The sequence below is a fragment of the Pteropus medius genome, unplaced genomic scaffold, assembly GCF_902729225.1.
Source record: "Pteropus medius unplaced genomic scaffold, Ma_sr-lr_union100, whole genome shotgun sequence".
NCBI lineage: Eukaryota > Metazoa > Chordata > Mammalia > Chiroptera > Pteropodidae > Pteropus > Pteropus medius.
This window is the reverse complement of record NW_024354500.1, coordinates 5704753-5848931: the sequence shown is the minus strand read 5'-3', so window position 1 is coordinate 5848931 and position 144179 is coordinate 5704753. Positions and strand designations below refer to the sequence as shown.

Sequence of the window (144179 nt, the reverse complement as noted above, 5' to 3'; positions counted from 1 at the left end):
TGATGCTATTCTGATTCCCAAATCTTTGCTGGCCTATTTTTTCTCCTCTGGAAAGTTTCATCATCTTCTCTGTATTCCTGGAATTTTGAATATTTTTAAATTGAGTATCTTAATGGATGTTTTAAAATTCTATTATGCCAGTTATAATATGGTGTTTTCTTTCTATGTATAAACTAATGCTCTACTGAAATGGATAATAACCATACATTATTTCTTTGATAATTTCTCCCTTTTTGTTTTCTCTATTCTCTATTTCTGGATTCCTATTAAAATGTACATCCTGGATAGTTTCTTGAATGTCTGTCTGTCTGTCTGTCTGTCTGTCTCTATTTATCTACACACATACACATATATATGTAATTTTTTTCTTTACTTTTAGATTACAGTTGGCATACAATATTATATTAGTTTCAGGTGTATAACAGAGTGATTAGACATTTATATAACTTACAAAATGATCAACCTGATAAATCTAATACCCATCTAACACCATACATAATTATTACAATATGATTGACTATATTCCTTATGCTATTCTTTATATTACCGTGACTATTTTGTAATCACTCATTTGTATTTCTTAATCCCCTCTCCTTTTTGCCCATCTCCCCACTGACCCTACCATCTGGCAAACATCAAAACCTTCTCTATATCTCTGAGTTTGTTTCTGTTTTGTTTGTTTATTTTGTTCTTTAGACCCCACATTTAGTGAAATCATATGGCATTTGTTTTTTTCTGCATGATTTACTCCACTCAGCATGATATCCTCTAGGTCCATCCATGTTGTTTCAGATGGCAAGATTTTATTCTTCTTATGACTGAGTAATATTCCATTGTATATATACATCACCTCTTTTTTACCCATTCATCCATTGATGGACACTCAGGTTACCTCTATATCTTGGCAATTGTAAATAATGCTGTAATGAACATATGAATGGACTTGTCCCTTCAAAGTAGTACTTTGAGTTTCTTCAGATAAATACCCAGAAGTGGGATTACTGAGTTCTTCTTTGTCTCTTATTATAGCCTCTGTTTTAAAGTCTATTTTGTCTGGTATAAGTATTGTTACCGCAGATTTTTTTTTCATTTTTGTTTTCATGAAATATATTTTTCTATCCTTTTGCTTTCAGTCTGTATGTATCTTCTGATTCAAAGTGAGTCTCTCTTAGGCAGCATAGGTAAGGGTCTTGTTTTCTTATCTATTCAGCCACCCTATCTTTTGATTGGAGCACTTAATCCTTTTACATTCAAAGTAATCATTGATAGACAAGCAGTTATTTCCATTTTATTTTATTTTATTTTATTTTATTTTATTTTAATTTTATTTTATTTATTTTATTTTATTTATTTTTTTCTTCTTTATCTTAAAGAAGTTACTCTAACATTTCCTGTAATACTGGCTTAAGTTAATAAACTCCTTTAGCTTTTTCTTGTCTGGGAAGCTCTATGTGTGTTCTTCAATTTTAAGTCATAGCTTTACTTGGTAGAGTAATCTTGATTGTAGGTCCTTGCTTTTCAGCATTTTGAATATTTCTAGCCAATCTCTTCTGTCCTGCAAAGTTTCTTTTGAGAAATTGGCCAACAGTCTTATGGCAGCTCTTTTGTAGGTAACTAATTGCTTTTCTCTTGCTGCTTTTAAGATTCTCTCTTTGTCTTTAACCTGTGGCATTTTAATTATGATGTGTCTTGCTGTGGGACCCTTTGGGTTCATCTTGTTTGGAACTCTCTGAGCTTCCTGTCTGTTTCCTTCTCCAGGTTAGGGAAGTTTTCTGTCATTACTTTTTCAAATAGGTTTTCAATTCCTTGCTCTGTCTTTTCTCCTTCTGATACCCCTATAATGCGAATGTTGTTATATTTGATGTTGTCCCAGGGGCCCCTTAAACTATCTTCACTTTGTGGATTCTTTTTTCTTGTTGCTGTTCTGATTGAGTGTTTTCTGCTACCTTAGCTTCTATATCACTGATTCAGTTCTCTGCTTCATCTAACCTACTGTTGATTCCCTCTAAGGTATTCTTCATTTTGGTTATTGTATTCTTCATGTTGGACCGGTTCTTTTTATATTTTCTATCTCTTTGTTAAAATTCTCATTGAGTTCATCCACTCTTCCCCTAAATTCATCGAGCATTTTTATAACCAGTGTCTTGAACTCTGCGTCTAGTAAATTGCTTGTCTCCATTTTGTTGAGTTCTTTTTCTGGAGCTTTGTTCTATTCTTTCATTTGAGACATGTTTCTTTGTCTTCCCATCTTGGCTGCCTCCTGTTTTTTTGTTTGATTGGTTGGTTTTTTAGGTAGGGCTGCTATGTCCCCTAGTCTTAGTAGAGTGGCCTTATCTAGTAGGTGTCCTGTGGAGCCCAGTGGTACAGTCTCTCTGGTCACTAGAGCTGGGTGCTCTGGGTGTGTCTCTTGTATGGGTTGTGTATGCTTTTCTGTTGTGGTTGAGTCTTGGTTGCTGTTTGCATGTAAATGAGAGGAACTCTTGGGCTGACTGTGAGAACTGATCATTCACTACAGTGGAGGAGCTATGGTAGAGGGGTTGACCCTATGAAGTAGAATTCACTTTAGCAGGGTCTGGTGCCTACCCAATCTGCTCTGTGAGTGTGTCATCTTCAGATTTGGCCCCTGGTGGTACTCTGGTAAGAGCAGAAGCTGGCCACTGGTTATGCCGGCCCTGGGGCTTCTCGGAGGGGCCCCCTGGAGATCAAGTGAAGCCACAGCCTGAACCCTGCCTGGGGCCACCCGGCCTGAGCCACCAGTCACCCATGCTGGGTTGGAGTTGACCAGTGTTACCCACATAGATAGAGACCCAGTTTTGGTGGCCCCCTGCGTGTGGATGCTGGTAGGGGTGTGGCTCAACAGAGGAATAGTGGTCTCTGCCAGCACTTCTGTCTGGGAAAAAGCTGCCCCTCCAGTCCTCACCCCGAAGCCTGACAATTCAGTTTCTGCCCATATGTCCCTTTTGAACTGTTGTCTTAGCACTGGAGCTCAGATAGTGTTCATCAGCAAGAAATCCATGCACTGGCCTTTATGAGAAATGCCTGAAACTCCTGCAGCACTCCGTCTAACTCAGCCGTAATCTCTGCTTATTTTCACACTTGAATATTGTGGAGCCTTCTCTTCTAAGCCCTAAAACACTAGGCTGGGCAGTCTGGTTTGGGGCTGAGACCCCTCACTCTTCTGGGCGGATCTCCACAACCAAGATATACCTTCTTATTTTTAACTGCCACTTGGTCATGTGGGATCAGTCTTTTCACATCTCCACCTCTCCTACCAGTCCTGGGATGGCTTCTTCTGTATGTCCTTTGTTGCAGCATTTCTGTTCAGCTAAACTTCAGGTTATTCTCAATGATGGTTGTTCTGTAGGTCAGTTGTGAATTTGACGTGGCCATGGCCATGATAGTAGTTAAGCACTGCATTTTCTTACTCCATCATCTTGTCCAAAATCTTAGTTCTACTTGTTTTTTGAGTTATTCATAGTCATTTCTTTGTTACTTTGTCGTGAAAATAAAGTGAATATTTTTAATGTTTTGAAAGAAAGAATTTTCAGGACAATCTAAGATTTCATCATTATAATTCTTAAGCAAAATCAAAGCATAGTGGAGACAAGACACTGTGATTTTTATTTTCTATCGGTTTCTATGATACATGATTTTTATAAAAAAAAATTCTTATCTCTGAATCTATGGTTATTATAAAGCATCTATTTTACATAATATTAATGGGTCTTAATTAAATGATAGGTTAAGTCTTAAACTAACACACAGTACTATTGGAATCATATATTCTCTTATAAAAAATACTAAATGTGATTTCTAGATTGGGAGGTTGTATTTGGAATTCTCTGCATTTTCTATTCTCCCACTGTCAAATGGATCATTACATTTTCAACACTTAATTATCTTTTCACCTAAATTGTATCTTATTTAACTTGATCATTTAAACTGCTAATGTGACTTTTTATGTTCATCTTGTCTTTATATAAATGAACTTCTATTCTCTAACTTGACTTTTGCTTAACATATGAAATCTGAAATTTATAGAGGAAAATGTGTAAACTTTTTTTACACATGAGAGTGGTTCTCGTAACTTAACTGCTAGACCTTGGCATATCCCTTGGACTAGGCATTAGGTCACTCCCATTTTTCATAACTTGTCACACAATTAACTAAATCATTAAAATGAAACTAGTCCATTGTGACAAACTGAAATGACTAAAAGCCTGCCTAAGGCACTGCACTGCGTGGCTGTTTAAGAAAATTCCATCTCTTCTAAGTTAGTGATGGATAATGTGACAAAAATATTCCGATTAAATTCTAACTTTGGAATACTTAATAAATTAGTAACAGCATTAGAAGTGCCACTTACATTCACCTGTCAAGGAGGAGGGCTGTGGTGCTGATCTTTTTGCCCTCTTTATCTGCCTTCATGAGAGCTGTTTGCAGCTGAGGGGGTCATATCATATAAAAGTATGAGATGACAGCAAGGTAAGAGATGAGATTCTTTTTTTAATGCCTCTGTAGTTATTCATTTCTTCCCTTCAGTCTCAGAGTAATTGAGGAACACAGTGCTTTCCTTTGACAGATTGAGCCTAACATCTTTCTTCATTATTATTTTCTATTTTTTCCTTGTAGCATAGAAAAATTATTTACTTTTAATGTTTTAGGGCATTTCTCAGGGAGATGTTTTTATGCTTAAAACCAATATGTTATTAGAAGCAATATTTAAGATGGAACTAAGTAAAATTATAATTTCTGGAAAGATCATTGAATGAAAGCTTAAATTTTTACATGTGTATTTCCTATTAAATTTTTGTTGCACATGCAAGTATAAAATGATATGTTTGTGTTTTACACAGGTTAATTAAAAAATTATAATCATTGTTATAATTACTTTTTATCACAGTTATTTATATATTACCGTAGGTATTATATCTGTGTTCATAAACATTTACACTCATATATAGAATGATAGATATATTGGAAAAACACGGCCTACTAAAAGTTAGAACATTGAGGTTTTAACGCTGGTTTCAATACTAACTACATGTATGTCCTTCACATGTCACTATGTTCTCTGTAATTTAAGTCATATTTTTAGTAACATAAGGGAATGGGGTTGATCTTTAAGATCCCTTCAAGATTTAACCATTCTCAAATATCGGCACTAATGATGGGTATTCAAAATACTAAATTACTAACAAATACAAATATCTAGATCTGTACTATATAATTTTTATTGTTCACATGTCTAGAAATTGGAAATTTGTATAGTTATACCAAACTACTTAATGAAGTATTGTGACTAACAAAACTTTCAGAAATGGTTTTGGGACAAGATGTATTGAAAGTGAATAGGGAGGTGAATGACTTTTACACACTGTGTGGCACAATTTGTGCTCTTCTTTCAAAACTTTGATTCTGATCTGATTTTGCTGTCCCTCACACTGCTAGTCTTGAATATTCTAATTTTGGCTTGTACAATCTGTATTTGTTCTCACATGGACCCATCATTGGCCTAATATGCAAACCCACTTACATTGGTTCCTGTTTTCCTCTTTTCGTTTGCTTACTTGACATCTCTTTCCTATCCCAAAATGACTTCTACATTTATGACTGTAATAATAATTTGACAATGATTTTTTTGACTTTAATGAATCTCCTTATAGTGATTTAGGAGAAAGGAACTAAATTTTATCATTGGATAATTCCAATTCTGGATAATAACAATGATATTACTACTACTGTTACTACTACTGCTGCTACTACTACTATTACTAACAATAATGGTCATAGAAAAAGTTCACAATAGTATCTATTTAGTATCTATTTTCTGACCCACCACACCACTTGCTGCAACCTGGCAATGACCTTTCCTTTCACTGACTCACCAGCTAACAGAGGTTTCTAAGAACACTGTATACTTAGCCTAAGTGACTAGGTTAGGAATAGGAAGCTCAGTTAGTTGTGATATTGTGAAGAGTACTGTGATATTACTCTAGAAAGGAAATGTCTCCTGAAAAACTGCACAAGTTTCTAATAGAAGAATATTCTTTCCCATGAAGTATTTCTTGACACTCTCTCTTCAGAAAATTTATAACTCTTATTGTCCATTCCATTGGGATAGAATTAACATCCTAGTTCCTTTATTTTTGTTTTTTACTGTTTTGTTTCTCTGTACAATACCATAGTATAAATTTCATTGTATTCATCTTTGTATTCTAGTCCTAACATGGGATTGGTCACATAATTATTATTATGATTGTTGAATAAATAAATTCATGATGCATTTGAAAAGACAGTCCTAATACAATTCGTAGGCACCTCTATGGAATATCTAAAGACAGTGCGAGATGTGTATGTACATTTGTCTTATCTTAAAGACAGTTCGATCATCAATTTAAAACAGAGCCTTAAACAATTGCTGAAAATTATGTGTGGAATTCTTGTAATTTGTGTTGAAACATGAATCCCCTAGCATAGTGCAATTTACAAAGTAGGTACATAATAGATACACTTTCAATCAATGTATAAATTAATGAATGGATTTATGAACCACCCACAAAAATCTATGACTACTAAAAATATTCCAGTCTCCTCAAAGATTAAAAAAAAAGAAAGAGGAGAAGGAAGAGAGGAAGGAAGGAAAATGAAGGGGAAAATTGGGAGGGAGCAATGGAGACAGACGGAAAGATCAAGGATGTTAAGGTATAGGCTTGGCAGCATTAAAACTATTGAAATTGAATTTTATTCATGATTATTTACATGTGTTCAAAACAAAATGCAAAGTCATTACAGCTTTTGAAATAAGAGATGCATATAGTTATAATACTCTATAATAGTAAAGCAAGGAAGAATGTCAAAGATGACTTGGGGTTTCTGGTTTGCTAAACCAAATAAATGGTGTGCCATTTATGGAAATAGGAGCTCCTAGACAAGAGTCACTTTATGTATAAAAATCTTGAGTTTGATATTAGATAAAATCTGAAGTACTTTTGAGATAGGCAAGTGGAAGTGTTAAATAGCCATTGGAGAAGTGGAGAATGTAGCATGTAAGTTTGAGAGCTGTTTGCAATTAGATGGTTTTTAAAGCCATAGGTGAGGATAAACTGGAGTAAAAAAAAGGGGATGCACACGTTGAGAAGTCTTTATTTGTTCATTTCACTGTTTACTATTTTGTACTATGTATACAAAACTATAAATTAATTATGCCACTTAAAATGTTTTTGAATAATTGATGAGATTTTATAGACACCTATTCTCTTTTGATTTTCATTTCATATCATTTATTCTTGATATTGTACAAATAACTGCACTCCTTTATATCTCTCATTACACTCTAAAAAGTAGAAATTTTGTTTTTTAAATGTTAAATTCATTTATTTCTGTATTCATGAAATTTGTTTTTTATGTAAAGTCATGTTTTATATACATTACCATAAGCTATGGGAGGGGAATTATGGCATCACAACCAACTTGTTCTTAAAAATTCTACATATTAAGGATATTGAAATTGATTGCTCCTAAATTAGTCAATATGCTGCAAAACAAACTGAACCGAAGAAACAACTAAGGCATCTGGAAAAAATATTACTTATGATAACAAAATAACATCATTTTCAAAGACTGAATTTCATATTCAAAATTCAAATAGAAAATAAAACAAAAACAAAAATTGCTTTTTAGGTTTATCCAGAGCAAGAGCTCATTCACCTTATTACACTCAGAGCTAGCCTTTCCACACATGTTATATTTTGTCTTTACATTTACACTTTTAAATAGTCCCCTTGGAGAGATAATTCTTCTGATACAGAAAAACAATAAAGAGGGGAAGATATTTTGGAAACAATTTCAAGAGTAGATGTTGTCTACAACCGTCACTGAAAATGAACAATAGGATCTTTCCTTCCCTAAGAGGATTTATTTCTGAAACCCTCTTTCAAATTTTTAGATTTGAAGACAGTTTTTCTATAAATCGTAATGCGTGAGAGCTAGGCCACCCACACTTATCTTTAGAGAAATAAAGAATGGAGAAACACCTAAGAAGTACACTGATATATGCCAATATTTCACAATTTTCATGGTAAATTAGTATGTTGTCTCCAATTCTCAAATTTCCACATGCATCATCAGTAGATATTTTCTTTCTATAAAAAAAAAATTGTTGCTTGTATCCATTTGTTCACAGATCACTGAAAAGAGGCAAATTCAAAGAATAAAATGAACTATTCTAATTACCTTCTACATCTTCTTCACTACATTGTGAAATTTCTGATGACTTCATTTTGTTTTATTTAGTACAACGTTTTTATATTTATTTTTTGGTTCTTTTCAGCAGGATGTTGGCCTAACTTCTCTAGTCTTCGACTCCTAGAAATCAAGTTTATAATCCTTTTTTAGTCCTTAACATTGCTGGTTATCTCTGCTGCAGTGGATACTGGTGTTTTTCTTCTGACAATTTAAATATTTGTTTGACTTCCATGGCAATATTCTCTTCAGATTTTTCTTGCGTCTCTATAATGTTTTCCTCTTGTTCTCTCCCCACTCCCATTGTGGACACTGATCCTCTCCCATTCGCTTGCTCTTAAATATGGTAACTACTGCTTTGGGTTCCTACTTTGGCTTTTAGCATTACTGCTGTGTATTCCTTTTGGATGATCTCATCTACCCTCTTAGCTTTAATTATCAGCTGCATGTAGATAACTTTCAAACACTCCTTGAACTCTGATTTTTTTGAACTTTAGACTATAAGGACATTTGGAAATTCCATATCCACTTTCACTTCAGTATGCCTGGAACCACTCTCCCATCTGCATTCCTCATTACCATACACCTAATCCACCAAGTCAGAATCTTAAAGCCACTTCAGAGCCCTTCACCTCACACCCCCACGTCACACCATATAGTAAGTCCTGCCAACGTTACCAAATAAGCACAAGTGATTGTTTCAGCTAAACTCCACACATACACTTACTGCTTATTATTTAATTATTCCAATAGCCCCTTATAGGAATTCTTGCTGGAAGTACCCTGTTTTAATATCACAATATTCCATAAAGTACCATATTGACTTATCCATAAAAATTTTACCTCATTATTAATAATGCAAACACAGAATGGTTTATTTTACAAATCATTGAAATAATTCTAGACATCATTTCTAAAGTTATTGTACTCAAGAAAGAATAAATTTTCTTAAACAGTAATGCCCAATAAATGTGAAATATTTTAAAAGCTGGGAAACTTAATTCTAGCATAGAATATTATTTTTCTGTATTCCAAAGTAACTTAGGTATAGCTTGTGTGACAGTTTGGTAGATAATATCAAATTATCCCTTTTAGGAAACCTACTTTAAAATTTCAAGATTAGCTATGCAGGCCTCCTCTATGGCCTCCTATCATACTCTGCCTATATCTCTTTTAACACTAAACATATTGTATGGAAAATTTCTATTTATGATTTATGTATTATTTTTTCCCATTGTGCTATATGAAACCTATCCATTTCTCCCCTCTACTTAGTACATTGCCTAATGTGTATTAGGCACTTAGTAAATATTTATGAACTCACTTGTTAGAATTAAATGTCTATTATTAAGTAAAGACACTAGTTCCAAATTCTTAGAGTATAAAACATATTTAATAACATTTTGTTGAGTTACTCTTTATAAATAGATGCCATTATGTGATATGATGTAATGTGATGTGTATGTATGTATATGCGTGTGTGTGTGATGTGTAAACCCACTATTTTACATTTTTTATATGGGTGGGGATAATATTATTATATTAAGTCATGTTAGAACAAAAGTTAAAACAAAAATTCAATGTTCTGACACATATTTGTTTATATCACACAAGGGCCAGCACTAATAAGCTTTGAAATGATTATTGCTGTGGCAAAACACTATATATATATATGTATATATATATATATATATATATATATATATATATATATATATATATAAATTCCAAAGTGACATGGGAGAGTTAAAATCTAAATGAAAGTATAACATACATATTGTTTTTACATTGTAACTGCCAGTCAAGCTAAAATTTTATAAAGAACTGAGAAGCAATTTTCGCTCATGTACATTATATCATGTAGGTCATATTCTTCTATGTAAATCTTTCATGTAAATTTCAATGTAAATGTAGTTCTAAAAAGTATGGCTTTTATTTCTTTCTCTCTTTAATTCATTCTGAGTTTTAGAGAGCAAATGTGTTATTGACCATGACACCTACAAAGGGCATTGTTAAAGTAGGTGTTAAAACATGAGCTGCATCTGTTTTGGATAACAGTGGTGTTGCAGGAGCACTCTTTTTCCCCCATCGTACTTCATCTCACAAACAGGGAAGAGGGTAATGAGAGCTCAGAAGGCGTGTATTAATTCACAGGTGAAATTTTTAAAAAATAAATAAATGCTGTGCTTTGTCTCTTGGAGAGTCTAGACATCCGTTAGCTTTAAGCATGTTTTCTTTTTCATTTCCGTAGAGCTAATTGACAATTCCACATTTTTACATCTATTTTCTCAAAACATACAATGTTTTGTGTTATGAATATCTCTGTCAGTTAATTATAACTTTGGACATAGTTTCGTGTACATTAGCCTTTTCTCTCTTTAGAGTAATGTGATTAATAGCACTCCTAGAATTTACTGGAATATGCCATTGCTGACTTTCAGCTTGGGGAAAGACAAAGCAAGACAAAACAAAAACTGTAAATTCACACCTAGTTTGTGCATAACTGTACCTGTAGTAGTAGATCATGACATGTGAATTAATGTGAAACTCTGGATCATCTGTTAAATGTGTTCTTATTTACTTTTTATGAAAGTTTCATTAAAGTAGCACATATCATTTTCATTATTTGGAATTTGGTTAAGATAAATACATTTAGCATACTACTAATTAAATCTAGTGAATTGTTCTTTTAGTTCTGAAAGTCCATTTATGCCAAAATATACACTTGAAAAGATTCTGACATTAAGGACCCAGATGGGTGGGAGAGTTCGCATTACGTTAATTAATTATTCATTTAATAATTGTATCATTCATAGTTGTAACAGGAAACAGAAATTTCAAACAAGTTGATTAAAGAGACTTTAATGAAGGGCCTGTTTACAACGGTAATGGCAGAGTTAAATGGTAACAGAAAAACGGTGAAGCATCCTAGTTCTAGCAACCTCTTTGTACATTCAAACTTCATTTTATCAAACATAGCACGTTTAAAACAAACTAGTCTCTTTCCCCAAATGGCCTTCATTTACAGCTTCTTCATCACAGCTGAAAGCAAGTTTATACTTCAGGCTCCTAGAGACAAAAATCATCTACATCCTCTCTTTTTACCACACTCTATATCTAATCAGGAAATCTTGTTGACTCCACCTTCAAAATTGTCACAGAATTGAAACCCTTACCACTTTCATTGTTCTAATACCAAAGTCCAAGCCTAGATTACCATAACCGCCTCTTAGCTGAGCTCTTTAATTATACCTTTGCTTCCTAATGGACTGTTTTTAAAACTGTCACTGCAATTATTTTTAAAGTGTAATCGGATCATGTCATTTCCCTGTTCAAAACTCTGCAATGGCTCGCACATCACTTAAGTAACGTGAACATTCTTACTTAGCCCTCAGGACCCCACATAACCCGGCCTTGTTTCTTTGATTTTACATGCCTCTTCTGTCCTCTTTTCTCAGTCTTCTCTGACCACCCTGGATTTTTTCTTGAGTGAACAAGCCATATCCTTGTCTTAGGGACTCTGTAGCCCCATTGCTTGGGCCCCAAATTTTCTCCTATCCCTTCTCTCTGAAGTTCATACGAATAACACACACCTGCTTTAAATCTTTGCTTAAATGTTACTTAAAATATTTTCTATTGTCACTGGCTTTTTTCAGTTCTGCTAAAAAATTTGCTATCGATCTTGTCTTCTCTTGTAGCTAAGCTAATTCATATATTTTCTCACTCGTTGCATTTGCAATCTTCTCTCTCTCTTTCTCTCCCTCCCTCTCCCTCTTTCAATGTTCTTCACTGTTATTATATTGTGTCTGCGTGTTTCTATCTGAATCAGAACTCAGTCATCCTGAATTGATGTCTTTTATCAATTCTGGAACACAATTCTATGAATATTGCCTCTTCCCCATTTTCTATTTACTTCTGTTGGAGTTTCTGTTAGAATTTTATTGTAACTTACCATTCTATCTTCCACATCTTACAGTTGGTCTTTCATTGTTTCCTGTTTTTATCTCTCTATATTATGTTCTGGTTGATTTCTTTAGTGTTTATTAAGTTTCTCTTCAACTGTGTTTAATTTGCTATTCAATTCACCAGTTGAGAGATTAATTTGAAAAACTATATTTTTAAATTTTAAAAGATTCATTGGACTTTTTTCAAAGTTGACTGATCTTACTTTATAGTCTCTATCTGAAAGTTCTATTAAACTAAGTTTCCAATTGTGATGGTTGTTTCTATTCACTTGCTCAAGGCAAGTTGCTCATGTATGTTCTAATTTCATAAACCTAAACATGAAAAATATATTAATAGCATTTGAGAGTTGATGAAAAAATGAATTTGGACATGGGGCAGAAACAAATGCAGAGCTTCAAAGGGAAACTCTTTTGATCTAACCATACAGGTATTTCACCAATAAAGTTTTGAATGAGTGCAGGTCTGAGGGTAGTTATGAATGATGGCAGAAATAACCCAAGAGAGACAGATTTCCTTCTGCTCTAAGTAATCGTTTTTGTTCGTTTGTTTGTTTTTTTAAATCTTCCCTACTCTACCAATTTCCAAAGAAGTTACTTTCAGTTGCTCTTAGCTTCTTGGTGTATCTTAGATCTAATATACTCTGCTTTCACAAGACCTCATGCCTTTGTCTGCCTCTATGATAGAATTATATTTGTTATGTATTTCCATATTTTGTAGGCCATATGGTCTTCTGTATTAAGGTATCACAGTGTGCTAGACAGTATATCATGTTCTCAGATTATAAAAATTAATAATAATTGAGAGCCTAATTTATCTCCACATGTTTAAATTTTTCTATCCACTAGGATTATTCACTTTGTTCTAAGAGTAAATAGTGTTTATTCATTGAAATCTGGTTTAAAATAGCAGACTTATTTTCCTATCCTGTATTGTCATATTTGAGTTTAAATATATCTGAACATGTTTTTGTTCAATAAAATAGGTAAAATTCTATGAGCTTTTAATTTTATAATTCGTTTAGTTGATATGCATGATTAATGTTTATAAAATGTTCTGTTTCACAATATAAAATATAAATATGCCACATAAACGATTAAATTTTCTTATTGACTTCTCATATAAAAGCAGTTTTTCTGCATGCATCAGTGTTAACAAATAGCATTGGTGAAAATTGGAAGTTGCTTTAGACTAGACATAAAGAAGCAATCCAGTGTTTCTGTCCTTACATGTGACAATGTACAAGTCAGGGCATGATGTAAATATAACATCCAGTTTTAAATCAAACTAAATGTCCATAAAGGATGTTTGTAGCAAACCCTGTTATTCTTTATGGCTCTGATAAATAGCATATGGCAACTCTTGTATAGGGCTTCCTGGCCACCTGTAAAGTACCACTTGAGAACACCACGTTTTGACCTTATCTGCAAATATTGGATCCCATCCAAGTCCAAGACCAGGCGTGACTACATACCTGCTACAGAGGTTCTCAATATCCTCTACATGAGAAGCATGCATGTTGTAATAGATTATCAAAGTAGCTGTTCAAATTGTAGGCTGCCATAGGCTACATCAAAGTATTATAAACAAAGACAAACAAACCTCTAAACAACTTGACTAGTGGGAAAACAATGTGGCCATCCCACAGGATGACATCCCTAGAATGACCCTCTTGTCACAGCAAGTTCTTTGAATGGTTTCCCAGACTGTGATGGTGTATCAGCTCAACTCCACTGTTCCTAAGGGGCAGGAGTGAGAAGGACAGCCTTGGGCCTTGCAGGGGAGAGCTTTTCTGTACAAAGCCAAATGACCTGATTATTCCACTCCTTTGTGCCTTTAGATTATTGAGCATTTTGTTCTAACCAGTTAAACTGACATTGTAATGGTGCCTCAGGTAACGCTACATAGCTGAGCATTGCCAAGGAATAAATAGTGCTAGAGTGTACATAGAAAGTGGCAGCCAGCGGATAAATGTGGGCTGAATTAGGCGGGAGACAAGGCAAAGCTGAGCCAGAAACACAAAGAGCGCTTATTCACAAACCAAGGCTATTCTTCTCTAAAGACATTGTGGACAAGACTGCTGTTCTCATGCTGATTTTTTTGGTTATCCTTTTACATTCTGACAACAACGCTGTCAGCAGAAGTGCAGTCCAACATGGGCACTTCTGTGTATCTACCCCTTGCCTTGCTTTTGTAACCCCGAATTCTAACTGCTTCCCATTTTGTTCTCCAGTTTCTTTCTCCTAAACAAATACATGTGGAAGGAAATCACCAGGCAAATGTCTGGGTGTGTAAAAGAGCTGATATTCCATAATGGAGCTTCAATATTTTTTTAAGCCTTTAGTGTCTTTTGTACATTTTTGTATTTTATTTGGTACCTATGATAAAGATTCAAAAGTTCTATAAAGCCACAGTCCCTGGTATTTTACATTTACTGACTTACAATGACATGAATGTTCTCATCCATAAACTTCAAAATATTGACATGTATATATATTGTTCTCATTTTTGTTATATAATTAAATGAGCCCCTTATTTTATAGCAACAGTATTCAGGTAATTTCAGTGAACAGAATAAGTGATTTAACATGTCTTGGTTCTGCCTTTCAAAAAAATTACAGTAGTCTCCCTTTTATCCATGGGGGATACATTTTAAAACACCTGTGGATGCCTGAAGTAGTGAATAGAACTGAACTCTATATATACTATGTTTTTCTTACATATACATATCTTTTCACTTAATAGAAACATTTTATAGGGCTTATATTTTGGCATATATGAATTGCCAGCACCACTAACTACCCTTGTGCTTCGGGCCATTACTAAGTAAAATAAGGGTTACTTTAACACAAGCACTGCAATACTGTGATAGTTGATCTGATAACTGAGAAGGCAACTAAGTGATCAATGGGTAGGTAACACATACATCATGGATACACTGGACAAAGAGATAATTCACACCCCAGAAGCAATGGAGTGGGACAGTTTGAGATTTCATCACATTACTCAGAACAGTGTGCAATTTAAAACTTGTGAATTGTTTATTTCTGCAATTTTTCATTTATTATTTTTGGATTATGGTTAACTATGGGTAACTGAAACTATGGGGAAAAAAGAGAAATTACAGATGGGGCTGGGACTACTGCAGGGCAGAGGTCATAATTCTTTTTTTGTCTTCTCTACATTGTACTGGTTATTTATATGCTGGTATCTCTGCTAACACACATAATCTGCATGCCACTGAAAATGTATCCTTCTCAAATACAACTTTTATCATTAATTCATTGGCTTTAAAACATTCAATAGATCCTTGAGGCCTACAGGGTGAAGTATTCAATTCATGATCATATTTATAAAATTTCAGTCTCGTTATCCACTGCTCCCCATCCAAACACCAACAAGATTGTGTATATATTTGGCAGTCTCCAATCCTGGGAGTGGGTGGCAGGAGAGGGCTGGAGTCAGGGAGAGGAGAAGTAAAGCTCAAAATAGTGCCCAGAGATTGTCCATCCTGTCCTGCTATGGTGTCGGAGTGGAGGCTGGGTCAGAAGCTATGGGTCTGGAAGTTTGCACTTATAAGTAAGAGTATTCTTGAAACTGTGAATACTCTGAAGTTAAGTTTCTTCTTTTCCTCAAAGCTAGGAATGTTATATAAAAAGAAAGTAGGAACACAACAAGGAAAAATGTTTGGATTTTCCAAAATAATGTAAGAAAAACAATTATGAACTCTATTTTATAAATTTCAGAGTAGCTCTGAACCTCTGCTCATGACTGCTTATTTAGGGGATTCTACTCTGTGCTTTAAGTGAACTTGTGTGTATGTGTGTGTTCAACAATAGCAAAATTAATTAATTACTTAATATCTAGATTTTAGATGTTAGAGTCAAGTAACGTATTCTGCTCAAATTTGAGGATAACATGGATATAAAAATGTTAAGCAAAGTAATACTTTTGTAAAGAATTAGATATTTTAAATCCAAAATCAAAATCATTCAGGAAATTATCTTATTATAGTATTTAAATAAATCCGTACTTTATTTTTTGAATTTTAAAATAGAGTCAACATCACTTAGTGGAAAGATACTAAATTATAAGGCAACATAGACATATAAACTTTAGAAGCTAACAAATATTTTCTTCATTTAGAATCTATAAATTAAATGTTGCATTTGCCTATTAAAAAGAAACAAAAGTTTATTCTAATATAGTTTGTTAACGAATGAACAAATTGCATATGCCATTTTTGTTATTTGACTCCTGCTTTCAACACTTTGGATGTTGTTGGATATATCATACTAGCATTTCTTATATTCAGTTAATTGCTTCACACCAACCCTGGCTTCTGCTCTTTAATTGCCAATGCCTCCATGATCAGTGTTCCCTCGCTGTTAGTCTGTCATTCGGGAACTCAAGATTCATGTATCATGAAGGGATGATAATAAAAAGATAGTTTCAAATACAACAGGGTTCTACAGAAATTAAATGCTAAGTTTATGTCCCATTTTCTTCATTCTCATGAGGCAGAGTACAATAAACATTTCTGCATTTGGTGTTTTGTTCAATACAGACAAAACAGACTGCATAAGCTATTTTCTCTCAAGTGTATGATTAATGAATTATCTCCTTATCCCCTAATTGCCATATCAGGAATGGAGTTGCTTGTGGCAGATTAATAAAAAACTTCTTGTGTGAACAGTTAGTATTGGCTATCTCATATTTTATGTGAGTTAGTTTTCAAACATGCAGTTACCAACCATGAAACAGTACTATATTGAACTAAGAAAAAGATATATTCAAGGGCATTTTCCTTATCTGGTTGCAAGTGATTGTTTTTGTGTGAGAAATAACAATCTGATGTTATTTGAAGGTATTTCTTCCTCTTTCATGCAACTCAAATCATAACATAATTATGCAAAAAAATGTATAACAAACCAACAGGTAAATAAGTATCTTCTCCATGTCCTAAAAAAAAAAAATCACAACTGCTGGTAACAAGAAGAGAAAATAATGGAGAGAAGGTTGGACCAGGAGTTAGAATATATAAGCTCCATAACTAATCTTTTACTAAGCACATTAAGCATAGAATCTTCTAAGTTAGAATGTCACTTAGAAGTCATTTAGCCCAACTTTTATGCAATGTAGGAATTTTTATAAAGATCTCTGAAGAGGAGCCCTTAACCTAGTATAAAACTTGTAAACACTACCCTGTAAGGCAACCCATTTCATTGAGACAAGTAAAATTTATTTCCCTTTTACTTTCACGCACGATTTTGGTTCTATCCTTTTAGATTCATGTAAAACAAATCAAAACACTTTAGTAATTGATGACTCTATACATACTTACAAATAGCTATCACAGTAATTCTCTCTTAAAAGTAACACCAGTGAATTTAAGTTCCCAGACAAGTCTCCAGATATGATCTTTCTTATGCCTGTTATTTTTCTTTTCTTTTGATACTACATTTAATTATTTTAGAACTCACTAATTAGTTTTTTATTACTGACTACTTTGGTAAATTTTTTTTTCACATGAACTCCATTTAATCTAGGTCTTCTGCATTGTGTTAAAAAGGTGTAAATCAAAATTGATGTTTGCTAAGAAAGGCAACTCAAATTATGTTACCCTAGCCAGTGAGGCTTTTAGGAGAATTTGCCACAGTTTGAGATTTTTGATATTCAACTTGAACTATTGAGAAAAACAATATTTTCAATGCCACAGAGTTGGTTGCACCCATGTATTTATTAAATGTCAAAAATTTATGTGAAGTAAAAAATCAATTTCTTCATGTACAGTGAATAATAATACAATTTTTTTTTGGAAGAAACAGTAGGCTAGACTGTGTGTCCACCTTCTAATGAAGTCACCCACTTTAGTAGGATTTTAATATCAAGAACACTGGATCAGATATCACAAAGTAAATTCATGAGTTAGATTCAGAGGACAGGTTGGAAGACAGTCTTGACAGCTATTTCATCCAAGTCAATGAGAAATCTAATGAGCAATCTCTGCTCAGTAACAGAGTATCTTTCAGGTAAATAAGATTATTTATATGCTCTTTTATGAAGTAGTGAGTATATACCACAAAGTTTTACCTCTCTGAATCTCATTTATGATATTATTGCTATTTTCATACTTTAGGATTATTAAATGAATTAGCTCATTTTTTGTTTTGGAAGCATTTTAGCTTTTACTGTAATATTGATTTTATAAGTCAAACTCTTAGAGTTCTCGGAATGATATGCTCTTCCTACTGCCCCTGTTTATATCTGTGCTAGTTGTTCATTTTAATTAAAACTCAAAATTTAACATTTTTCATATTTATTTCCACCTTCTTATTTTATCCTCAAGTCCTTTATTGAGATCTTTAATTATCCACGATAGTAGTGAACAGATTCGTATACTATTAATAATTTATAAGCATATTCTCTAAACCCTAGGTCATTGTCATCCATGAATGACACTAGTTGTACCTTTTCTGTACCTTTTCTATTTTTATCTTATATTGTGATCACGGGCCAATTGCTTAACATCTGAAGGACTCAATTTTTAAATCTATTCAGGGAACATAGCATATTTTTCTATCTTGGATGCTTTTCCTGTTTGGATAAACGTGCAGTTGCACTTGGAACAATGAGAGAACACGGAGGGTCCTGCTCACGAGGAAGATTTGCTTTGACTCAAGAAGCAATACTAGAGGAATGGCAGAACCACAACCTGAGCAGACTTTCCAAACAAGTCATCAAACAAAAAGTCATACAAAGAAAAGAGAAAACTCAGGTAAAAAGGCAAAATTTCAAAGACTAGAGAAATCAGAGCAGAGACAAAGACTGTTCTGTTTTTACACTGAGTGGAGAGAGGGTATAAATCTGGTGTTATTTTCTGGGGCCTCTTTAATGATTCTTTAGCTACAGATCAAGTTGTATCCAGAGGGCTTTAAGTGACAATCTTGGACTTGACACTAAATTCTCTTTTGGGGTCTCTCACCTCTGAAAGTTATTTTTTTCCCTCTGATTCTCTTACAACTAGTATGTTTCTACATATTCCTTAGTTGAAAGTTAGATTCTCAAATTTGATATAATTTGTAGGTGCCAATCAGTAAAGTAGGCACCAAAGATGGAAGTGAGACTGCTTAACTCAGCTACGTGACTTACTATTTTTATTTTCCAATCTTGAATTAGATTTACATGTTTTCAGTTCAGATATGGTTGAGAACAGTGTATAATAGAGGAAAATTAAAGTCATAATAAGGTCATAGGGCTAGTATCTTCTACAGCTGAAAAAAGTTGAGGTCCTCTGCCCTTCACTAGGCATGAACTATTTATAAAAATGTGAAGCAGAACCAGAAAAGTTTTCCCTTTTTTTTTTCCTTTCACCTGGGGTGTTAATCAATACACTCCATGGACTAGTCCTCAGCAATCTTGAAGGTGTCTTAAAGTTCTCTCTGGGTAGCTAGTGCTTTCTTCAGGTACTGTCTCTCTGCTGAGTTTCATTTTGAGAGAGAAGTAGCATAGATAAAAACCATAATTGTAGTGAAAGTGAAGAAATGTAGTGAGTTGTAAATTCTTCTTTGAGATGAAGTAGATCTGTTTTGTCTTCCTCATAGGAATATCACTAAAGTATTTTTAAATAACTGGTTGATATATATTCCTTGATCACCCATTTATCTCTGGGTGAAGATTATAGACAAAGGTAAGCAAACTGTCAGAGATTTGACAAAAAAAAAAAAAACCCACCAAGTTGTTCTGAGAAGCAAAAGGGAGACTACGATGGGACATCATATAATTTGATATTTGAGGGAGTCAAAAGTTCAAAAGCATGCATTGTTGTGGTGAGTGACTGTTAAAATGGATATGGGAAGAGAGCTGGTACTAGAATACAGTGTTCAGGGCCATGTAAAGGAAATATGCTAGAGATATAAATCTAAGTAGAATTAAAAGTCAAGTATCCATAAATTTTGAGTACTACATTTCCTATATGTGAGTAATGTATTTTGAGCCTTACTAAAAGCTATCATATTAATGTTACAGCAACAAAAGCCTTACCTATTCTGTTTCATTTACAGTCTTATTGGTGATAGTTACACCTAGGGAAAACTGTTGGCACAGATAAAACTTCTTGGTCTAGTCTTAGAGCTCCCAATTTCAAAAGCAGAACAGTAACAAATATTGTACCCCTTGGACCTCTCCATCTTAGAGATGTCTCTGACCACTCTTTGTGCTGGATTATTTCTCTTAGTCACACTTGTGTCTTGGCTTTGAAAATTTTGTAGGTTTTAGCTCCTTATGTTGACAAAGGAATTGCCTAGGATAATGCTAAGAGTTGGTGGTAAGGTGAACGTAGCCTTCTGGATACTAATGTTGCTAGTGATGACACAGATATTCAGAAGTTAGATTATCACCACTCAGCAGAGAAAAGGGGGAAATACAGTTGTATATGAAGAGAGAGGAGAAGTTAGAATCACTCTTGTTAATGTGGCAGAATATTACTTTTAAAATATCATCTGATTTTCTCCCTCTTGTTATTCACATTTCTCCAACTCTAGTAGTCAGTTCTGTATTCATTTATCAGAGGAAGAATATGAAAGATAACAGAAGGAAGCTCAGAGTTTTGTTTGGTTTTGGCGTTATACCATAATGAGGAGAGGAGGAAGAGTAAAAAGGAGTGAGCATTTTTAATAGACCTTAGAGACAGGGCTAAAGGTGATGGGTCATATACACATTTTGGTAAATAATCTTTTTGAAGGGCCTTGTTTCAGTTGTCAGAGCCATTTGAAAACTGAAACATCATTTGCTACTGTTCTCTCTGTGCCCAGACCTATACTAGCTGCTCTTATCATAGATACCTGATGAAATCTTCCTGTAGTCAGGAGCTAGCACTCAGATTAATGTCCACCCAGTGGGAGTAAAGCTCATCTATATCTCTTCATTAAATGAAGTTGTTTCTTGTTCCTGTCTAGTTTATCTCTTGTGAAATTTTCTCACAATCTTAACAAGAATAAGCCTCAAAAAAGGGCTATATATCTCTGGTAACCTGGAAGGATTGTTGGAAGGAGGTAACACTCCTGTATTTAGAGAGGGCTGAAAGCAGCCTGTACTCAGACAATTGCTAAATACAACTCCACTTTCTCTGTAGTTTGGGTGAGCGTAAGTGATAATGTCATTTACTGAGAGAGAGAAAAAAAAAGTTTGAGGAAATAAAGATGATGTCTATTTTAAGCATTGAATTTAAGATATATCTGGAACTGCTAAGTAGTGGTCTATAATAAGCTATTGGATAAGTGTATTGAAATCTGTAGTATAAACTGTGGTTTTGACATGCGTATTTGGGATCTAACAACTCTTCAGTCATTTCTGAAGAAATTTTTATATGGCTGTCTGTCCAGAAAATATAGCAAACAGAAGAAAGACTAGGGGAAAGAGAACACAGACATCTAAAGAATATAGAATATTTCTTAAGAAAGACTAAAAAGAAACTATCGAAGTGGTGGAAGAAGAAAGTAATGTCGTACAAGCAAAGGAAGATGTAATGTCAGAGTGTCAAGTATGAGGGCACTGGGGCAAGAGAAATACCACTAATGTTCAGTGAATTTTGAAGCCTATCATTGACCTTAGTATGCAATGGTTTTGGAGCAATGTGGTCTGGATGTTAGATTGCTCCAAGCTGAGGAATAAGCAAGGAAGTGAAGATCATCTGTCTTAAAAAGAAAGAATAAACATAATTATATAGTTAGAACACACAAAGAGGAGATACAATGTCAACGGAAGATTATATTTTTATCATTAAAATGTTCAAGATGAGCAAGACTAATATGTGTTCATATGTTGAGATGGAAAAACCGATGGAAAAACCGGTAAAGAGGGAGAGTTTGAAATACATGTGAGATGGTACAAGACGTATTACCTAAGCCAGGTTATCTTGTGAGATAAATTTGTGTGTGTATCTCTGGGCTTGACTATTTTTTCCTTTTTTTCTGAAAAGAAAAAGGAATTTTTATAGAGATCAAATTTGTGGCCTCAGCATCTCTAGCAGGTGAACTAATTGCTCAGATGAATTGTGCTTTCAAAGGTGCATTAACCATTGATGCCACTAGAGTGCCACTGGTCCTGCAATGAATTGTATGGAGCAACTGTTATTCCTAAATGGTTCATGTGAGTCCTCAAATGCCAAATCTTAGGAGAATCATATTCACCTGTCAGGTTATGGACCATTATTCAGTAACCTTTCAAAACAGAGTTGAAAATCGGCTTTGAAATAGCTACTCCATTTTAAAATCATGTCCCCCAAAGACCTTAAGTGTGGCGATAGATTTGTGTAACCACAGATATCCTAAACTATTTTCTATTTTATTGTGTCAGTTTGCAGTTACCAGTAATGTTATATATAAGTAAAAACATGATGCTCTATTTTCTTTGCTGACAAGTCTAAACTACAATTTAGCCTGACAAATGAGCAAAGTTTTCTAAGCACCTCATGGCTAGTATCTGTGTATTGAAGTATGATGAACCTATATTGTTTTTAAATCCATGGAGGTGCTAATAGAAGATGCCTCTCTGAATTTTACAGTGAAAATCTAGGAAGTGTAGGCATTAGTCAGTTCATTTATGAACAAATGTGGGGTAGCAAACTGCAGATTTTAGAGAAAGTATTAATGAATCATCCCAGATGATCTTCCAACGACCCATAGGACTTCAAAATGAATCATATGACCTACTTTTAATTAAAAAAATGCATTTTAAATGAATTATTTATGAACAAGTACAGATGTAACCTTGATAATATTAAACCGTTCTGGGCTGTTGAAATGTATCTCAAAGCAGTGACTATTCATAGTCAAACATGCAGGATGTATTAATGTAGTCAGTGAAAAATATAAGCTGGTCTCTGAAGAGGTGGAGATAAATGAGCCCATCAATTCATATTGCCTTCTTGCCATAGCTGGTCACCAAAGATTTGTGCAGAAATATTTTATTTTGGGGACTATTTGTAGTCTGCATATATCTATGATTCTGTCTCTCAAGTTTTATAATGTGATTATTTAACATACTGTACATAATCAATGAAAGAAATATTGGTTATACATCATATTTTCCTTAGAGATAGAATTAATGAACATGGCATTTTATCTAAGATCATTTTGGCTATCTCTCACATCTGAGATAAATTGGAAAACACTTTGACATTGAGAAAACAGAGAGAATATTTTCCAAGTCCTACCCAAAGAAGTTAATTGTTTTTCGGACACAAGTGCTCAAACGTACAGACTGATGTTTCAGTCAGGAACTCAAGACTATTTGACTACCTAGATAACTTTTCCTAAATTTATTTTTTATTATATAAATTTAACATTTTATTTTTAAAGGTAGAAATTGAATGCACTAAATTCTTATCTAATTTTTAAAAGATTTAAATTAAAGGATATGTTATATAAAGAGGTAGCAAGGAAGAATGTTTTAGAATAGAAAAAAATTGGGATGAGAAAAATGAAAAGAATGGAAATAGGTAAATTTAAATTGGTGAAGCTCAGAGATTTTTCTCATTTTCTCCTCCAATAAGAATATGGAAATCTTGACAGCTAAAAAGGAGCTAAGATAAAGCATAATGTAGACAACTTAATTAGAATCTGATATATATTAACTTCTAATACAAAAATGTTTGCAAAAATAATAGAAAATAATAAGCTACTTGTATTAATTGAGCATATACTGTAAGTTAACATGTGATAGGTAAATTATATGTACTGTTTCCTTTACCCTTTATAACAAACACAGTAGGATAGGATTATTATCCCATCTTATACACTAGTAAGCTAAGCCTCTGAGAACTTACTTAACAATAAGATCTAGACTAGTGCTAAGAAATAGCACAGCTAAGATGAAAAATGAGGTCTGTGTGACCCCAGAGGCAATCCTCTTCTCACTCCATCACACTGCTTCTCATTAAAATTTCGAAGAAAAGATATCATAAGGAGAAACTTGTATCTTTCTCTAGAAAAATATTTACATTTCTATGAGCAAATTCATCCTTTATTACAATGGCATTTGTGCATACATATATACTTAGATTTTGTGGTGTTACATTTATGGGCTATAAAGATAGAAACATTTCCAGCATCTGCTTTTTAATTTTTAATTTTCTAGTGGTATCTGTCTTAACATCTTTTGTGAAATCTTAATTTGTATAGGACATAATCACATACGTTTGATAAAGATTTAAGGAAGTTGTTTTTTTCAGGATCTCCAAATCATACAGCAAGATTTTTTTTAGGCAATACATTTAGATTTGCCAAACCTTTTAAAAATTATACAGGTAGTTAATTCGAGTTAGCTAGTGATATTAATTTGAACCACATATTATTGTAATTTGTACAGGCAAAAATGGTTATCAACAATTTTATAGTTCATTCATGTAATATTTTATGTAATTTTTAGCTGTTTAAAGATAAACTATATCAGCTATAATGATTATAATGATAATTATAAATTATAATTTTCCATACATTTGACATCAAAACCCCATGTATTTGGAAGCATAAAAATTAATAAAAATATTAACATTATTACCAGGTATCTTACATCATATAGGTACAGTTAGATCACTAAGTACAACATTTTTTTCAAATCCAAATATTTAATCTGTGTGCTTGAGGTTTCTGAAATAGTAGTAGATAGTTTAAAAAGCTAATTTTTTTCTATTCTTTCTCTATTTCTTCTTCCTAACTAAAAATGGCTAAGATTTAAGGAACTTTTTCAAATGACAATGAACATAACAAACCAATTCCTTCAGGAAAGTCTCTATTTAAGATATGGTCAGTAGTTATTGATCTTTCAATAAGACACGTTGATTTTTAATTTATCCTTTAGCAACAATTACATTTATGGAAAGAGGAAAAATATAAATTGATTTACCACTAATGAACTATATAAATGCCTCAGTAATTACTATGGATAGATTTATTGCTCAATTACAATTGTTTTTCATGTTTTGAAATACATTGTATATATAGGCTAATGTCCTATTGGTATGGATTAATTTAGTGTTTTAAATACATAAAACTCCATTTGAAAGACAGATATCTCTTTAAGACTGTGCAAAGATCATACTTAATCATATATGAATGCATAAAGTCTGATTGAATGAAAATAGAATATTAAAAAAAAAACCTCCCAGGTTTGCTGTCCTGTTGAATACTCTTTAACCCTTTTAATCCATTCTAATCTATTTCTTGAGCTTCCTTGCTGCTGCTGTGTTGTCATCTTTTTTACTTCTTTTTATCAAATAACTTACATTATTATTGCAATGTCAGATTGCAAAATATGACCACAAAAATCTTCTCTTTTTATCAAGAGGTGGACTCTGTTTTTTTTTTTTACCCCTTGAAATAGGGTAGGCCATGTGCATTTCTTTGGCTAATAGGACATTACCAAATGTAATCTGAATTGATCGGTTTTTAGACCGCTGCAGTGTTAACATTTTGGACTGGATAATTCTTTGTTGAGGGAGGTTGCCCTGATCACTGTAAGATATTTAGCAATATCTATGATGGCTACCTACTAGGCGCCAGTAACATTCTGACTATGCCAAAAATGCATCACCAAACATTGTCAAATATCTCCTGGGCCTAGGGAACATTGTTCTCATGTTGACAATCATAAATGTCAAGTCTTGAAAACAACTTTCATAATGGGGTTTGCCCTCATGTACAATCCTGGACTCATTATGAAATCCTGAAACCACCATGAGTAAACCTGAGCTAACCTGGTGGAAGATGAGACCAAAGCATTCTAGTCAAAAGCCTGTCAGCTGCCAGACATGTGAATGAAGCCGGCTATTCTAGACCATCCAACTGAGTGTATCCCACAGAGATCAGCTGAGCTGATTTAGACATAAAGAATCACTTGGCTGATTGAGCTAAACAAACAGTTGTTTTTTTAAGTCTCTAAGTTTTGGCTGGTTTATTACACAGCAAGTCTGAATTACATACATTTGGAGTTACTTTTATTTAGCTTTCAACGGTATCTGGTTTTCTTCTGATGGATATTATTTAATCATTTATTAACAAATAATCAGCCAAGATGGAATGGTGATTAAAAACATGGAGTCTCAAAAAATAAATAAATAAATAAATAAAATAAAAATATGGCATCTCAGAACCAAATTTACTGAGTTAAAATTCTGACTATATCACTTTCTATCAGGATTACCCGAAATAAGTTACTTAAACTTACTCTGCTCAGTTATCACATTTGTAAATTTGAGTTAATAAAAATGCCTGGAACATAGTAACATTTTGTTAAACAAATTTGGTCTAAATCTTCTTAATTGGGGTATACATGTTTATTTTTACCACTGATCTCAAGTTTCGATGCTTAGGTATACATTTATCTTCTTTCCTATTACAGACCATTACTGTACAGTGTTCTATTTGAGAATATATGTAACTATTGACTTTACTCAGAGTATGTTGTTACAACGAAAATGTCTTTCATAGATGAAAAGAATATTTATAAAGCCTAAACTATTAACAACCCTTAGAATGTCCAGTTCACATTTAATAAGAAAATTACATAAGAGTCTGGATTGGATCCCTATTACTACTCTAATGCAAACATCACTCCCAGGGTGATATTATTTATTCCAGATGTCATTACCCAATACATTCTACCATTTCTAGGCTCAAAAGCAGGGGAAATCATAAGATGTCCTTATTCAATATCAACATCTTGGAACCAGCTTAATCTTGTTGCTAGTTTTCATGGTTTCTTGTATCCCTATGGTACTTGAGTTCTGCCCTGGCAACTTCATTTGCTGAGACTGGGTGCTGTCTGTCAGCTGTATAAAACTTCTGATCTCAATTAATTTCTTCTCTGGATAATTTCTTCCTGCTAATGGACTACCTAGACCTAGTGCAAATCCCTTGACTTTATTTTCCTCCTATGACATGCTGTCAATCACTCTTGATGACCTGTTTACCTCTTGGATGTCTTCTCCTGGTCTTCTTTTGGGTGCCCTTTTGTTCTTTGGAATATTAGTCTGAAATTCTTATATTTCTGCTGCCAGAACTTATCAACCTAACCAGGTACATTTCTGTTCCTTTCTATGAATATTGGATCATCTATTATATTACCTCTAATCATTACAACAACCCTTCACAGCAACTTTTAAAAACTTATAATTAATTAGTTGTAGAAACCAACATTGGAAAATGTTAGGCAGCTAACATAAAGTCATACAAAAGTGACTTGGAACTATGATTTAAATCCAGAAGGTGCTAGTGACTCAAAATCAGCATTCTGTTTGTTCTGCTTCTTTTAAACCTTATTTACCTCTATTCTGATTTATTTGTCAACACAGTTTGAACCAAGCTGAATAATTAGTATTTATTTTGTAATTATTTGTATTATTTGATAGTTAATGGAGTATCACTATGGGTTGTTGAGCAGAGAAATATTAAAACCAAAATTGTGTTCTAGAAAGATTAATTCAGAGTAGATTGAAGAGGAGGAGAGGCTGAGTGTAGCAGGATATCATAAAAGTCCAGATCAGGGGTAATAAGTTCACAACACAAAGCAGTAAACCATTAGAGAGTCAGAAGAATAAAACAAGTAACATTGAATGTTGGTGCCCTTTGGCCTGAGTAAGAAGATAAGGAATGCCAATAGTAATTATGAGTTATCCTCAAATGAGTCTCCCAAAATTATTATATTATTGAAATCTATTAAAAACGCTGAGTTTTAAGCTTTTTTATATAATGTGTTATATAATGAAACATCCATTCAAATTATATTAGGTAGAGGAAATAAATCTTTGGTAAAGACATTAGGAATTCAAAGTATTGATGAATAATTTAAGATTCCAGGTAAATATTTATCTAGTTTTTTGTGGCTTTGCAAAATGTATTCTCTGATTGTCTAATCAGTCCAATACAAGACTCTAAGATGGTAAATTATCACCATGTATAGTCTTTATATTGTTGCACTAATGTTTCCTGAAATTTAAATGCCCTTGGTGCCCCCTTGTTTTTCCTCGGCTACCTTATTTTACTGCAAGAGCCAGCTCAAATGCCAGCTTATGTATGAAATCCTCTCTGATGACCCCAACAAGTAGATTCTTCTTTGGTGATTTCATTGTATATAGGACAATGGTTTACATTTTGTAGGAGAGGAAAAATAACTTTCCCTCTACCCACCTGAGTTCTCAACTGACACCCCTGTGATAAAAGATAAATAAGAGCAAAATAAACAGAAACCTATTAACATATATACCTCGTATATACATGGGAGATACCCAGGGAAATGTGAGTAACTTAAAGATATGGCTTTAGAATTCAGGATTAAATACCATCTTAGTAGGGAAAGGGGAAAGGGAATGTAGACCTCAGGGGAGAGTAAATGATTTTTAGAAACAACGAATGGGCTCTTAGAAGAATAGATGGGAGTTAGGATAAAGTGTAATAAAGTTTATCTGGATATGATGTCTACTAGTCTCTTCTCCTGTGATAAGAGTCAATTTTCCCAGGTCGATGAAACTCCCAGAGAGGAGATTTACAGAATTTGAATTCCTTTTGGAGGATCTACCTTTAGGCAGATAAGCATTCAGAGAAAGCCTCTTCCAACATCTGCTGTTTTCCAAGGGCCTACAGCTCAAAACAATCAACATACCAGAGTGATATATTTTGAGATAGCTTGTCTTGAGCTCCTACAGTCATATTTTGGAGTGGCATATTCTGCTACTCTTTAATTTCTGTTATTGTTCTTGACTGGTTGTATTTTACTTGCCGTTTCTCCACAAGAGTTTCTGTGATCTTTAAGAACATAGAAAATGCTTTAGGCATCTTTAGTTTTCACTTTGATTACCACTCATAAGCCTGGAGTCACCAATATGTCAGAGTAGGAAATAGAAGGAAGGTGGAATTGAAAAAGATAACTAACATTTTTGAACCTCCTGCATACTAATATTTTTATAAGTAACAAGTAAATTGTGACCAGATTTTGTTTCATAATGTTTTGTGTGACCAAGACAAGTTGTATTTGAATATCTTTGTCTGTTGCAGGTCTCAAAAGTCCTGCAAATTCCAATTCTCTTAGACCTCAGACCTGGATTTACCAATTTATGTGACTAACCTGGCTTATGGGGACATTTGAGTTAGTGACTATTGCTTTACATATAAGCTATAATTTTACATATACATTGGTCCTTATAAATTTCTTTACTATTCCAGTTTTATAGATGATGAAACAGACTCCTAGAGACTAAGTAATTTTCCTAATACCACTCTTCATCTATCCAATAAAATTGAATTTTAAAATAAAACCTCTAACTTCAAGAAATTTAAACTAAATCTTGAAGATTAAGTGGAGAAATGGAAGCTATTACCATAATAAATTTTATTCCATCTGCTTAACATACACAGTTACATTTGAGCTATCCAATTCTTAATGGCTAGCTATATGACTAGTATCAAGATATGGAAATAGGGCTCAGTTATGTCCTTACGCTTTATGGAAAAAATGAACAAGAATCGTTCCATATAGTCTACACATCATAGGTAGTTTATCAGTACTCACTGCCTCATAACATGCTATCTAAGATGTGAATAGTATCAGTTTCAGTAGCAACAGTCAGGTGTTCACAGAATATGCAAGATATTTTAGGAAACAACAGAATTAAAACATGGGGAGGGGTAAAGGCGAATCAGGTATCTTAAAGGCAGATCATCTGTGCTGATTGTCATCATCTCAAAAAGACAGATTTGTTTTCAGAATCTGCAGCTTCTCCCACAGCATTTATCTGACTTTAAAATACCTGACAGGCACCAAGGCCTCTCAAAGGTAAGAGTCCAGTTTTGCTGTATTCCCCGGGAGGATATTGATATTGATGCTGAAGTTGTACTGTCACCGCAATGCAATATAAGCTCAGTGACAATGCTGGGAATAAAGATTGTCAGTCCTTCAGGCTGAAAGTCAAAGGAAAGATTAAAAAAAAGGAATACAAACTACTCTGTTTTTTAGGCTTACCTTCAATTATAGATAATTTAAATACAAAATCTGTAATGAAGGGTAAACATCTATAACCACATTAATATGGTAATGTGGTAAAGTGTGATAAAATTTTTTTTAATCTCTTCATAGTTAATATTTATTTCCTTTTAAGAAAGAAGATATTATTATTTAAGAAAATAAGCCATTGTTTATTAATGATAATGACAATAAGCCATTTGGGATAGCAGTTGAGACTCCTGTTGGAATGAGTAGGCTGGAGCTAAACAAAAAGTTCCACAGACTATTTTTTGTATTAAAAGTAAACAATAGTTTGGAGACAGGACATAGTCATGAGGAAAATGAAAAGAGTGCGAGCATTAATTTCAGAGACGTACAGGACTATGAATGTACTAGTTTTAAAACATGGTATCTGAACCCATGGAGCTATTAGCATGTTTGTGTTGTAAATCTCCTCATCTCTCTAAAACCTTCAATTAATGTATCTCTTTCACACGAATGTCATGTAAGCGTAAAGTATTTATGGAAGAGGCTTGACTACCACATTTGTATTGATACCCTTAAAAATGGACGCATCATGCATTAGACAGCAATTAGGTCCATAAACTAAAATGACTAAGCAGGAACAGCAGATCAAAGACAGAATCATAAGCCACAACTTTTTCTTGACCTGGGTATTTGCAGAAACATTCAGAAGGTCATTGGAATTCTATAATGTGGGGTAGTATTTTAATTAATACTATCTAGAACTTTGGTGGTATAAAGTGAATCTGGCTAATAAAGGAAAAAGGGGTGAAATCACTCTTATAGAAAATTTTTGAGAGACATTAGCAATGGATTGTGATTGGAAAGGAAGCAGATCTAGATTTCTTATTTACTTACCTTAGAAAGGATATTAAAATAGATTAATTTATTTCAGTAAATTTTCTGAAATTTTCTCTTGGGGTTCTTAATGAAATTGAAATGCAAAATGAATGATAAGTCAATTGAAATAAGACAAACTTTCAAATTGGAAAAAGTTAACTGTAATTAGCTAAAGGATATATCAAAAAATTAATTGACACTCTTAATCAGAAGCGAATAGAAACTTTGAAATAAGGGCAGAGGGCAAGTATAGATGAACAGATTAAAATACTGACCTCAAAACACATCAATAGATAAAAATAGAAAGTGTTTTATCTCCTCTGCTTCTTTTAATACAAGAATCAGATCAAGCAAAAAGGCTTCCTTTGCTTTTCAGCTCCTTAAATCAGGCACTTCAAAGAATTAAGTTTCTGTTCATCTCATTAAGTGATACAGGAGAAATCTAAGTGAGCTTCAGCTTCAGAGGCAGAGTGTCCCTTCGTCCTTGATCAGCTGGTGAGTCCTAGAACTATTTGTCTCTGTCAGGTTCGCACATCTCAGCATCTGCACTTCAGAGTCCCTGCTTGGTCCATGTTTCTAGACTGAAGGGATGCTCTTCAGAGTATTGACTATACTGTGAGCTTGACAAGTTTGCCCTTTTGACAAGGTGAAAGAGGTCATTATACCCACCAGTGGGATCTACAAAGCAATTCTTAAGGAGGTTTGAGCCAATATTTTTACAGTTGCACATCAGGGATACTGTGAACACAGAGAAACATTGTAAATAGTGTAGAATTTTTTAGAAATGTTTTCAAAATATAGCTATCAACGATGTTTGTCTTTTTAATTGCCCACAGCACTATGTTGGTAACATTAAATATGTATTTTACTGACTTTTATGAAAGTGACAAAAATAATTACTGCATTTTAAGTGCAATTCTCGAGATATTCAGCTGAGAAATAGCATATATCAACAAAATGACTATTCACTAACTCTTAAAACAGTTAAGACATGTAAGCAACAAGGTAGAAAATAATTTTTTTTTCAGAACCATTCTCAGAATAAAATTAATATTTCTCAATAATTATTGGAATGTGTTTAATCTTTGAAGTAAAAAAATTGAATCACTCACTGGCCTGGCTTGGACCCTGCGTAGATGATTCATAGTGTAATGAGAGAAAGCAAAAGAGATAGAGCAAAATTAAAATTATTTCATAACTCATTTTTACATTATTAAAGATATTTTGTTCTCTTTATTGTCCTAACAGTCAAAGATTGCCTTAATTATCTTTTGTGAAAAACAAAGATCTGTGCCACTGAAATAAATTTAAATCATTTGGTTTATTAAGATGTTTTACCATGATTCTAAGTGACTTGTAGAATGCTAACATTGCTGTTCTAGTATATACCTTTTAATAATATTCAAACGACAGTACTTTTTAATGAACCACTTGGGTCTTTATAAGTTCCAGTGTTTCTTAAAACAATTTTACCTGGTATTGCTGCATGGAGACTTTGCATTTTTCCAGGTGCAGCTGTAGTTCCATTAGTATTCCACAAAACTTGTGAAAAGTAACCAAAACACCCTCACCATTTCTTTCCCCAGTAGGTTTCTAAATCTCTAGGGCATTTGCATTTGCCGTGAAATAGTGTAACAAGCACTCCTAAAGTAATTAAATTGGATATCCAAGAGAAATGTTCTTTCTTGCAGTATTTTGGGAAGACCTGAATGATTGTAATTTATTGACTTATTTATTTGGAGAGAAAAGAAAAAACTTTCAATATGTTTGCCGAATCTTTCTCAAACAGTAGAAAAGCCTTCAGGATAACTTTCAGATAAGTAAGTATAACCCTTTCTGAGGTATTCTTAAGAAAATGATCCTATTTCTTCTCTTGCTCTCCCTTCTGCTCCTCCTCCTCCAAACCTCTCTTTCTGTTAGTGTCCATTCTCTTCCTCTTGCTCTTCTTCCCTACTTTTTCTGTGCACCATTATCCTTGAAATTATCAGTGTATTGACAGCAAATTTTATGTGTTCACATGGAAATTCATATTGGTTTCACACTCTAAAAAGACAGATCGTAATGAATCTAGAAAATATAAAAGAAAATTTTAAATCGAAGTTCATGATCTCTTTTTGCAATGATCATAACCGTGACCTCTTCACAAAATTCATGTAACATAATATATTTTATTAAAGAGAATGTATAATTCCAGAGTAAATATTTATTTTAAAATGATGTTTATTCTTTACAAAAATATTAAGGTCTTAAAAAATAGACACGGGAATTATTCCATATTTAAAATGACTAAAATGTATGATACTAACTGCAACACATAATCTTGGATTGGGCCCTGGGTCACTAAATTTATAAATACATACATAAATTCTCTAAAGAACATTATTGGGAAATTGATGAATTTTAATATATATATTGTAGATTGATGATAAATTTTTATAAATGTTAATTACTTAATTTTAATATTCATATTGTTGTTATATAAGAGATGTAAGAAAATGCTCTTATTCTAAAAAATAAACACTAATACATTTTGGAGGTAAAAGGGAATCATTTTGAACCTACTCTCAAATGGTTCAGGAAAGAGGGGATAATAATAGATAGATGGATGGATGGATGGACAGATGGACAGACGGACAGACAGACAGATAGATGATAGATAGAATGATTTATTCTTCCAAAATAGTCTTCTATTTCTAAAGGGACATGCCATTAGACAGTTTAGAAAGACACTTTCTTCTTTATCGAAGCAACACACACTTCTGGAAGTAGATGGATTGTTTCAACGTTGGGGTCCTTAATCAGTGGACAGTATTTGTAGAAATTGATCGTAGAGTCCAGATTAACTTTGACTCATACAAAAAGGAAACCTCAAAATACATGCTTTTACTTGAGGTATAGAATAACTAGATTGTAGGGCCTCACAGATTTTATTCTAGAACAAGGGGTTGAAAAAGATGAACCAATTCGGACCTGCAACACAGAAAGGAGAACTTTTATGCTGCCAGGAGAGCACTAAAAAATACAATTAATTCTCTATTATGTTCATTTGTAAATCAATTCAAGAAGTTCTAAGATATCTGACCCAGAATTTGGTGAAAATAAAGGCAGGAAGAAAACAAGTGTCATTTAAAAAATATATGTACCCTTAGCATTAAGAATTTACTATCTGACCCAAAATGTTAGACAGATCTAGGAGCAGGGGAAAAGAGACAAGTCAAAAATGTAAATTTCTTGTTCTAAGCTTTGCTCTAATCTACTCTTCATTACCCTGCACTTGAGAAAAGGAGAAAAACTGTCCATATTTGACCAAGTTAGGTGACAGGGCAATCCACTGTATATTCCAGATTGAGTGAAATAGGCAAGGTATACTGTATGAACTGAGAAAGAGAATAAATATAAATATGGACTTCACTTGTGTATTCACCAGAAAACCTTGGAATTGAGCTGGGATTTGGTAAATTTGTATTAGATAATTTCCTTAAAAAAAAAAAAAACTTTGAAAATATATTTAAGATGCAGAATCCAGGGTCACAGAAACCATAGATTATACCAGATTTTGTTACTACAAAAGGGATAGCATCTCTTTAAGAATACATACCTATACATCTTTTATTTTAAAAAAACGTGATCATATGGTATATCTAAATTTAAATATCGAAATATTTTAAATATAAGAAAAATATAAAAAATGTTTCTTCTAGCCAATAGTTTTATATTCTACTTACATACTGAATATTTTATTGTTGGCTATTTCATTCTATTAAATATTTTTATAAAACATAACTTTGAGTAACTGCTTTAACATATGATTCATCCCTTAGTCATGGATATTTAAGTTGTTAGCAATTTTTCTTTATTATAGTGAATTTTGCAGTCAACATCCTTGTACATAAATCTCTAAAGTTTTTCTTTTTAAGATTACAAGCAAATTTTTTTAAAGTTTTAATACTTTATAGACCATCACTATGTCTCACAAAAACATGCTTTTTAGTGAGCATGACTAAAATTTGTAAGGCTCATAGATCTCAGGCATACAAATTTTGAACTTAACAGAGCAAAGGTTTAACTTAATTTTTCTATAACTGAAATCAATGGAACTCACAAGTCCCTTTTTACAATGAAAGGAAAAAAAAGCACGTAATTCAAGGCAAATCATTCTACTATAGTAATAAAGTGGGTTCCCCCCCCCCACTATAAATATTCTCTCTTCTTTCTTGGAGGTAATTCAACTTCTTTGGGAGACATACAAATCTCCTTGAAATAAGCAGATGAGTATTTGAACCATTAACTCGTCTTCCATTCCCCTGGGTCTCCGCTGAAGTGTCGACTGTATTGTGGCAGTACCTACTGCCGTGTCTGGGCTCCGTACTCTGCCTCTAGTCACATGTCAGTGAATCTAAACCACTTGGATCTGCACCCTCTCCAGTCTCTTAAGCACTAATTCCTCTCTGAACATTAATTTAAACTCACCCCTTCCCCCGCTGGCTCTTTGGTGATTTAGAAATTCCAGAACCATTTTCAGATAGGCAGGCTTCTCTGGACTGCCCTCAGCCCATCTGCAGAGACACTTCCCGCTTGGACAAGACCCATAGCCATACAGACTACAAGTCTACTCTTAGAGGCAGGAAGCCCATTGCGAGCCACCTTCTGGGTAACAAAGTACAGACTATACTCAAGTATCCCTAAAATTATTTGAGACTTTCTGTCAGGAAATCTTCATATTGCCTGTATCACCCTCGAAAGCCAAGACTCCCAAGGTTAAGACTTGGAACATTCACTCAGAGGCTCAGGCAGTATCTAAAATTTGGGCAGAGCACCACAGGCTTTTTTCCTTCCTCTCACCACATGGTTGAACATCTGGCATATTTCCCAGTGAAAGGAAAAACTCTGCTTATGACTTACCTTATTTTTTTTCTGGTTTATTTATTTTGTTCCTTTTGCTTTTGGCTCATGATCATCCAAAAAGTATCCTGAAGGGAAACAATACTTACCTTAAGCCTGTTGGGGTGGATGAGGGTAAATTTCAAAAGTTTTCTCAGCAATTCAGTTGACGTCTCAATTTCAGAATGAGGCACCATGCATGAAAAAGCTAAGGCTGATACCTAGATGGTGGAAGAAAGATAATAAATTCAAGGAATGAAGCGGGAAACAATTTCAAATAAATTATATTTGAATTTTCTTAGGATAAAAGCTGCTTAAGATGGTTGACTAGTTTTAGAAATTATTTACTTTATTTCATTTATATATCATTTAGGATTTTTTCACTTATATTCAATATAAAAGAAGACATGATATATGTGTATCTATTTGCCAGATTTAAATATTAAAATGTTTTTCTGTTTAATAATGCAGACAGGGTTTGTCACTTGGAAAGGTGGATGTATTCTCACAGATCCCCCATATCACCATTTTCTTGGATACTTCAAATCTTCTTTCAAATATTAAATAAAAAGATAAATCAATGGTCAGAGCTCAAAGTCACAATGTCTAGTAAACATTTACCAAGTGTGTATCTTTAGGATTTAGTCTCGCCTCTATTGCTTAATTCCCTGATGATAAGATATCAAATATTTTTCTGGAAATTTTGATAAATTTCTTTGGAAGCATAGCTAAAGTCATGATGAAAATTTGCAGCTTTTAGAGGGTCAAGCTCTGATATTACAGTTCAAGACAGAAGGCTGCAGTTGTCTGGTTTTTACCACTGGGTTGTTTCTTTCCTAGGAGTGGTAGTAGCCCAGGTGGAAACAGAAAGAGGCAGCAGAGAGTACGCACTGGGGGAAGTAGAATTCCCTGAACCTTCACATGTCAGTCCAAGAGCGAGAATATCCATGAATTTATTGTTTAATTCATGAATTATATAAGTAACAGAGAATATTAAAAATAATTAAAATTATATAATTTTTCAATATTTACTTATTGAATATTCTATAAAATAGTCCTAAGTCAAAACTATTTTCAAAACTAAAATTATTTTTGAAAATATATATTCACGTATAACAAAGTAACTTTTTAAAGTGTGTTAACTATTAAATATCAATAATTAAAATAAGCAAAATGATTTTAGTAAATATTCCATATACTCTAACTGTCTTTTTAATAATATCTATCATAGCATGTCATTGATATAGTTCAGAAAAGAATGAACATTTTTCTTTAAAAATCTTTTCTATATAAAATGTTCACTCTTTTTTTAAAGTTGCCACTTACTAATAACAATTTAAAGTTCGTGACATCTCCAATTGACTTTTCTCTGTGGATCATAATTTTTTTTTTTAAATTAGAAATACTCTATAGACGTTAACATGCTTCATATGCTCAGGGAAAATACTGCTAAATAGAGGATGTCTCAATTCTTTTTTTTTTTTTATTTGCACAGAAATGTGTGAATATGTATGCCCAAATATTTTCACATTTTGCTCTTTTTTACTTCATTTAAAATACTTTTCTTTGGCATATTTTTATATGACAAAACTCATCAAATGAATTGTCTCTATTTTGTGATTTATTTGAAAGTTTTACGAAATCCAGTTGCTGCAAAATTGTAGACTCTGTCAATTTTATTCTATTTCAATGTTAATTATAAATTTATTTAATTAAACACAACCACCATCACAAAATTTTCTTAAAAGTTAAGATTTCCAAAGTGTGATTATAAAATTTGAAAACCTTTAGTTTTTAATTTACTAGTTGCGTGTCTGTCTTTATTTTTTTCAAGCTTGACTGAAGTAAAATTGACATAACATTGTGTACATTTAAGTGTGCAATATGTTGATTTGATACGCTCATATATCACAAAATGATTACCACCTATAGCATTAACTAATATCTCTATCATGTCACATAATTACAACTTTTTTGTGCTGAGAACATTTAAAATCAACTGTTTTAGCAACTTTCAAGTATATAGTACAGTATTATTAACTATAATCACTATGCTGTATGCTAGATCTCCAGAACTTACTCATAACTGGAAGTTTGTCTCCTTTGACCAATATCTCCTCATTCTCCCTTAGCAGCCTCCAGCCACCATTCTAGTGTCTGTTTTTCATGAGTTTAGCTCTCTCAGATCCTACCTATAAGTGATATTATACAATTTCAAGTGGCCTAACATACATCTAACTGGAATCTCTTGACGACAGAGAGCTGACAGAAAACATATTTGAAGAATTAATTACCAAACATTTTCCAAATTTGATAAAACAGGTATTTTGTTCATCATTATGTTTCTTTGAAAATAAAGATTCAAAATTCAAGATGACTTATTTAGAAATGATAAAATTATAATCAATAATAAATAAATAAATGAATATAGATTTTTTAAATAGGCAATATATGACAAGAAATTGCTCCTTATTAGAGTTAAAACAGCCTCTATTTTTTCCCATACACATCACAGATATTTTAACCTATCCTTTTTCACGTTTCCTTCTGATCTGACTAATTGGCAATCTGGCAGCACCTTTGTTCTCTCATTGACAGTGAGCGGACAAGGCAAAACTGGCTGGTTCATAACATGGCTAGCAGGGTCAGCAACATCACTTTCACCAGAGACCAAAAGGAATAAAATATCCCTAGCCACTCTTGGATGGATACATTTTATTTTATCAGCAAGCACCTGGCATCACCGTGCTGCATATGTGCCTTAAATTACTAAATATAATTTCATATTAAGAGATCTATTTGTGTGCAACAAAAAACAAGAGCAACAGCAGCAGCAACAACAACAGTAAAACTTAAGAGAATAATGAAAAATCTAGAACGAATGTTAAAAATCTTAACCAGGATTGCCACTGACATTCCGGGTTGTATGCTCACCCTATAATAAAGAAGTTTGCAGTTAAAAATCATAATTAAGATGCTCATTTGTTTTTATATATTAAAAAATTGAATTGAAACTGCTTTTTTCTTGTTTTTATGTTAGTTATGGAGGCCTAGGCAGACATAACTCTGCTTCACATTCCAAGATATCCAATATGAAATTACCAGAGTTATTTATTTATTTATTTTATCTTAAAGATAGCTAGATTTTTAATAAAGTCCTTAGTATCTTGTGGCTTTACAGCTGGATTTGTTAATGCAAATTGACCCCTCTGTGACATAATACTATGTGCATTTTTGTGATGGAGGAAAAATACAGAAAGGCATAAGTTCCAGTATATAAACATGTAATCATATTTTTATGATCAAAGATTCAATTGTTAATAATAAAATGTTGTATATTAGTGGAAAAATAATTTTATAAAACTAAATATAAATATGATCCCATTTTTGGAAATATATCTTTATTTACAGCCATGTTTTTATAGCTACAGATAAAGATGATAGATTCAGGGTATTTCAGAAGAATAATCAATCAGTTGGGAAATTTTGAGTGATGTTTTTTTCCTTAGGCTCTGTTCATTTAGTAAATGGAAAAAAACAAAAAAACAATGTTATGATAATTTATAGAACTGAGTATATATGAGAATCACAAGGAGAATTATTTTTTCCCATTTTCATTTAGCATATGCTCAGAAAATTAATGTAGATGATGCACTTAAAAGGAGCTGTAAAAAGATACAAAAATATAACAGAATTCTCATTCCTAATCATCTGACAGTCTAAATAAGATAAAACACGCATATACAAACTCAAAAACACACATGAATAAAGACTATATTTATAGAGCAACATATTAAACAATGACGATTCAAATATTAAACATGAGTAAATACAGGTTGAGGTTGCCAAGTAAGATGATAGATGAAGTTAATCATAAAAGGTTTCCTTGACAAGGTGAGATTAAATTTTATTTAAATATAGTGCTTCTGAAATGTAGAAAGTATATTGATGGACTTTTTTTGTGTGTCTGTTTATATAACAGTTTCTGATGTCCTTACTCAGTCTTTGGACATCACACTGAAGAGAAGTATATTGATGGTTCCTACTCCTGATGTTTAGCAATAATAATATGGGGGACATATTTTCATCTAAGTGACTGACAGTAAATGGGCCATGGGCCATGGCTCATACTTATTTAGCTAACACTAGCTGACAGCTACGCTTTGGAGGTCAGCCAAAGGAATTAAGAGAAGAGACTATTACATGGACTTTCTTTTCCTTAAAATAATCAGATAGAATGGAGACACTGAAGAGAGGCTGTTTTTACAACTTTTAGTTCAGTACCTCTCACATCAAGTTGGGAAGTGTTTTTAGGATTACAAAGTGATGGGAAAAAAAGAACCCTTTTGTGGTTGCAGAAGATGCATTCACTTATAGGGACTGGTTGACTTACCTTCTTATAATGAAGAGACCTGGAATAGGTTTTGTGCTTTTTATCTTTGGATGTTAAAGTCTGTAGGCTGGGTATGAGACAAAAGTAATACAAGCATTGAGTAAAAATAGAATACTCTGTTTGTTTTTAATAACTACATTATTCATCCAACTGAGTTAGGATATAATATTCAACACGTCACCTTTAGGAAATATTGCAAGCTAACAGCTTTCACAGAAGAACTGTGTGGCTCGAGATCGTGAAAAGATTCAAAGCTTAATATTTATTAAGAATCTCTTTTACAAAGTTGAAAGTGTATTTTAGAAAGCATGGTGAAAGAGATTATTTTTGACAAGAATTAATATGAAATAAATATCTTTCTCTGTCTTTTGATATCTTTGTAATTTGCAAGCATCTAGAACACTATAGCGGAGACAGTGTCTGTGCCCATATTCCAGCCATTATTCGTTCCTGTTATCTGTTTTTCCTTCAACATAGTATATACTTTTTCCAAAAAAACTACTCTAACTTTGTGATTCAATCAGGCCAATCCTTCAATGTCATTTCTATATCTTTGCACAGGTTGTACTTATTTAGATAAACTTGATAATTTCTCTAGCACATTCATTCATTTATTACATGAATATTTATTGAGTCCATCTCTATGCCAGACACCGATCACTGCTAGGGATACCAAGAACCATAGCATGCATGCCCTGTTTATAAGCTTGCAGGCCAGAGTCAAAAACATGAACAGATACTTCCAATACCTTGTGATCAGTGCTGTGAGAGGTAGTGACTCAGGGTGCAGCAGAGCAGCACTTCTGGTTATGAAGGGAAGAGTCAGAAAAGCCCTCAGGGAAGAAGCAACAAAGTGACCATGTTGAGCTCTGAAGCACAGATAAATTCAACCAATGAAGGACGCTACTTGAGGAGCAGGAATTACTGGATAAAAATCAGCCTTTGGAATGGACCTAGTGAGTGGAGCTATGCCAAGTCAGCATAAATTATTTGTGGAACAACAAGTCATTCTGGGTGACAGAAGAGCAGGAAATGTGTTGATGAGTGGCAAAAATTCCAATTAAGGAAGTAGAGACAATGAGATTTTTTTTTTAGTTCAAATTCAAATTAAAAACAACAGCCAGCATTTCAATTAGGTATTCATTTTAAAGGATATGTTATTCATTTAGTTTATGCAAAATTGTGATTATGTCAAATTTGTTTTAGAAGATTAATATGATTACAAAATAGAGAATGGTTGGAAGAAAGCAAGGCCCGTGACAGAACAAAGAGTTTCCTAAAGTGTTTGCTGACCAAAAAGATGGGACTTGAACTAAGATTATAAAAGACATCAGAAATAATTGGACTTAAGACTAAGTATGTAAAAGAGTATATTTTTGATAATTTGGATATAGATTCTGAGGTAGTGACTCAAGAATGCTTCTTGAGTTTCCTGTATGATCAGAGTTCACAAAGTAAGAGTGATCAAGAAAGTCAAATGCCACGATAATACAAGAAACACAAGAAGTAAAAACCATGCAGTAACTTTAGAATCAATGAGATTCCCCTTGACAACAGTTATTTTTGTGAAGATATGGGAGTGGAAAAGAGGCTTTGTGTTGAGTTGCACATGAGAGAGTTGGAAGTAAAGAAACTGCTTCCAGAAGACTCAGCATTCTTAAATGGAAGGAAGGATAATAAAAAATGTATCAGTCTTCTCATGTCTCTCAACTTTGGTTATTCTACTTGTCTATTGTATTGTTGGATGGATGTGGCCAGAAGACAGTGCTTATGACATGAATGGTTTCACAGATTATTTGTCTCTGACTATTGGGAAAACCACAGTTCTCCAATTCTTAGTTAATAATAGTACCTACCTCAACAGTGATAAGTAATACATCTAAATACTAAATATTAGTTTTTAATCTTATTATAGTCATTATGTAATGCCTAGAAAAACTGGCATGATTATAGAGATATTAGGTACAGAGTTGGTTGACTTTATTTTTGCTTCCCTGCAGGAACATAAATATTACTAATGTATTCAATAAACGTTATACAATTTCTACCATGCTCTAAGTTTGGGTGTGGGTGTCTATTGTACCATGTTATTGATGAGGCTCAGAAAGCTTAATTTTTTTCTAGAATCACATATATAATAGATGACAGACCTAGATTAAATGCAGATTTTTCTGACAGCAAAGCTTATGGGGTGAACACTATGTGTCACTTCTAAAAGAAGAAACAATTATTACTCTATTCCTAATATTGTGTGAATAACAGTTTGTAACATGATAGAATGTTACTAATATGCTGTCTTGCTTGGGCAGAGTCCCTGGCATCAGTGAAGTCCTGTATGTTCTTGAGTCCAAACCACTTTTGTCTTCAATTTTCTTATATTTAAAGGGGAGAGGGGGTGTAATAATAGTAACGATTATGTGTGTATAGTACAAAGATTAAAAGAGATAATCTATGTAAAATTCTTCTCAAGATAAAAACTCTAAACATGTTAGCTAGTGATAGTGGTAATAGCAACAGTAGTACAAATCGTAGTTTTAATTTGTGCCATTCTTAATTTACTAAAGAAATAACTATCAATACAAGGAAATTATATCTGTTCTTTTGCCAAATTTGGATAATAAAGTCAGTCAGCCAGTAAATTCAGCAAAGATAGAATTTGACATGTAACTTTCTCTGTTAATTGAGTTGTATTACTTGAGAAAGTTGATTTTTCTTTTTTCACACATATTCAGGACATCATTCACCTAAATTTATTTATTTTTCTTTATCTGCAATACTTTTTTCCTCAAAAACATGTTATGAACTCAATGTTTGTATCTGAACTTGAATTGGAAAGAATATATAAAATACCACTGTATTTTTTTTTTTGTGCCATTTTTAGTGTATTGTATCTGTATTCCCTGTGCTCTCCAGTGGCAAAGCTATTTTTTCCTAAGTGTTTAATATTCATTTCATTTCTCATATGTTTAATCCTCTTCACTCAGTTCTATTAAAAAGGGATTAAACTTTACTAAACACAACACATATTTTAAAAACTGTTTTCATTTTCATTAAAAGTATAAGCTTTCTAAAACAACAGAGTTTCAGAAACAAAAATGTGAATGGAATAATGGAAAATTATTTAAATTATGACATCGAAATCATATTTATAATGATTGCCAACCACATTCACATATACAAGAGACATATGAAGAAAAGAAAGTTCAGATGGCTTATTAAAGGAAGGAAGTGGGGAATATATTTACACATTTTTTATATTACTGCCTTAGCTGGGGTTATTTTATTATTATTTGCTGTAAAGGAAGAAGTGGGACATACGACACAAAAATGAACACATTATCACCTTCTTCCATTCAGGGCCTAACCTAGCACCAACACCACTGTTTCTTATTTGTGTACTAAGCAAACAAAAACTCCTGACTCTGTAAATGAAATATATTTATTTAAATTCACTGTGTTTGTTTCCTTATCTTTAAAATTTGTATACTATCTATCTCAAGTAGCTGTGTTGATTAAATACATTAAGCTATTTGACAGTGTGTGCCTGCTCCAATTTAATCTTTTGAAATTATTTGTCTAAAAGATTCTGAAAATTATAATAATATTGAATCTTCTGAGATGTTGATGTTTATTTGGAGATACTATTAATCAATTCTGATTAATAGTATCTCCAGATACTATTAATCAATATCTTTAAATGCCACCAATTAAACTTGAACCTGAATTAAAGTAACCAGTTATAATTAGGGTTTGGATCTGGATCCCTCCCTGTGATGTTTGAGACTACTCATGTGATAGAGTTAAACTCTACATTGAAAGACTGCAGCTTTATATTCGATTTGTCATAGCTAGATCTCCTTTTTGGTGTCCATTTTACTATTTGTCATGCTTTCTAGCCACAGAGTTGAGGAGTGGATTTTCTACCAATAAGTTCATGAAGACTAACATGGAGACCAACAATCTCACTCAACATGCTTGGTTTCTAAGCAATAGGAGAACAAAACATTTTCAGTTGTACGTTTTTATGTTTTCAGTTTTACTTAAAACTGAAAAGGAGTGGTAAATAAACTGTGGCCCTTTCCCCAGTGAGTCCACATTTCAGCTATTCCCTGGCTGAAGGTTTTGATTATCACTCCTCAGGGCCTATTGCCTTTTCTGGGTCTATTTCCACAGCTTTACAGATTTCATGGTGTTTCACGGAAAATTCCCCTGATGCTTATTTTTGAAGCCTGACTAGAATGGAATTTTTTTTTTTCTTTCAAAGACTTATTCTCATTGGCTTTTATGCTTATTTATATAGAAATAACATCATAAATATTTACTATTGGATAAAAAGACACCTCCACTCATTGCTCATTTAAACAATTCACAATTGGTTAATTGTAGAGAAACATCTGGAGGTCCTACTGCTTCTAATTATCACTGTCCCATGGTACCTGATAGTCACATAAAAAAATAAGAAGCAACCATCACTTTGAATGAGACTACCATGGAGACCTAAAGTAAAGGTATTCATTAGCCATCTATTCAAGATGAGTTATGGCCAACTTCTTTCTGATGTGAATAAAATTCATATTGGTATCTTTAGTTATTATTCTTCAAAATTTGTTGTTACAAAAATATGGAAATATGAGCTAGGTGGATTTCATTTCAGAAATGTCTAATTGTATCAAAAATCATTTTTATCATTTTTATCAATTTGAAAATTCGAGAGCCATGAAAATTCAAATAGCTGAAGAAATAAAGGAAATTAACATTTTAAGGATGAAGAATTTTTTCTTTTTTTTCTTTTTTTCCCCATTGAAAAGATAGCTGTGACATTAAGGACTTAAAAACGTACTTGTCAAAATCCAACCTAGAAAATAAAATTGTTAGTCACAAAAGTTATGGCCACAGTGCATAATAAGATTTAGTTAAGATGAAAAAGGTATTAAATTTGTGGGTGGAAAACATAAACAGAAAACACATTCCAGTTGACAGCAACATGTTGTGCCAGAAAACATGGAATCTACACAAAGAATTTAGTAAGGGATCCCCTGAAACAAATGATACCAAGCTATTTACTGCAAGTAAGAGATGGTTACACAGATTCAGGAATATGTTTAGCATTTTATCATCTCACATCATCACAAGAAAAAGGGTGAGAATGGTACAATAAGATATTGTGAGAAAGACTACATTCACAGTATACTGTTACTATTATTCTATTTTAAATTATTGTTAATCACTTACTGTGCATAGTTTATAAATTAAACTTTATTATAGATATGTATGTTTAAGAAAAAACAGAATATATAGGGTTTGAACTACTCTCAGTTTTCAGACATCCAAGGTCTTAGCATGTATCATTTGTGGATAAAGAGGTCTATATGTATACTCATATATAATTATGTATGCATGTGTGTGTGTGTATATATATATATGTCTATATATATACACGCATACAAATATATATAAATATATGTATGTGTGTTTATATACATGTAATAGACACCATGCTTTTGGGTAGACTTGAACCTTTCGCTACTACAAACTTAAATGTTTCTTGAAAGTGAGGAATTGTATTTTTTTTCTTTTTGTTTGCTATTCATGTGAAATAAATCCTCTCTTTAGTTCCAAATTTTAATTCTCTGATAGTTACTATCATTCATTTGCTTAAAAGAAAGTCACATCTAACATTTGAGCCTCTGCAAACACTTCACACATTGTGCCCTCATAAATTATAGCACATAATCATGAGAGACGAGGATCCTGAGCACAGAATATGTGTAGCATGAAAACAGATATGTCGGTTTAAAAACACTTTGAAATTGTCAAAATTTCATCATCAAGTGAAGTCTGCATAGTGGAGGGACAAAATGGGGTGTCTTAAACTGGAAACTCTGATGTCAAGATGTGAGATGTGGTAAATAAAACAGAATTATGAAATAAAGATTCTAATGGAAAAGAAAAACTAGGAAACAAAATGGATACAAATGAAAAGAGTAAGGAGGACAAGACCTCAACAAAAGTTCAGAGAAAAAGAGAAAATACTCACCTATAATCTGGAAAACACTGAAAGAAAAGAGACACTACCAAAAAATAAGAGAAGTTTTTGTTTTCCCAGCTCTTTCATGTTCTGGGGACAGCTAACATTATTCCTCAAGGACAGTTATTAAAAAAAAAAGAAAGAAAGAAAGAAATTATAAAGGGGAGCTGCATCCTGAAGAGAGCAGAAGAGTTTTACTAACAGCCCTCGGTGTGTATGCACTACATAAACACACACACAAACATAGCATCAACAGTTCTCATGGCTTTAGACAATGCAAAACTTGAAGATCACACACGGGAAGCAAGTAAAAATACACAAGAGAGTAACAAAGCATCAAGATCTATAATGACATCTAAAAAAATGTATGCATATTAGAAGGTATTGAATTTAGTAGTGCTATCTTTGAAGGAAGTCTTGGCTAGACGTCAAAAAGGAGATAGATATTAGTAGCCTTGTGATCAACAGTAAAAGGAACTCTAGCAAATATATATATATATATATATATATATATATATATATATATATATATACGCACACACACATAGCACTTAGTTCTGTTCTGTGCTTTAAAGGAAATGGTGTTAAGTATCTTTCCTGAAGCCCTGATTCAAGTTGACTCATGGAAGCATGTATAGATTAGCCTCAGCACAGTCCAGGCTCAGTAGACAGAACTGGGAGCGAGTGGACATGTAATATTGACTACAATAACTATTTGATGACATCACTAGGTTTGTTTTTTTAGTGCAAAATATATAAAATATAAAGTATATAAATAAAAAATGATATAAAGCAATACTATTTCTCTTTATTCTCACATTTTCTCTTTCCCTCATTTTTTTCTTCTCACTTTTTTAAGATAAAAATAATTTTAAGTTATAGTTTACATACAATATTATATTAATTTCAGGTGTGCAACATAGTGATTAGACATTTATATAACTTAGAAAGTGATCATCTTGAAAAATCTAGTATCCATCTGATACCATACATAGTTATTAAAATGTTATTGACTATATTCCTTACATCCCCATGACTATTTCATAACTATTAATTTGTACTTTTTAATTCTTTCCCCTTTCTCACCCACCCCCACACCCTCTCCTATCTGGCAACCATCAAAATGTTCTCTGTGTCTATGAGTTTGTTTCTGTTTGTTTATTTTATTCTTTAGATTCCATATGCAAGTGAAATCATATGACATTTGTCTATGTCTGTCTAATTTACTCTACTCAGCACAATACCCTTTAGGTCCATCCACGTTGTTGCAGATGGTAAGATTTCATTCTTTTTTTATGGCTGAGAAATATTCCATTGTATATATGTGCCACCTCTTCTTTATGCATTCATCCATTAATTGGCACCCAGGCTGCCGCTAATATCTTGACTATTGTAAATAATGCTGCAATGAGTATATGGATGCACATGTCCCTTTGAAGTAGTGTTTTGGGTTTGTTTGGATAAATATCCAGAAGTTAAATTACTAGGTTCTTCTTTGTCTCTTGTTATAGCTTTTAATTTAAAGTCTATTTTGTCTGGTATAAATATTGCTATCCCAGCTTTTTCTTCTTTTTTTTTCTTTAATTTTTTTGTTTTTTTTTTTTTTTAGATGGGGCAACCCTTGGTTGACCTCACAGATTGCAAGAACCTTGTCAGCTTACAATCTCTTATTTTTTATTTTTTACACCTACAGCGTCTGGTCTTCCAAGGTAGTCTCCCATCTAAGTACTAACCAGGTCCGACCCTGCTTAGCTTCTGCAATCACACGGCATCGGGCTTGTCCAGGATGGCATGGCCAGCTTTTATTTTTCATTTCCATTTTCATAAAATATTTTTCCCATCTCTTTTACTCTTTCTGTGTCTTCTGATGTGAACTGAGTCTCTTATAGGCAGCATATGTAAGAGTTTGTTTCCTTATCCATTCAGCCACCCTATCTTTTGATTGAAATGTTTAATATAGCTATGTATGAAGTAATTGGTGATAGATATGTAGTAAACTCCTATTTTTTATTCATATTTTTGATCTTTTTTTTTCTTCTATTTGAAGAAGTTGTTCTAACATTTCTTATAATACTGGTTTGGTGGTGATAAACTCCTTTAGCTTTTTCTTGTCTGGGAAGCTCTTCATTTGCCCTTCCTTTTTAAATGATAGCTTTGCTAGATAGAGTAATCTTGGTGCAGATCCTTGCTTTTCATTGCTTTGAATATTTCTGCCCAATCCCTTCTGGCCTGCAAAGTTTCTCTTGCAAAATCAACTGACAGTCTTATGGAAGCACTCTTATAGGCAGCTAATTTCTTTTCTCTTGCTGCTTTTCAGATTCTCTCTTTGTCTTTAAACTTTGGCATTTTAATTATGATGTGTCTTGCTGTGGGACCCTTTGAGTTCATCTTGTTTGGAACTCTCTGAGCTTCCTGGGCTTCTCTGTCTGTTTCCTTCTCCAGGTTAGGGAAGTTTTCTGTCATTACTTTCTCAAATAGGTTTTCAATTCCTTGTTCTGTCTTTTCTCCTTCTGATATCCCTATAATACAAATGTTGGTATACTTGATATTGTCCCAGAGGCACCTTAAACTATCCTCATTTTTTGGATTCCTTTTTCTTGTTGTTGTTCTGATTGGGTGTTTTCAGCTACCTAAGTTTCTATATCACTGATTCGATCCTCTGCTTCATCTAACCTACTGTTGATTCCCTCTAAGGTATTCTTCATTTCAGTTTTTGTATTCTTCATTTCTGACTGGTCCTTTTTTAAATTTTTTATTAAAATTCTCACTTTGTTAAAATTCTCACCGAGTTCATTCACTCTTCCCTTAAGTTCATTGAGCATCTTTATAATCAGTGTCTTAAACTCTGCATCTAGTAGATTGCTTATCTCCATTTTGTTGAGTTCTTTTCTTGGAACTTGGTTCTGTTCTTTCATTTGAGACATGTTTCTTTGTCTCCCCATCTTGGCTGCCTCCCTGTGTTTAGTTTTTTTCTTTTTTCTTTTTGGATTAGGTAGGGCTGCTAGGTCTCCTGGTCTTAGTAGAGTGGCCTTGTATAGTAGATGTCCTGTGGGGCCCAGTGGTGCAGTCTCTCTGTTCTCCTGAGCTGTGTGCTCTGGATGAGTCTATTGTATGAGTTGCATGTGCCTTTCTCTTGTAGTTGAGCCTTGGTTGCTGTTTACATGTCAATGAGAGGAATCCTTGGGCTGACTGGTTGTGAGGACTGGTCATTGACTACAGGGGAGAAGCTGTTGTACAGGCAATGACCCTTTGGAGCAAGATTCACTTTAGCAGGGCTCCGGTGCCTGCCCAGTCTGCCCTCTGGGTGTGTAAACTTTGGTTATGGCCCCTGGTGGTACTCTGGCTAGGTCAGAAGGTAGCCACCAGGTATGTTGGCCTCAGAGCCTCCTGGGAGGGGCCCTGCTGCAGACCAAGTTCTGTGCCTTGCCCAGGGCTACGCGGCATGAGACATTAAACAATCTGTAGGTGGCCACCACCCATGCTGAGTTTGGAGGTGCCTCAAGAGGCCAAGCCATGAATCAAGGTCTGTTGCCGCTAATGCCAGGGCTGGTAATACTCAGCAAGAAGTGTGGGGCATGCCAAGGCCAGGTGCTGCTTATTTCAGTTGTGCAAACCTCTGAGAGATTTTAAGAAAATTCGCAGAAGGAGCCAAGACAGGTCATTTGTGTGGAAAAGCCACTGGAAGCCTCTTAGGTTGGCCTGCAATTTAGATCGATCAGGGTCTCAGGAAATCACCAGGGCAGGACGACCAGTAGAAACTCAGATATGGCAGCTGCCTGCGTCTGCACGCCGGCAGGGGGAGAGCTCAACAAAGGGACAATTCCTTCTGCCAGCAGTTCTGTCTGGGAGAAAGCTGTTATTCCAGCCCTCTCCCTGAAGCCAGATCATGCAGTTTCTTGCTGTATGTTCCTGGAACTCAAGCAGCTGCCTCAGCCCTGGAGCTCAGAAAGAGTAAGTCCATGTGTAGACCTGTTAAGAGGGATGTCTGTGACTCCCACTGCCCTCCATCTCACTCAGCCACAATCTCAGCTGGTTTTCACAGCTATAAGTTGTGGAGACTTCCCTCCTCAGCACTGGAACCCTGGCCCAGGGAGCCCAATGTGGGGCTGGGACACTTGGCTTCTCTGGGAGGACCTCTGCAGCCAAGAAATCCCTCCCAATCCTCAATGGCTACAGGTGGTTGTGAGATCAGCCTATTTTGTGTCTTTGCCTCCTGCCTGTCTTGAGGTGGCCTCTTCTGTGTGTCCCCTATTGTAGGATTTCTGTTCAGCTAGACCTCAGGTGACTCCCAATGATGGCTGTTCTACAGTTTAGTTGTAATTTTGATGTGGTCATGAGAGGAGGTAAGCACAGCATTTACCTACTCTACCATCTTGACTAGAAGCTCTTCTCACATCTTTGTCTCTAAGCAGCATGTTCTTCAGAAAATTATTACTAATAACCCATAATTAAAATTTTCTTTCTGATTCTGTGATGGCTTTTAGAGTGTTTCTTTTCCTGAAGTGAATTTATAAAATGACCCCTACTATTGGGACTTTGGTTACTTTAGTGATTTTTTTAAGATTTCTAGTAAATTTCTTGATAGAAATAGATTGCAATACAGGTACTGTGTGCACATGTGTAGTGTTATTACTTACAAACATTTAAAGTACAAAAGAATTTCTATGAGAAATAATTGGATTAAAACTTTAGGTATCACATGAATTTCATATTAACAACACTGTTGGAGGCATTATAAGTGGTTCTACCATTTAAATATATAAATTATGATTTTCACTTATAAATTTAATGTTCATCAATTTCAAAGTGAAAGTTTTACTAGAGATGATAGAATAATCAAACATGCTTTTATGCATCTATGTATGGTTGGGTATAGTATCGATTCCTAGAAAATCTTATATGTGTATGGAGTTTTGAGAAACAAACTTAGTGAGAGACTTCTAATATTTGTTTTTACTTTTGTCAAATTATATGTTAGCCTTTTCTTGTTTTTTTAAGAAACTTCTCTTTATTAGAAAGACACAGGAAGTTGATTAAACAAATGCTTCAGGCAAGAAGCCAGAAAATGAAAGGTAGATTATTATTCCAAACTAAAACTCAGATATGAAATCTCCATTCAACAAATTTTTTTCCCCAAAATCCTTTAACCTAGTCCTCAAAATTTGATTAATTTAGGAGCATTTTGGCTGTGCCAGAAAAAAGAAGCACCTCTACAGGAAGCACCAGAGAAATTGTTTTAATATAAATGCAGAATGAGTTTAACAAAGTTCCATGTTCCCACAAATACTTATGTATCCTCTCCTTATAGAAAGTAGCTAGCACAGTTAAAATTCACCATGTTTTTTGCAATTCTGTGAAAACCACAATTAGTATTTACTAGGATCAGAAAAGTCTCTAAAACGTCATATGAAAGTATTACATAAGCACATACAACCTGTTTTAATTTAATTACAATTATTGATATGCTATTTAAATAAACTCACAAGAAAAGGGTTTGAAAGAAACAAAAACTGTGAATAAAAGACAAAGGTAGAAAATGTGATTTAAAGATTACACATATCTTGGATGCTAAGCAGGATTGGGCCTGGTTAGTACTTGGATGAGAGACCACCTAGGAAGACCAGGTGTTATACGCATAAAAAATATAAAAAAATAAGGGATTGTAAACTGACGAGGTCCTTACAATCTGTGAGGTCAACCAAGGGTTGCCGCCTCATCTAAAAAAAAAAAGATTACACATATCTGGATCTGGATATATCACTGCTATAATTCTAGAAAGTTTGGAAAAACGAAGTGAAATTTTCAGGATGACAAAAAATTTAGAGTTTTTTTTGGTTATGTTTTAGATAGGTTAATATAGACTTTCTAAAGCTCTCATTTCCCCCTAGAACCTCTAAGAAAAAGGTCAACATAATTACCTCAATTTCTATCTTCAGATTCTGAGCTGAAGTTGTTGAAATTCTTTATTTTTTCTGTGGTTAGTCCATATAGTGCTCTTCTGTGCTATCTAAGAAATTAATACAGGCTGTCAGTATACTAGGACCAATAGAGCAAAGGGCTATCAAAAAGACTCCCATTTTGTCAGATTTGTTAGGAAACTCTGGGGCGTGGGGTGCAAAGGAAGGAGCATTTAATTTATTGACTTAAAAAAATACTGGCAGTAACCTGGTGGGAAACTGACAGTCTCAAGTCAGTGATCGTGGTTCCTTATGGACTGCTAGTTTTACCCGTTCAGTTAATACTCTCATGTCCATGGATTGCATGTGCTATGTTACTAAAGAAATGCCTGCTATGTTTTCTCATATTCCTACTTGGCTTTCACCAGCTACTCTTATCTGTATGCAGCATGTTTGCTCTTCACATATATTTGCATTCAAGAGATACCTTTGGTTTTTTTTTAAACTTGTATGAACAGGAACATTTGGTTAGCGTTAAGCACTTGAACCTCACCTTTCTTTCAGAGCATTTTAATTCTCTACTATCAGTTCATATTTTGTTTATATTGAATACAAATCACTGTAGTACCTGGTATGATTTTATAAATATAATGGGAACTCAAGGAAAAGTTGGATTTGTCTTTAGCTCTTATAACAGTTCTCTCGATACACAATAGCTAAATGGAGGAAAGAGGGAATTAGAGAAGTTAAATATTACTATGTTGTAGATAATGTTTTCACTGATAGAGTAAGACTTTTTGGTTTAGTATCTCACTAAGATTACTCATCATAAAGTACAGTAGAGCCAAGATTGAAATTTATATCTTTAACTTCAATGTTGTTTACATGGCATCATCCAATTTAATGGTTTCCTAGGGCTGTATTTGGTTTCTAGGGCTGCTGTAACAAAATAACACAAACTGAATGACTTGATACTGCAGAATTGTATTCTCTAATAGTTCTGGAGGCTAAAAGTCTGAATTCAAGGTATAGCAGGGCTATGTTCACTCTGAAGCCTCTAATGAACATTGTTTCTTGTCTATTCCAGCTCTGGTAGTCCAGGCATTCCTTGGCTGATGGTAGCATAACTCTAGTCTCTGCCTCTGTCTTCACCTGAAATTCTTTTCTCATGTCTTCATATTATTTTCTTATAAGGATAAATATCTTATTGGACTAAAGGCCCATCCTACTTCAGTATGAACTCGACTAATTACAACTCCAATCACACTATTTCTAAAAAAGGTCTTGAGGGTTAGGACTTCAACATATCTTTCTGAGGACACAATTCAACCCATGACACATTATAAAAATTAAAACCCACAATTGTATTTTTAGTATTAAGCAATTATGTATGAAAGACAGTATAAAATTAATGGTCCAGAGAAGTGTCTATATACAGTGTGGCAAAGATATAATCTTATGATGAGCTTGGTTGAAAGTGTATCTGGCATTTGCTGGACTGAATTCTTTATTGCCTATGAACAAATGACCCAAGACACATAGTTAATGGGATTTCTGGTAGAACTTTAGGTGGAATATCATTACTCATGAGCCTACCTTAATTCCTGTGTTTTTTTTTCTTGCTAATATATTCCCATTATAATATTAATTATATCATATATAATTCCCCTTGTAACATTATAATATTAACATAAGCATCATATTTCAAAATTAGCAGGAGTACAAAAGTAAAGACTCATTTGCTATTTGGTCTAGAAATACACTTTATTTGTCCTCTCTTGGAATTCTACAGAAGACAAAGAATCCTGTCTGGTTCCAGTCATTTTTCAGTGGTTTCTTCTCTAATATTTGATACTAATCATGTACATATTAAATATTTGGAAATGTAATGGATAATGATCTGTGTATATATATATATATATATATATATATATATATATATATATATATATATATATACATAGCTTAAAAATTTCTTTCCATAAATACTTAATCAGTACAGTATTTAATATCTGTGTTGTCAAAAAATTCAACTGTAGCCACGTTTTTCTCTTTTCACACAATACAATAAAATCCAACCTATTCGTTTAAAAAAGGAGGAAGTATATTATAACTCTGAGAATAGCATATTTACATATGAACATATGAACATATGAATCCTGAAAGAGCTCTTCATAACTACTTAATGTGATCTAGTCATTCATCAAATAGATATTTACTAAAATTTACTAAGTGCCAGACCCTATTCTGGATAATTTTGATATATCAGTGAATAAAACAGACTAAAATTCTCACTCTAGGTATTTATATTCTAGTGAAGAAAGAATAAAAGTTTATATTAATCTATAAATATATACTTACATATATTTGTTTATATATAAACAGAGCAAAATTGATTTAAACTAAAAAATATTTCATGTTGATCATCTGCTAAATAAAGATTACTTCAAAACTGTAATCAATTATTTAAAACTGAGTATAGCTTTTATTTCTATGGTTTTTAATGGAATATTTTAAAATATTTCATAAATATTTAACAATACATAAAATTAATCTATCAACCCAATAATTTACATTTATCAGTGGCCTAGTCTGATTTCTTTCTCTCTCTCTCTAACTTTTTCCCCCACACCCGCCTTTCATATGTTATGAGAAAATATATTTTTTCACAGTTGCAATTATTGTGGCTATAAAATTGTCATTTTTAATTATTTTACTTAAATTTTTATAAGGTATAATTTTTTCATAGTCTCAGTATTTATTATATTCACGGGTGCTCAGTCTATCATATAATTATGACTTAATTGTCTATTTTTTATGTTTAGTTTTTTTAAAAAAACATTGTTATTACAAAACAGTGTGGAAGAACTTTTTACATAAATTCTTTTAATTTCTTCTTTTGAATTTTTCTCTTATGACAAGATGAGAGATTTCCAAAAATAAGAGCTGGAATAATTTATGATTTTTACAATGTATCGATAAATCGCCACTCAAAAAAGTTACTTCAGAATCTACATTATCAATTTCATCTATCATAGCACATGTCAATCAATCAGCACACGTTTCTATCTGTGTGACACTTTTGATGACCACTTTCTTCATTAGAGGAATTGTTGCATTAACATTTTAAATGCTTGAATTGATCTAGATGTTAGTTTGTGTTTTGTTTTCTCTCATTGCTCACAATGTTACAGTTTTATTCTTTAAAAATATTTGTTATGACTATGGTGTCTAATAATAATGAGTATTTTCTGACTGGAAAGAGTTTCTCTATAGGTAGCCAAATGATTTTGCCTATTTCTATTGAGGCAAATATGTATTACAGAAGTCATAACAAGTGAGGATGCAGGGCTGATTGCTATGGCTGTAATGGGCAAAATTTAAGCTACAAAATTAGCTGAGGAATGACGTTGCCTTTTTTTCCTATTTCTTTCCCAAATTTATTTTATTACTGTTTAGTATCATTTATTAACGAATTATCAATATATAATGTTAAGTGAAGGAGAGGATAGGAAGAAAAAAGAGAAGAATTCCACCCTTCGCACATTGAAAATAGAAATCATGTTACATAAAATCATAATATGTCAATGCTTCTTATAAAATAAATCTATATAGAAACTATATTTTAGTGTTGTATAAGTTAAAAAGTATAAAAAATGAGCGGATAAAAATCTTTTGCTTTCAAAAATAATTGATTAAGAAAAATTTAAAATTCAGCAAATAAAATCTATAATTTCATCCAGTTAGGCAAAATTTTTATTTAGAATAATATTGTGTAATGTATTTGATTTACATTATAAGTAAAATTATATCTACTACATTTGCAGGCAGAATACACATAGAAAAATATGAATTTCTTGTTTTATTTTTAAATAATGTATTTCTAAGAAAATATAAAATACTTCCTGGTAGATAATACAAAATGCTAACATGAGACAAGGTTGACACTCATTTTCTTGACCCATTTATTAACTAGGAATCCTAAAATATTCTGTGAAGACAAAAATAATATTACCTTTAAAAGCATTAAGTTTTGCTGTTCTTTTTCTCCTTTATCAATGTTATTATTTACAACTACAAAGCCTTGAGGTCTCTGAGTTTCTATTTTTCTTCCCATACCAATGATGTGTGGTATTAGTGAAGATTATTGATTCTGTACTGCTGAGCTATCCAGATTATGGCAGACAAGGGGCTGCAGGTGTGTCTTTAAAATGCCCTTTACTTTCAAAATTCACATTGTAGAAATGACATCTTGCTTTAAAACTGTTCAGTTTGTACTGTGTTGCATAAAATATTCTCCCAGTGGACAAGGTCACTTGCTTTTGAGACTAATTCTCATTCTTTGTGTTCAACTTGGGTTGGAAATATTATTGCATATCTTTGCAGTCTGGATCTTGCAATTATATTAGGTAATAAAATATTTTGTATTTTGAAGTGAAATGTATCTTATATATTTTCTGACAAAGTAAATATGCTAGGCATTTAATTATGGATGCTTCCTCATTTAAGCATTGTAATGCTAGTGATGTTAGCATTAATAATAATGCATAGAAGTAACCAAACATCCTATGAGATAATTTGTTACTTTATAATCTCCAATATTTTCAAGCAAAAGTTTTATAATTTAAAATTTTACGGTCTTAAACTTTAAATCTGAAAGAAATCGGAAGTAAAAGATAAGATGATAAATCTATTCAGTCAATATAGAGATCGCCATCTGATATATATAGAAACAACAAATTTAACCCTATACTATTGAATATAAATTCATAGAATTGTAGGATTTTGCAAATTCAGTTTTCTCCTCATAGAAGATTCTTTCCCCCTTCCTGTTTTCCTCCTCCTTTTCTTCTTCTTCTCCCCATTCCCTTCTCCTCCTCTTTCTTCTTCTTCCTCTTCCTCCCTTTATCCTCCTCCTCTTTCTTTAAATTACTTAGTTCCCCTACTGTGAGCTGCCACATCAAACACATCTTCATTGCAGTTAATTGTTAAATACAGTTTCTTTTCCATTAACTGTGAAAATAGAGGTCATGTCCATCCTGCTCATCATGATATCTTCAGCACTTGTGGCTGCGGTTTGAATTGGTTCTGAATATATTGGCTCTGGATTTAGACTGCCTGGGTTTAAACCCTGGTTCAGTCACTCAGCAATTTTGTGACCTTGGCCAAGTGGCTTAGACAATCTGTGACTTAGTTTGCACATCTTTAAATCGAGGTTAAAAATAGTGCCTACTTCATAGAGTGATTCTGAAGATTGAATTATTTAACACTTTCACAGTGCTTAGGCTAGTACCTGTGTGGCACATTATAAAATGGGTGAGTAGTTTTCAGCTGATTTCAGTAGAATTCACAAATTCTACGGAAATACATAACAGTAGTTGAGATCCCTATAGACCCAACTGGGAACTGAACGTTTATAAGAACTCGTTCTCATCTTTTACTCACACCTGATTCCCAACTATGAAATGTTGAACAAAGATATTGAATATATGCAGAAAAATCTATTTTAGAATTGAATGCCATATGGGAAAGAAAGAGAAGAAAACAACTCTTAGAATGGTGATGTAGCATCTGTGACATGGCTCACAGTGGTGTGAAAGAAGCACCATATGCCACATGCTGACTATTAATCATTTGATTAATGTGCAACAAAAAAGAAGTCACCTCTCTCACTTGATAATACAATGTAAAATTTGTGCAGTGCTGTATTTGTTAATTGACCAAATTACTTTTCATAAGTGAAAAGTAGGGTTGATCATTATACTAAATTTAAATCCTTAAATTATCATATTCTGCAACATGATCTTATTTTTCAGGCCTATTTTCAGAAATAAAAAAATGAAAACTCAAGTTTTCAACACAATGACCCTCTCTGAACTAAATGAGCCAATGGCTAAAATTTGATATTTTTTTTTTTAGTTGAGCTTTCTCAGGTTGGCATTTCGTTTTTTGTTTGTTGTTGTTGTTGTTGTTGTTGTTGTTGTTGTTTTCCTTAGTGAGCTGACATTGGGCCTAAAGTCTGGCTGTAAACTGTCTGAAGTTCTCATCACTGGGCCATCTGCTCCAGCAGACACCATACATGTTTGCATCTGATAGACCTCACTGAGTGTGCTTTATTTCCATTTTCATATGTCAGATTTGCATAAAACTATATTCTCTTAGTTTTTGCTTATTGCTAAGTTTTCCTATGGGGTATACTCTAAAATACCATAGAAATCTCATTGGAATATATATAAAAATCATATTGTAATTAAATTTATCAGACTTCATGTAATCTAGATAATATATAACATTAATTTATTTACTTCGGTTTTAAATTGTTTTGCTTTAGCTTCTTTAATAATATATATAAATACACATATACATATATATACGTATATATATACATATATATATATATACACATATATATGTATATATATATATAATTTTACAGTCAAATAAACTCAGGTAAAATATAGTCAGAACTAAAATGTGCCAATTTTAGCAGTGTAAATTTGGCCCATTCATATTATTCCATTTGTATAGCACAATTTGGGGTTTTAGATTTTGTTAAAACTGAAGATGTTAATAGACGCTCATTCTTTCCTTTACTGTTGTCCAGAAAAGAATTAATTTTTCAGGTGTGCAGAAGAATTTTAGAGCAAGAGAATATTTTCTGTATTCTGTAATGAGAAGACTTGAACTCATGCTGGTTAATCATTTTATTTTGTCTCTATTTGCTGCCTTTAGAACAGATGATCTTAAATCTTTTCTTTAGAACTTTTCAAGATTGTTCATGTGGCCTCCTGTCTGAAATCTTCCCTTCTGTTTACCAAGTTGGGATGTTGCTTTTTTTTCTACAAAAGTTAAAAGTATAGTTTTATTTTTGGTGAGTTGAGAAAGTTTATATTTTTCTCTTTTTTCCCCCCTGAGGACAATTGATCAGAGAAGCACAAAATAATGTTCTAACATTTTTTTGTCCTGATTGTCCAAATAGGCAATTTCTGTAATCTTGGACTTTTGGCTCTCTATACTATTGATTCAAAATGACTGTTGGATAGGAGTTGCAACACAAGGCAATGCAGAACTATTTCTTAACCTGAATTTAGCAATCTTGTTTTGAGTTTGGCAGTGGAATTGAAAGACAATTCCTGTTCTCCCTGAGAAGGTATGGTTTACAAGTGGTTAGTTTGCTCTAGCAAGGAGAGATCACATTTTTATGAACTTATAGCAAAGTTAAATGTATAAAATTGGAAATGATTCTAGCATCACTGTACTGTATAATGCTAAGGCATATTACTGAAGTGAAATCAGCAGACCAAAATTGCCTATTATTTTTTATATTTATAAATTATTTTGTTCAACTGATTTACTGTGGCTTTTGCTATTTATGCTCATTCACTTTCTAAGTGTCTGGAACTTGGAATGAGGCTGATGAGTCACATTAAGCATTCTTGTACTCTAGGACAGCAGAGATATAAGAGCTCACTTAATTGCACTCATTTAACCATTAAGCCTCATTCCAAGGGCTCTGCCAGTTGTCAGGTGCACTATATTACAGTCCCACATGGCATGTGACATCTTTGCTACTTGCTGCATCTGGTAAGAACCCTCTAGGAAATGCTGGTTATCTAAGCTAGTGAAAGAGTCCAGGTGAAGGACAATGACACTCAAGTAAATGATAGTGAAGCATTAGAAAAATAAATCTAGAGAATACTTCACATCTGATGAGATAGAACATTCAAATGAACACTCATATTCCATAGTTGCATTAACTGATTTATTTAAAGAAATGTGAGCATTGTCATTTTTCAATAGATTATATAATTACTAACCATAAAGAATTTTGATAATTTCACAAATTTTCAAAGTAAATATTTCTGGTCAGACTTAGTGAGATCTAAGTTAATGAAATAGTGGAGTTAAATCACTGGCATTTTACTAGAACATAGAGATTTCTTATTCACTCTTCTTCCTTCCTCTCACCAATGAAAGATGCTTAAGTATACCCAAATGATCACTAAAACCTCACAAGGCTTGCTTTTTACCTTTTCTCAAATTAAAACTATAGCTACAGTTTTTATAAATGAAATAAAATAAAAAATATATAGTATAGAATACATGTTTATTTGTGTCTTCTCTCTGTATTTAATTTTTACGTATATCAATTCTACCAACTAAACATAGTCTAAATTTTAAAGTACTTAATGAAAAAATTGTGTATGTGATAGACCGAATAAAAGATTGTACAATTTCAGTTCTTATACTTAAGTCTTTAATCGACTTTGAATTTATTTTTGGATATGGTGTAAGAAAGTGATTCAATTTCATTTTTTGCAGGTATCTGTCCAGTTTCCCCAATACTATTGAAAGAACTGTCATTTCCCCATTGGATAGTTTTGCTTCTTTTGTCATAGATTAATTGACCATATAAGTGTTAGATTATTTTTGAGCTTCTGTTCTGTTACACTCATCTATGTGTCTATTTTTGTGTTGATACATACCGTTTGATTACTATAACTTTATAGTGTATTTTGAAATCAGGAAGCATGATAGCTCCAGTTTTGTTCTTCTTTCTCAAGATTACCTTGGCGATTTATGTCTTTTGTGATTTCATAAACATTTTAGGATAGCTTGTTTTATTTCTGTGAAAAATGCCATTGGAATTTTGATAGGCAATGCATTAAATCTGTAGATTGCTTTGGATAGTATGGACATTTTAAAAATATGAATCTTTTAAATCTATAAACATAAAAATCCTTTGACTTATTTGTGTCATCTTCAATTACCTTCATCAATGTTTTGTATTTTTCCGAGTACAGTGTTTTGGCTTCTTAGTTAAAATTATTCCTAGGTATTTTGATCTTTCTTTGTTGCAGTTGTAAAAGGGATTGTGTTATTGATTTCTCTTTTTTGATAGTTTGTTAATAGTGTATAAAAATGCAACCAATTTTTGTATATTTATTTTGTATCCTGAAAATTTACTTTATTCAGTAGTTCTAAGAGGTTTTGTTGTTGTTGTTGTTTAGCGTTTTTTATATATAATATCATGTCATTTGTCAACAGTGAGTTTTACTTCTTCCTTTCCTATTTGGATGCCTTTTACTTTTATTTTTTCTTGTTTGATTGGTGTGGCTAGGATTTCTAATACCCTATTGAATGAAAAGGGTGACAGTGAGCATCCTTGCCTTATTCCTGATCTTAGGGGAAAAGCTTTCAGCTTTTCACCATTGATAGGTTGTTAGCTGTGGATTTGTCACATATAGCCTTTATCATGGTGAGGTATGTTCCCTCTATACTTACTTTGCTGAGAATTTTCATGATAAATAAATGTTGAATTCTGGCAAATGCTTTTTCTACATCTATTGAGAAGATCATATGATTTTTATACTTGATTTTGTTAATGTGGTGTTTTACATTCATTGATTTGTGGATATTGAACCATCTGTGCAATCCCTGAAATAAAGCCCACTTGACCATTGTGTATGATCCTTTTAAGGTATTATTGAATCAGTTTTCTAGTATTTCGTTAAGAATCTTTGCATCTATGTTCATTAAGGATACTAGCCTGCAATCTTTCCTTCCTTCCTTCCTTCCTTCCTTCCTTCCTTCCTTCCTTCCTTCCTTTCTTTCTTTTTCTTTCTTTCTTTCTTTCTTCTTTCGTCTTTGTCTGGTTTTCGTATCAGAAAAACATTGACCTGGAAACCTGAAACCATAAAACTCCTAGAAAAATATATAAATGGCAGAAAACTGTTTGATATCAATCTTAGCAATAATTTTTTGGATATGTTTCCCAGGGCAATGACAACAAAAACAAAAATAAACAAATGGGACTACATCAAAATAAAATGCTTTTACACAGTGAAGAAAACCATCAATAAAACTAAAAGAAAACATACACATATATATAAAGGAATAGTACTCAGCAATAAAAAGAATGAAATCTTGCTTTTTGCGACATGAATAGACTTAGAGTATAGTATGCTAAGTGGGATAAGTCAGACAGAGAAAAACCAAATATTATATGATTTCACTTATATATCTGAAAATAAAACAAATAAACATAACAAATCAGAAACAGACATAAATATAGAGAACAAACTGATGGTTGCCAGAGTAGAAATGTTTAAAGGGATGAATAAAAAGAATGAAGAATAAAAGGTATAAGCTTTCAGTTATAAAATATTTAAATCATGAGGGTATAATATATAGCACAGGGAATAAGTCAGTAAAATTAAAATAACTTTGTACAGTGACAGAAGGATACTACACATTATTGTGATAACACTGGGAGATATATAAATGTTGAATCACTATGTTGTATACCTGAAACTAATATAATATTCTATGTATACTATGAGAAAATACTGTACAATTTCTAGTCCACTCTTTCTATTATACTTTCTAGTGACTTGGGAAAACAATCAGTTCAGGTGGAGATGAAAACAATGATCTTTGCATTTCTTTTTGAGTAAAAAATACTGTATATTGATGGTTGTCAGCCAGCTGTTTCCCATCTTCATCAAGGAGAGAACAAAAAGAAAAGGCTGAAGTTGCAGTGGGAAGAATTAAAGCTGAATATAACATAACTGCAAAACTAGTAAAATAAGTAGTAAAATACAAGAATCAGCATCTGGAGGAAATTTTGAAATTTTATTTTTTCCTGAAAAAGAATTTTTCTCACTCTTTTTTTCTCTCTCTTTTGTTTTAATGTTCAATGTCAATAGAACTTATCAGATACCAGACATATTAATATAACTTTTAACTAACGTCATTATGGAACTCATAGAAACTATATCATTAATTAATGGAATAGGGTAATATACAATGGCCTTTAGAGAGCATACTTTGGTTTGATATGTCACCTTCTATCATGCAGGCAGAAAATTGAGTTTTAATGAAAATTATTTTCAACTCTATTAAGGGACAATAATATTTTCAGGAAGCTGTAGAATCTATAATCATAAATAGTTCATGTTAATTATTATTAAAATCTATATCTAAATTTAATCTATTTCAAAAGTGTTAAAATAGTTAAAATCAAAATGCTTAGCAATTTAAATAAGCCTTGCTCTAATATACTCAAAAGTAGAGGCAGGTCTGTTTTCAAGGGTTATGTTATCTATTTGTTTTGCAATATAGAGATGGATTTCTCACAAATATATTACTATAAGTTGTTATAATGTTTGTGTACTTTTTGATGTTATAGTGTTCCTAGATGAGGTTTAATCAATCTGTAAAATAATCTATAACCACAATATGTAACAATGCTTGTTCTTTCTCCTTTGTTTCTTTATCCCCACTTTTTCCCCTTCTTCCCTTCCTTTTTCCTTTCAAATTGAACAAATGCTGATTGGCATATTTAGTCTGGGTTATTCACTGAACTAGAAGGTGAGAATACAGAGATAATAAAAGTCAGTTTAACCACCAAGTTATAGTCTAGTGAAGTAGAGAGCATCATTTTCTAACGAGTCTCTAATTAGAAACTATATTGAGTGTATGAATTTAGAAGCAAGAAAACATCCTCTGTAGTTGGATTAGGAGCTGCCCAAGGAGATTCCTCATAGTGCCAAGTTCCTGGAGATAGGAGGGGAACCCAGTAGATAAGAAGGTAGAGACATAAAGACTTGGAAATAAGGTTAGTAGGTCTCTTTGGAAACATAGTCAATGGAAAATCCCACTTTTCACTCTATAAACTTTCAGTAATAGAAATTTTTATTATGGCATAAAAATTGAAATATTTTCTCTTCAACATCTCTTTTTTGTTACATATGCAGTGCACGTTCACTATAAAAATAACACTTTAGCAATCAAATTAATTCAAAAGGGGAAATAAAAACCCAGTTTTCCACCACCCTATAGCTCATCTTAATTTAAGCAGAAGAAACTATTCCATATTTTCGGATTCCTAAGTTCCTATAGGTTTGTCTTGATCTTTTTGTCCAAAGTTTTGCTTGTCCTTGGGCCACTGCTAGATAGAAAGTTGCTTCATGGCCTCTCTCTGTCCTCTTGTACCTGAGGAAATTACACAACTGTCATGAGGCTTTCTAAGAGAATTTGCTTCTAGCAAAAAGAGGCAAGAGAAACAGTGCAAAGGGAAAATTTAAAATTGTCAAGAAATCTAACTGCAAAAGTGGTCTCAGCTCTTCTAACTTGCTTTATGACTTTGGGCACAGTATTTAAGTGTGTATTTAAAAAAAAAAAAAACTTGACTAGATAGTATAAAAAAGTACTTCTAAGCCCATAATTTTCGTCATTGAAATATGAATAAATTAAGTACCAAATTTTTGTTATTAAAAAATAGCAACTTTTATTGAGGTCCTAACCTGACTCCCTGAGAAGCTTTTATTACCAAGATTTAGTGCTCTTGCATTCTTCTCCAGAACATGGCAATCGTCGTGATATTTGTCATTCCATTTGTTGACAAGTTTATGAATGCCTGTATCTTTTTTCTAACTGTCTTGACGAATACCTGTATTGATTTTTTGTGTGTCCAGATTGGAAATGTATTATGGGGAAGATGTTCTTTGCAGAAAGAGGAAATGCATATTTTGGTTAACCATATAGAAACATCTTTACTCCCCCAAACCATTAAATATGCTCTATGATCCAAAAAGATTTGCTTCTCGCCAGCCCTGACACCTCCCTTCTTTCACATGAAAACTTCCAGGGGAAAAAGAAAAAAAAAATGAGACAAAGTCCTGCAAATGTGTTAATGACGTGTCATTAAATAAAAAAAAAAAGACCAAAGTCAGAGAGAAAATAAGAAAGGGAGGAAAGGCTCAACTTCCAGTATTGGGGAGACAGAGGGAAGTGACTGTGGTCACAGTAAATATATACATAAAGTAGAGAATGTGAGAGTTAAGAACTGCCTGTAATTTGTAATCATACACCATTTAGAAGTCTTGTTTTCAAGAACCATACAATGAAAATAAAATCCTATCGAATGGATAATTTTCATAGGTTTTATAAACTTATTCTACTTTGAAATCATAAAAGGATAAAAATTATTTTACAGATAAGGAATCTGAGATCAACTCTCAGAGACTTGCTCTTCCTGTTGAGGAACATACTTGCCTTACAACTAGATAATGTACATGTACTGCCTTCCATTTGGCAAAAGTTTATGTTCTAGTAGCAGAATCAGTAACTTCTGTGAATAGAGGTCACCAAATGATTTATTCGACAAAAATATTTTTATCAAGGGTTTGCCTGAAATATCAGCATATACACTATTTTGTCTTAATTATTTTGTTTTAAGTAGGAGGACAACATACTTTATTAAAATGATCAGAGACTTAAATCCCAATTTTACCATTTACCATCTCTGAGATTATAGAAAAGTTACCCCATATGTCTGAGCTTCTGTTTCTTTACTGCAAATTAGAATAATAAAATACCTATCTTAAAAGATTAGCTTAAAGATTACATTAACACAGCATCTGACATGTGGCAATAAATATTGTATGGTTTTATTTATCTATTTGACAGAAAAAAGGAATGGAGGAAAGGTGCATTATTATTTTAAGTTTACATGTTAAGATGCAAAAGTTAACCATATGACAATATTAAAAAATAAATATTTTGCACTTCTTATCCTAAGTGTGTCTAAGAAGATACTTATCTAAAGAACTTTATCTAATTTAAAGGCCCTGAAATTATAGGATACCTAAACTTTAACCCCTCGTGTGGAGAATAATGCTAGAAGTATTAAGGGAAAGCATCTGCCATTAAATTTAGAACTGGTAATTCTCACAAGTAGAGAAATACTAAGGGGCTGATTCAAGGATGTTATGTTTCCGATGATCAAAATACTGAAGATGGGATGAAATAAAGGTCAAGACTTCCTGATATTATATTTGACTTAAATCTCACTATGCAAAGTGATCTCAGCGTTGCCTTAATAACTATAATAGTGAATATGAAAACCTCTTCCATGAGAATATAAAAAGCCAATGTAATGACTTTTATCTTTTGGAAGAGAAAATAAGCAGTGAATGCAAAACTGACGAAAGAACAAAAGTGAACTAACCTTAAAAATACCATAAACACAGTATTGGTTATGAAGCAAAAGTTCGGCAAAATGAATCTCCTTGTATCTTAAAGTTACGTTCTGAGTGTTGCTAGCAGCAAAATCACTTAGAAAGTCTCTTGAGGGTTGTGTGCTTTTCTCAGGTACAAGAGAACAGAAAAAAGTTATAAAACAGCTTTCTGTCTAGCAGTGGCCCAAGGAAAAAAATATCTGGTCAAAATAATCAAGACAAATCTGTTAAGACTCAGGAAGACAAAAATAGAATGCTACATCCTCATATGGCCTCACATTCTTTGGTGTGTGAGCACAGAGAAAGAGAGATCAATTTTTGGTGTCTTTTTCTCATAAGAACACTCCTATTGGATTATGGCCCCACCCTTATAATTTTATTTCACCTTAATTATATTCTTTAGAGACCTTCCGTCTCCAATATAGCCAGGCAGAGGGTTAGGGCTTCAACATAAATTTGGGATGAACACAAACATTCAGTCTATAACCTTAGCTTATAAGTCACTATATACATTTTGCATTCCCCTGAAGCACAGTCTGAGACAAGAACTTCAGAGATTTCCTTACGAGACAAGGATTTGTGAATTGAGCTCAGGAAGCAGCAGTGAATAATATGAGAAGAGTAAAGCAGGAAAAGTCAATGAAAGAGTGTACTAAGATGCTACTGTGGGCAAAGATCTTCTTTCAATCAACACATCTATGAGCCATATGGAATAATCCAGAATTTTTAATCTGAAAGATGGTAGCTGGAACATTTGTCCATTTTTACTTGCTTCAGTGGTTGAAGGATCAACCTTGGGAAGTTAAAATGCACTCATTCACTGGCCAAGCACGATCCCTCCAAGTAGAGAAGTCTTAGGTACAGAGGAAGGCCATGCAATCTGAGCTTAGAACGAGATGCTGACAGCCAGCACAAGGTGAGCTGGAACTGCCAGCCATGATGCAGCTGATGTTAGAGATGGGCCAAAAAAATGTGATACGAACATCAGAGGCATCTGTATAACTATCTTTGTTTAAATCAAAACAAGCAAAGGATAAATTGGTTTATAAAAGCTATATATTAGTTCCATTAAAGGAGTACAGTTAATAATCATATTGCTTTCAAAATTGGAGGAATGGTTTTCCATGTGAGGTGGCATTAGTATAGAAAAGGAAAGAAGGGATGTGGATTTGAGTCTCCTATTACTGCATGCTGGCTTTAAAAAACAACTATTTTGTTACCTCTCGTGGTTCTGCACATAGGACTCAGCTAGATGGTCTTCTGTTCCTCCTGATGTTTGCTAAAGATGCAGTCTTCTGAAGGCTTTATTAGGCGACAATGGACCAAGATGCCTCTCATTTGGCAGGCAATTGATTTTGGCTGTCAGTTAGAAACTCATTTGGAGCTGTTGACTGGAGAGCACATGCATAGCCCCTTCCTGTAACCTGGGCTTCTCATTGCATAGTGCCTGAGTTTCATGATTGTCCTAAAAGAGAACATGCTGAAGCTGCCAGACTTTCATAATGCTGCTTATACTCAGAAGTCTTTGAATGTTATTTCCTTGTCATTGCATTGTTCAAAACAATCACAATACCAGATAATATAATGTTCCTCCCTTTAGGAAGAGCAGCATGCATGCACGCACAAAAAGAGATATAATTATTTGCAACCATCTTTGTGCTCTAGCTACCAAAATAGAGTACCAGAGCTTGTGGATATTTCATCTGAATTAATTATTCAACAATTCTTTCTCAAGGTTCTACTATTTGGTTAATACTGAGTTTAATCATCTATTTATGGTAGGAGTTTTAGAGGAGAATCAAAATTCTCTCATACTGTGATTAAGGGCAATGAGGGCATATCCCAAAGGATTTCTCAAAATATTATATTAAAAGCTACATTTGAGTCCTTTTTAAGTAATATGGATTCTTGGGCACAATTTGACCTAATGAGTAATGGCCTTTAGGATTGTCCAAGAAACCAGCATTTTAAATAACACACATTAGGGATCCATAATAAAAACCACTGCTAGAAAGATATATTTCTATGTCTTTCTCTAGAATAAGAGAAGACTGCTGGGGGATGATAGCTGTTCTGTACATTAAAATCATAGGCATTTAGAGTAGCATGTATCAAAAAGTGTGTATGAAGTTCTAGAAACTAGGCAGAGAACAGTGCTTTCCTGGAAACAAGTCCATCAGTCTAGAGGACAATTAGGAGAAATGGGGATGTGGCAAGACTAAATTAATCAATCTAAAGTCTAAAAAGGGACAGATTGTGAAAGATTTGAATATCATACTAAGTAGCAAGCTTCATCTTGAAGATAAAAGGTGGTCATTGCAAGGTTTTAATAGGAAGTGTCATATTCGGATTTACACTTTAGAAAGGTTATTTTGTCCACAGTTTAGGCAGGGGGTTAGAAATACAGAGATCTGATAGTGGGGAACAGTAGTAAAGAAGGTAAAAACTGATGAAAGCCTAAACTATGGTAGTTACCCATGTGGGTAAAGGTAATTAAGCCATCAGAGTTGTTTACATGGGAATAGATCACCTTCCTTATAGAATAATTTGCACTCCCACCAATGATTCTACAAAGGCATCCATCCAGTCATGAAACACAGATAAATAAATGTAATACTAAACTCATCTATAACCTATAAAAACATATTCTCTATGTTGCCAGATTTTATGGAGACCTGCGTAATTAGGCACATAGGCATCAGATACTTTTTGTTAAGACTTACCTGTTTCTCTTTCTACTGTATATTCAAAGGAACATCAGCTGTCAATATTCTGGAAAGGATACAAAGCTCATCTTTCAGCCAGTTTTATGGATGGGTAAAGCCATACCCCATTAGTTTCACTTTGTTTTTTCCTATTTCCTTTATGGAACTTTATGAGGTATAACCATAAAGTAATGATTTTCTTATGTGGTTTGTAAACTAACTCTGAAGGCAATTTTAAAAGAGGTTCAACACAATTTCGAGCCATGGCAGCACTGTTAAAATGGAGGAGAGCCTCCTCAGGCAATCACTTTGAAGAGGGCAACACTCATTAGTATGTGTTTTTCTGGGATGTCAGTTTTAAAAACACCTTTTGCCTTATCTTGACCCTCATATATCCACTGATTTCTGAAGCATTCCATGAGGATTTTTAAACTAATTTATGGTTATGCCTTATTTTAAAGGAGAAGTTAGAGTTACATTAAGGAACCTGTTTTTTCCCTTTCAGTAAAAGTCAAATAAGTTTCTGTCTGGAGGACTTTGACAACTTTTGCATCCCCGGTGGACACATAGCAGGCCTGTGGCTCATTTGCACACCCAGGAGAACAGAATGCAGGGAAAGCAACCAGAATGGACCTAGAAATGCTAAGGGCAAAAAAGCAAGATTCAAGCAAATCTTGGAACAATCTCAGGAACATGAAATATATGCTGACTCCAAATGTGTATTTCCATTCTTTAAAAATGAGGCAGCCCTGATCCCTTCAAGAAGAAAGTTAAGGAAATCAGATGACTTTTATTGATTTATGGAGGGGCTATCCACAGAGGTAGTAATTCTGTGCATAGCTCACTAATCCCTTGCTTCCCCTTACCATACAGTCAGACACATAACAATGGAAATGCTCATTCCTCCTTCTAACAAACCCCCAGTCACTCTCTAAACTTTTATTCTCCTACACATCCAAGAGAGGTTGCAAGCGTTACCAACATCGTTATTCTGTCTCCCTCCAAGTGCCTTATGCTTCTGCTTTCATCAGGAAAGTCCAAGCTTCCAGTGAATGCAGTGCCTCTCCAACCTAAAAGTATAAGATACACAAACAACTTTGGTATTATGAATTGACGACAACCAGATTCTTCTCTCGATAATTATTGGCTATAAAAGCAATCAAGTTCCAATCCTTGTTATCGCAAGGTCTAATGTAAACTTCTGAATTTTCCCATTTGATTCTGGTCCTAAAATACTCCCTGCTTCTGATGGTGGGAGTACAGCATCTGTGCATTGTAAATCTATTCTGTTTCTTCTGGAGTCTATGGACATTTACTATAATCAGTATATTCAGCCTCTTATGACAGTTTGATGAGCCTAAAAGCATGCAACTATCCATAACCGTTTTTTATGTTCTTGCAAAAATTAAGCTTCACACTAGAAAGTTACTGATAATAATTATAATAAAGTATGAATAGACTGAGATGAGTGCTGTCAAGAATCAGAATTTTTATAAGTAAAGGTGAGTATATTTTAATGGATATACATTACATGGAGGTAGGAAAGCACAGAAGTATAAATAAATAAAAGATATTTTAAAACTTGCCAATAACCAAAACTTTTGTTCGAAACACTCCTTTAGCTTTTTATGATAAAGTGGGATATTCTATGCTGGAAAGATGTGAGGAAGTAGACATAAGTGGCACTAACAGTCTATAATGGAATAATTTAAATATGATACCTCTTAAACATAAATTTTAATTTTTATGAGTTTGTATTTATTTCTTAGCATAAAAACTACTTGTCTGCTTTGTAAGTTTAAACTTATATTCACAAAGAGCATAAAATATAAACATAACCTAGATACATATACCAACATTTACTTCCTATTTCCCAATACCCCTGATAGCAAATCTAGAGCACAGTGATAATAAGGAGTATTTGAAATGTAAGCACTACATAAGTGCAAGGCAGATTTTTTTTCTTCAAGGGTTAAAGAAGTCATATTAAAAATGAGAAAGCTTTTAAGATAAGCAAATCACATGGTTCCAAAGCATATTTATGGGACAAAGCACACCAGCTTGAATGTTCACAAAATGGTAATTCCACTGCTATAAAGGGGTATTTCAATGGTACACTTCGTTATCAAAAACTTCTTTCTTAAAGAAGTAAGCACAGAAATGTGTTCTTGATTGGACTGCTTCTTTTCCTACACACTTTGGGCTAAAGGGTTGTGGATGGTTGCATGCTCTTAGTCTTATTCTCAACAATATGGTTCTCCCAGCCAGAAGGTTTAGCACACTTAGAGCAGCTGTTTGAGAGCTGGGACTCTGACATCAACTGCTCAAGTTTGCTTTTGACTCTGGCATTTATTAGTCCTAAGAAAAAGGGAAACAACTTAATCTTTCTGTGCTTCATTTCCTCAGCTGAGGGTATCAATGGAATCTACCTCGTAAGGATGTCATAAATAATAAATTACAATATTTATGAGTACTTAAAACCATGACAAACACTTAGGAAAGTGTTTACATTGGTATACACATATATACATACATGTATGCACATATCACACATACATGTGGGTCTGTGAGCCAGTGCAATACTGCTAGTAAAGAAGTTTTTGTATCCACAAAAGGTGTTTCCTGTATCTGAAACCTGAAAATGTGGCCTAACAAAGGAATATGTGTTCTGGAGAATATCTGGAAAATATAGAAGACTTCTAAGTTAGTACCATTTCCCCTTGTTTGCTCTTAGTTACTATTATTCTAATCCAGTGCTAGGAAGAGAAAAGCTTCATTATTATCCCAGGCTAAAATTGTTCAAGGCAGCTTTGTTCCCTAGAACTTTCTAATCGGAGGTATCTCTGTGCCTAGATACTAAGTGGAAAACTATGGGTGACATTTTAGATGATGGACAGAATTTTGCCTTCTTAAGTGTCACTTTCAGAATATTTAAGGCATTCAGAGCCAGAGATGATGATATTTATGAGACAAATATTGATCATTTTCTTACGCTTACAGATTTTTTGTGAAAACCAATCTCACTACTCTCTATCACACTTTTTTCAAATGTTCAACAAATATTTATTGAACACCAATTAAGATCCAATCACTCTGATAGATAATGAAAGTACACAGATGAAAAGCATGGTGTCTACTCTCTCTGAGATGTAAATATAGTATTAATATAGTGGGGTGAATCCTGAAGTGCGTTACTGTGTTTCTTAGAATACCAATTCCTTGATGACTGAAATATAAAAATATTCTTTCCATTTTAGTAAAAATACTAGAATGTATCCAAGTTGAATGTCGATCAACTCTACTAGAGTGATTCTTAAAATAAATAGAGTATATGATGCTAATCAAAATACTGATGGTAATATAAATTTTCAAATTTCCATTTAGAGGATTTTTTAAATTATCCATAGAAGTTAACAATTATCAATTAGTTTACATTTATTTAGTCTCTTAAAATGTGCTTTCATGTGATGAATAGCAACTTATCTTTTATACTTGGAGCTTTGATTTTCAAAAGTCCATGATTATAAACATATCTTCAATCCTTTGTCATATATAATTCCAGATAAGAAGAAAATTTTTGATCCTGATATATTTCTGATTTATTTTAGCTTATATATTATGCAGTCTTTCATTTTGAAATTTTTTGAATGTTTTCTATAGGAAATTTTATTTATTTCTTGAAAACCTACTCTATGTACATTGAAAAGTTACTATGGGAACCTCACACAAATGGAAAATACGCAAAAGGATGATAACTACTGTTTCATTACTTTCCTTGTCTTCCCAACTCACTGACTGCAGAAATAATCATTATTACCAATTTTTTGTTCATCTTTTTAAAAATCATCTATGAATTTAAATAAATGCACACATATAATTATCATAGTGATAATATATTTACATGATTCTTCACCTTGCTGTTGCACTGAATGGAATGTAGAAATCTGTCCATAAATTAAAGTTAGAAGTGCCTCATTCATTTTGAAGTTTACACAGTGTGGAGGACACATCTTAGAGTGACCTCAGATAAATTATATCCTCATGTCACCCACTGTGCTTGAGAGTAAGCAGAATGTGTTTTCAACCAATAGAATATGCAAAAGCGATAGAATGCCACTGCCTGGATTAGGTTACATCACATGGAAAGGTGAAGAGATGTCACTTTCATGATTACTTTTCTTAATATAAGATTCTGTTTGACAGATGGCTTTGAAGAAGTAAGCTGTGATGTTATGAGAGGCTTTTCAAGGGGGGCAAGTGTAAAGACCCAAGGGCAGTCGTAGAAGCTTAGAGGCATCCTTGCCGACAGCAAGAAACAAAAAGGCCTCACCAATACAGCTGCAAGAAAATTACTCCCACCTACAACCAAATGAACTTAGAAGTGGATTTTTCCCCCTCAACCCTCAGATAAGAATACAGCTTGGCTGACGCTTCGATTGCAGCCTTGTGAAAACTTCAGCACAAAATCAAGCAAAGCCATGCCTGGACTCCTGACCCAGGGAAACTGTGAGATAATAAATGTACATTGTTTTAAGCCACTAAATTGGCTTATATTTTTTACACAGCAGTGACTTAACTACATTGGGTGCATCATCATATGGATATGCCATTACTTATTGATTGATTCATGTTTTTTTGAATCTTGAGGGCAGACAGAAAGTTGAATTAACAAAACTCCCTATTTTGTGGAAAGCTATAATCATTGGTTCAAGGTCTTTTTGACTTTTATACTTATTTGGTTACTTTCTTTTAACCATAATCTTCACTCACACTTTCCTCCCACCGATAGGCAACCTTTATGAGTTTGATGTGTATCTATTTTTGTTAGACTGTATTTCTGTTGTGTGTACATGCACTGAAATTTGCCTAGATCTTATTGAGGTACAGGTTGTTTTTTTTTTTTTATTTTAGCCAGAATTATATTTTTATGATTGACCCATATTGTTGTATTAGCATTTATTTAGTTGTTGCTAATATCTAATAGAATTCCATAGTATATGTATACCACATTCTTTTCTGTTTCTTCAGTGATGAATATCTAGGGTGCTCACTGCTTCACATTACCACAAACCATCTTATAGATGAGCTTTTATGCTCCCATGTAAGAATTTCTCTAGATATACACTCAAGAGTAGAACTGTAGGACTGTAGGATATTTTGATACTTGATTTACAGATTGATATTTATAATGAGAATGGCTACTATATTATATTACATAGTGTGACTAGCAATACAAAGGGATTCGTGTTTTCCTAAAGCCTTGTCATAATCCAATTTACAAATTTTAACAATCTAGTGGATATAAAATAGGATCTCACTGTTATCTTAATTTCCATTTCTTTGATTGACAATGAGTTTCAGCACTCTACATTCTGTTAACCACTTGCATTTATTCATTTTTAGATTGTCTATCTATAACATTTGCTCAAATTTTTTAATGTACTTACATTCTCTTTGTATTTTGTTGATATTGTTAGAGGAAAAGTGTGATGAATTTCCTAACTTACTGTAGCCCAGACTGAAAACTTAATTAGGAAGAATTGTTATGAAGTTATAGGACTGGCAAGTGGTGGTAAACAATTGATAACATTCAGTTAGATGTTTTTCATATTCATGTACCCATACTGCATTGTCTTGCTTTTTACAGCTTCATAGTAAGAACGGATGTCTTCATTTGTGTTCTTTAAGCTTGTTTTAGTTATTGAAAGTCTTCTAATTTCAACTAGATTCAACTTAATTTTCACATGTACCCACAAAAATCAATAATTTTGGGGGGATTATGTTGAATTTGTATATTAATCAAGGAAAAATCGGCACCTTACAAATATACAAACAAGATATATGTTTCTATTATTATTTCCTCTTTCTCCATTTTCTGAAAGAAGTCATTTAAAATTGGTATAATTATTTTCTCCTTCTTTAAATATTTTAAATACCATCCAGGTCTGAAGCTTTTTTTGTGTAAAGAAACTTCAAATTTAATTTCTTTACAAAATACCGGAGAATTCAGACTTTACATTATTTTATGTCTAATTTTGAAATTTATTTTCAAGCAATTTATTTATTTTGTCTAGGTTATCAAATTTATCAGAATAAAGATTGTTCAAGACATTTAGCTTCTTAATATCTTGTAGGATTTGTGGTGATATCCCTTGTCAAACATGATATCATTTAGTCATTACCACATATGTGAAAGTTCAAGCATTTGTTCAAATATTTATTGAACACTTAATAACCAGTGTTCTAGTCACTCAGAATTCAGTATTCAGAAAATCAAACAAAATACTGCCCATATGGCACTTACAATCTAATAGGCTTACTTTAAAATCCAAATGTTAAATGTGCTTTATTTACATGAATTGTCATCTGACAATTTCTTGTTCCTCCTCTACTATGAAAAATGAATCAGATTGATATTAAAAGTCTAATTATTTTTTTCCACCACATGATGTCCAATTTAAAACTGGATCTCTCTTTGGTAAATATTCAAATTCAGGATGTTCTCCTTATAACCAATAGCTGTCCAGCTAAAAGTCATATTAGCATTTAGATAGAGCTCTATTGTAATAAAAAGAAAAAAAATCACCAAGAAAGTAGAGAGGGATTTGGTAGTCTTCTCTGGCATTTATTTGGCTGGGACAGCCCACAGTAATAAAGGAGGATGTGTGACAATCAGCTATCAGGGTTGCCTAAATGCTGGGAAAACAGGAATAAAGTCTGCTCTTTAGTCACTGGAAAGTTCTTTCTACCTAACTGTGGCAACACTTCATGATCTATGCGCTCTCAAGTGTTGTGAAACATGGGCTTCTGCTGCCATAGTGCTCTTGTTGTAGGTGACTCTCTCCAGGCTTCCTTCCTTCTGCTCTGGTTCCAAAGAAGGGCTGTCATATTCACCCTTGGCTCCTACCAGCAGTTCACTCTGTGTCATCTTTTGAGTGTTTTTAGTTTGGTAAATTTTCTGTGTGGTAGTTCTTCCAGTACACCTCTCTCTCTCAAGTAAACTCTGTGTTCTGCATTGCATAATGTAACCTTCCCAGAACTTCTTTTTGTTGCCTGCCCTGAGCCCCAGGATACTGGTTATAGTCTACCTGCATCCTCCCCAGACCATATTTAAGCCCAGCACAACACAGTGTGAGACACTTGTTTGTACTCCAACCATTCAGGAATCCCAGATAAGAGTTTTTCCAGAACATAGAAAAGCTCTCAAACTTCAAAGAACATTTTTTAGGGCCCTCATCTTTATTGGGAGAAATACTCATCAAAGCTTTTCTGCACAAGTAGGTTACAAAGAGAGAGAAATTTTCCTATTGCCCTTTAATCTTCGAAGAATCTTTTTTCTCAGAAGGCTTCTTTCACATAATTTGCTTTGTATATGTACTACAGGAAAGACAAAATAAATAAATTCATCTTTACTCAAACGATTATGTCCTACACCAGATTCTAGGTTAGTAGAGTTTATTTTAGTATAATTTAGTGTCCCGCCTCTTAAAATTAGGGTAGGGGATGGACTATATGAAAAAAAAAAAATAGAACTTTTAGTGTAAGGTCTAAAGTCATTGCTACAAGTAAATACATTTTATACCATTCCATTTCAAAGAGTTAAGAGTTAATATGAGCAGATCACGTTCAAAAAATAAGTCAAAAACAGGGTCAGCCTTCAGGTTAAGAAGCAGAAAGCAGCAAGAACTGAGGAGTTGTGCAGGAGTCACACACCTGCTGTTCGTTGTTCAGTGTGGGGCTAAGATACAGGTCATCCTGCCTTGGAGTGGGAAGCGATCTTTCTAAAACATGAAAGCAATTATTTCCTCAGTGGCTGAAGGATTTCAAGAAATGTCAACTTGGACCCAATTTGGACATTGCTAAAATGAGAGCTACAATGCAAATGCCACACACAAAGAGGGGCTAAACGTAAACATGAATTGTATGGCTAGAGGGAAATAACCTACATATAAAGCTTTCCTTTTTGTACCTAGACGGACACAGTGTGGTACAAAAGAAAAAGATTGGGATCTGGAATAGAAGACATGAGATCAACTCATAGCAGCCTTCTAAGAGGCCATGATGCTTTGGGGAATATAATTTGATCTCTCTAAGCTTCATTTTCCTCAGAAGTAAAAACGGAGATAACCAAAACACCTCTTTTACAAGCTCATGTAAGGAATGTATAATTACTAATATAGTTACTAGTTATGATCTTTTCTATTCTGACATTTGTTTATTTTATATGTTAAAGACAACTGATATAGAAATCTACTACTGCAGGGAAACAAAAGAGTAACAACATAGGTAGCATTTTTCCTAGGCTGTAACCACTGAAAGGGATGACATGTCCGTGGATAGATACAGAGTCAACAAATTAACGTCCTTTTAACAAGGCTCTTTTTAAAGTCTATTCCAAAAACTTCTTAATACCATTGTAAAAAAGTGTTTAATTCTTTTCTCCATTAAATTATTTATTCAATTGTAAGTTCATGTTATTCTCAGAACTCACAAACCGAGAATATAAAGTAACGTCACTTTTGCCATCATCTGCCCTGTTTCCAGGGTTGTGGAAAGTTCATTCTTCTACTAGTTTCCCTTTCCCATATAATTTTTGGAAAACCCAAAGGGACACTTACATTTTCCATAAATCTATATGGGTGGTTGGTTTTCAAGTCTGCCAGATATTCTAGCAATACTTCTAAAAATATAAAATTTACCTCCAGTTTTATGATCGACTCTTCCAAGCAACTCTGTTTCTACTTACTGATATATTTCGAATGCTATCATACTTACTGTTCCAAATGTAAATAAGATCAGGCAGTATTATTTTACTGATTGACTTAAAGTAAAAAATTATAGTCCAGAAAAGCAATCTGCAATCTGCTCTCAGAGCAAGATTAGAGTTTGTAGAGTTCACTTCAGAGCTGGGCCCCAGCCCACCACCATGCTTCAAGGCTATTGTCTTTCAGTGTAGAAAGAAGATACCTTTTTTATGACCAAAAAAACTTTCTCTATTATTTTGCAGGACTATGAAATCTTTCTGAAGAAGTATATATCTGCCCTAAGATGAAGCAAAAAACTACTTACCTGCACAGAATAAGCACTCTTCTAGTCATCAAATATTTGGAAATATTAGGGTCCATTCTCAGAATGCCATAACACAAAAACCATTTGTGAGACTCTGCTGTTCCATCCTAGGATCATTATGTACTCAAATTCCTAGCATTAGAAATTCTGAATCATCCCTCCCACTCTTTAGATGCTCACACTTTAGTTAGAAATATAGACATGAGCACAGATGAGGGCAAGTAGCCTGTGATCTCTGGAACAGAGACATGAACCAAAGCAGTTGTTGCTCAGAGGAAACATTAACCATTCTTGCGGTCTCAGAAATAAAATCTATACTTCCCTCCCCCACCCAAAATTAGGTTGTCTTTTTAAAGTCGTAGGATTGTTTTAGCCAAGGAGAACAAGGCATCTCAACCTACCAAATATATGCTGTAATTTATGATTTGGAGACAATGATAATTTGATGCAACATTGGGGATGTGTAGAAAGTTGCTGCAGAAGCAGATAAGGCTAAAAAGTGAAGGATCTCTTAAATTAGACTTAAGAGCTTGGATAGTAAACTGCAGCTAATGAGAAGGTTGTTCACAGTCTACTTGAGGTCAAATATTACATTCTCGCTATTCTTTCCCTCCATAATCAATAATATTTGATAAGAATGGACCACAAAATTTAGATTTCTTATTTGATGACTACAGGTAAGGAAGGGAAGACCACTTTGTAGCTGTAAGAAATGATATTAATTATTTAATAATTTTAAAATTATTGTGAATATATATGAGACATTTTTGGGAATATGAAAGTAATATGACAGATGAAAATAATATAACATGAAAATATAAGAAATATAATATTACAAATAAAATATAATTTAAACCCCTGCTTTATTCTTCCTTGGTAGCATTTTTTTCACTCCTTAAAACCAGGTAGTAACCAATCTCAGTAATTTAAAATTTAACTAATCTAATTTTGACATTTTTTCTTCCAACATTTATCGAATCTTTCTCATGTATATGCACATATATATACACAAATGTACACATATATGTGCACATAAATATATATACATGAACATATAGTCTATATATGGCTTTGAATGTTTTTAAAATTTTAAGCTATATGTATTCTTCTATGACTTGTTCCTTAATTTTCTTCAATATTTATATGTGTGATTCATCCATTTAGATGAATAGATACATGTAATACTATTTTATTTATTTTCATTATTGTATAATATTCTATTGTATGATTATTACATATTACATATCCATTCCTTTGTTGATGTAAATTAGGTTGCTTTCAACAATGCTGCTGTGACTATTCTTGAACATATTTTTTGGTACATGTGTGTATATTTCTTTGTTACATCTTATCAAAATTTATGGATGGTGCGTAGTGGGGGATTATTTTTATATCAGGTGCATTGTATTTCTAGATTAGGAAGACCAACTTTTTAAAATTGTGTATATTGTGCTTTCATGACCACGAATCCTAAAAGAAAGAATTTAATAAATTGCACAATGGCTTTTAAAGCTTTTGAGATTTCTAAGATCATTATTTACAATATTCTTTATCAGTCATTTCCTCATTTTATATTTAATGACATCCAAATTACCTTTAATACTTATTATTTCAGCAGTGATTGTTTAATTTATAATGAAAATCTCATCACCCATCTCAAAACCATGCTACTAATGTAAATTACAAATTTTAGAATCTACAAAACCTGATAGGATCCAGTTCAAGGACATTTATTGTTAAAATATTTTTATAATGTATTTCTAGATACAAGTAGCCTTTAACTATTATAATGAGCATCCAAAAAATCTCTAAAGAATAAGAATTGAATGCTGACATTTTTTTCTAAGTACTTTCATGAGAACAGGGTGAAATATCACAGGGATCTTCTTCAAATATCTACCATAGGAGATAATTTGACACATGCCACATTTTGGGAAATATTAATCTTTTCTTTCATATCTCAAGGGGGAAAAAGTTAATGAAAATATTGTGACTAACCTTATCTAAAATGTTCTAGTTTGATTTTTATGCACCCACAGCTAAACCAAAGATAACGAAGCACAAAATGCAGAATTAACTAATTTAAATTTAACAAATATTTGCTGAGCAACTTCTTTGTGCATTCTATTCTAGAACCAGAGATACAGGGAATAATAAGATAAAATCCAGCCACATGAGGCTTACACTCTAAAATATTGGCTTTCACAACACCATGTAGTGTTGAGTAATATTCTAGAATTCTGACTCAGCACCAAACAGTTTTAAAGAACATATTTCTTAATATAAATAATGACATAGAATATATGGTTCCACTTACATAAGTTACTTAGAATTGTCAAACTCATAGTTATAGAGTGAGAATGGTGGTTGCCAGGGGCTAATAGGGGAAGAGTTTGGGGAGTAATTGTTTAAATAGTACAGGTTTTCAGTTTAGGATAAAAAAAGTTATGGAGATGGTCAGTGACCATTGTTGCACACAATGTAAACATACTTAATACCATTAAGCTGTGTATGTAAAAATGGTTAAAATGATATATTTTGTTAAGTATATTTTACCACAATAAAAATACAGTGAATGAAAGACAAGAAACTATATAAAGAAAGTTTTGATAAGTGAACAAAACGTGGAGGACGATAGGGAGTCAAAAGAGATTTGTTTGCTCTATTTTAAAATAAAGGAATCATCACATGTTTGAGATACTCAGATTACAGGGAGATATGGACGGTGAAGAGAAAGAAAAACAGCAGTAATTAAGGGAGCAGAGTCTGTGGGGGGAGTCGCGAAAGGACAGAAAAATGAAACAATATTCTTTGGGGAAGCAAAATTAGGTAGTAAAACTATATTTTAAAAAAAAGGAGCCATTAATATTAAAGTAATTGATGTGAAAGTCAAGATAGCGTTGAAAGAGAAATGTGGTCAGGAGGGGACACGTAAGGAAATTTGTGGGTGAAAGAGAAATGTGGGTGAAAGAGAAATGTGGTTAGGAGGGGACACGTAAGGAACTTTAGGGATGATTGCTCTGTTTCCTGATCACAGTGACAGTATGCTTGCTGTAAAGTGGTGGGTGTATGCTTTATAATTATTTGCTAAATTTCATATTTGTGAATGTGTGTTTTATTTCATAATATCAAAAGTCAAAAAAATTACAGCAAATACAAAAGAGGACCAATATCTCAAATGCCTGTAGAGTACTTACAGATCACTAAGGAAAAGATGAATAGCCTAAGTTTTTTTAATAGGTAAATTATATAAGTAATTAATTCATAAAAAATAACTACAACTAGACACTAAACATACAATATAATGCTTCACCCTACTAATCATTTTGAATGCTAATTAAAATGAGAAAATTACTCTTTTTAGAAATAAAGTTAGCATAAATTTTAATTAGGCAGATACTCTTTCAGGCTGTTAAAATGTTGGGACAGACATTGTCTTTAACTGCAGGAGGAACTTCTATTTAGATTAAAAATGGGCAAAATGTGATAAAGCAATTCTACTTACTGAATCTATTCTGCAGTAATTAAGCAATTATCTTACAAATTATTGTACAAGATTTTTTACTGCAGAATTATTATATGGTAAAAAAAAACAACAGAAAAGAAACAATCTAAATATCTAAAATAAAAAAAAAGGTTAAATAAATCATTTATGTTCATGTAATGCAATATTATAGAGGCATCAGAAAAAAATGAAATATGTCTTATGTACTGGCTAGGAAAAATGTTCTTGGCATATTAACAGAAAAACTTTTGTAAAGTCTAATCTCATTTTCATTTTTTTTAAATGTGTATGTATGTACTTATTTGTGCATGCAACATAAAGACTTATTTGTGCATGCAACCTAAAGACATAGCAATCTACTAATATTTGTTACTTCTAAGGAATGTAATTAGAGGATGGAAGATTAATTCCTGCTTCAAATCTAACTATCTATCGATCTACAGATTGATCAGTTGATCAATCTATCATCTACTGATGTATCTCTCTACCTACCTATCAATTAAAATATATGAAATTGAGGGTTTCTTGACTAATTTTACTTCTTTTTTCTGTGTGTTTTTAATGTATTTGAAATATTTTCAAACAGAAAAGTGGTTGAGAAGTGGCTATGCATTTAAATATTGCATCCTTTGTTCACTTTCTCTTTACTTTGATTTGAAAAACTAGTACTACAGTTTTAATAGATTCCTACTTCTAGATTTTAATTCAAATATACTATTTCCTAATGCTTTTTATATCGTTTTAATTTTCCTCTGAAATGAAACAAGAATCCAAAGTTCTTTTTCAACTCTTTTTTAAATACAGGAGTAATTTTAAGGTTCAAGATAAAGACAATCCCTCTAAATTAGGGAGCTATGTTTCTTAGGTGGTTGAGAGGATTGCAGACCTCATTCTATTATGGGAGTAAATAATCTATTTGCAAACATTCTTCTTGAGTTTACTCTGGAAAATGTTAATTGTACTGGTTGTTTGGGTACTGATGACAAATGCAATTTTTTAAATGACACAATAAATAATGACCAAATAAAACACTTCAATCAGAAGTGACAGGTAATTTACTTCTGAGAATATTACAAAGTTAAAATTCTAGATGTGCTATGCCTTGAGTGCTTTCTCGAATTATAAAAAAATAATTATGTTTCAAAACCTGATTTTTAAGCCACCTGCTAATTATTTATGAGGAAAATGCTATTAAAATTAGAACTAAATTTTCAAAATTTCTTTTAAGCTTGCCTATATTCGTGATTAAATCACCCATTCTGATGATCAACTCCATAAAAAATGAGACTGATTTGATTACTAAATCAAATTAACCATTCTAGTGCTTATTTTCTTCTGCTAGCTTACATCCCAGGTTATCAGAATGTTACTTAGTTACTCAGATATGTAATATAGCCTGATATAATGAATGCGGCTTAAAATATTTCTGAACATAATGGAAAATTTAAGTAGAACTAACAAAATATTCTTCAATGAAGAATGCTATGTGTAGCTAGTCTAAACTTCATTTCCCAGAATTTCCTTTTCTGTACATTTCCAATTAGGGTGAACCATAAAAAGGATTCTTGTAATAGATTTATAAAGAAGGGGGAAGCAGCAGTCATTTTGTAACTTACACATTTGGTAGCTAATTTGTTAACTGAGATCCTTGGTAGTGGCTGGGCTTGCAACTACTCAACCTTTCCCTTCAGTTTCTCTGGCTCCTGGGCCAGGTACATGTGCTTAGTTCATTGATAAATGTGCTGAGCTTCTACAGGACACCAGTACCATCAAGGTTATAGGAAACAAATACTAAAAGAGTTTTACTCTGTCCTAGTGGACCTCAGAGCATTCTCGTAGGCTCCAGCTTTTCTGAGCTGTCCCCCATGTTACATCTATTTTTTCTTCTCTACTACTTGTCTGAGGATCTCAAGCTCCACCTCAGACACCAAGAAAACAGCTTTGCAGAAACTAGTTAAGCAGTTTCCCCAAGTTTGTGAGGTCAAATCCCTCTTACAAATAACAAATGATTATATAGATGGATGATAGATAGATAGATAGATAGATAAATGATAGACAGACAGATGATAGATTGATCTCTTAGCAGTTCTCCTTCTCTTAAATGAAGCCTGACTAATATATTATGGTATAGACTAAAATACTTTAATTTTGATTTCAATTTCTCACCAGGAAATATATTTTAATATATTTAATCAATTATTGTGAAAATTTAATTTTAAATAAGGCAAAATAATTAATACCTGTTTTATGAGGTACTAAATGAATGCTAAGTAGCATCGAAAGTGTGTTGAAGAAAAGAATTATTCAAGAACAATTTTAAAAAATCTTTATTGACAGGGAAAAATAGCACGATTCGATTTTTGGTCTGCAATTCTCACTCTTAGACTCATCGTATGAAAGACAAGGGCACTGTATCTAGAAGCTTTATATTAGTATTATTCAGTAGTTGCTCTTATAACCCTATCACATCATTACAGATTAGGTTACCACATTAGATAGTTAATAATTTGCAATATCAGAATGCTGACACTAAGAGTTTAAGGGACATGGTATACATTTCAGTGGACCTGGAGTATCCAAGCAACAAACCCCAGATGGTAGAAGTCAACCTGTGGGCTCTGGGCTAGGAAGGACAGGCTCCTGGTGATGGCATCATTAGAAGGTACTTGGGAATAGAGATCTCGAGAGCTTGGGGTGGGTGTCACAAACAGGGAGCAATTATCAAATATCCTATTGTAATTAGAAAGTACTTTGTTAGCAAAATTATTAAAATTCAAGAGTCCAGAACATGAAAAACTCTTAAGTTTGAGGACATATTATATAATTAATAATTTTTAAAAGTATATTTTATTCATTATACTTTTATTTGCTTGTAAAATTTATAATTTATATATATTTTATTAAGAATACATCATATAGTATAACTAAAATTTAACATATAAATTTATTATAAATAAAATTTCTAAATCAATAGGCATATAAGTAACTAGTAGTGTATTCCATATATATACTAAGAGTGTGTTCCATATATATATATGGAACACTCATAATGTCATATATATATGTATTTTTTTCCTACCAGTTTAAGATATACTGGTTTTCAATTTCTGATGAGGGCTCTTACTTTCCTTTCATGATCTCTGTAGCCTCCTAAAAATATTGTATAGTAATTTATATATCAATATGCAGTAGACATTGCTAATCAATAAATATCTAAAAATGAGTAGTTTTTATATTAATGCTATTAAAAAGTCTCCATACTATTAAAATAGTTTACTGTCACAGCAACTGTATTAATAAAATACTAGAAAAGACAGCAGAATGCCTCCAGGAGGGCAAGGACATTTTTCCTGTTTTGTTCACAAACGTGCCCTAAATGCCTAGAACAGTGCCTGGCATATTGTAGGAGATAATCATTTGTTGAATATTGCTGCATCAGTCAAAATTTGCAACATATTGTATTTGACAATCAAACCACTTTTATTTTCTTTCTATTTTCCTATTCAACTAAAGTTACATCTTGATAAAGTGAAAGAGAAAAAGTAGGCAATGGCACTGGATGTAAGGCAATTGATTTGGCATGCAAGGTTATCTCACCCCATCATCAAATGTTAAGCGTGATAGAAAACATTTTCAGAAAGCTAATAAATAGCCTGTTTCAAATGGAAAGTGAAGTTTTAGTGGACTAAGAACTCTAAGCTTCAGTATTCAGCTGGAGAAATTCTTCAAAAAGTTGGCATAGAGGATAAAGAGATAGGAAGCCTAAGAGAAAAATGTACGCATGGAGGACCAGAGTCAAAACATCTTGTTGTTTAATAGGAATGTGGGCGGAGGAAGAGAGAACTGTATGTAATGATATTTGAGAAAATAATAGCAAAATACTAACACAATTGAATAGTTAGATATATAATAAATTGCCAAGGCAAAAATATACAGAGCGATCTCAGAAAATACTACTGTTAGAGAATAATAAAAAGTGGGTCACCTCCAAAGGAAAAAAGACTCACTGACCATGGGCTTAATAGTAACACTAGATGTTAAAAGGTAAAGGGCAACATCTTTAAGGCACTGAACCAAGAGTTCTCACTCAGTCAAAGATCATTCGAGAATGAGAGTGAAAAAAATTTTCAGACAGAGAATGACTCAGTAAATGTACATCAGTAAAAACTTTTCTCAAAAAAACACTAAAGCAAAGAAATTGATAATACATTCTATCAAATAAATATTAATTATAAAAAATATATTTTAAAATGAGAATATGCACTTGAATTCCAGAAGATTTAAACATGACAGATAAGAAATCCAAAGAGTAGAGAGAAATAAAATCTAAATTAAATGTTCTGCAATTATGAAGAAACTGTAAGTTTAAATATGTTAGTTAATATTTTATGAGAAACCACTAGAATAGAAAAAGGATGGGTAATTTTCAACCTAGTTTAACTAGCACAAGAAAATAGAAAATAAGAAAACTTAGCCTTAAATAATTTTATATTTTATAGGAACAAAAACTTCTCCTATTTAATTCTTTGACCAATATATTTTCATATGTATCTGAAATTTCCCTCTGTGGTCAAAAAAAATCACAGAATTGGCCCCAAAGAGGGCAGGCATTTGTACATTGGAAATACTCTAGAGTAGCAAGTTTTTTTCCTGTTTTCTTTCCATAATGATGGAGATCAAATCCGATACCCTCTGCCCTGTTTATACAGTGGAAATGTTCCACAAAAGAGCAATAGGTGAACAATCAAGATTTAATATGGAAGAATGCAAATAACTTTAAAATACATTTTCTTTATATTATTTCTTGATAGGGGCATTTAACTTAAAACATATTGTTTCCTCAAACTCCATCTCTCAAAGTCATTCAAATCACACTTTAGTCACCACACTTTATTAAGTCACTCCACTGAATTCATTCCTGTCTGATGCTCTAATATAGAAAGGGAAACTCAAAACTAAAAATTTGAGATTTGCAATAATATAAAAAGTAAGTAGGAAAGCAATTTTTTAAAATGAGATAAATGTGTTAACATTTTTCTCAATATTTCTTATTAAATGATATAGTAGCAATTCTAACACTTTTAATATTAACTTAAATATTTATATAAAATGTTTGTAGCCTTGAACAAAATACTATGAGCTACCATTTTAAATGCTACAGAAAAGATGACTTTAGGCATTTTAATAATTATGTCAGAACCATTTATCTATTTCTAAATTTGTTTCTAGTTTGGCATTTTTCCAAATATATTAATTTGGCCTTTCTCAATGTCAAGAAATGAAGGGAAGAATAGTCTAAATAAGAGACCGTGACATTAGAATCAGTGTTTCAAACGCAGAGGTAAAGTTTATTTGAGTCTGGTAATAAAGTCAGAAAAAAACCTTAATGAGGTATTTAAAATGGGTTATGGGTAATATAAAATATTCAGAATGCTAAAACGTGATCAACAGGAAACACTGACATAAGCAAAATCATTCATATGAGAATAAGAAAGGTCAGGGACCTTGCATTATTCTTGTTATCTGTGCTGCAATTTTTCCTGTTTCTTTTTTTAACAGCAATTAGGGACAGAATATTAGTAATAATAGGTAATTTTCTAAGCACTTACTGTGGATTAAGCACTCTTCTTATGAATTCATTTAGACCTCTATTATTGTGTTGATGTGACATAAGAGGAAGCAGTATACTCTATTACCTTCCTAAATTCATGAAACTACCAGTCACCACACTTTATTAAGCCACACTTTATTTTCACCGATGGAAAGTGTGGATTTGGGTGTCCTCATGTACTACTGGGGGAAATGTGGATGCTGCCACTGTCCCCAGTTTAGGACTCAGTGCATGTGCTTCTTGGCATACATCCCCGAGGAATTCTCACAGAGTCTGTATGAAGATACTCATAGCAACGTTATTTGAAGTTCCAGGTTTTAGATATCATCTTGGTTCCAACACTAGAAAACTTTGTGGATAGAAGGTGGTGGAAATAGCAGTTAGGAGATTAGACAATAAAAACATGCATAAATATTCAGATATTAATAACATAATGCTAAGTGGAAAAGAAATAGAATGCATATTAAGAGAGCATGTGCACGCACACGCACATACACACACACGCACACACACACAAAAGAATACAACACCAACCACTGGAAAAATTCTCTAAGTAGAAAGTTATCTTGGGTAGAAGAATGGGAAAAGGGAGAATAAATACTTAATTTAAATTTTAACTTAAAAAAGAGAGAATGAAGAAATTTGCATGGACCAAGGAAGATAGATTTCCACACACTGAAAAATATGATTAACTTGATATTTTGCACCTGAATTCTAACATGAAAATATACATATAAATATAAATAGAAAGACTTCAAGGTTATTGAAGAACATTATCTTTCAGTTCAGTCAAAAATGAGGATATACTCATTGTTGGCTAGGGAACCAAAGAAATAGGAAGTCATATGCATTTTTAATGTATGTTAAATTTGTGCAACTATTTTTAGAGATTTTTATAAACATACACTCTCTTTAGTCTTAGCAATTTATTTTCAAGGGATTTTTAGTCAATAAATGATTGGAAAAATAACCAAAGATATACGGTTTGACTGTTTATTGAAATAACTATAGAAAAGACATCAATTGCTTTCATATTGTATATATAAAAGATTGTAAAAAAAAATCAGAAATATGTAAGTCACATTATTGATTTACACATTATATGAAGAAAGGCAATGCTCAGCAAGTTAAATATGTTGCAAAAATTGAAAATTATATCTCAACTTTTAGATATATATTTTACATTTGTTCTTTGGAATAAAAGGGCATTATAAAAATTGTTGCTTAATTGAATTTAATAGATTTCTTTTGTCGGATGAATAATTTTCATCTCCAGATTCATCCCATTTTGCATCTCCTCTGTTACTAATTAACTAAAAATGGTAAGATACTATAAATTGATTGTTATTTTATAAACGAATACATACACAGAATATGGACAAATACACTTCACAAATGTGAAAAAAATGATAGTCTTCTAATGAAATTATATGTTGTCTAATTTTTACTCCTTCATATTTTCTATTTTTTCTACAAAGAACATAAATAATTTTTGTAATATAACAGGATGTGCTAACTGATTTTTTCTGAAGATATGGGGGTATTTTTGCAGATAAGAGGTAGAGACAATAAAAGTGAAGAAAGGAGTTTTTTTTTTTTTAAAGACAAAAAGATAATTTACCAAATCCATGATTCTGCCTCTGAATTAGCCTGAAAAGTTTCTAAGTTATAGCCTTATATTTCTGCCATTTTATAGGTACGACTACTTATTAAACCTTCTGTCCAACAGTGGTCAAATCTCAGTCTTTCTCCTTGAGAGTGGAAACAAATGGACAGGCACCTTTTTTTCCAAGTAACAGACAAGTCAAATCGAATTGACTACATGTGTTCATCAGTTAATCAATCAATGTACAAGACTTTATTGATCAAGAAAATCCAAAGCCTCTTTTCTCCTTTTTATTTACTGTTTTTCTCTAAGTTTTAGAAGAAATAGATTTAGAGAATCCATAGATTTGTCAAGTTATAGAGATGGAATTGAACCTGGAAATCAGTGGTAGTCGCTATAGAAAAAGTAAGATGTGTGTGTCTAGGCATAAAAAAGTTTAGTGATATTTATCAGTAAATATAATCAATAACATGTCTTTGCCTAAGTAAATCTATTTCTTTTATAATGCAGATTTGCTTTATTTTTCTAACATTTTACTATGAAACATCACAAACACACAGAAAAGTTTTAAAAACTTTACTGTGAACAGTCATATTCCCACCATCTAGATTCTATAACTAACGTTATACTACCCATGCGTTATTACTTATCTTTTGAATAGTCTAATTTCCATCAGTCCATTTTTTTTTTTTTGGTGCATTTCAAGGTTACAGATGTCATTACACTTCTATCTAAAAAAATAGCAATATCTATATCAACTAAAATTCAACATATTTTTCAATATTTTGATTTTTGTTTTTCCTTTTAAGTTAAAATTACTTATTTTAAAAATTGATTTTTTCCAAAAATAGTCAACTGTCTTTGAAATTTGGGGATTACAGTGGCTAAATTTTCACCCCAGACAATTTTTGAACTAATGTTTGTAAGGACTATTAAGAACACTTAAGGACTGTTTAAGAACCCTCCATGGCAGATCCATTTTTGTCTTATAATACAAGTAGGATAATTTAGAAAATAAGTCATCAAGAAGGAACTATCCTCATTCTCCCATCAATAAATCTGCACATACTTGTCTTCTATATTTCTCTTGTAACATCTCACTAAGAACTTGTTAGATGTGGATGCCCGTTTTGCAAGATGTTGTTTAGCAAAATTGTGAAGAATAAGGCTATTTCAAGAAATTTAATAGTAGAGGAGAGAGTAAAAAGTGTTGTAATGCTTAGAAACATTCAATATTCTGGAAGAAGATTGTAAAACACACCAAAATCTAAGGTGATAATTTATACTACCAAAAGAAATTTTATATTTTCGATTGCATATGCCCATATAGTTGGGAGTATGATAGGCTGCACCACTCAAGAACTTTTAAAGTACAAAATAAGGGTTATAGGACAAATTATACAGCATCATATTTTACTGCCCAGTATCTTGCTCAGAGGCTTTTCAAAATTTTTCACAGACAAGGTCAATGAAGATAAAATGGATACAACCAGAGATGAAAACAGTGTGGAAGCTCTGATGGTCATTGTGGGATCTTCACATGTGATTTAGATGCAGGGCTTGCCAAAATTACCACAGAAAATAGTGTTTGGGCTCTGATGGAGTCTTTTCCACTTCTCTCATTATCAAATGATTCCCTGACTATGATTCTCGAAGTGAATAATTCTATATAGAACAATATTGTAAACACATTATGCACCAGAATGTTGCAGAATAATTTTTTACCTAACTAAAAAAGATGAACATTCTTATAAGAATTTATTTCCTCTATACATAAAGAACAGTACAACAATGAATGTGATGTGGCTGATGAATAAGAAAGTTCATGCTGCCACCTGTAGACTCATATTCTAATTAACGAGAAAGAACCTAGGAAAAAAGTTTAAAAGAAGAGGTAGAATTTCTTCAAACTATCTTACCCAGAAGAAAGCTTAGGTTGCTCAATAGCAGGCAAGCTACCTCAGAGCTTAGGAGCAGGATATGATGGATCAACCAAGCCATCGTAGCTTTTTATGAAGATTTTTCAGATTAAAAAGAAATTAGAAAGTATTGATCAAGGAAAAAATACTTCTTATTTTCAAAGGCCACTCCTTGTAAATGTGCTAATAATCTTTCACCTAAATCTTCTCAAGGCATGTAATTTCCCATGTTTTCCTTTCTTATATCATCAATCTTTCCCATTCCACTAGATTTTTCTTAACATTTAATCAAACATGTTCTTCTATATCTAACCTCTATCACCCTGAAATTATGTTTTCACTTTTCCACTTCCTATAAAAGTGAATCTCACAAAAGATTATATAAACTTTTTTATTTGCTCATCTTGCATTAATTTTAATGCAATTTTTCTTGTAGAATTTCAATAAAATTACTCAGATTGTTATGATCATTGTTAAGTTCTTGAGATATTTTTCTCTTGCTCTTCATGATATTCATGACATTTATGCTAGAGGTAGATAGTACCAAAAGATAGAATTAGACAAAGACCAAGAGAATACATAGGGGAAGATAGAGACTGAGATTTAAATAATCCCTGGTTATAGTAATAGATGTGATGGGGGGGAACTTGTGATTGACTCACTGTTTATTATGTCTCCCTTACAGCTTGTTATACATAACTATAAATAGAAAAATGGAATCATTCATTAGAGTTAAAGTGCATTGCATATTTAACCCTCCCTAATTTATTTATCCTTTTATTCAATACAATTTAATTGCAAGATACTGCCTTATACAATTACTGGACAAAATTAAAGTTAAAATAAATGTTTTATGTAGATAGTTATGCTTCAGAGCTACAATAAATGTTGTATACTTTTTCCTCTTTAGCATTCTAATGTTATAAAATATCTATAACACATTTACCCTAAAATATAAAAAAGTCTACTTTTGTTTTTATCAGAGACCATTTCTAACCCACATCTGCTATAGTCTAGTTGTATTAACAGCTTATAGTACAAGAGAAGTTGCTATAGCAACATATCTTAATCCTTTAAGAATCATTTTTTGTAATTTACTGCTGGTTTTGAACACAAAGATATACAAATGACTATTTTTGATCCACATTATTACTAAAATTAATAATGTATCAATCTCAAATACCAAGTTTTTCTGGAAGTATAAAATGAAGCCAGTAATATTTAGCTTTATTCACCTTAACTATTTCTCCACATTGTTTCTATTTAAAATGAGGTTGTCACATTATGTATCCCAAACTTACATAGAAAACTCGCCATCTGGCAAGGTCAGCATCATTAAAGCAATGAAAAACCAGAAGACAGCAAGCTCTCTATCACTTGACCGGCCTAGTTTTCATTGAACAGACAGAGATCTTTGTCTTCTTTATCCTGACTATAATGTAGCTTGCCTATAATTTGTTAATCTGTTGAAAATTTATTGAGAAGGGCATAACTCTGGACAAATAAACATTAGTTCTTCTTAGGACTTCTTGCTAAAAATTGGAAGATGTTAGCTGCCTTCATTGAAAATTTTCAATTAATATTTGATCTTGATATTAAAGCTATAACTGTCTTTTCTAAGAATTCAAAACTGTGGCAACATAGAAAGAAAAAATCGCCTGGAATTCTTGTTTTCCAAGACTATTACAGTTAACATTTGGGTGTAGACACATAAAATTAGATTTACACTGTACCTACTGTGAGATAACCTACTATTTTGTTTTAAAAGCAAATTATAAACATGTCTCCATAGCCTTAACTACTATATTATAGAATAACATCTAATATTTCCATAGTATTTGATTTCAAGAATGTACATTTCTTTTTTAACCATTTCCTTTTGTGGTTATTTTCAATAACATGCTCTTTTAAATGATAACCCACCATCATTTATACATTAGTGTTCACAGATTTTTCTCTTTCCTTAAAGAATTCTTAGGTCAAACAGCAAATATATTTTTTTTTATTATTTATATTTGAAACAGTTTTAAATAATGTTAAACATACTAGCTATAGAGTTAGAACTCAAATTAAAATTACTTTTGACACTTGTTAGCTCATAACCTAGGAAAAGTTACTTAACCGTTTTATACCTCCACTTTGTCGTCTGTAAGATAGAAATAAGTGCACTATCAATCTCAGAATGATTTTTAAGTATCCTGGCAAGGAGTAAATATTCCAAGATGTTCATTATTATATGTCAAATAAATTATGAGGATTAATGCACTAATTTATACTCCAAAAATAGTGTCTGCATGTGTATGTACAACATAATCAATACCCTATGTTATTACTTTTATATACTTTTATATTTAATAGTCAAATGTTAGTGGCTTTTTGGGCATCTCTAACATTTTTTTATTTTGAAAGTTTTAAACAGTATTTTACAATTACTTTACAAATTAGATATCAAAGCAATATTTGAATTATTTAAACCTCCACCCCATAGTATATAGCAACTAAATTAATGACTCAATATTACAAATTTTTTTCATGATAGACAATCTAAAAACAATTCTTTTGTTTATCTAAAAAATAGTTATAACATTGAAAACTTTTAGCAGTTGAAAGCATATTGATTTTATTTAATTTTTCTAATGAGCTAAAGGTCAAAGAGTTTAATAGACTTATCTGTTAATCAGTAAACATGACTGATTAAAATAAAAATAAAATAGAATCGACTTCTATAAACTTCTAGCACACTCCTTCTACTAAACCATAGTAATTATACTGAAAAAGAAAATCAACAAACATTTGCTCATTTTTACAAGTAAGCAAGGTTTTGAAATATCTAAATGCTCTATTCAGGAAAAGTATGTCACCATAAAACTAGAAAATTTCTAGAAAGTGATATTAAGATGATCAAGTAGACAGGATCTAAAGGAAAAATTTAAATAATAAAAACTCTAATCTTAAGGTAAATATAAAGAGATGTAATTAATATTTTCTGATTCTTGTGAAGACAATAAATTCAGTCAGCAAATATTCAACTACTATAAGCATTAGAGTCCTCCCTTAGTCTTAACAATAGAACAAATACAAAGATATAGTGCTTGGCATACAAAATAAAGTCATGAAATTTATAATACCAAAGTATTATAGACAGGCTGAAAATATAGATTCTAGTAAATATGAAATGCATAAACAGACGATAGATCCTTAACAGATAAATACATACACACACACACACACACACATGCACACACACACATCCACTGGAAAGTGTTCCTAAATATCTGATATTTTTTTAAGGCAAACAAAGTTTTCTAAAAGACATAGCTAGTTGCTATGTATTATGGACTGAATGTCTGTGTTCTCCCCGAATTCATATGTTGAAGTTATAACCTTCAATGTGACTATATTTGATGATAGGGCCTTTAGGATGTTATTAAGGTTAAATAAGATCACAAGAGTGGGGTCCTAATGCAATAGTATTAGTATCCTTATAAGAAAAGAGAGACCAGAGCTCTCTCTCTCTCTCTCTGAATGCAGGCACAGAGGAAAGGCCAATTTAGGCCATAGCAAAAAGGCAGCTGTCTGTAAGCAAGAAAGAGAACTCTCACCAGAAATCCAACCAGTTGGAACCTTGATCTTGGACTTCCCAAACTCTATTTCTGTGAGAACATAAATTTCTGTTGTTTAAACCTATGGTATTTTGCTAAGTAGCCCAAGCAGACTGAATGAGAAGCTAAAGAAATCACTGGGCCATCCTAGTATGCGTGCCTCCAGGCTGCTACTGTTTGAATGTGCTCCCCCCAAATTTACATGTTGAAATCCTAACCCCTAAAGTGATGGTATTAGGAGGTGGGGTCTTTGGGAGATAATTAGGTCATGAGGGAGGAGCACTCATGGGTAGGATTAGTGTGGTTATAAAAGAGGCCTCAGAGAGCACTCTCACCTTCCACACCAGTGGTACAGATTGAAGCTGAAACTTATAAATCTGAACTTTAACAATAATAATGAGTATCCTGGAGAAACTCTGCACTGATATTGAAAGGATGGCTAGGAGGGACTTTCTGGTCCATTACACTAATTACATTGTTGGCTTTCTGTAAATTGTCTAGGTAGTTGTAGCTGGATTGTCAACAATTGCAAAGGGATTTGGAAAAGAGCAACCTTTGGGCAACAAGTCAGATAGAAGAATTAAGATAGTTAAAAAAAAAAAAGTGAAGAATTTTCTCTGATAGAGAACATGCATATTAAAGTTTGAAAAACATTATCTATAAACTAAGAATTAGGAAAATATTTGAAAACTTCTATTTCTAACATTTGATATGTCTATGAATTTTCATAGTTTCCTCACAGATAGTCTTTTGTTTTCTTAACCAATCTCTTTTCAAACTATGAAGATAAAGATATAGGAACGCATTCAAGGAAATCTGTTGAAAATTCATTAACACATCTGAGGAAAAAATTATTTAAGGTAACCAACTATCAGACTGTATTTATAACTCAAGTCATTTATATTTTTCAAATACTAATTTAATGTAATTATTTAACAATTTGAGGTAGGTCTGTAAAGAATGAAATGACAATTTAAAAAATCTTTTAAGTACATGTTGGATATTATGGTAGTTAAAGTTAAATTACAGTAAGGAAATGGGAAGTATTCTCTGTCAATGTGCCTTCAGGGAGCAGAGGATTTTATGACTTGGTTTTTAATGACCATCATGATTCCTGAGGGGAGCCATAATTTTTTAATCAGGCACAGCTGCCATTTAATAAAAGCCAAGTTTGCGAGGCTAGGTCAGTGACAGTATGTTTAACGGCTTCTTTGATAGTTTTGTACACATTTTCTCTTAAGCTTATCCACATTTCTGGACAAAATTTTAATTTTTTTTAACTAACCTAATTAAGCAAGGGAAAAAGAGTCCATAAGTCATAGCAAGGATTTTGGTAATAGATACCTTTAGACTTTGGTCCCAAAACAAGTATAAAACTATCCTATTAACCTTGTCATCCTTTTAAAAAAAAAAAAATTTACATTAACCCATTGGGTAGGAAAAACAATAGTGTCAGACGATGTTTCCAATATAAAGAATTTGAAACTATCATATAAAATTTAGGAAAGTTCACTCAATAATTTTGTCAAGGTGTCTAGTTATGACAATCACACATATGTCTCTTTTATCTACTTTCAACAACTGTTCATATAAGAATATAAAGTGATCTCAAATCTCAATGTTCACAATTTGTCTCTGAAATTTTGCCACTCTTCACCCCGTCCCCCACAATGCCTTAACTATTTTCTCACATTTGCCCTGTGTGCTCCAGCATGATGATACCTTTAGGAAGACATTTGTAAGGATTTTTAAGAAAAAGATAGTAAAATATCAAAAATATCATTATGATATCATGGCTTGGGCCATATTGCTTTATCACTCTGCGCTGAGATTTCCCTCTGTGGTAACATGGCTACTGGTCACTAACATTTCAGGTTCTATTCTCCCTCCAGGCACATAGAAGATTTGCACATAGCCATCCCTATGAAGTTAGGCATAGACATGTTGCTTCTTTCACTACTAAAAGATGATCAGAAGAGGAGTGTAGCGTTTGTCATGTCTGGGCTGAAGTGTTTAATTGACGATACAAGTTTCTCAAATTCTCTCTTCCCCTCCATGACAATCATAGGGACATACATTGAGAGGCCACATCTCAAGACTAAAGCCTCTGTCTGTCTGGATATTGGGCAAATGTGATGAGGAGAATCTCTCTTGTGAACCTGCATTTTACATCTAGTTTAATCAAGAAATAAACTTTTATTGTTGTAAGCCACTGAGATTTGAGGGTAGCTGTTATCTGGCTTATCTTGATTCATTCACACTTTAATTTTAATTTATTCCTAATCATCAAGCTAATTATATGAGTTTTCTGATAATAAAATGAATGGTTAAAGATGGTTGTTCATTAAATTTGCATAAGTGCATTAAATTGCATATTTCAGTCTTATTCACTATTCTAAACTGTGTTTCCATTTTAACTGTGAATAATGCAGCTATTTTCTTTGGACCAGCATGTTAAATTATGAAAAACTGACATCATGCACTAGGCTTAATACTCATCAAAATGATACTTTCCATGTCACTCTAGATGGCAGTACTGATAAGGAATGAAGGCTGGGAACTTAATTTAATTTTATTGAACTTACTGTCGAGAGAATTATATAGCTCTAACCTTTCCACCCCTGTTCCCATATCCTATTCTACCACCTGCAGCACTATAAACAGAAAAGTCTTCCCGGATGGGAGCCATCTGCAAAATAACTCATCTCTTCAAAGGGCGGCTAAATTCAAGTGCTATCATGTCTTCCAATGTACAGTATATTTTAGTTATTGCTTTAAAAAATCCTTAGTTTTCTCTTTTTCACATTGATAAAGACTTTAAATAACAGATGTCAAAATGATTTAATTTGTTTGCTTATTGAATTTCCAGAAATGTTAAGTATGAAGATCTGCTTCTATAGTGTAGTATCTGTGATATAATGTAATCCAATCATGCTTCCTCTATAGACAGCAATGATCATGTATGAGAAAAACCCTGAATTCATTATCCAAAAATTAGCTCCAATATTTTTGTTACTATACTTAGTTCCTTCAAGGTAAACAAAAATTATGCCACTGATGCTGATGCCCTTATTCTTACTTTACCTGCTGTTCATGAAAAATATACACTAATAAGGGAGCACAAACACTGGTAATAGTACAAAGATTCCTTATTTTAATATTTACTTTTTGTAGGCAGATTTGGAAATTTTCTTTTTCCTATGATGAAAATTAAAAATAAACTGGTTTTACTATGATAATACAAACGTAAAAATTATTATAAATGCTATGTCACGTGGTGCTTAGATAATGGTAGAAATAGACTGTTGATCAGTAGATACATTCTCATTAGAACTCACCATTTTATACATAGCAAAGAAAAATTTTCTTTGGAGCAGTTTGTTTTAGGGATGGTTTTCTTGGCTGCCACGGGAGATTTTAGATTTTTATGAATTATTGCTATAGCAACATGTGTGAATTGAATAAAATGCTGATTGTATTTCCCAAGATGTATGCTTCTTAATCTTTACAGACACGTCATTATTTATTTAGTTAATATCACAAATAATGCTAACAGTAAAAAAACATGACAGATATTTTTTTAGACTGTCTATACACACATCTTCTCATTATTATCTTTTATGGAGAGAATAACCTCAAAATTCTGGGGTCATAAAAAAAGGCTCTCATCATTGATAACTGAGAAGAAGAATGCTAGTCAGAGTCTCATCTAGAGAGATAATACTATAATGATTTACAGGTACACATCACTATGAGACCTTAGAAGCAAGACTGATATGAGGAAGATAACCTAAGGCAACATGAAACATCATTTACGTATACCTGACTAGAGTTCCATAAAAAATTGTAGTAAATAATAGAGCCCTCTTTGCTTGTGTTTGTTTTAATTACTTAACATGTTATCATTCTGTTTATTTTAAATATGTCCTATTTATATTCTATATATTCTATAAGATTAGATTAAATCTTTGTATTACATTATGTTTTCTGCTAAAACTGAAATATGTTTTCTAAAGTAATGAACAAAACTAATTATATTATAGCTTTGATTTAACTAAACAATTATTAACATACATTGAACAAAAAAATTAAAATAGCTATGTCAAGAGAATAGATGTTGTTGAACATTTGGCATTGATAGAAAGGCCCAAACCCTCAGATTTAACTTCTGTGTTTTCTGTTTAGTTAAACTTCCAATTTAAGATAACTCCATTGAATACAATGTTAAATGTGTTGAAATATAAATATGTTATTTTATTCCATTAGATAAAAGCTCAACCTATTGAAAAAGAAAAGTTTGAATCTGGTATATCTTAATCAAATTCTGATTATATCATTTTATGAGTTATGTAATCTTTTCATTCTTCAGTTTCTTCAACTGTCAAATGGTGATTGTAATAGTATCTATTTTTGAAGATTTTCTTAGTATTTCTTAAGACATTTAGAAGAGAACAACATATAATTAGTACTTAACATTAGCACATTGTTATTTTTATTTTATTATTATTACATCGTATCATAGGACAACATGTCATTAGGATAATGTATCACTAATGCATTATTGTTACATTATAAGATAGTTTTGACCTATAAAAGTCATTGAATTTCTTTCAAATGCTCATTTTACTATTGATGATATGACAAATATATCATACTTCTGCAATTCCCTAAAACATTCACTCTGATTATCTTGTATAACTTTCTGAAATGACTATTCCTTTCTCCTTTCTTTGTAACTCTCCAAACCCCTTCTATATTTACTCTCATCTGATGAGATGACTTCCAATTTCACTGCGAAATATAGAGGATCAGAGGAGGGCTTCTTCATGCTCATCTACCCAAAGACCATATGGCCTACAAATGTTGCTCTCTCTTCTGTATTATCAAATTCTTTCCTTTTTACAGAAGCATTTCCACTATCACATAAATATATTTTAACTATATTTTTTAAAAGTTGGTTGCTCTGTATTTTAACCTGGCAATATCTCACATATCTCTCCTCTCTACAAAAAAAAACAAAAACAAACAATCCTCTAAAGAGTTATTTTAAAATCACAGATTGTCTCTGATTGCTCCATTCTCATTCCTTCTTGAACCCAAAACAAAAAGGATTTTTGCTCTACCACACAACTAGACTAGCTGTTGTCATTGCCAATGATGACATCAATAATGTTAAATCTAATGCCCATTCATGGTTCATTGTTTAAAATATCAGCAGGATTTGAAATAGCTAATAGATGCTTTTTTCTTAAAATTCTTCCTAATTTCATTCCATGTTCTTGGTACTCCTTCCATTTAAGTATTCCTTGCTCAATTTCCAAATGTTAAATATTATAAATGGCTCAGTGTTTCTTTTTTCTCTATATACATCAACTCCCTGTGTTATTTTGTTTAGTGCTGTGGCTTAAAATTCTAATATATGCTAATGATTTAAGTTAATATTTCTACTTTTCACTTTTGCATGCAACTGCCTAACAGCATCACTTGGATGACTACAGGTAATATCAATCCTCTACCAATCTTCTATTGAACAGTTTCCTAGCCCTAAATTCAGTTATAATGAATACTCTAATAACCAGCCTGCCCAGAATAGAATATTTTGCTAAAACACATATTCTACATTCCACATTCTCTATTCTATTCTCTATTCTATTCTATTCTATTCTATTCTATTCTATTCTATTCTATTCTATTCTATTCTATTCTATTCTATTCTATTCTATTCCACTCTATTTTAACTTTGGCATGTGTATAAAGTCCTTTTATCTCATGTAGAGAGTGCATAAAATTGTTGGTTAAACAAATTCAGGTAAATAAAATATTAATGGGTTATGATTTTAGCTAACTTTGCATAACAAAGAATAAAACACACATATATATTTTAAAATATTAGCAATTGTACCTTCCTCTTCTCAAAATCTTGTAGAGTAATTAAGTTGCTTAACACACACTGAAAACAGTTGTATGTCTCATATCCTTCTATGATTTGGGTTCCTTTACTAATTCAACTAATCTTCTTCAGATCTTAAACTAACCAAACAAGACAAAGCAAAACTATTCAACCCACCTACTCATCAAACAAATAAAATACCTCTATTGTAAAAAAATCCCTTCAGCACTAATTCTGAAATTCTATTCAATTTTTCTTCCACCTGAAAACTCTCTTTAACTCTTCCCTTTTAACCAATGAATAGGGCTTTTCATGTGCTATAAAGTTCTTTTTGAATCTGGCCTAACATTTTGACTTGATTTTGATCTACAGTGTATGACAAAAATGGTGTTCATTCATAAAGAACCCTTATAGTTTCTACTGTGTCTCTTGGAACACACGTATTTAAAGTTCTCTTGTTCATCATCCAGCTACCATGCTTTAAAAAGTGACATGTAGGTAGGTAGGTACTTTAGTTCATAGTCTAATTTGAGCCCCAGCCAATAACCAGCATCAACTACTAACCACATGAATGAGCCATGTTGGATATTCAACCTGTTTGACTCTTCATATGACACCAATCTCAGCTACCATTTCACTGTAACTGTATGAGAGACCCTTCACAAGAATCCAATGGAACTTAGTCAACCACAAAACAATAATAATGACAATAATAAGTTGTTGTAAACCACTAAATTTTAAGGTAGTTAATTATCTGAGTGTTATCTACAACATTGAGATAGTTTTAAAATGATAGTTGATATGAAAATTAATAAAACATAATTTAAAATTCTTCATTGATTAAAATGCTGTTATTGATTTATTGTTTTAGAAATTGGTTTATCAGCTGACCTATAAACTAGCTCTATTCAAAAATTATTTTCAAAATATTCTAGAATTGAAAGAACATACAGTAGTATAAATTTATTCAATATATACAGAAGTCCTAAATTAAATATGAAAACTTATTTTTATATTGATTATTTGAACATTGTAAATTATATAAACTAAAAATAATTTTCATTATAGAAAGATAGACGTCAGGTTTATAAAATTGTATTTGTGTCTAATTTTGGGTCATTGGTATTTTTCTGATGAAATAGTATGTTCAATGTTGTCATATTTTTTTCATAAAATTTTCTGGTACCTTCTTAAAACTGCATTCCATATCTAATGCATTTGACTTGTCTGAGAACAAAGCATGCTAAATGAAGGATATTCTCAATTCTATATTTTGACTGAAATGTATACAGATTTTAGCCCAATTATTTTAAAGATCTACTCTCATTGCTATATTTCAGTTATTTTATTTGAGTTATTTTCTAAGATAAAACTTGTCAAAAAAGTTCTATTTATTTATGATTCTTTTGACCATTTTAGCAAATTTAAATGCTGCGAAATCTTAGACCTTTTTAATTTCGTTCCACATCCAAATAGATTATAATTTTATTCAATGTAAATAGGAGTCCTATTAAAATACTCTTCCCACAAATATAAATATTTCAAAATCAAGAGTACAATTTAAAAATAGACTGTGTATTTTGAGTTCTCAACATTTCTTTGGTTTTTCATGTTTTCTATGAATAAAATTCAGCATCTTTCTGTTTGCATGCTATTTTCTCAATAGCTATAATTTGTTAAAGCTTGAAAAGATGAAAATTTGGGGGCATTTTATTAATTGGGTATTCTGAATCTGTAAAGATTTTTTTAATGCAATCAAAATATTGCAAAATAGTTTAATACAAGTATAAGAAACAATTTAATTTGTGAAGTATTTCTTTATAAGCTCAAATATATCTAAAATCAGATTAATGTTATACAACAAAAAAGTTTTCCATACTACTATGATGAAGTATTTTTTTTAATTCAGTATAAAACAAAGTCAATGTAGTGACTTTATCTGAGATATATATATATATATATATATATTAATTTATATACATACAAATTTTGGCAACTATGGCTTCTATTTCAGTGGCTAGAATTATGCAGCTTGTCTGAATATACTTGTCAATTATATGTGCCACACAACTAATTACAAAAATATTTCTGCTTTATAGGCTTCTTAATGTAATTTAATTCTAAATATGGAATTTTATCTGAATTTTTGCATTCACAATGTTAGATATTTCAAAGAAATATCAAAACTCATCCTTGATTCAATAGATTGTGTGAAAAATCATATATTATTGTGATTAATATTCTATTTGAAATATCTGATAACAGGATTGTCAAACTTGCATCATTTAACTGATGGAAAGTTCTACAAATAGAGCCAACACTGCTCTATCCTCACTTTTTAAATGCACAAGAATTAAAAATTGATAAATTAATTGGGAATAACAGTTATTTACTCTAGAAAAAGTTATTTCCAGCAGAGTCTTATCTACTCGTATTCAAAGTTGAGGCTGATGACTTTTCAGCAGATTAGGTGTTCTAATTTTTACCTGATCCATGGGCCCAAGATAGATAAATGTCAATGAGAGTGTGTAAAAGTTACATATACATGTTACTTTCCTGGGATGCAGAAATCCAGAAGGTAAGTTTTACATGGTTCTGACATTGGTTAATGAAATTAAATAGGTTTCAAGTGTACAATTCAATAATATGTCACATGTATATTACATTGTATGTTCACCATCCAAGGTTAAATTTCAAAAACCAAATATTTGACCCCTTTTACCCCTATCTACCTCACTCTTAGTCTCCCTTTCCTTTGGTAACCATTAATCCACTGTCCGTGTCTATGAGTCTCTGTTTGTCACGTTTGTTTGTTGCTTTCAGTTTTATATCCTACATATATATTAATGAAATCGTATAGTTCTAAACTTTTTCTGTCTGACTTATTTCACCAAGCATGATAATCTCAAGAGCTGACCATGTTGCTGTAAATGGCAGTATTTCATTTTATGGCTGAATAATATTCCATTGTATATATATATACCACATCTTCTTTGTCCAATCATGTGTAGATGAACACCATTTTTTTCCATGTCTTAGCCACTGTGAACAATGTTGCTGTGAACATCAGGGTGCACATCTCTTTACGGATAAATGTTTTCAAGATTTTTGGATAAATACCCAGAAGAGGGATTGCTGGATTATATGGTTATTCTATTCTTGTTTTTTTTTTTTGAGGAACCTATTTTTTTGAGGAAAATAGTATAAACTATTTTTTTGAGGAAAATAGTATAAACTATTTTCCATAGTGTCTGTAACAATTTACATTCTCACTAGCAGTGTATGAGGGTCTCTTTTTTCCCCACAACCTCTCTAACACTTGCTATTACTTGTCCTGTTGATGACAGCCATTCTAACTGGTGGGAGGTGATATCTCACTGTGTTTTGATTTGCATTTCCCTAATAGCTAGTGAAGTTGAGCATCTTTTCATATGTCTTTTGGCCTTTTGTATGTCTTCTTAGGAGAAGTGTCCATTTGGTTCTCCGCGCATTTTTCGATTGGGTTATTGTTGAGTTGTATGAGTTCTTTATATATTTTGGAAATTAGGCCCTTATCAGAGGTGTTGTTTACAAATATATTCTCCCAGTCAGATGGTTACGTCTTTGCCTTGTGGATTGTTTCTTTTCCTGTGCAGAAGCTTTTTAGTTTAATATAGTCCCGTTCATTTATTTTTGCTTTTATTTCTCTTGCCTTTGAGATAAAATTAATAAAATCCTCTCTAATTCCAAAGTACATGAACTTATATTTTCTTCTATGCAATTTATTGTTTTGGGTCTTATATTCAGGCCTTTGATCCAGTTTGAGTTAATTTTGGTGTATGGTGATACATAGCAGTCTAGTTTCATTCTTTGCATGAGGCTTTCCAATTTTCCCAGCACCATATTTTGAAAAGGCTTTCTTCATTGTATATTTTTGGATCATTTGTTGAAAGTTATTTGCCTACATATATGAGTGTTTAATTCTGGACTCTCAATTCTGTTCTATTGGTCTGTATTTCTGTTTTTCTGCCAATACTATACTGTTTTGATTATTGATGCTTTGTAGTATCATTTGATGTCAGGCAGAGTGATACCTCTGGCCTTGTTCTTCTCCCTCAGTAAAGGACATTTTTAGTCTAGAAAAAAATCTCTATAGACATTAGTAACACCTTCTCTGGGAACAGACACGCCTGCTAAGCTGAGCTGGCTCAAACCTGAATTTATGCTCCTGTTAACCATTCAGCTTTGAGAATTGATTTGTGAGCCATGTGTGTGTAGAATTTATTTACAAAAAAATTAGAAAGAAAAAAATGTATAGAAAATAAAAATGAAAGACAAAAAAAAATCCCTGAAACAAAAGCAGAAAAGTTAAAAATATGAAAGAATTATAATAAAAACTTTAAAAAAAAGTAAATTCTCATAAACTAGTTCACTGCTGCTAAATTATTTTATCAGAAAATAAAAATGGGTTTCCAAAAATAAAATAATTAAATAACTATGATTTTATGTTAAATCATAAAAGCACTTCAGTAAAAACCTCAGGAACCTGTGAGTTCAATGACCTCTATTTTCTGTGTATATTTCAAATATATCTAACCTGTATTATTTGTTTATATTCCCCACAGTCTGTGTAGGCAGGTGGCCTGGTGGCTTTCGGGCATTTCTCCGGCAGTAAATACAACAAAACCATGTAGTATGCTTAGTGGCCAGCAAAAGTAGCAGTGTCCAATGCTGCTTTTACCTCCTTGTACCTAGCAACCAGACGAGACACCTTATCCCAGCACCCTTGTTTTATCAGCAAATGTCCTGCATGTCATTGTCTTGAAGGCAGAGGATGGTTAACCTGCATCTGGAAAGGTTGAAAATAGAGCAGCAGGTTATCACCAGTTGACTTTTGTATTTATCCACATATTAGAATGAAAACTATGTCTGCTGTTCGTGTATCTCATTCACTACTAGAGGAAGCTAATTCAGAAGCTGGAAATACAAAGCAGAGGTCTAACAAAACCATTTCATCTTATCTTACAGCAAGAGCAGTAATAACATTCAGTAAAAAAAAAAAAAAAAAGATGAAACATCTAAGACTAATCTAAATCAGAATGCAATGATGGTCAGCACCAATTGGGACTCTTCCAGGCTAACTGAGATGGATATATGATCTCTGTTTCTCAACCAGAAGTCTGCTACCCTCTTCAATTAATGAGTAAAATATTGACATCACTTATAAATCCTTTACTGTCTGCTTCCATTGGGCTTCAATTATTCCACACTCTTCAGCTTTCTTTGAGCATTTGTGTACTTTGTTCTTTATAGATGGATAGTTTGCCATTTACTTTGTATATTTCCCCATTATATATTCTTAGTTAAATCTTTTTCCATTTGTATTTGTCCTGTTATTTTCATTGGACTATCTGCATTCTTAAGGACTACAGCCATTTTTATAAATCTCTACACATAAATATTGTTGATTTACTAACCACATGACTCTATTTCGATGTTCATTTAAAATTAATTTACATTTAATGAATATAATATTTAATGGTAAACATTTAATAAACTAAAAATCCACTTTTTTTTTTTTTTTAGATTCCTTATGTCAGGATTGGAGGTAAAGAGAAATCTAATACTTTTTCTGGACCATTGTTGTATAAGACTCTTATGCTTTATTATTGTCAAATTGGTTATTTAATGTATTGAAGGTTATTTATCCAAAGTGACAGCTACCATAGATATTTTCCTAACTCTTTTTGATAGTTTTAAGTTCATCTAAAATGTTTAAAATCTCAATAGCTTTCCTTCAAACACAAATGTCATATTAAATGGGAAAACAAAGATTGCAATACACAGGCCATCCCCAATTTTTAATTCCCTTAGAAAGAATTGTTTTTTTACTTATTGATGACATATTTTTGATTAACTTTCTTAAGTGATTCATTATAAACTTTAAAATTAAATCTTTTTTTTTTCTCACAAATATCACTAGGGGTAAGGTATACCCACAATTGTAAAACTTTCTTGATAACATACAATTATCAGAAAAAAATAAAATAAGCACTTACCACCAATATAGACATATTTATTCCCTATAAATTATATGTATGAACTACTGTACTAATAGCTTCTAGGCATAGAAGCTTTGTTGTCTGACTGGCTGATATACCTCTTTTCTTCCTTGTTAACTGAACATCAATTCTACTTGGTTGGTGATTGGCACAGTCCTTGGGGACTGATCATTCTTAGTCTCAGATCAGAACACCCTTCTCTCCTGTTGTCAGTGGTTTGGTCTGAAAGTAATCATGAGAATCAATAGGAGCCAATGAAATACAAATGATGTCTGCCAGGGATTTCCAGGAAAGGTTTTTTTTTTCTCTAAAAACAAGGCCATTGCTAAAAAGGAGAGCCATCTATTGTGCCGACTCCTTTGTGCTGACTTTGGAGGCAGTTGCTTAAGGACATGAGCCTAAAGGTACTGCAGACGTCATGGAAGTTGCAATTATAAGGATAATGAGAATGGTGGAGTGGCAGAACAGAGGATTCCTGAGGAAACTACTGAGCTGCTGGACCAACTCCAGCACTACCTAACTCTAGAGTTCTTGAATAATTAATGCATATGTTAGTTTCTTAATCTATCGTAGTCTATTTCTTTCAGGCTACAGAATCCTCACTGATGAATCTATGCACATTATAAAAGATTTTTTTAAAAAATAAGTTAATTGAAACTAGTAATGCTTTTTCAAAAGTATTTTACTTAACATTTATTTATAAATAGTCCAAAAGTGTTTTTATTCTTCCTAAAATATATTTAGTGATCCCCATGTCATTGAATATTCTCTTGTTTTTGAAAATCTTGGTTTATCATTTTGTGATATAACCGTGATGGTGTAGTTCTAAGTTCCATTTATTTAAAAGCTTGTTTCAATGATGGTTATAAGGAAAAAAAGAATTTATGACTGGAGTATTTAGATCCAAATCAAAGAATACATTCTGGGCTATACCTTCTAAATTTAGTTACTTAGAGGTCAATTCTAACTACCTATTACATAGAGCACAAAAGCCACCTTTGAAACTTAGTTAGGAAATGTCCATGTAATTGTTCTTGCATACAAATTGTAATTGTATGTCTATATTTTTAATGAATGAATACAAACTCTACTAGAGTTCTTCATTTTGATCATTAAAATAGAGTACTAAATTCTGTCTTAAATTTTAAATATATGTATTAAATATTTTTATAGGTGAAATAATTATATAATTTTTTGCTAAAAAATAAAACACTTAATTATGGAAGCAATTTTAAACATCCAATTTAGAAATTTCTTTCTCTAGTGTGTCTTTCTTTCCCTTTTTATTTTCTACCAAAAGGAGTCACTTATTCATTCTCTGTTAAACTATCTACTTTGCCTATGAACACAGATTAAATGTTTATTCATTTATTTATTCATTTCTCTTTCCTTTGGCGGAGAGGTGAAGTGTTATCTGGCAGATAGCATGCTATTGACTCACATATCACACACACGTGTTTGCAAATTTGAAACACTTATCTTTTTAATAAAAGAAATGTATTTAAGTATGACAACTCTTCCAAGTATTTTTCCATGATCTAACTCAAAAAATTCTGCATGCCACAAAATTTTTTTCCAATTTTCACTTTTGATATTATTACCAAATGTCATTTAGAAAGATACTGCACCTTAAAAATCTTCTTTTAATGAAAACTTAACCCCAGATAGTACTTTTTTCTAAATGCAACTTTATCACTAAAATAGCTTGCCTATGCATGGTGCAGTGAATAAGTGGTATGTATGATGCTATTTCTGTGACTTTTTGACAAATCATTTTTTAAGTCAAAGCAGTTATTTCAACAGTATTAACACATAATTTTATTAAAGATGTTTTGTGGTTTTAATTAAAGGAGTAGTTTAAGACTTCACCCATGCTCTTTCCCTCAAGACAGAAACCAGAGAGGCAGCTAACAAAAAGTTAGTTATTCACTTTAATCTAACAAATCTCATAAACTGAGTCGTGCTAGATATATCTGTACATGCATTAAACTATATGACAAACTTTTTACTTGTAAGCAACTTGTTCATCTATGTTGTAGCCTATATCAGTACTCTTTCTTCTCTTGTAATCTATCTTTATATTTATTTGTTCGAACCTTTATCATATTTGTCTTTATCTTCCAATCTTCCAAAAATAATTTTGAACAAAAAAATGAGATTTGGTTCATTAGCATATCATTTCACATGTATTACAGCCACAATTTTGAACTGGAGCAGGAAGAGCAAAGGTTACATTCAATGTTATTTGATAACGGGTTTGTCTCCTGTTCCTGCTCCTTCTCCTTCTCTTCTTCCTTCTCCTTCTCCTTCTCCTACTGTTGTCCTTCTCATCTTTCACTATTAAATAAGGACATTTTAAGTTTATTAAGATTAATGAAATTGTGTAAAATGCTCCTTTGACTCTCATGTGATATTTTTTAAATATATGTTTTTATTCTTTGTGTTCTGGATATTTGTTTCTAAAAAGCCTTTAAGTCATTATGTCTTCAGAGTATTACTATCTAATCACTTAAGGCACAAATGTATACCTAAGAGAACTTTTGCCACTAACAATAGTTGACATAAGTCCAAATTTCAAAATGTCTTCTTGGCATTTTCAAAATTTTGGTTAGATTTTTGGCATATCTGCCTAATCCTGATTGTTTTACTTCAAAACCCAATTGACAACAAGTTTGTGTTAAGAGGAAGATATGTGCCAGCTCTGCAGTTATCTTGTTGGTTACTTAATATGAATTATTACTGTCTGGGATTTCTTTGCAAGGAAAACTTCTAAGATACTTATGTATTTTATGAGAATTAAGATATATGAAACTAGATAACATAATCCATTTGATGTCATAAGCATACATCAACTGTAATACAGCATAAAATGCTGAAAGTAAATGAACAGATATAAGTACTCCTGTCAAATTCTGCACATTACAGAGTGCCCAGTCTTCTCTCAGAATTAGTCATATACCATATAGACTGACAGTCATCTGGCTTATATCCCTGGTGAAGGTATTAGTATCAATGCATATATCAAATAGTTAAAGATCTGAATATGTTATAATATTTTATTTCCACATCCAAATGCATCCCCTCTATCACCCCCTAAATGTACACTCCTCACTCTTCTAGGAAGCTACCCACTAGATGCAGGCTTACGTTGAATGTAATCTTCTGGTACAATGAATTATCAGGAGATGACTTCTGTCATGACAAGTAGATGCAAAGAAGGTCATGGGTGTTATATGTTGATGTTCATGAAGGAAAATCAATTCCCCTCATTCAAGAAAATTGATTTATGTTGTTTTTTAATGGCAGTGGATCCCTGGTGTATCTGGGATACATCCTAGAAAAAAGTAGGTATAGCATAGTTATAAAGATACCTGTAAGATTAACTATACTTTTTTCTGAGACTCCATACCTATTAGTTGTTTTCTGTTTTAAACAGATTTATCGACATATAATTCATACATCATTCAATTCGGCTATTTAAAATGAATTTAATGTCTTTATTAGTAAATTCATAGGACTGTGCAATCATCACAACAATCTAAATTCAGAACATTTTGTCCTTCTCTCAAAGCCCTAGGCAACCACTAATCTACTTTTTCTCTATAGATTTGCCCATTCTGGACATTTACTATAAAATAAATTACATAATACGCGATCTATTGTGGCTTCTTTTACCTAAAATAATAATTTCAAGTTTCATCCATGCTGTAGCATACATCAGTACTTCTTTCCTTTTTATGAACAAATAATATTTTGTTGTATAATTATAGGACTCTATCGGTTGATAGAAATTTGAGTTATTCCATGCACATTACTATTGTGTAAGTTTTTGTATTTTTATATGATGTTACCTTACTGTTAATAATTAATTGATATAAAATGGATTCTTATAAAATTTGAAAAAAATATACCCTTCCTTATAATTTTTGTAAATTTTTATTTACTCACTATAGGGTTTTTGTGGCTACATTTTTCAATATATGGAGAAAGCTGCTCTACATTGATAGAGAATAATATCAGTATGAAGACAAGAGAGATAGCAGATAGACTAAGAACCCCGAAGGTATCTTCACTGGTTTCAGTGTGGAGAGGGCTAGCAGCATTTTGCCTTTCCTGTTATTTTGTTATTCATCTCTTCCTTAGATTATTCTGGTCAATATACTCCTCATTCTTCAACCTAAGAAATAATTAATAGTTCTCCCAGGTAACCTGATAAAATAATCTTATAAAAAGAATAAACTCAATGTGGAATAGCAAAATGTTAAGGGAACCTTACCCTGTTGCCTCTAATTGGCCACTTGGACAGACGCCAGGGAAAGGTAGCTTGAGAGGACCCTAAAGAGAGTAGAAAAATCGTTACTAGACACCGAGAGATTTAAATAAGTATTGCAAACACACATACGCAAACACACATACACACAATCAACACTAACAAACAACCAAACAACACTTTCCTCCCTTGTTATTGCACCAGTTGGCATAATAAGATGGAAGTGTGAAGTTAGATCTTAATTAGGAAGTATAAGCCTATGAGGGTGTACTGTGACTTTTTTTTTCCAATTTAACCTGCTATGCTAAACTTCCCTCTCATAAAGACAAAGGTGGAATTTCAAGAGACTGATTAGTAGAGATTAAGGAAGCCAATAATAATTGAGACTGACATCTTATTTCCTGGTTGACCATATGCTTACATAGTAAACTCGCCTATCCACCTATGTGCTTATGGGAGCATGGAAAGTGTGAGAAAGGCAGATAATTGCAGAGAGCTAGATAACCAGGCAGAAAGAAAGATGAAAAAGGACACCTGAATTCTTGGAGACTCAAGTGAACAGTAAAAATTAGCTTAGCTTGCATCAGCTTGCTGTTTTGCCATCCAGATGAGTTGGCCATCATGCAAGTGAACCACAGCATATGTCTATTCCACCAAGAGCAGGACTTGAGGGCGCTGTAAAAGCTTAACTCAGAGTAGATCTCCCTTTTCAGCGGCATAAGCGCAAAGGGATAATCAGGGCTCACAGGAAGACTCACACATGAATCTACCTGAGAACCAGCACTGGAATTCCTGCTGCATGAACTGTACTGAAACACCAGTCTTGACTGGAGAAGCAGTGGCAACCAAGAAACAACTATAGCAAGACACTTTTCCCTTTCCAGCTCCAGAGTCCTCACTCCAGCTAAAAGCAGAAAAAAGTATGTACAAGATGGAGGAGAGGAGAAGTGAAAAGGCAGGTGCAAATCCCTCTGGCTAACACCTACCCACCAGACCCTGAGGAAGGGAAGGAGATAAACCATCACCTGGACACACAAGTGAATTTTCATTATATGCAGAACTGTTATACTTAAAAGTGTATAACTTAAAAGTGACCAGAGAGTATAGATTGTTCAATAAACTAATTACACATGCAGCATTTTCTCAATGGTTTTAATTTTTTTTTTTTTTTTTGATAGGAAGGGGACAGCTTTCACCAAAATGTACAGATCATAGACAATGAGATCTAATGGAGATCAGAGATAATCTATCTGGCCCAAATATGCTTTTCTGTGAGGTAAAGAGAAAACAGACCTAGGTAACATGGCTTGCCAAGGCTACATAGCCTCTGAAAATCACAGTGGCCCTTCCCTAAAGAACCAGTACTTACGCTGCTTCTTGACATTTTCCACTGTTATTTGTTTTCCTAAGCATTATCCATTTTCTGAGAAACATCTCACAAAAGTGTGAAATAATATCTCTTTTTGGTTTACTATGAATCTTGATTTCTTTCCTGTACTATGCCTAGCTAGAAAAATGACGAGGTAATCAATGATAGCTATTCTCACCACTAGCAAATGTTGACAGGTTCTGTTATCAAGGAGGTATGCTTTAAATGTTACTATTTTCATATAAACTGGGATTGCCACTTGGCCCACAATGCCTTGATTAAATATCTTATTTTCTAAGTGTTTAGATAATAATATATCTTTCCATTAGGCCAAATTGTCAACCTTCTTCAGACACTCATTCAGGACTGGGCCTGTTGATGAGGATCTTATGTACTCCTGTTGACATCCAAGAAAATTCTTGAGTAGGGATGGGGATGGGAGTCAGACAGAGACATAAAGGAGAAAATGCAGTCCTGAGCAAGCCACATCAGATTTTTATTAAGATTTGTAAGTGTAAAAGAGGTGTTGAACAAAGTGTTTGTGAAGTTAGAATGAATATCTAAACCTTTAAATGTTCACATAGTTTTTAGATATTTTTTAAATAATGTACAGGATATTTTTTGTCATTTTATATATTGCTGTTAACCTGCATTCTCTTACAAAAGGCCACATTTTAAAATATGAGGGCAGCATCTTTATTATCATACTGTATAATACATAATTAACTCATAAATAATTCAGCTTCAGTAGAATAAAAAAGAATTATAGCACAAGTCTTTAGAAGTATGTGTTAAAGTTATGGTCACTGCTACTGCAGGCTCTATGATACTCTGATGCTCTTAAGAGCCCTCTTGGCTTTAGCTCTGAGATGACATGTATTTGATTCTCAAGCAGTGAGTGTTTATCTTAAAATCCAGTATGATTATTATTTGAAAGGCACCAAAGCAAAATAAGCGCATGCTTTAGGCAAGACATCTATATTCAGGCTTCTGAATCTTTAGGTCATAAACAGTAGTCAATGAAGGCTAAGAAAAAGAGGAAGGGGGGTTATAGGAGGAAGGTAGGCGAAGAAAGTGGAGGCAGAGATAGGGAAAAAGATAAAGAGGAAGAAGAGAGGAGTAAGTGAGAAGAGGAGGAGAGAGCATGAGAAAAGAAAATGTCAAGAGGAGGGGAACAGGAGAAGAAGAGAGAAGAGAGACAGGGAGAAGACAGTAGAATGCTGCATGGGCATTGGCATAGGAGAGTCTATGGGGAATATCAGGACTACCCCACAGGGCTCATTGCTTCTAAAGCGCAGTCTTTCCACGGGGGCGAAGATTTTAAATGAGAGAGAAAGGTTAAGCTTTTTGAATGGTTCACTATACATATTCTCTGGAGTGAAAAACAAAATGAATATATTTCTTTGTCTATTATTTTACAACTTCACACTGGCAAAACATTTGAAAATTTTCACATATTTACAGTTTACACTATACATTTTGAGACTATTTCTCTAAAACACATGGTCAAAATGAAATCAGAGAAAACAGAATGAGATCAAAGCAACTCTCTTTTCTGAGTCAAAAGTATTTCATTTATTCTTCTATTTTATTATATGTTCCTCTAACACCATTTTAATTGATGTAAATATTCCAGTGAAATTCAGTTTATCATTGTTAATTTATTTCATTGCCATAAGGGAGTTTTCTAGAGGGGCATTCTGTGTTTCCAAATTGCTCCCTGTATTGTAAACTGAATGATACTGAAAAATCTTTATACAGATTTCTGTGTGTATATTATTTATCATTTCTTTAGCATCAAATACTTGATCTGAATCTGAGGTAATGAGTTTGTGAATGTTAAGTCTTTTTAAACTCATTACCAAATTGTCCCTCAGAAAGTTACTGATTTACGATTCTACTAGCACTATTCAAAAAGCCCTACAAATAGATGTTTCTACATTTTACTACATATTTACTGTAATGCTGAATTATTTTACTTATTTGAATTATATGCAAAAAAACGTGTTGAAGATTAAAGGAAGCTATAATAACCTAAATGAGATCAAAGAATAAAAATTCTCTCTATGAGTAATTTTCCTTAAATTTCTTAAATAATGTTCTAAAGGCACTCCAATTGTTTGGTTAGGAAGAACTGATTATTAGTACCAAAGGAAGGTCTCTAAACTTAAAAAATCAGCTGCTATTTGATTAAAGAACTTTTTTTTTTCATTTCTTCTCATATCTGTCTGCGCATTATAAACAAATTAGTCTGCATTTATATGGATGATCTTCTTATACCAAAATGATCCAAGTCAGCTTTTTGATATGCTTTGCTGTATATTTTGTGTATACCAGCTTCAGCTTATCTATTTGCATTTCACGTGCAACTCCTAAATTATTTTGATATACTTAGTATATAATAAATGATAAAATAAGAGATAAACTATCAGAACAATAGAACTATAGTCATGCCAATTGTATTTTAAGGTTATAAAATGGTAACTTTTAATATAACTATTACAAGTGATTTCTGAGGGTACCCCTTGCTTAAACAAGATACAGAAAAGGAGAATCTGGACTCAAATAATTGTTAACATAAAAATGATCACTTGCAAAAGGGTATTTTATTTGTGGTTTATTTCTTAAGATCAATTTAAATCTAAGAGTAATAAACACGTTGTTTTTAATAGTTTTGATATTTGGGCATCTTGAAAAAACATAATGAAATAATTTTCATAGAAATTATATTTTAATGTATCACCCACCTAGCTTTACTTTGCTCTTTAAGACTTTTCCCAGTCTATCTCTCCTACCTATTTCTCAGTATTTTTTTGTGGAGGGAGGGATAGCTTCATATTCAAACTCAAAACTATCAGTTTACCTTCAATAAATCATGTCTCAAAATGGAATTTATCCAGAAAAAGAAGTCTGGATTTTAGGTAACATCTGTTCTATGAAAGGGAGAAAGGAAAGACCTAAATTGAATATGAGGTGGTTTTATAAGCGTTTAGCCAAAGATATGAAAAAATGTCTGAGTGAAAAAGATAGATATTCTCTACTGAGAGACTATCAGAAGCTAATGAGATACTTTAGATAGAATGATTTAAGATAATTACACAGGCCAAATTTAATGTAAAGAAACAAGAGAGGCCAGGTTGTTTATGATTAGGACACAGGACTGATTGAGATCCTGTGCTGGGTGGGTTTTTTTCTTCCTGCATTGTTTAGGATGTACTTTTCATCTTTTGAAAAAAAAATCATTTCAATAGTATTTATTATTATTCACTTGTAATCATGTTGTATTTTAATGAATGGCTGGACTATTTACTGCCATTTTATGAGAACTAAATTCCAATTATATCAGAAAATAGTACATCTTCATTTGTAAGGCATTTTATGTATAAAAATGTTGTTTTCCCTGATCTATATCTAGTCATATTTTTTTTCTGTTTGTACATAGATAAAATTCTCTGAGATACTCATGAATACTTTGGTGGCTCCCATGGGAGCCTGACATTTCAATATTTCTTGCCACGCTTGGGAAGGAAGCTTTTCAAAAAATTAAAGGCATTGATAAGAAAACCCTTCATTAATAAAACAGACTATTAAGTTTGCAGCTCCTGTACTTAAAATTTTCATATTTTATCTAAAATTAATTTGTACGTACCACGAACCTTTCTGAAGTCTAAAAAAAAAGAGAGAGAAATAAAGTTAAGGGCGAGATTAAAAAATGGCTTCATCTACATCTCTGCTCTACAGATCATTTTCTCTTTTATTTAATAATTAATGCTAGCTACAGCAGCATGTTTAAATCCTCAACAGATAAGAAATAATTAAGTTAACACCACTCAAAATGATATGTAACATCTCAATCAGTGAGAATTTTTAAGTGGTAACAAGGAGAATGAAATTATTGGAAGCTGCACTGTAGGATTCTTTTTTTTTTTCCAGTGAAAGTCAAAGGCACATTCATACAGATGCAAGAAACACCACACTTTAGTGAACTTGTTGAAGCATCTGCTAAAATAGCTGCCAGCAATCTAAATACTCGGTGGCATACAGATAGTACTCTCCTGGCTTTTACAGTTAGTTGTCTACAAACCCCAATAAAATATATTTCAAATTTGAAAATTAGGCATTTCCCTCGATGTTGGGCCTTCCTTTATATCCCCCTTATCCCAATTTCACAAATACTAAATTGCTTCGCCCAAATAAAGAACTTTAATAGTCTCCATCCTCAACTTTAAGCTCAAGGAAATAGATATGAACAAAAATATTTCGTATTCTCTCTCTCTTTCCCTCTTTCCTTCTCGCCCTCACTCACTCTTCTTCTTTTCTCCTAATTTACTGAAGCAGCTATGTGCCACTCTACACTCCTGGGAAACCATCCATGTGCATTTGCCCATAATGCCATATATGCCATAGGAATCAGTGTAAGCAAACAAAAGGTACCATAAAAAAAAAAAAAATCTTCCTGCAAGTACACACCAGCAAACTCATTCTTTGCATTCTTTTTTAACAACTTCTAACATAGAGTTGACCCAGAAAAATTGGGCACTTTATTTGGCTCCCCTTCATTTTATGTGCCTGAGAAATGGGAAAAAATGACATGAAACACAAAAGTTCAGAACAGAGAGAAATAATTTTCTCTTTTAGCTGCAATTGTCTTCTTCATCACCCAACACTCATCATTACCATCATCATCATTGCATTTCATGAAATTTTATTTCATATAAGGCAGATTGTTAAAAAATTTCTGAATTCTTATGGCTCTTTGGTTTTCCAGTAAATAAGGCAAGAAAATTCTACCCTGTGGTTAAATCTGTACAACTCTGCTCAATGGTTGAATTTGTACAATGCTGTGGACTGTGGTTACTCTTTTCTGTGCCTAGAGAAAAACCTAAAAATACACGTTAACCCACAGTCACAGCACTGCAGAATAATCACTGTCTGAAGCAGTTGACACTATTCCCAAGCCAAATTCCAGTCTAAACTGAATGACCCAGGAAATACCTTAGGCAATTGCAGAGAGCAGGCTAATAGGTGAGTGGCAGCAAATCTCTGCTGTCTCAGTTTGAGGGCACGGATGAGGTGAAGGGACTGAGGCCTTTACAAGTTACTAACAGCAGGACTGGCTGGCATGCTTGTGATGTGGATATGTCCAGATGTGGTCAGGTCAGTCAGAACAGCAGGGGAAATGGGTCACAGGAGAGATAGGAACCGTTAAGTCACCTCCCCTCACTGTTTCATCTAATCCCTTAATTTATGACGTAATAACACTATCACACGCAAGTCAGGCAGAAGATAGATTCTGTAAAAGTTATTTTTCCATTTGTTCAACTTCTTCCCCTCTCCATGATCAAATCTTTAGGGACATTTAGTTTAGGTAGTTTTGCATAGTGGTTAATGACTTGTTTTCCCAAAATAACCACAGGACACTCTACTCCAAGAAGAGACTGTGTACCATACCATGCTATTTGTAGAGTAGTGCTTATTTATTCTTCCCTGAAAAATAGGATCTCTCGAGTACCCCAAATTCACCTGTCTTTGCGCTTATCGCATAATATTGAGTATGACCTCTCCTTGGAGTAGAGATTCTGTCTCATGCATCTTCTTTTCCTCAGCTTCTAGAACAAAGTTGGGCATAGAGCTGGCACTTACCAAATATGTTTTGAAATAACCCGAACTTAGGCAATGCATCTCATTTATTTATTTCGGCATATAAAATGTTTTTTTATGCGTAGTAATTTTAATCCATTAATTATGGCATCAAAAGTTAGGGATAGAGCCACTCTTTTCCTGAATACCTCTGAGGGACTAAAGAACATAAAACCATTTTCTAAGGAGTGCTCAAAACCTTTTCTGAAATGCTGCAGTGTTTTTCGACATGTTTAGTGGAAGTAAAATATATTTGTCAGGGTTCTTCAGAGAAACAGGACCAAATTGGCTCATGTGATCTGGCAGTCTGAAGGCCCAGAGAAGAGTTGATGCTGCAGTTCAAGTCTGAGACTTGGAAGCAAAATTCTCTCTTCTTTGGGGAAATTCGGTTGGTTTTTTAAGAACTTCAACTGATTGGATGAAGCTAATTATGGGCAGTAATCTGCTTTATTTAAAGTCTATTGATTTAAATGTTGATCTCATTTAGAAAATACTTTCACAAACCCCCAGACAGGGGTTTGATCAAATATCTGGGTATTGTGGCCTCACAAGTTTGACACATCAAATTAACTATCATAATAAATATTACAATACTATGAAAATTTCAGAAACAATTTTTTTGAGTTATTCCAATTTGTTGGAGAAAAGGCTATGAAAAAAAAATAAATTAAAGTCCCAGAGTTAAAGATTAGCTTGACAACTTGCACTAACTAAAGGTCTGCCAAACTGTGTTAACTTTTTCTGCATTCTTTCTGTGGAATTTAAACTTGTGAACTTAGAAAAGGTTGGAATTTGCATGCTTCACAAGGAATTCAAAATATTCTCTTTACTTTTCTCATTGCTGTTGTTTTTTTGCATGTAACCAAATCAACCCAAAACTAATGATCCGTAGGAAAACTGCTAACCTTTGTGACTCTAATTTTGTAAAGATTATTGGCCTTTCTATTGAAATTCCAATAAGAAATCAAGATTGTGATCAAATATCATTTCTAGGAAATTTTCTATAAACTTGCATGTAGAATAAGTAGCTTCCTGTCTTCAGGTATACATTTTTATTAAAACAGTTGGATTTTATTCAAATTATTTACATATAAATCTGTTTTCCACAATAGTTTATGAGTCTTCCTTAGTCCCCAGATAAGCAGCAACAACATCACCTGGGAACTTGTGGCTAAGTAAGGCTGAAATCACCAAAAGGTCTTGGTCTGTTGGCTCAGAAATCATCTTAGGAAGCCCTTTTGTCGATGTGTGTCATGGTTAGCTCTTATGAGATGACTCAGTCCTTTTTAAAAAGCATCTTTTTATTCACTCTTTGGAGGCTTGACATGAATTCGGCAGCGTTCATTAAATACCTTCCTGTTATTTACCACTTCTTCAACATTTAGTTCTGATTGCATCCATTTCAACTTTGTCTGCTCTTTTCTAAGTTGTTTTAATAACATTAAATCATCCAAATTCTTTTCTCTTTCTTCTCAGAGATATTTTACTACTGATGAAGTCTGAGCTATACAATTTTTTATGACTCTGTCTCTCTTGAGCCTATCACTGACTTCCCGAGAAATTGTGTATTTTAACAAGATTTCCCAGATAACTTTGAAATTAAAGTTTGTTAAATACTATTCTAGGTGTTGATATTAACATACATGACTAGGGCAATATACGTACATCAAGGAACCCATATTCTAGTAAGGAAAAAATTTCTAGAACAGGCCATGTTCTTTCTCAAATTGAGAGTTTGAAAGAGCTATTCCATATGCCACAAATATTCACTGTCCCCTACCCTTGGTCTTTCCATCTCTTATATTTTCCAGGTCACTTTATACTAATTCTATGTGAAATTCAAAATAAATAAGTACAAGTAAATCTAGTAAATTTTTTGTGCACCTCCCTACACACACACCACTGCCTAACCAGGTATCAAAATTTAGTCAAAGTTTTTGGTTATGTTGTTGTTTTGTTTTGCTTTTTTCTAGTGTCTGTGGCTAGTGCTTAATCACAGGCTAGATCTAGAGTGTTTCGATTGTTTGGAAAATCATCAATTCCTGTAAAATGAGATTGTTAAGATGTCCTTATTTTATACTGCAATGAAACTTGAATAATGAATGGTACATTGTACATTTTCCATTTGCTTCTCTAGTTAACATGTGGTCAGCCTGAAAGTAGGAATCACTGTCTGCTATACGTTACTCCAGTATCTCATCCATATCCTGGTGCCTCATGGGTCCTCAATAAATATTTACTGATTTTGTGGGGAGAAAAAATTTTTCCTTCTACTTTTCTAGTTTTGTTGGCTTGCCTAACAATAAAAATTACATAAAACAGATTAACAGGAGACAAACAGATTTAATTATGTACCTACAGGAGCCCACAAAGACAGGAGACTCAAAGATAACTAAGCAATTGATGTTGATATGCCATCCTGGCCTAAAGAATGGAGAAGGGGCCAGCTCGTCAAATAGAAGGAGGGTGATTCACAGGAAGATAAGAAGAGCAGATGTTTAGCAATCAAATGTATGCCTGCCATGCAAGTAAGTCTTTCAAAAAATTTTAAAAAAAAATTATCTCTGATAATAGCTGTCTTTCTGGGACAGGCCCCCTATCCACATTCTTTTAGGCAGGTAAGGGAGAGGTAAAATTTTTCCTGAATCTGCTAGGTCTTCATTGCCTTCAGATCAAAATAATTTGCAAGCCAAAGTGATACATTTTGGGGTAGCACATTCTGCTCTCCTTCAATTTTATGAATGAGTGATGAATTGAATTAGATAAAATAATGGCCACATATTTAGGGATAGCTTCAAAAGATAAAAATTATTCCAGTATTTCATGCAAAACTAAATTATCAGTGAGGATTTCTTCTTTGATGCAAGTGTGTTTTTCTCCCTCTAAATTATAACAAGCATAAGAGATAATTGTTTAATTTTTTCAATTGTGGAGATCACAAATTTAAACTTGATCTTTTAAATTTAAATTCATCACTCTTCTCCCGATTCCCAATATTATAATTATCAGAAAGTAGGTATTGAGCAGAAGTGAGAACTATTAGAAAAATAATTTGTTGTTAATGAAATCAGTGGAATGCCACAAGATTCTTATTGAGTTCTTTCAAGTACTCAACAGGTCAACTAAAATCAAGAATTTAAATTCTTAAACTTATGACTAAATCCCTTCCTCCATCTATATTGAAAGAAATTCTTGGCCCAAGTTAAAGAAATGCCTCCTTGAATTTGATCAAGTATTTGCATTTCATGTTTAAGAAACACTTGCAGAATTTGATATTTCTCTCAGGTACTTGCAGGGGGCTTAGTTTTAATATCATTTCTCTTGATGTATTAGTTATTATTTTTACATAAATTGTTTAGCAGCAGGCTATATATTAAATCCTGAAGTATACTGTATTCTTAGTATTTCTGAAAATAAATAAAAGCATACAGAGGAAACATTTATGAAAAATGACATGCTTTCCTATATGTTCAGCTGAAAAAACAGAGGTTTATTAAAGAAAACAAGAGATGCTTTCTAGTGGTGGAAGATAATGCCCCAAATAAACATGAATAAGATCTGCTTTGAAAAATCTCTGGATCTTGTTATGGTCAGTTTCAGGGGCTTATGGTGACAACTTTAAAGATGGATTTATTATGGCTCTGGTCATATTTGTACAATGCCTTTAAAAAATAAGCACCTGGGCACAGAATTTTGCTGAGAGGGCATTCATATGACAACTGGCATTGGGAAATGAATGAGGAATGGCTGAAAATCTGCAGGCTCATAGAGCATGATCAATTATATTAAACCATTTCAGTCAGCTCTGTTCAGTGTCTATCTCTAGGCACATCAGAGAAGCCCATCACCACACTTAGTGGTGCCCAGAGAAAGATATTAGAAAGGCTGACAAATTATCCTGACCTAATTAACTGGAATTCAGACTGGGGAAGTATTTTATGTAATCTAAATTATTGTGCATCTAGTTCTGGCTATTTTCATCACATAGTGATGACTTCTTAGTATTTTGCATATACATAGTAGCACTCTTACATTTGCAAAGTATTGAAACATTTGAATTAACAATTTGTAATATTCCCATATTAAAGATGAAAAAAACTGTGGCATGGATAAATTAAACTATCTTTGATGGTTAGTTTAATCCTAATATACTATCTAAGCCTACTTGTCATCAATTATGAACAAGACAAATATGGTAGAGTCTAACATGATAACAATAGAAGGCCACGAACTTTTTCATGACTAGCATTAACTGATATATTTCCTCATTTGTGGTAGTGATTCACCTGTTGATAATTCTTGCAGAGGTAGAAGGATCATCCTCCAATGTAGCATATTAAATCTTGTGTATATTTGCCTGTGTGTGAGTTGGTTTAAGTTGCAAAAATTTCATGAAGATAATTCTGACACCCTCACTTCTCATCCTTAGTGAGAATCACTGACCTAAAAGAATAATATTCATAAATTCCAGAAGAGTCTGAGATTATATCTTCCAATTGCCTAGTCTAAAAATATTATTATACTTTGTTTATATTTTAAAAAGACACTTTTCAGACTTGAATATTATTGATTTGTGTTTGCATGTGAATAAAGCAATATTCAATTTTTCTTAGCACCTATTATGTGAAAAGCACAAAGCCCAATTTTTTACCCAATAGACCAGGCCAGTAATTCACAGATTTTATCATGTTTTAATCTTATGAGACCTTCCATAACTCTCCATTTGAATGAAATTCCCTCATTTCTAAAAAAAACAGATGTTCTCCTATTGCCAAGGGAAGATATTAAAAGTACTTTATATAGATTGAATTATTTTTTAAGGTTTTGGAGGGACATAATTCTACTATAACTGACAATTAAAAGTGTCTGAAACAAACATACTCTTTTATATGCCATTCATAAACCTCATTATCTTCAGAAACTAGATCTAAACTCATCTTTCTTGAATGTCTTCTTCAGTGGATAAAATAGACCCAATTACTCTGTTCATTTCTTTGTCTGGTGACCTTTGGACAGATAATTACAAATATTCATGTTTATAGTTTTATAGCTTTTATTATATTTCAGTCATTGACTCTGTTTAATATTCACAAAAGTCCTATAAATGTGGTTCTATAATTTTCAACAATTAACAGATAAAAAGACAGAGGCACAGAAATATGAAGTAGATTAAGTAGCTTGACAGTAATCACACAAATAGGTGAGATATAGACACAGAATTTGAACTCAGGACCGAAGATTTCAGTGGTCATGTTCTTAAGACCATGTAATACTATCACCCAGGAAGAGAGTCATTTGTGATTCATTTTTCCCCCACTGGGATAGAGATATTCTTTCTTAGTAAAATTAATAGATCTATTTGTTTCAAATCTGCCATTCAGAAATTTTAGGCCCACAGAACTAAATTAATATGTATTTTTTGTAAGATTTTATAACTTGATTCTAATAACTTCTGAAACTTCTTAATCCTCAAGGTCATACTATATTTTAATTCTGTCCTTCCAAGGTGCTCACTAACCCTTCCCAGTCTGATGTTATTAACTAAGTAAATGAGCATGTTTTGAGATGATTGATGGAATTATTAAATAGCACTCATCCTAGGACTAACCCCATTACTCATGTTTCTAGACTTTGCTATTAAACTATTTGGACTACAATTATGAAAAAAATTATATTCCTATTTAGAAGTAATAAGGTAAGTCTCTCAGCTTTCTCAAATTTTGGGGGGAAGTAAAGATGGTATAAGAAAAAACATTTAAAAATTCAAAAATGGATGAAATCTTTTTCATTTATTGATGAGATTATCAGGTTAAGCAAAAACCTTCCTAGAGTTCATATAATTGCTGATTATGTTTTTAATTACTGTAATAATTATTTTCCAATTCTTCATAATTTAACTGTAATTTAGCAGAATGACTCATCAGGTAGCATTTATTTTATCATGAAATTATTCTCATTATTTTACAGTACCTAGTTGTGATAGAGGTTTATGTACTTAACAACAAAATAAGACACAAGTTACTTGAAATGTCTGTTCTTCTATTTTTAATTAAAAAAAATTTTTATATATGGAATTGAACATTTTCCCATAACTTTTCCCTAAAGTTCAGAATATGATTGCAATAAATTTTAAGTTTCTAAAATATCTATTTGAAAAATCCACAAAGAGATCTGGTAAAGAGTATGTTATTCTTTTTATAAAATACTTTAGCATTTTGTGTAGCAACATCAAACTTTTACAATAAAATAATGTCAGTATAATACATTCTCTTTTAACAAATTATATTTCCCTTATGGACGAAGATATTTGCAATGCTTAATTTTCTGGAGAAATTTAAAATCCTTTTGACTTTTGCTATTGGTATGTTACTGTTTTTATTTGTATTTTTTTCCTTGATTTGATTTGTCTCTATTTTTTCTTATAATTAGGACTTGTTGCTATATTTTTCTGCAAAATCACTGGATCCTATTATACTTAACAATTGTGCTGCCAAATTAAATAAATAAAAAGGCTGTTTTACTCTATATTGCCTTATTGCAACTTTTCACTGTGATCCTATCAGAATTTGTCTGACATGAAGTCTGTAGAGATCAATATATAGTATCCCTTCTCCTACATTAAATAACATTAAATAAATTGGATCTGAATTTCACTTTGTTACTCACTACTACAATTAATTTAACTTTTGGTGCATTCCGAGGCTATTGCTTTTTTGTTTTCTAGATAATACAGAACAAAGGTTGAATTGGGAACTCTACACTACACCCAGTTTAGAACTTAATTAACCACAAAAGTTAAAAGCGAGGGCAGTCCCCAATAAGCTGACAATGAAAGTGGTGGCTGCCCTCAACCTGATAAGAAAGAAACCAAGAGTTTTAAATTGAGATCACCACCAGCATAGCCGTAGGTTTCAGCAGTGACAAACTGTAGTTACAGATTCCAACAGCCCCTGATGAAAAGCTGTTCTCATTCCCTAATGCTTTATGGGAGAGCTGCAGCTGCTTGGAATATTTTTCAAGCAGAAAGCCATCATCATGACAACACCAGAGTAAGAAAGGGCAAAAAAAGTTCTTTCTGGTAGGGAAATAAAGACATCTTAAGCTTGACTTCAAAAGCTCTCTACAGCAAACAGTAACTGTGGAAATACTGTTTCATCTTTGCCTCTGGGATATTATTAAGCTTTTCTAGTAGCTCTAACTGCAGGAGAAGGGATTACAGAAGTTGCTGCTGTGTAGCTGCCTGCCATACAAATATCTGGAAAAGCTGGGATCACGGATTTATATTCGGGCCAGTGATTAGCCAACCCCAAGATACTGACCTGGTAATAAACACGGCAACACACCTCTTTTCACACCATACAAATAAAAGCACGTAAGACACTTCCATCTCTTGCTGAAATGTCAAAGACTTCCCTTTCGTTAAAGTTTGCAAAATTCAGCCGGGCCAGTTCTATCTACAATGACTAATAGCATGCATCATCCAGCAATGCCATTCACACCGCAATGGTTATAGCTGTGTCAGCATTTCCACGATGATTCTCTGCTTTCAAAGGTTGTAGCTCAATTGTTTAAAAATCCACTAGGAATTGCAATGACCCACGCAGTCCTGGTGTAGAAACTATACAATATCATTTTAGCTCAGAGGGCAGAGACACAATAAAGATTAGTAATCAAAGGTGCTTTATTATTGTTATTTATTTGATTCAGCAGCTCAATATGTTTTTGCAAAATCATTTTTCAGTGGAATGTATCTACTGTCCATTTGATGTGGATGAACTTCTTGTTATTTTGAAAAAGGGAAAACAAACCAATTTCATTTTTTAAAATGAATGAGTACATGCAGAGTGTATTTTATCATGCTATCAAAGATTTGTAACCAAAATTGAATGAAATTTGGATTCTCTGCGTAAATAAGAGCTACTATGTGTCTCGGTCTCCTAACAAAGTAAAATCCATAATGATCACTAAATAATTACTAGATGTCTTAACAGCTGGCATTTTGTTCTTACAGATTTAAATGTGAAAATGAATCTAACATTTAATGTGCATACACATATATGATATTGTAAAAAATATAATACACTTAGCTTTCAAAATTTATCTTCTCAGGACAAAAAAATGCCAGGAGCACAATGATAGGCTTAAAACATAATCAAGATTAAACAATAGGTATTTTAAAACATAGAAAAAATTTATTTTTAATGAACATTAACTTGATTTGATTTTTCTCAAAAGCTGATACATTCGACAACTCTTTATAGACACAACTGATTGAAATTTATTGCTGTTTTTTAAAAGCTTCTAATAATTAGGTCTCTATGACAGTGGTTTATAGTCTTCATTTTCCTATGCAGTTGAAATTTTAAAAAAATCATTCTATGATTATTCTCTGATTTTCTGCCTCGTCTAGATCATCAGTGAGACACATCAGTGTAGCCTAGCCATTATTATTTTCTTCAGTTTCATTTTTATCTATTTCATTATTTTAATTACAATGCATTTTGCATCTATAATCAGTTTTGAATAAAAGAGATTTATAGTAAAGAAGGACTATACAGTAAACCTACCTCTCCTAAATTGTACTGAAAATGCATTATTTTAAATCAGGACATTATAAGTACTTAGTTTATTATTTTATTTTCATGTTTGAGGCTGTCCTTAGACTATAAAATAGTGAGATCTGACCTTGCATATTAGTATATTTTAATAAGCATTCAATAAAAAGCAACAAGTAAAAATTTATTCCATCAATGTAAAGAAAAAGTGCATATAGCATTATAATGAAATTATCACTTATTTTTGGTGAGGCTAAAATTACATTAGAGTTTTTAAAATAGTTTAAAGTTCTGTGGTTCCTTTTTGAGAAGTAACTATCTGCATTTCATCTCTTGACATGAAGCTTTAAATATCAAAGTGCTTTGATGAATAATAAATACAAATATAAATGAATAAACAACCTGATGCCAGGAAAGAGGCAGATAAATATTCAAAGGAGGTGACTTTGTGTTTTGTTTTGTTATTTTGTAATGTATTTTGCATTTGGCCTAGTCAACAAATAGATGAAAACAGAAAAGTAACATAAAATATTTACTGTACAGATAAGCCACTCTTGTAGTTCCTATAATACTTGATGAGTCTAAGGTGCAAAAATCCAATATTCTGTTAAGCAAAATAATCATTCTGCCTTGGCATTTTAATCTCCAACATATTGGGGTGGGGGTGACCTATGCAATTTGATTTCCAAATTGATTTTAAAAATCAGTCCTTATGGCAGAATAAATGCAGTATTTGATTCCCTGTGGCTGTTGCTGCTCCATCAAATTATTGCCAACTTTAGGGCCCGGTGGGGAGGAGAAGCACTCACCGCTGCTCCTGCTTCACTGATCTGGGAGCACAGGTCATAAGCAGCCTGATTCCAGGGAGTTATGTCCAGGGATTGTGGCATGGAGACAAATACGCTGTGGCTCTGAACTAGAAAACTTCAGAGAAAGGTGCTTATTTTATATAATATGATAGGAAAGTCAGGATACATAATGAAAATACGCTCTGTCACTGCTTCCCTGTTTGGTGGGTAGGTCATGAGTCAGGCTGATGAAATGTAAAAGCCAGAGAGTTAAAGTTTTCCTCCTGCTGTGATCAGACGTTCTTAGGATTCCAGGGGAGGTAATCTTTAAAGAAAACATGGCAGAGCTTTGGAAAGCTTCGTGATCATGACCCACCAGTAGCCCATGCGCTCATAGGAGGAGCCAGTTTGAGTTAACCTGTGGTCAGTTTTTATCCTGCTATTCTTAGATACACTAAAATTACAGACCTTAATCTCTGAGGTAGAACTTTAACTCTCACCATGCAGAGTTCCTTCCCAAAAAAAGGCACTGCACAAATGATTTCATCTTAAAATATATAGAAACATTCTATGTAGCCATGCCTTCTATAATGTTCCGAACTCAATAACAACTTTTATATTAATATTACTTATAATTTACAAAGGGCTTATAAACACAAAATTAAATTCTCGTAATGATATTTAGAGTTGACAAGGAAATGTTATAAACCATCTCTCCTTTCCTTTTTCTTTTCTTTTCTTATTTATTTATTTATTTATTTATTTTTTCTTAAGCAGAAAACGAGAGTTTGTAAGGAAGGAAGAAGTAATATTCTCTGGCAAATAAATAAGCAATAAACACAAGCTTCCAGGCCCTGGTCCCATATCTAAGGCAGACATCAGTGTTTATTGTGTAGTATAATCTCTACTGAATCTAGACTTTATTTATGTAAGCCTTCTCAACACAGTATTCACAACATATACCAACAGCAGAGCAGTTCAGGCAAGAAAAGAAATAAATTTGCTATTCCACTCTCATGGACCATTGAAAACAACAATCAGTACACACAATATTCAATTCTAGCTTACATGTTCCAAGTAGTCAGATTTAAGTAGAAGCATATCCAAACCATAAAAAAATACAATATCAAATGATATTGATGCACAGTATCCCTATGATATCTATAATGTTACTATTATAGATATTCAAGTAATAAAAGTAAATGAATATGGAATTAAAAAAATAAAAACCCAAGTATAAACAAAAGCGAAAGAACTCTGCTGTATTACACTTGAATAACATAGCCATTCTGAAGAAGGAAAAAGCAAAACCAAACAAACAAATTAAAAAAACAAAAAGATGAACCAAATTAATTTATGTAACATTTGAACATAGCATTTTAACTGTACACTCTCAATGTAAGGGAAATTTAGAAGTGCAAATCTTTAATTCTTTCTTGTAGGTTGTGTTTTTCTAGTGGTGTGGACCCAACAATACTGAGGCTCTTTTTTATATACCATCAGATTGAGTAAATGACTAAGTTTGTTGGAAGCCAGGGTTTGCATTATGGACATGAACTAAGTAAAGACTAGCAAAAACCCAAGGAGTAGATTGAAATTAGAGGTATCTGTATATACTTGCTATGTGTATAAACACATACATACATATAGTCACAGATATTTTAGTTCTGTGAGCTGAATGGGACTAGATGTGATGATACATCAATAGTAATAAATAAACCTAGAATTGATTTATAAATATAATTGCCCATTGAAAGAAACTAGAACTTCTTGGAGAATTATCTGGTTTCATTTCAGAACTAGAAGTTGAAACTGAAACATCTTTCAGAATGTAAATAGTGATTATTATTATTATTATTATTATTATAGCATAGCAAAAGGATAAAAGAGCCAGTTGAAAGTGGTTAATACTGGGAAAAATCTGTGATAATTTAAGCATAAAATAGATAAGGACAGAAATGCAAGATGATCCATTGAATAAAATAGGAAAGCATATTTTCACACTGAAAATAGAATAATTATAAATGTCAGATAAATAGATAGGTAGGTAGGTAAGTAGGTAAGTAGATAGATGATAGATAGATGATAGATAGATAGATAGATGGATAGATAGATAGATGATACACAGACAGATACACATGTAGAAACAAAAAGAGGGCTCTTCATTCTAGTAGAATGTAGAAGAAATAGTAATGATAGAAAAATCACCATTTTTCTACCATCACAGTAAAAATTGGTCCTGGCAAGAATCATAAATGATGCCAAATCTTGCCATGAAAGTTTATGAGGAAAATATCTCCCCATGGATTGGTTATTATTTGTAAGAGAAAAATAAAAAGTTAACACATTAATATTACCTTATATTTTCACTTTCATGAATTGACTCAGTGTATGCATGTTCAATAAATTGATAATTTCCTAAAAGGTACCAATACATTCTTCAGACCATTCTGCTAGCCCTTACAGAAAATAATTCCTATTGCTCTTTCATGGCTTCCCTATCTTAATTTATTTTAAATGACACAAAACTCTTCCAGATAGTAACTACATTTGAGTTTTATTCACAGAGTAGATTTTTGTTCAAGAATCCTGAGTTAATCTGTCCCCAAATCACTAAGAACTATTTGAATAGACTATAAATAATCTACTCCACAGGAGAATCGCATGGTGCAAACATTCTCCCAGGTTCAGAAGCAAAATCTTCATAACTAAAAATTTGTAGAAGTACCATTATCATCACCACAACACATATGCAACTCTTACTGTGATAATAACTTCTTATGCATTCTCTAATTTCATATGAAACTGAGTAATGTGCTATAACTTGAATAGCCCATTTTAAGAACATTTATATGTAGATTTGCCCCCCAAATTATTGTCCCTTGAAACTCTTTATATATGTTTTTATACATAAGTATATTTTGAAGAAGTTATATCTATTACAAAACTAAATACAGTTATGTGCTGCATAATGACATTTCAGTCAACAGCATACACAATGGTAGTCCTATAAGTTTATAAAGGAGCTAAAAAATTCCTATCACCTGGTGACATTATTGCTGTCGCAGTGTCTGTTGTAATGCAACACAATAGATGTTTGTAGTGATGCTGGAGTAAACAAAGCTACTGAGCTGCCAGTTGTATAAAAGTCTGGCACATACAATTATGGGTAGTACGTACGTAATACTTTATAATGATAATAAACAACTATGTTACTGGTTTATGTACTTAATTTACTATACCATTTATCATTACTTCAGAATATACTCTTTCTACTCATAGAAAAGTTTACTGTGAAACGGTCTACCATTATACCAGCAGCAGCCTCATACATTTTCTGTTTACCATGTGTCCTGATCGCATCATTTTCTTTGTGCTTGATTTTAATCTTGTGTTATTTTATAAATTTAGTGTGGCCTTTGTATACAGTGTTTTAAATCTATAAGAGTGAAGAGTAACGTCCTAGACCTTCACATTTACTCACTACTCACTCTTTGACTCACCCAGAACAATCTCCAGTCCTGTAAGCTCCATTCATGGTAAGTGTCCTATACCATCTTTATGTTGTATACTGTATTTTTACTGTATGTTTACATGTTAAGATAGATAAATACTTACTATTATGTTACAATTACTTACAGTATTCAATACAATAATAATCTGTATAGGTTTGCAGCTTAGGTGCAATAGGCTGTACCATATAGCCAAGGTGTGTAGTAGGCTATACCATGTAGGTTTGTGTAAGTGCCCTCTATAATGTTTGTACAGCAATAAAATTCCCTAACAATGTATTTTTCGGAAAGTATCCCCACCCTTAAGGGATGCATGACTATGTACTCTTACCATATGATCCAGTAATCCAGTAATCATGATCCTTAGTATTTACCAGGAACAGTTAAAAACTTATATCTATGCAAACTTACACATGATATTTAATTTTTTTTTCATAATTACCAAAAATTGGAAGCAACGAAGATATCCTTCAGTAGGTGAATGGATAAACTGTGGTATATCCAGCTATCACGCAGTGAAAACACATAGAGGAAGCTTAAATGTGTATATTACAAAGTGAAAGAAGCCAATCTAAAAGGTTACATACTATATAATTCCAAGTATATGATATTCTGGAAAGGACAGAACTATGGAGACAGTAAAAAGATAAGTGATTGCGAGGGTTTACGGGAAGGATAAATTTGCAGAGCACAGAAAATTTTTAGGGCAGTAAAAATATTCTTAATGAAACGATAATGGTCTATACATGTCATTAAACATTGTCCACATCCATAGACTGTACAACATCATGAGTGAACCTTAAGGTGACCTATGGTCTTTGGGTGAATATGATGTGTCAATAAAGTTTCATTAATTGTAATCAATGTTTAATTCTGATAGAGGATGTTGATAATGGGGGAGGCTATGAATGTGTGGGACATAGGTTAAATTAAAATTATACTTTCTGCACAGTTTTGCTGTGAACCTAAAACTACTCTAAAAAAAGTATTTTCTCAAGTTTTATTTAAAGAAATTATAATATTTTTGTATAAGTAAATTTCAAAATGTATATGCATTTTACTATAACTGTTTACTTCCAAAGCAGTTAATGTATAGACTGCAACTTATTCTTCAATGATTAAAGCTCCATTCAAATGTCCCTTTGCTGACACAAGAAAGATTGATAGTTGGGAGCTAAGAAGCTATTATAATAGAGAACATGGGATGTAGACTGAAGAACAATTTCAAATCCCAGCTCTGTCGACATTAACTGTATGATTTTAGGGAAGTTGCTCTGAGCCTTATTTTTCTCATTAGTAGGGCTAAAAAAAAAATGAAACAGTGGTAAAACGTCAATTTCACAGGGCTGTTGTTGTAAGGATTAAATTATGAAGGAAATGCGTGTTCACCTTCTTTATAAACTGTAAGATAATGGCCAATCATTGGTATCATTTAAATGATCATTTCAAGAATAATCACCCATGCCATTTTAGAATCATTATTAAATAGCAGAGGAAAGTCATACAAATCCCAAATGGGTAAAATAACCTCAGAAAAATATGTAATGAAAATCAAAGAAGTGCAACGAATTTATATTGTAATGAAAAATCATGGAATAAAATATAATCTTGATATGATGACTCTTTTCTACTTTTTTTATATGACTCTGATTCTGGGAATATGGTGTTATATTTCCTTTTAAAATGTATCAATATTATTATAGCATATCAAAACCTCTGACAGGTTAAAGGAATTCTGACAGATCTCGAACACTGAATTACAATAGGTTTAAATTTCCCTAGAAATTTAAATAAACTATTAGTCATATCATAAAAAGTGCTACATGTTATATAATAAATGAATATGAATATAAAACACTTTAAATCTCATGTTTTATTTTGTTGAATAATGATAGCAATTTATTATAATTTTTGCAATAGGTGACCTATAAATCTATAAAAAATTGAAGTTGAATATTTGTCCAATTATCAACTCAGAAAGCACTTTCTAATCATAAAACCTATGTTGGGGAATGGGGAAAAAAGTGAAATGGCAAAAGATTGATATGAACAATGAAATTCATTAAAAACAAAATTAAAAGGCAAAGAATAGCTATGAAATACTTTAAAGAAACAAACTAAAAAAATTGATAACCTTAATTACAAACTTTTAATGCAAGTCATAATAACCACTTAAACACCAATAGAGCAGCATAAAAATGACATAATTCAGAAAAAATAATACAACTAATACATAAATCCATGAAAAATATTTTAATCTTTCTGATAATCAGAAATTTTAGATTAAAATGACCAAGTTATTATTAAATTAAAAATTGTTAAAAGCTTTTAGTCATATTTACTCTGTGTGCACACTAAGCCTCACATGATGAGAGTGCAAACTGGCACAACCTTTCTGGAAAACTTTGTTGATACTTACCAAGGTCTATAAAATGTTCATACCCTTTAGTACAAAACTTTCTTTTCTAGAACTGTTTCCTAAGGAACTAATCAGAAATTCATACAAACATTTAGTACAAAAATAAGAATCATGACATATTTATAGCAGTTAAAACCTATGAGCAACCTAAATGTCTAATGTTTAGATAGTAATTAAATATATTCTGGCATAGCTATAAGGTAGAACATGTGGTTTAAGTCAATGTAGATTTTTAAATGATATATAATGACATAGATAATGCTAATGATTTGTAGTTAAGTTAAAGGTAAGAATGCAATTCTGTATCACATCTATTTAATCTTAATATTTTGTTCAGAAATATTTAAGATTTCAAATACATAAATTTAGAAAGTGGCAAAATATATCAAAATGATTACTACAATAATTTTCTATATAAAGAATTTTTATTATATATTTTTATTTTCTGTATGCTCTAAATTCTTTACAATGAGCATATATTTTTGAAAATTAAAGATATAATTAAAATAAATGAATAACTTTCAATATCTTTCATCACATTTTTAAAACATTTTTCATCAGTACTTTTATCACTGGTTGTGAAATAAAACTTAAACGTTAAGAAACAATGAAAACAGTCTGGAGGATTCCCTCCAGATTAAAAATAGGTATATCTTTTGATCCAACAATTGCACTTCTGGGTATTTATCCAAAGAAAACCAAAAGAATAACTCGTAAAGATCTACGCAACCCTATATTCATGGCAGCACAATTTACAATAGCCAAGATATGGAAGCAACCTAAATGCCCATCAACAGATGTTTGGAAAAAGAAGTTATGGTTCATATATACAATGGAATATTACTCAGCCATTAAAAAAATGAAATCCTACCATTTGCAACGACATGGATGGACTTAGAGGCTATTATGCTGAGTGAAATAAGTCAGACAGAGAAAGATAAGTACCCTATGATTTATATGCGGAATCTAAGAAACAAAAACTAATCAAAAACAGACTCACAAATATAGAGAACAATCTGGGGACAGCCAGAGGGGAGTTGGGGAGCTAGGAGAATGGGGTGAAGAGTTAAAGAAGTACAAATTAGTAGTTGATATATGGTCACAGGGATGGGAAGCATGGCATAGGGAATGCAGTTAGTATTAATGTAATGGCTAAGTGGAGAGCCAGAGGAGAGAAGGAGCAATTAAGGGGATTGTTTTATAAACTATGTATATGTCTAAACAATGTACTGTATACTCGAAATTAATAATAAAATAAATTTTAAAAAAATGTAAAGGAAATGACAGATGTGGACTAATGTCTCAGCCTGCACCACTGGCTTAAGGAAATTAAGTTAATGTTATATGTGTTGCTTTTCCATAGCACCTGACACTAGTGAAATAACCCAACTTTTCTTTCTCTTCTGTTTATTTGTCTGAGATTGTTGCATGACAAATTATGTATTAATCTGTATTGAAGCAAACGTGTAGACTTTAATTGGCAAGCTACTTTCAGGTTCTCAAACACTAAATCCATCTCAGGAGACTTGCACATGGGGTTAGACTGTGTCTTTATAGGTGTGCCTTGAGTGTATTTGATAATTAACTGTGGCTGGAAGCCCAGACTCTGTATATAAGCTGTTCCTTTAACTAACATATCTCCTTCATATGCCCTTTATTTCAATTTAAGGAAGTAAAATATTAATGTAATAAAAATATTTTCTAAGTATATAAATTTATCAAATGCAAGTAATTGAAAACTTTATAGGATTATACACATGTCCTTGTAATTATTTTGTACACAAGAACAAAGCATGCACTATATATTTTTTCAATATTTACTATTTTTGCCAAGGAATTATAAAGAGCAATTTTTCATAGCAAAAGGAAGGGACTTTTTTCTCCCTAGATTGCATATTCTATGAATGTTGTTCGATGACTATTCACTATGTTAGGTGTTTTCCCTTCTAACATTTGGTTTTATAGAGATAGGAATGGCTGCTGAAGTAGACATGAATGATCGAACTCCTTTTGCCATTTTTCATTTGCGTTCTCTACTGTAAATTGCAAGTTCCTATTTCCAAGCAGCATAGCAATTGTATTCTCATCAATACCCTCCACATAAAGTGGAAGGGCAATTATAAGCATGGACTTACTTGAATACGTGCAAGACCCTGAACTCTCATTATCTCATTATTTAGGCCAGGCATAGATGATCTGTATGTAACATAGCTAATGGTCCTATAAAGTGGCTTCACCCTCATAATGCTATATATTACTCACATGATAAACTATGGAACTGCAAGACGTCTGATAAAAGAGCTTACCCAACTTCTTCATTTTAGATGGGCAAAAACAAAAATAAAGGGGGTTTTCCTCATCATTTTTCTCCTTAAAATCCTAGCAATCATACTACCTTTCTTGATTATTTCACTTTTTTTAAATCATGTAACAAATTTACAACTATGTTAACATTTGTTAGGAACACACTTGAAATGACTTTAAAACAGTCTTGCTGGATATTCTGTTTGTGAGTGTCGGATGGGGATGGAGAGGGCACTGTGGAACAAATAAACAAATAAGCAACCAACTCAACTAAGTCACAATTTAGGACTTTATTGACCCTGCACCTTAGGAGGATGGATTTAGTGGAAACTAATATGTGTGAGTTGGGCCGCAGAGGTTTTACTTTGAAACGTAAATCCATTTTCACTAATAAAGCTATAGCAAAGACTTCATTTTCTTTATTTTTTTTTCTTTAAACAATTATGAGCAGACCATAAGAGAAAATTACATGAGCTTTAAATGAAATAACTGTGCCCTTTTACTAAGCCAGGGGTCCACACCTGGCCACACAGCAGGAGGTGAGTGGGGGTGAGCCAGTGAAACTTCATCTGTATTTGCAGCCACTCTTTAGTGCTAACATCACCGCCTTAGCTCCACCTCAGATCATCAGGCATTAGATTCTTATAGGAGCACTGGTCCCTGGTGTCAATACAGTTGGGGACTACTGTACTAAGCTATTTACCTCAATAATTTTTTATCCTGCTCTGGCTAAATTGTCTCCATTGCCTGCAATGAAATAGAATAAAGGGCAAAGTAAGAAATATTTGCAATTCACCCCTCTGATGTTTTCCTTTTTTTTTATGAGAGTAATCCAATACAAGAACAAATGGATTAGCCAGAAATCTCACTATGGGATAAAATAGGATCCATGGTATTAACTTTTCCTGATCTGTTTTTCCACTTGAGGACTCTTGTCCAACTCCTAAGTACTCATTTCCTATTGCCATATGGAATTTGGAATAATCAAAATAATACTAATAACCTTCATCCTCAATGAAAACATGAAAGAAAAGTAAAAGGAAAGAAAAACTAAAAGGTAGTAAAAAGAGAGCAAGTATAATGTGTTAATGAACTTATGAGGAGAAAGAACTTAATTTCTACAAATAGCTTATTATTCCAAATATCCGATACACACTGAAGACTTGTATATGTGACCCTAAATAATGTAAATAGGAGAAGTAAATTATGAATTAAATTATAAAAATATAATTTATAATCATATAAATTATAAAAACAAGGACTATAATAATTGTTGAAGAAATGAGATGATTAGGTGATCCCTTGATGATTTAGATAATGTCACTGTAAAGAACATTTGGAATTATCTAAAAATATTTATTTCAAACAACATAATTATTTCAAATATGATTTTTACAAAAAAATTTAAAACGTTTAAAACAACCTAGAAATCTTCAAATTATATTTATATACACAAATAAGTGAACCATTTCCTATAGGAAATGATATCCCCAGTCCTTTTTCCTCATAGGAAAAAGTGCTATTGTAAAAGCTGGAAGGAATGTCATCAAGAGTAGTTTCTGTGTTGTGCAAACTGTAATATAAATGCCTTTTTACCCAAGGGCAGACTAGCCAGTCATTGGGCTACGATGCAGTGCAACTCAATATCACGTACTGTTAAAACTATCTGAACAGAGTTTTCCAGAAATTTAATATACTGGCTACTGTAGTGCCCCATTTCTCTAGAAGGTTTAGCTTGGTGACTTAATATTGGCTTCTAAACTCTCTTATCCTTGTTCCTAGATGACTCAGGAGGCTCATTTTCTACCCACACCTTTGTGCTAATAACTTAGCAGAAAGCTGTCTCTGCATGTCTGTGTTAGCTGACTAGAAAGGCAGACTGATACCACAGGGACACTTCTTTGAACAGGAAATTTCCATTATTACATAGTTGAACAGAAGTTCCTTTCTCTTTCTGCTGTTCCTTCCTCCCCAACCACATACATTTATATAGCATTATGAAGGTGGAGCCTCTTTATAGGACCATTAGCTATGTTACACACAGACCATCTATGCCTGGCCTAAATAATGAGATAATGAGAGTTCAGGGTCTTGCACTTACTCAAGTAAGTCCATGCTTATAATTATCCCATATCCCAATACACCCTGCTATATATGTGTACCATGTGTGTCTGAAATACTGAAATAAGGCTTAAAGCTGGAGATTAGGCATACCCATACCAGTCCAGGCAGAAAACCTAGGAGGTCTATGCAATAGAGAAGTTTTTTTCTCTTTTTGTACAGAGTGTAATAAAATCATCTTTGATAGCAAAATGATTTTAAAATGCACAAAACTAAATGACCAATTAATATGTGTTGAATTGATTTTATCATTTGTCCATCCTTCTAGTTTTTTTTGTGTACTAACTTCTCTGGATTTAGTATTTTCAACTCTGTAGTACTCAGGCCTATAAATATACAGTTTTCTGTAGAAATCATTGACCTTTTTGAAGAAAAATGCTGTTGAAATGTGATGAATAAATAACAAGAACTTGACAGCAATTGGTCAATAAATCGGCAAGTATATGCCAAATGGAATATACTATGAAAAGTATCAAATAAGGTAACAAAAAAATATAAGATATAGCCTTAGGCCTTCAGGAGTTTACAACCAAATGAAGAGATAAGTCATATATATCTCGTATGGGCAGCATATGCTTGAATATGTATTTAATTGATAGTGATAATAAGTACAAGACTGGAGTATATAATCTAATAATATTAAATTGAAAGTCATTTAAAATATTTTAATTGTAAATATTGAAGTACATACTTATTTGAATAATCCACAATACTGATGCCAACTATGAGTTCCGAATTGTCAAAATCAATATATTTTACATGTTAGTTTTTTTTCCCAATCATCTGTCATTACTTGTAAGGAAGTATGAAGGAAGTCTAACATTGGTTCCAAAATGTTAGAATGTGTTGTGTGCATTCTAGTTTTAGGAACAGCATTTTTTTTTTCAATCACAAAGCTCAGTGAATTTAATTAAATTTCAACTGCCTCAAAGCAATTCTTTTTATTGTACAAAATTGCACTTATCATTCAGATGGCAAAAACCATACAAAATGCTACTGTCTTTCAAAACAAGGAATTTACATATAGGCAATAAGTAAAAAGGTCCAAAACATGGCCCAGAAATGCCATTTAAGCTTTCTGATGGATGTTTTAAAATCAATTCAGATCATCGTATGGTGAATTATGTGGACGCTCCAGAGAGACTATGATTTTCAAAGACCTGAGATGATAAAAGTCATCTCAAGTGTATATATTCTCAACAATACAATAGAAACACAGTGAATACCACAATGAAAAAAACTGTGAATATAGAAGTTCAAACTATACTGGCATACGTTTTTCCTTCTCTCATATTTTCGTTGCTTTATTATTCCCCTTCCCCAATTTCAGTTACATGTACTTTGATCTCAAAAAGCAATTTATCTAATAGCAAGAATGACCAATGCTTTTAAATACTTTGTAGCTATCAGAATGTGTGTGTGTGTGTGCGTGTGTGTGTGTGCGCTTGTGTAGATAGGTAGTCCTTTTTCCCTCTACATCTCTCTCTTCTCTCTCAGTCTCTCTCTTCTTTTTCTTCCTTCTTACTTATCAAGTATGTATAGAGAGAACATGTCTGTTGGAATGATGTTGGTGGATAGTCATTCTTAGCTTGAGGCGTTCTCCCTCCCATTCCATTATGTCTCAAAATAAGCATGAATTATTTAGCACTTTTCTCCTTTATCTATTTCTACTTTATGACTTTTTAGAATATAAAAGTTTCTTTTGAAAAATCAGCAGATTAACAAAGGAATGTGCAGGCCCTGTATATACATATGGATTGAGCTAAAAGGCCGGGGCAAAATATTCCCACAGTACCAAAATGACTAGTTTGTTTAAAACATAGAAATGTAGATAAAGTAAACTAATAACATTAGTAACACGTAACACATTTGGACAAATAAATCTTATTAAAATGACAATTTCTACAGGGTGATGCTCTCTTAATTTTATCCATGTTTTTCAATACCATCAATATTTTATTTAGTTTTTTTTTTATGGTAATAAGTATCTGACTATTTTTACAAATAGAACAACAAAAAACTATTCTAAAGAATAAAATCTAACACCAAAGAGAAAATTTGTGTGGTGTTATAGCCCTTTATAAATGTATAGATATAGATATATAGATGTATATTCATAAGAAACATATTTATGCACATACACACACATTTTGTATCCTTATTACCAAATTGAATTCATAATGTTTTATGATTTCTATTTAGTTTAGGCTTTTTTCATATATTTATTTGCACTGTTTTTCAAGGACACCAGTTTTATGCAAGTGAAACTTTCACATTCTGTACTCCATTCCCATCAATCATGTTTGTTTTCATTGATCACCTCTTTTTCATTTTCTCAGACTCTAATGGATTTTTTGAAACATTCTTCGCCAGATTATTAATTCAATTTTCCCGAACGATTAATGCTTTTCTTTATCACCTCAATTACGGATTTTAATTCTGCTATTGCTATTTTAGTTTCCTTGCAATAGTTCAATGTCTCACCCAAGTCTTTTTTCATCTTTGCTGCACTTTATATTTTTCTCTGTTTTTCTTTTATCATAAAATATTCTCCCCATAAGACTTTCAGTTCCTGGTTATCTGCAGCTATGTAATTTTATATTGTATTGATACATTTTCTACAATTTATGGCAGTATGCTCTTTCTTTGAAATATCAAGAAGGCATCCCCTTTTCTGTGTGTGTGTGTGTGTGTGTGTGTGTGTAGTGTTTACAAGTGATTGCTATCATATTTTACCTTTACTTATTACCAAGGTAGATTGCCACCGCTACCAGACATTCTCTCCCTTTAAGATTTTGTGGTTAAGTACAGCAGGGAAAATATCCAACCTTATTTATAGAATATTATAAAATAGTACTGCTTTTGCGATTCTTCCTTTATGATATTTTAAAGTCCCTTTCTACTTTATTGTCAATGGAGGAACATTCGAACCTATAGAAAACTAACCATAATACACCATAGCCCTAAACCAAGGTAAGGCCATTACAGGAAGGTAAGAGAAAATAAAGCCAGTTATGAGACCTTTCTTTCTAAACAAAGAAAGTTTGTTTTTGAGGGTTTCATAAGTAATTTTACATTGTTTTTACTGTCTCTTGGCATAAAATTGGTGTATTCTCCAAATCTTGACATATAAAATATCACTTAGACCCATTATTAGTTTAATTTTTTTCACAAAATGTTATATTTTGAATTTATTTTTTAATTAAACCTTTGCTGGGAAGTTGAGACAGACTGTGTCAGAGGCTGCTGTTAAAAAAAAAAAAAAGAAAGGAAGAAAGACAACAGGTCCAAAGTGGGGTTGTTTATGCTAAGCCTAAAATCACCAAATGGAGACATAATTATAGTTTTGGCTCTCCCTGAAATGAAATCTTAAACTTAGTCAATCAGGAATCACCTTATCAGTATTAGTTTGATACTCTACCTAATAGACCCCTGACATCTCCTAAAGAAAAGTGACCTTAACATAACCAATCCACTTTTTTGACTAGCATAACTTTTTATTCCTTCTCCCTTCTGCCTGTAAAAGACTTTTATTTCATAGTATTCTTGGAGCTCTTTTCCATCTGCTAGATGGGACGTTGCCCAATTCATGAGTCATCGAGTAAAGCCAATAAGATCTTTAAAATTGTCGATGGAGGAACATTCAAACCTATAGAAAATTCTACAAGAATTCATTTGAACCAAACTGAGGAAATGCCTGGAAGCGAGATCTCAAAATGCTCAAGAGGATGGCAGTTTTGCTGTTCTTTCCATACATTTGAAATCAAAGGAGGAAACGTAGGGAAGATTGAATGAAATCTATTAGTAGAGAAAGCAAAGTAGAGAAAACCCTGTGATAGGATAAAAAGTAAAATGGAGGAATATACTTCTTTTACATTTAACATTTATAGTAAATAGGAATGGAATACAGGCAATAAAATCACGTGCTTCCTTGAGGGTGGTTACACTTCGGAAGGGGTCTCAAAAAAATGATTGTTAACCTAGACACACAAGAACAATAAACAGGGCTTGCTTAAGGCAAAAATAAAACTTTTACTAGAGAAATTATAGGCCTGGGGCCCCTACTCCCCACCGTGACCTGTCCAGTTAGGAATTTATGATCAGATCATTCTTTGAGGTTACTTTCAATCATTGACCTTGTCAGATTTATTACATAGCCCCTTTTTTGTTCCCAAAATTTACTGTTAAATTTTGTTTTTGACACTGCTAGCCAAATGTTCTTTTGTCTTACGTGTTCTAATGTGATTTTTTACTTCATATTTTCAGTAGTATTCTTCCAGCTAAAGTTTATAATCTTTGTACTTTACAAAGAAAAAATATTTTTTAAAAATTACTAAGTATATGTTACAGAAAAAAAATTACAGACATTTGCCACGCAATATACACATATATTCTATGCATGTGATATAATAGGAAACATATTTGGTCTTTGTTCCTGACACAAAGCTCCTAAAACCCTTGGATCTTTCTGAATGATAAGAGTGTCTTTTGTCATTCAGAAGGAGCTCCTTTCAACTATACCTGAGTTTATGTTAAAGAAGTGACTTTTGGAAAGTCCTTAGGTAACCTAAGGAGGGGTTACCAGGGAACCAGTCATGACTAGATTTCGAACTCTCAACTCTATACCTGACCTCAGCGGAGGGGAAAAAATGGGCTGGAGATAAAGATCAATTACCAATGACCAAGGATTAATAATAAATCATGCCTCTATAACACACCAAAAGGATAGGGACCTAATAGCTTCCAGGTTGATGAGGACGTGGACATGTAGGGGTAGTAGTGTGCTTAAATGGCATTGAAGCTTCATGTCCTTTCCTATACCTTGCCCTTTGCATCTCTTCCATCTGGCTGTTCCTGAGTTATATCTGTTTGTAATAAACAGGAGATTTAGTAAATAAATGAGTGAGACACTCTAACAAATAAATCAAACCTGAAAATTGTGTTGTGGGAATCTTCAATTTATAGTCAGTTGGCCAGAAGCACATGCCATTACCTGGGCTTATAATTGGTGTCTGAAGTGTGTATGTTTGTGTGTGGGGGAGTGTCTTGTGGGATTGAGCACTTAATTCTGTAAGATTTGATGGTATTTTCAGGTAAATAGTGTCAGGATTTAAATTACAGAGACCCCACTGATGTCACAGAATTGCCTGTTGTAAGAAAAACTACTCCACATTTACCGAGCAGAAGTAAAGTATTATTGTAGTAATTGTGTGTAGTGTAAAGTAAAACAATAGTTTTTCCTTTATAATGTATATATTAAAATATTCATATATGTGCTTATATTCAACACATATTCATTTCTCCCTCCTTGAATAATTGCGATGTCCGTGACCTGCCTTTACTTTCTGAGTGCTCTGTTTGTGTTGACACCATTGGGGGTGATCTAAGTCTGTAGTTGCTCCAGTGGTACGAGGCGGGGGGGTTGCAGGGGTGGTGGTCCTTTCTACTGATGGAGTAAATAATTATAGATCAGCAAAGATTAAGAAAAGTAAGATTTAGTAAAGTATGATTCAAGAGAGAAACAGGCTACACCAGAGAGGACTGTAGCCTTGTAGAGGTGGGGAGGTCTGTCTTATATCTGGGCTGCGATGGGTGGTGCTAGGTGATTGTTGTGTGAAGTCGTTTTGATTGACAATTGGCTGTTATATAACCTATTGTCAACTGCACATGCACCTTCCAGAATTCAGTCTGTTATGATTAGATTCATGAACTTCCAGGCATATGCATGGCATTATAATGATGGTATAATGAGGTTGAGGTGAAAAGAAGTTCAGAATACTCCTTACTGTTTGTGACTGGCCTAAACTGGTTGCTATGCTATGGTCATTTATTTCCTTGTACTCTAGGATGTAGGGGCATTGCTATTTTAAAAAAATGAAGGTTTTTTTTCTCTGGGCAGTCCTAAAGGTGGCCTTTTGGATCAGGCAATCACTGTTGTCATTCCTATGGTTGCAGAGTTGGGCTTTTGTTCCCATTGCTCATGACTACCTAACTACCTAATTGTGTGAAATTATTCTGTCTCAATGAAGTAACTGGACAGAGGATTGAAACTCTTTGTGTTTGTGTGTGTGTGTGTGTGTGTGTGTGTGTGTGTGTGTGTGTGTGCTTGTGTTTAGGAAGAGAAAATTATGTTTTAGGTTTGAGATGAAACGGAGAAAATATCTAGACAGTGGAATGAGCTTAGGTATTGGGGATCCATGAGACTTGTGATGTTACCTCAGTACTTTTATAAATTAGATAAATGATCTTTATTTTTCTTAGTTTCTCATCCAGAAAAAACATCATGAAACATTTTTAGAAAGACTAAGTGAGAAAATGCCGTGCACAAATAAACTCAACCTGTGCTCCCTTTTCTCATGAATGTAAATATCACAGCGCCTCTGCTATAATAAATTCTATTATTCCTTCTGACTAGAACATCTCAGAGAACAATCCTGCTGAATTCTTTCATGATGATTTTCCTACAAGATTAACAAATACATTATTAAAAATAAAGATAAAGAGAAGGACATATATTATTTTAAGAAACATTTTACTCTTAGATGTCACATTTAAAACTTTGATAACATAGAATTGAACAACCATTCTTTTTCTACTGAACCAATACTTATTGGCTTTTTGTTATCAATAGTGTGCGATCCCTTTCTTGAGCATTAAAAAAATACAGATATTATTTCCTCAAAAGTCTGACTTCATTAATATATCCACTCAACAAATATTGAATGCCCACTGTGTTTAAAAATTTGTGTCACTCTCTGTACTCTGTGTTAGAAGCAAATATACTTCACAGTTTACTCTTTGTTTAAAATAGATTAACATACAGTTAACATAAATTTACATGTGAATAAAAAGCATGGCTTTTTAAGGTAATGAATAAAATGGAATAATTGAAGTCAAAGAACTTTAGTTAAATTATAATTTTGCCAGCTTCTTGTGGTAGTAGAACTCTAGGTAAATCAACA

The 144179-nt window shown here is 32.7% G+C and overlaps 2 long non-coding RNA genes across 7 annotated transcripts; both read right to left on the bottom strand.

Annotated features, from left to right (window-relative positions):
* Nucleotides 1-31130: 31130 nt before the first annotated feature.
* Nucleotides 31131-67750, bottom strand: LOC120594842 (uncharacterized). Of its 2 annotated transcripts, none has more exons than XR_005650719.1 (5): nucleotides 67512-67750; nucleotides 52289-52377; nucleotides 40343-40409; nucleotides 36060-36170; nucleotides 31131-31806 (listed from the first exon to the last, which is right to left on the bottom strand). It is a non-coding gene; the product is annotated as an uncharacterized LOC120594842 (long non-coding RNA). The 2 variants fall into 2 exon arrangements; XR_005650718.1 differs by lacking the exon at nucleotides 31131-31806 and adding an exon at nucleotides 33773-34038.
* A 1363-nt stretch (nucleotides 67751-69113) lies between these two features.
* LOC120594840 (uncharacterized) lies at nucleotides 69114-126876 on the bottom strand. Of its 5 annotated transcripts, none has more exons than XR_005650715.1 (5): nucleotides 124838-126876; nucleotides 110516-110574; nucleotides 109387-109573; nucleotides 104775-105026; nucleotides 69114-70066 (listed from the first exon to the last, which is right to left on the bottom strand). It is a non-coding gene; the product is annotated as an uncharacterized LOC120594840 (long non-coding RNA). The 5 variants fall into 5 exon arrangements; XR_005650716.1 differs by having other exon boundaries at nucleotides 104919-105026; nucleotides 124838-125696; XR_005650714.1 differs by lacking the exon at nucleotides 69114-70066 and having other exon boundaries at nucleotides 104434-105026; nucleotides 124838-125663.
* Between the last annotated feature and the right edge of the window lie 17303 nt (nucleotides 126877-144179).